Genomic DNA, 144,179 nt, shown 5'->3' on the forward strand with positions numbered 1-144,179 from the left:
AAGTACCTCTGGCAAAGTCCTCATTTCTCAAATATATAGTGCTGCATCAAATTTATAAAAATACAAGTCATCCCTAATTGATAAATGGTCAAAGGATATGAACTGTGTTCAGACAAAGAAATCAAAGCTATTGTCATGAAAAATTCTCTAAATCACTATTGATTAGAAAAATGCAAATTAAAACAACTCTTGGGTATTATCTCATACCTATCAGATTGGCTAATATGACAAAAAGAAAAGGAAAATGATAAATATTGGAGGGGATATGGGAAAACTGGGATACTAATACACTGTTTATAGAGTTGTGAACAGATCCAACCATTCTGGAGAGCACTTTGGAACTATGCCCAAAGGGCTATAAAACTTTGCATACCCTTTGATACTCCAAAGACATACAAAAAAAGAGAAAAAGACCTATTTGTATAAAAATATTGGTAGTAGCTCTTTTAGTGGTGGCAAAGAATTGGAAGTCAATGGGATTCCTATCTCTTGGGGAATGGCTAAACAAGCTATGGTATATGCTTGTAATGGAATATTATTGTTCTATGATAAATGACAAGCAGGCAGATTTCAGAAAAACCTGGACTCATGTGAATTGATGCAGAGTGGAAGGGGCAAAGCCAAGATGTTGGAGGAAAGGCAATAAGCCCTTGGAGCTCCAGGCAGAATCACTCCAAAAACCTCCAGATACTGCCATAAGACAATTCCTGGAGCAGTATAACCCACAAAAGGATGGGTTGTGACCATCTTCCAGTCAAAGACAACCTAGAAGTTTGGCAGGAGGGGTCTGTTGTATTGAGGTAGGAATGAAGCTCAACCCCAGAAGCCACACTGACACATATTCAGCCCCAGGCCATGCCACAGAAAGAGGCTTCTGGAGCTTGTGAATTGACTACAGCTGCAACTAACTCAGCTCATTCTGGTGAGAAGGTCACGCTGTTGCTGGGAGTGGGGTGGGGGGAGGGGGATTATATGGGTCTCTCATGGCACTGAAGTGGAACTCTGATGTTTTGCCTGCTCATATACAGGACACAGTCTTGGGTGGTGGTTCCAGGTTGGGGAGGGTCACAAGTACACCCACACTTGCAACCAAAGTGAACCAGATTTGTTCCAGGTTAAAGAGCAATATTACAGACCAGGAAACAGGCCAAGTGAGCTGAGAACATTCCTCTCCTTAAATCTTACCACCTGGGACCTCTGAAGCTTGGGATAGTGCATCCAGGAAGCAGTGTCTTACTTTAAGGAGTCAAAAGTCAAGAAATAGGGTGGCAAGATGAGCAGGCAGAAAAAGGAACAAACCATAGAAAGTTTCTTTGGTGACAAGGAAAATCAAGGTACACCCTCATAAGAGAACAATGTCACAGCTGCTATATCCAAAGCTTCCAAGAAAAATATGAATTAGTCTCAGGACACAGAAGTGCTCAAAAAGGACTTTGAAGATAAAGTAAGAGAGGTAGAGGGGGAAAATGGAAAGAGAAATGAGAGTGATGCAGGAAAGTCATGAAAAAAAAGTCAATAGCTTGAAAAGCCAAATGGAAAAGCTCTCTGAAGAAAATAATTGCCTAAGAATTAGGATTGAACAAATGGAAGCTAGTGACTGTATAAGAAACCAAGACACAATAAATCAAATCCAAATAAAAAAATAGAGGGCAATGTGAAATATCTCCTTGGCAAAACAGCTGACTTGGAAAATAGATCCAGGAGAGATAATTAGAAATTATTGGACTACCTGAAAACCATGATCAAAAAAAGAACTTAGAAATCATCTTTCAAGAGATTGTCAGCAAAAATTGTCCTGATAGTCTAGAAATAGAAGGTAAAATAGAAATGGAAAGAATCCACTGATCACCTCCTGAAAGAGATACCAAAATGAAAACTTCCAGGAATATTATAGCCAAATTGCAGATCTCCCAGGTCAAGGAGAAAATATTGCAAGCAGCCAGAAAGAAACAATTTAAGTGCTGTGGAGCCACAGTCAGGATAGCACAAGATCTATCAGCTTCTACATTAAAGGATTGGAGGGCATGGAATATAATATTTCAGAAGGCAAAAGAATTGGGATTACAACTAAGAATCACCTATCCAGAAAAAGTGAGTCTAATCTTTCAGGGGAAAATGGGACTTCAATAATGAAAAAGAGAATGTTCAGGCATTCATGATGAAAAAACCTGAACCGAATAGAAAAATTGACTTTCAAATACAAGACCCTATAGAAGCATAAAAAGGTAAACAGGAAAAAGAAATCACGAGGGATGTTAAAAGGTTAAACTGTTTACATTCCTACATGGGAAAATGATACTTATACCTCATAAGAACTTTCTCAGTATTAGGGCAGATGATAGGAATAAATTTAGATGGAGGGCACAGATAGGAATTGATTATGAAGGGAAGATATCTGTAAAGCATTTATTTTTTGTTTATCTTTTTTTGTGGGGTGGTCAGGGTTGAGTGGCATGCCTGGGGTCAAGGAATTGGTAGGGAAACAGTTAACAATAGTAACTGAAAAAAAAATTGAAAGAGAGGCAAGAGTAATGTAAGATGATAATGATGGGGGCAGCTAGGTGGCGCAGTAGATAAAGCACAAGCCCTGGATTCAGGCTGAGTTCAAATCCAGCCTCAGAAAATTGACACTAGCTGTGTGACCCTGGGCAAGTCACTTAACCCCCATTGCCCACCCAAAAAAAGGGTGATTTTCTGGATAAGGGAATAGGGAGAAATATATTAGGAAACCAATGTGATGTAAAGACAAAAAAAAGCCTCAAAAAAAAAAAAAAGATGATGATGTTGTTGTTGATGACGATGGATGGATGGATGATGATTGGAGGAAGATGATGATTGATGAGAACTAATTGATGATGATGACAAAATGCATGGTACTTACTTTGCTGGGATATTATGAAGAAAACTCTTTGTCAGGTATAAAGTACTATATAAATGTTATCTATTACTGTTGTTGCAATAATCATCTTCATGGGTTTAATGTAAGGTAATCTCTCTTTAAAGTACTATATAAAAAATAAAATAAAAAATAAAGTACCAAGTAAATGTAGTTTACTATTTTTAAAAATTATGAGCAGGATGCTATCAGAAAGACCTGGAAGGACGTGCATGAGTTGATGTAAAGTGAAATGTACTGTATACAAAATAACAGCAATATCGTGAGATTATCTTCTGTGAATGACTTGGTTATTTTCAGCAATGCAATGTTCCAAGACAACTCTGAAGTTGTTATGAAAAATGCAATCCATCTACAGAGAGAGAACTGATGGTATTTGAATACAGATTGAAGTATAATTTTTTGTTAGTTCCTTTATCTGAAGTTTTGTTTTTGTCTGTTTTCTTTCACAACCTGGCTAATGTGGAAATGTTTTGCATGACTGCTCATGTATAGCTCATATTAAATTGCTTGAGTTCTTGGGGAGAGGGGGTGGGGAGGGAGGGAGGAAGAGAATTTGGAACACAAAGTTGTTTTTATTTTTTGTTTGGTTTGTTTTGTTTTTTGCAGAAAAAAAGATTTATTACCAAGCTACAAGTTATTCACACTTAAGCAAAGATAGGCAAGGCTAGGTGGTCACGTTTGGGGCTGCTGCCCTCTCTCACTCTCATCCTGAGCCTGGATTTTAAGTTCTTCATCTAGCCACTTCTTAGCTTGAACCACCTCCTGGATCTCCTCTCTGCTCAGCTTGGAGACATTGAGGATCTGCTGGGCTTCCTAAAGGCCAAGTCCAGAAAGGTTTGCCTCTGCTGCGGATTGATGACCGCCTCGCCCACGAGCATCTGCTGCTGCCTGGCTGGCTGCAAATTCCTGCCAGAGTGCCCGAGCAGAGGTCCTTCCAACCACCTGCACCCCCATCACAATGATCTGAACTAGGTATTTGGCCATGATGGTGGGACATGGCCTTCGGGGTTGCAGTGGCTGCTGTGACTGCATCTGGGCTGAAAGGCGGCAGGTCAGAAGTTGAGAAGGAGGAGAAGCTCTGATTTCTTCTCCTGAGCTGACATGCAAACCTGCGGAGTGCAGGGTGGAACAGAGAGTTTTTTTTTTAATTGATGTCAAAGTTTGTATTTTACATCTAATTTGGGAAAATAAAATTCTAAATATAAAAAAGAACTGATGCAAAGTGAAGTGAATGGAGCCAGGAGAATGATGTACACAGTAACAGCAATGTTGTACAATGAAGAATTGTGAATGTCTTAGCTCAGCAATACAATGCTCTAAGACAATCCCAAAGGACTAATGATGAAGCACACTATCTGCCTCCAGAGAAAGAAGTGATATTGTTTGAATACAGTCTGAAGCATGCTATTTTTCACTTTCTTTCATTCTTTTTTTTTTTAATCTGAGTCTTCTGGAACAAAATGTTTTACATAATTGCACATTTATAACCTATATCTGATTACTTACTACGTCAGGATGGGAAGAAGGAACAGGAATAGAATTTGAAACTCAAAACTTCTTTTTTGGGGGGCAGCTAGGTGGCACAGTGGATAAAGCACTGGCCCTGGACTCAGGAAGACCAGTGTTCAAATTTGGCCTCAGATACTTGACACTAGCTAGCTGTGTGACTCACATTGCCCAACAAAAACAAAAACAAAAACAAAACACTTTTTTAAAATGTTAAATTGTTTAATGTGTAATTATGGAAAAGCAAAATGTTTTTATATACACATACATATATGTATACTTTGTGGTAAAAATTATTTGTGGTAAAATTTGTTGGAGTTTTAGCTGACTCATTTGGGAGGGGCTACATCTGGCCTACCCTGAAATTACCTATGCTACTGAGGTCAGGAGAACTCTCCATAGGCAGTTTTGAAGGACCTCCCCCTTTTGGGGGAGGGAGATTGAACGATCTCTAAGGAGAGGAGAACCTCTTCTCCTCCATCTTCTCGGTGATGCAGAGAAACTAGCGGATATCCCAGGTGTGGTGAGTTTTAAAAACACTGCATTCCTTTGAATTAGCTTAATTGGAAATGATCTGGGGATTGCATAGGCTTAGTTTAGAGTTAAGAGAATTTATCTGTATTTCTTTTTCCCTATTTCCTTATCTTTGATTTTTATTAATTTCACCTTTGTTGTTTAATTAATTCCCAAGTAATAAAATCTGATCCTTTTGTGGAAAAGAAGCTGTAAGGCTGCTTTCTTATTGGCCTGGGAGAAATATCTAAAAGGGCAGTTCAGAGGGGAGGGAGCTTTGAACCCAGAGGTCCCTCATTATTTCCAGGACTCCAATATTTCAGTGAGTCACCCAATTAATGCTCCATATATTAAATTTCTACCCCTGCAACATAGATAGATAGATAGATAGATAGATAGATAGATAGATAGATAGATAGATAGATAGATAGATGGGGGAGACTGGTTGGTGCACAAGAGTAGTAGAAGGGAAACTCAGTTCAAGGAATCTTCACTGTCTCCTCTGTTAGGTGCTAAAAATATAATACTCCAAAACATGCTTTTTCTCCTGGGTCAGCACAAAATGAGTGATTCAAACAAGTTACTTTATATAACTGTTCTTTGGAAATATCCTGTATTAATTAATGCTGATCAGGCATGATAACTTGATTGTCTGGTTTCCAATTCCACAAAGAAACAAGAAAGATTTTAATAAAAACTTGGATGTAATTTAAAAATTCACATTTCTCTACCACTTTCACATTTATTAAATTATTGCTTCACAATAACCCAATGAGGTAAATGTGGCAGGTAATATAGATGAAGAATTTTATAGATGAAGAAACTGAAGCTCAGAAGATCCAAGTACTTTGCCCAGGGTCATTATAGGTAGTAGACAACAGAGTCAGAATTTGAACCCAGGTCCCTAATATAGGTCCAGTATACTTCCAACCATACCACACTGCTTTTCCTAAGGCTATGGGACTTAACACTTTTACAACTCTTTTCAACCTATGAGATCACTGGACATACAAGCTAGGGAGCATTACAGTTTTATGTTAGTAAATCTCCTAATACATTCACACAGCTTTTGTGTCTAGGCACATGCATGGTTTGTGCTGAGTAATCCCTCAACAAATGTTTCCTGAGGACTTCCTCCAGACAGAGTCCAAAGCCTAAGACTTGTGTAAAAGGTTCTTTACCTCAAAAAGTTTATAATTTAGACCTTTTGAGTGAATGAATGGAAGTCATATTGCAGAATCAAGGAAAATGATATCAATTCCCACAAAGTAGGGTACAGAGGGGATTAGCCATTTTATACCTTCTCCCCAACAGACATTTCCTGTATGTTAGCCAATTTAGAGTTGGAGTAGTATAGCTTATTAGAAATGGTCCAGATCCTTATCATTCATGATCTAGAAAAACTCAGGAAGATTTGTGGGTTGTAGGGATATGTCTATTTCCTTCATCACAGCTTCCTAGAGTGACCCTCAGTTAACTCAGATACTACTCAGCACTGAAAGGTCATAGGATCACGGATGTAAAGTTGGAAAGGACCTTCAAAGTCATCTTGTCCAATGCTTTCTTTTTATAAATGGAGAAAACAATGTGCCAAGGTCACACAGACAGTAGTTATAGTAGTAAAAGACATAATCCAAACATGTCCTTTTGGCCCCACATTCAATTCTCTTTCCACTAGACCACATTGCCTACTATGTGGAAGGCACTAAGCTAGCCAGTGGGAAGACAAAAGTAAATAAGGTATATAGCTATAATCTTGATTTTCTCAAATTCCAAGCATTCCTAGGAACAGAATAGAGAGCCTTGTGATGTCTAAAGCAGTGCTATAACCACTCTGCCCCCCCACGCCACCCCCCAAGGCTGAAGGGTCACCACTTCAAAATATCTGAGGATGAGTCTGGATAATTATCTCCCATATTTGAAGGCTTATCTAAATCTTATCAGACCCCCTGGAGTGAACAGGCAACTCATACAACTTCTAATCCTTATTGTTCTGGCCAGGCAAGAAATACCACAAAGATGGCATCATCACATAGTATTGCAGCACTGCCTCTCCCTCCAGGAACATGATGAGGGGTTGAAAAATAATTGCAACAGCAAAAAGACAATTAATTGTTCCTTGAACTTTACTGGATTGATATGTCTCTACCATCTCTCCAGGAACCTCACCATTCTGCAAGATTTTATCAGCCTTAATACTGACACTTCATCAGTACACTCTGCCCTCAGTACCCCTCTTAGTAGAGATACAGTGGAGATCTCCTCCTAAAACTTTCATTTGAGAAGGGTTCCCAGACCAACCATCTCTTCATTTCCCAACAACTAGACAGGATTCTTTTTAATTTGTACTTCCAGTACCCAGCACAGTGGCTGTCATATAGTAGGCTTTTAATAATGTTTAGTGATAGACATTATTTTGAATGGAAATTGCTGTCAATTCTGATTTGTCTGTGACCCTAGAAGAGTCCAAAGGGCACTAGAAAGACTGATGATGAATTAAAAACAGCTACAATCTATATCAATATCAATAATGACTTGATAGTGTTAAATAGAATCAAAAGCATTTTTAAAAGGAAGTAGATTGATCCTATTATAAGACTGATGGATAACAAATGCACAGCCCATGCGCTGTATTGGCAGCCATGAAATATTAGAGCTCAAAACTAATATAAAACACAAATTAAAGAACTAGATGAAGAATGAACAACAGCAACAAAAAAAGGACACAACCAAAAAAGAATTACTTTGGTGACAGGGAAGCTCAAAACTAAAACATAGAAGAAGACAATGACTTAAAAACATCCATAAGTAAAGTCTCCAAGAAAAATGCAGATTGGACACAAGCACAACAAAAATGCCTAGAAGAGTAAAGAATTAAAGAAGGAGTTGGGGGTGAGAGGAGGGACTTTGAAAACCAAATGAGAGCTATAGAAGAATGATATGAAAGAGAATGAACAGCTAGGTAAAAGAAATTTGAAACTTACTAAGGAAAATAACTCCTTGAAAATTAATATAAAATTGACTAAAATGTAGCTAACAAATTCATAAAACATAAAGAAATAATGAAACAAAGTAAAAAAATTGAAAGTATTGAAGAAAATGTGAAAAATTCAAGGAGGAAAAATAACTGATGTGGAAAGTATATATTTTTTTCTTTTAAATTTATTGTTAATTCTAAGATTCTTTTTTTAAATTGACTTCCAAATTCTCTCCCTCCCTATTGCTCCTCCACCATCTATTGATCAGGCAAGCAAGATGAAATCAATTATACAAGTGAAGACATGTAAAACATATTTTCATATTAACCATGTCAAAAAAAAGAAGAAATATAAAATGAAAAAAAAAATTATTTTGCATTCAGCATTCAACATTTTTCTCTCTGAAGACGGATAACATTTTTCATCTGAGTTCTTCAAAATTGTCTTGTATCATTGTATTTCTAATAGTAGCTAAGTCTTTCACAATCAATCACTGCTGCAATATTGTTATTACTGCATACAATGATCCAAGATACCAGGATAATTTAAGAATCACTGGACTGGGGGCAGCTAGGTGGCGCAGTGGATAGAGCACCAGCCCTTGATTCAGGAGTACCTGAGTTCAAATCCAGCCTCAGACACTTGACACTTACTAGCTGTGTGACCCTGGGCAAGTCACTTAACCCCAATTGCCTCACTAAAAAAAAAAAAAAAAGAATCACTGGACTGCCTGAATCCCCATTAACAAAAACAAAAAGGTGAGACATCACACTTCAAGAAATTAGAAAGAAAAACTGCCCATATATCTTAGGACCAAAAACAAAGTAGAAATTGAAAGAATTCATTGGTAACTTCCTGGATGAATCCCTCCCCCCAAAAAAATCCACCCACTCCAGGAATATTATAGTCAAAATCCAGAGCATCTATGTCAAGGAGAAAATACAGTCAGAAAAGGTGCAAATACTATAGAGCGACAGCCAGTATCACAAAAGAGTTAGCAACCATAACCATATATGAAAAGAGAGCTTGGAATATTATATTTCAAAAGATAAAGGATCTGGAATTATTATCAATCATAAGCTACCCAATAAACATCTTTATAATTCTATAAGGGAAATTTGGATATTCCATTAAGTAGAAAACTTTCTTATGATGAAACACTAGAGCTGAATAGAAAATTTTACATTCAAACATAGTATTCAAGAAGCTTAAAAAGGTAAACATAAGTAAGAAATCATAAAAAATTAAATCAGGTTGAACTATTTACATCATTACATGGGGAGATGATACATATAACCCCTCAGAACTTTATTATCAGCGGGGATCTTAGCATCTAATTAGAAAAAAGTCTGGGATGTGATTCTATTATGTTGAGATTATCTTTGAATTTTGTTTTTTGTGGGGCAATGGGGGTTAAGTGACTTGCCCAGGGTCACACAGCTCGTAAGTATCAAGTGTCTGAGGCTGGATTTGAACTCAGGTACTCCTGAATCCAGGGCCGGTGCTTTATCTACTGTGCCACCTAGCCGTCCCCAAAATTATCTTAAAATAAAAATGGAGGGGCAGCTAGGTGGCGCAGTGGATAGAGTACCAGCCCTGGAGTCAGGAGTACTTGAGTTCAAATCCAGCCTCAGACACTTGACACTTATGAGCTGTGTGACCCTGGGTAAGTCACTTAACCCCAATTGCCTCACTAAAAAAAATAAAAAATAAATAAAAATGGAGTAGACTAGAAGAGCAGTACACTAGGAGAGGGAGGAAGGAGAAGAATAGGGAAAATTACCTTATGAAAATGGAATCTACAAGAAAAGTTTATACACTTTGATTTTTAAAAAAGAAAGAAAACCAAATTACCAGTATAAGAAATGAAAAAAGGTAAATTCACAACCAATGTAGAGGAAATAAAAGTGATTGTTAGGACTTTTTTTCCAACTGTATACTAATAAAATTGACAACCTAAATTAAATGAATGAATAGTTACAAAAATATAAATTTCTCAGATTAACAGAACAATAATGAGAATAATAACCTTATCTTAGAAAAATCAGTTGAACAAGCCAGAAATGAACTCCCTAAGAACAAAGAAAACTGAAACCCAGGATCAAATGGATTTACAAACAACTACCAAACATTTAAAGAATAATCAATTTTGATACAACATGAACCATTGGAAAGAGTAGGTAAAAAGAGTACTACCAAATTCTGTCTGTGGCACAAATATGGTCTTGCTAACTAAATCAAAGAGTCAAAATAGAGTGTAAAAGATTATAGACTAATTTCCCTAATAAATATTGATGTCAAAATTTTAAGTAAAATAATAGCAAATAAATTACAGTAATATATCACAAAGATTATACACTATAATCAAACTAGCTTTACAATAGGAAGGCAGGATTGGTTTAATAATAGGACAAATATAAACATAATTGACAACAATAAAAACAAAAAACTAAAAAAAGCTTTTGACAAAATATAACACTTATCAAGTGCCTGTTAAAAACATAAGAAAGCACAAAATTAAACAAAACATTCCTTAAAATAAGAAGTATCTACCTAAAATCAAAAGTAAGCATTATCTATATTGGGGATAAGCTAGAAACCTTTTCAATAAGATTGGGGTGAAGGAAGGATATCTATTATTGCTATTAATATTTATTGTTGTATAAGAAGTAATAGCTATAGGAATAAGATAAGAAATATAAATTGTAGTAATACACATAGACAATGAGGAAACAAAACTATTAATTTTTGCAGATAATAGGATGGTTTACTTAAAGAACTCTAGAAAGTGAACTAGAAAACTAATTGAAACAATCAACAAATTCAATAAATCTGAAAGATATAAAATATACCAATACAAATTATCAGCACTGATGTATATTCCCAATCAAACTCAGGAGGAAGAGATAGAAAGAGAAATTCCATTTAAAATAATTATAGACAGGAGGCAGCTAGGTGGCGCAGTGGATAGAGCACCGACCCTGGAGTCAGGAGGACCTGAGTTCAAATCCGACCTCAGATACTTGACATTTAACTAGTTGTGTGACCCTGGGCAAGTCACTTAACCCCAATTGCCTCACCAAAAAAAAAGAAGAAGAAGAAGAAGGAGAAGAAGAAGAAGAAGAAGAAGAAGAAGAAGAAGAAGAAGAAGAAGAAGAAGAAGAAGAAGAAGAAGAAGAAGAAAGAAATTATAGACAGAATAAAACACTTAGGACTTTATCTGTCAAAACTCATAAAGGAATTGCATGAACACAATTACAAAATAAATCCACAAAAATATAGGGCAGCTAGGTAGCACAGTAGATGGAGTGTCAGGCCTTAAGTTAGGAAAACTCAACTTCCTGAGTCCAAATCTGACTTCAGACACATACTAGCTGTGTGACCCTAGGAAACTACTTAACCCTGTTTACCTTAGTTTCCTCATCTTAAAATGAGCTAGAGAAGGAAATAGCAAACCACTACAGTATCTGCCAAAAAAACCCAAAACAAAACAAACCTAAATAAGGTCACAAAGTCAGACATAACACACAAAAATAAAGGCAAATCTAAATAATTAGAGAAATATTATTGCTCATGAATAGGCCAAGATAATAAAAATGACAATAATAAATAACCAAATTAACTACAAAGGACATATGAAGGAAGACACTATCCGCATCCAGAGAAAGAACTAACAAATAGAAGTATGTCAAGTATGTATAGAGTGGTTTTGTATAAATATACATATTTGTGTCTAATGGTAGCCATATCTAGGAGGACAGGGGAGGAAAAATAAAGGGGGAGAGGAGGAAATGCCATGATAACATTATTATATATTTAAAAGGAAGGATAAGTTGTACATAATAGATTTGCATTTTCATGTGTTATCACATTTTCTCCTATTTTACTATGTTATGGAAATGGTTGTTTTATTTTTTAAGTTCAAGATAAAATAAATGAAAAAAAAACTAAATGATAATGTCTAAATTTATTTATTCAGCGCCTTTCTGCTCAAACTACCAAAGAATTATATTATAGAGCTAAAAAAATTATAACAAAATTCATCAAGAGGAACAAAAAGTCAACAATACCAATGTAATCAGTGCATGGGTGGAAGTGGAAAGGAAGAGAGTGTAGCAGTGCCAGATCTCAGACTATAATACTACAAGGTAGTAATCATCAAAATATTTGGGTACTTCATAAGAAATAGAGAACGATCAGGGATACAATATAAAGAAGCAAATGAGCACAGTAACCTAGTGTTTGATAAACCCAAATATCCCTGATATTAGGACAGTAATTCAATATTTGACAAAAACTGTTGGGAAAACTGGAAAGTAGTCAGACAGAAACTAGGCAGAAACCAATATCTCATATGCCAAGATAACCTGAAAATGGGTCTGTGACTTAGACATAAAGGATGTTATTATAAGCAAATTAGTAGAGCAGGGAACAAATTACCTGTCAAATCTCTGTATAGCAGAAGAATTCATGATCAAAACAAAAGAAAGGTTCGCAGAAAGTAAAATGGATAATTCTGATTACACAAAATTTTTAAAAAAGGTTTTGCATAAATAAAACCAATAAAGCTAAAATTAGAAGAAAAAACAGGAACTGGTGGGGAGGATCTTTGAGACATTTCTCTATAAAGGTCACATTTTTAGCATATAGAGAGAACCGAGTCAAATTTACATGAATAAAAGTTATTCCTCAATTGAAAATGTTCAAATAATATGAAGAGGCAATTTCAGAGGGGAAAAAAAAGTCAAAGCTACCAATAGCCACATTAAAAAGTTTCTAAATCATTGATTAGAGGAATAAAAATTAAAACAACTAACATCCATCAGATTTGCTAACATAACAAAAAAGGAAAAGGGGGAGGGGATATGGAGAAAGAGAAGGGAATTGATATAAGAGATATTGTGAATAAAAAACCAATAAGACTTGGCAACTGATTGGATATAAGGGGGTAGAGAAGGGGCAGGTAGTCTAAGAGAGAGTAAAGAGTTAAGAATAATTCTGAAGTTATTAACTTTGGTAACTGAAAGGATGGTAGTGCCTTCAACAGAAATAGAAGAATTTTGAGGAGAAAGTATATAAGATAATGGGGTTTGTTTTAAATATGTTGAATTTAAGATACCTATGGAATTCCACTTAAATATATCCAACAGCTTGTTGACATTGTAGGACTGGAGTCCAAGGGAAGCATAAGGAAAGGGGAGAAAGGATTAGGCATTTATATGGTACCAACTATATGCCTGGGACTGTGCTAAGCATTTTATAAATATTCTCTCATTTGATGGATAGGGAGTCTTTGTATAGAAGTCATTTGAATTATGGGAGCTGATGAAGCAAAAGACTGGGTAGCTAAGTGTTGCAGTGGATAGAGTGCTGGGCCTGGCATCAAGAAGATTTCTTTTCCTGAAGTCAAATCTGGCCTCACACACTTCCTAGCTGTGTGACCTTGGGCAAGTCATTTAAACCTTTTTTACCTCAGTTCCTCTTCTGTAAAATGAGCTAGAGAAGGAAATGGCAAACCACTCCAGTATCTTTGCCAAGAAACCTCAAATAGGGTCACAAAGAAGCAGATACAACTGAAATGACAGAATAACAACATGGTGACATAAGAGAAAACTCAAGACATAATCTTTGAGGACATCCGTAGTTAGCATCAGGCCCTAAGAAGACTGACCTTAAAGTGAGAAAACCTAGGTTTAGCCTCAACTCCTACATTTATTGGCCATGTGACCTTAGGCAAATCTCTTAGTCTCTTTGGACATTAGTTTCCTCACTGGTAAGGTGGGGCTAGTAATATGTGAACTCCCTACCATATAGGCTTGTTTCTGAGAAAGATTTCCGTAGTCTTCAAAGTTCTATAGTATATGACATGCTATTGCTGCCATTGTTAGCCTAGAGTAGTTATAGGCCTGTGATGTCTCCAGTGAGGTTTGACTGGGTGGTAGCAGGCCAGGGATAATAGAAAACACATTACTGTGGAATGGGGTAATGGAAAACACAGATTGGGTTTAGAGCAAGAAAGTCTGCTTTCAAAACTTGGCTCTACCATGTTAATGCCTGCGTGACATTGCACAAATCAGCTCACGACTCTGGGCTCTTTGAGTTCACCAAAAGGAGAAATCATTGTGAGCTTGGCTGGTCAGGAAAAGGTCTCCTGGAAAGGCAATGCATTAGAGAGGAAAGATCTTTGAGACAGGAGACCTAGGTTTTGAATCTTGGTTTTGATTCTTATTAGCTGTGTGACCCAGGACAAGTGAGAGAAACAATATTGGATTTGGAGTCAAGGAGCTGAGTTTGATTCCTGATATGCTTCTGTCTCGTGTGACTTTGGATAAGTAACTTCACCTGTATGGGACTGTGTCTTCTATTGTAAAATAGTTCTATTTCCAGAGCTAAAGGCTATGATTTTATGACCTCTTAGATAAATTTCAGATTTAGGTTTGATGATCACATATCTGGCCTAGCATGTTGAGTCTAGTGTTGACAAAATAGAGTTATGGATTTGGAGGAGGTGAGGGAAAGATTGTCAGAATGATTTTCTTTAAAACAGATAAGTCTCTAGGTAACCTGGTAACTTAATTGGCCTCTACAGCACTGGTCTGGCTAAACCTGACTCCAGGGCCTAGGGGCTACTCGATAACAAAGAACAACTTAGTTTTTTGAATACCTGGGTTAAAATCCTGGCTCTGCCACTTACTAACTCTGACTTGGGCAGACCATTTCACATCCGGGCCTTATTGTTCCTCATCTGCAAAATGGAGATAATAGTACTTGCATTATCTACCTCAGAGTATAGTTTTAGGGAAAGTGCTTTGTAAACCAAAAAAGGCAAAACACTTTCATTATTTTTGGTCTATGTATCCCCCATATCTAGTTCAGCGACTGACACATAGGTGGTAATAAATGAAATAATAAATAATAAATGCTTACTTGTTTTCTTGCTTGCTTGATCCACCTCAGTTACACTTGGGCCATAGAAAATGAGAACAACCCCAGGAAATGCTATTTTATTACTGACTACCCAGGGCCAATCTAAAAGTCTCCTCACAGGTAAAACTGAGTTAATGTTTTTGCTGTCTGTCTCTTAGGTTTGTAAAGAGAAAGGGTCTTTGTCAACCCTAAAAGGTTCACATATAAATACAAATCTTCATCATCATGACTATAAAAGCTATTAGGAAAACTAGAAGACTTTGTTTTAACCCACAAAAGGCCAATGCTCACAAGTGATGCAATATTCAATCACCAGGCTGCCTCACCCCTTTATGAGTAGACTGAGGAGATTACAGAGAGGGACCGAATGTTATCTGAGGGCCATAGCCCTTGGCACAAAACAAGGAAAGTGAATTTGAAGCCCTCCCTACATCTGGAGTGTATCAGTTCTTTTCCTGGGTAGTATTACAGTAAACAATTATCTGTAGATCAGGAGACAGCAGGGACTTTAAAGGCCCAAATTACAGCAGGAGTGAGAGAGGGGAGTTGGGGGGGAAGGGAGAATCCAGAAGATGAAAAGGCTCTGCAGGCATTTTATCTTTCTAATGAAACCAACCTGACAATCACGCTCGGCTATGCGGGAGGGTATTACACTGTCTGGGAGTATATAGTCATAGCATGAGCTTCCCAAGCAAATAGCAAAAAGCCCCCCTGGAGGAAGGGGGAAGGTACTGGAGGCTTCAAGAGATAGTTTCTACTGGGGGAGTTGTCAGATCAGCTGGTCAGTCTTTCAGACCTCCCTGGCTGGGATTAAGAGCCTATTTTAGGGCCTCCTTTATTTATTTCAAGAGCTGGAGGATTGGAAAGCCACAGCTGCAGCCTTGGGAAGCATCAGAAGAGACTTAATGCAGAAATGGTGCCACAAATGGCAAGATTCCCTACTATCATAAAGAAGATTCTCTCCACTGTTTTCCATTTATTCAAGTTCTAGTCCCTATGCAGAGTTCACCTCCAATCCCTCCTTCATGAAACCTTCTTAAATTACCACATTTCCCCATGTAATCACTGTTGCCCAATCCTCATTTCTTTTCACCTCAACTATTACAGTGGCCTCCAAACCAGGCTCTTCCCCCTCCAAAATATCCTTCAGCCCACTACCAAAGTAATCTTCCTAATGTACCATTGGGATAATCCCTTGTCTACCTAAAAGCCTTCAGGAGTTCCCCATTGCCAACAGAACAAAGTATCAATTCTTGGTCTTGCCTTTCAAATCTCTCCACAGACAGTATGCAGCCTGACTTTCTATTCTTTTCTTAGACAACTCCCCATTCAATATTCCACATCCCAATCAAGCAGAACTACTCTCTCTTCCTTTTTCTTCTCCTACTGTTTCAGCCTGACAATTTGCCCTCTGGTTTCTATGGCTCTACTCATGTTGTCCCCATTCCATGAATGGATCTCCCTCTTCAATGCTTGTTGAACATCTCTCTTCCTTCATGAACCAACTCAATTACCATCTCCTCTATGGAGATGCTACCAGGGAAAATCCTAATTACTCTCTTCAAATTTCTCTTAACCCCTACTCTGATTTCTTTTATTTGCAGTTACCTCATACTGCTTTGCATTATAGTAATTTCTGTATATCTTTCTTTCCTTTTAGATTATCACCTACCTAAAAGCAAAATCTCTTATATATATATATAATATATAATATATAAATTATTATTATAAATATATAATAAATATATATTATATATAAATTATATATTATATATATATATAGCACCTAGCACAATGCTTATCACAGAGCAGCTACTTTAAAAGTTTGTTGAGTAAATGGATAAATGAATGGATGATCCTTTTCCAACCTATTCTGTCTGTCCCATTTGCTTTGTCCTTATCAAATATTGCCAAAGTTTGTTAGTTACCTTTTCAAATATGTGAGCTTTGTCTCCCCAACAGAATGGTTAAATTCCATTTTTGTAACATCATTAAGAAACTGAATGCCCTAGTCAGGGAAATACTCTGGTTCTCATATATACTGGACATGAATTAGGGATTTCAAGGATTTAGAATAATTCAATTGCCCTCCAATTTTTTACAAATAGGAAGAGCTTTGGCTCAGGATTCAGGAAACTCTAACTTGCTGTATGACTGCAGGCAAGTCACTTCCCTTCTCTGGAGCTCAGTTTTCTCATGTGTAAAATGATGGATTTAATTAGTTGAAATCAAAGGTCCTTTCAAGCCCTAAAATTCTATATTCTCAGGCCCCTTCCAGCTCTGACATTTGGCCTTAAGGCTCTTAACTGTGGTAGTATATAATTTTAAGCCAGCAACCTCATAACAGTAGGAATTTTTTAAAAGAGCAACTTTTCAGGTATATTCTAGTGTCAGCAGTGATTTAGCCTAATGTTCATCGCCATCCCAATCCAGAGCAACGTATAATAGACAATGTATAGCATCTGGATCTTGGAGGCTTTGCAAGACGATTCTTTGTCATTCTTGAATAATTAATGATTAAATTGTATACAATTTTTTGTGTTAAGTATATTTTATTGTATTCTAAAGTCTTGAAAATCCATATTATTACATCACTACATTGTAACCCACTGTTTTATCTTCATTTACTTTGTTTTATTTTAAATTTTTTAGTTCAATTTTATTTTATTTTCTGTTTCAAATTCTCTCCCTTCCACTACCTTCTCCCTTGTCCTTTGAGAAGGCAAGATAAACAAAACTCATTGCAAATACATATAGTCAAACAAAATAAATTCCCATGTTAGCCATGTCCAAAACATTTTTAAAAATCAAAGAATGAAATGAAAGAAAATATACTTTAATCTATACTCTGGGTCCATTATCTCTGGCTCATGTTTCATCATGAATTCTTTGGAAATGAAGACAAAAATAGTGGGTTATAATATAATGATGTAATAATGTATACTAATTATGATAGATGTGTTTTGACCAATATCTTTTTATTGTTAGCAATCTTATGCTAGTATATTGATTGGTGATCGTTTAAAAATCCAATTTTTTTTCAAAGAATAAATTAACTATTTCTTCCAATGAGTTGACCATAGCAAGTCCACCAAAAGTATGAGAGCTTTCTTTAAGTTCTCTTGATTTTGTAAGAATACCAGAAATACAGAGTTAGCTCAACATAAGGAAGAATATAAATATAATAAACTATGTTAATATAAATAATAAAGGCCATGCAATTATATTAATATATGATGAAATTTATTTTAATGAAATCCAATAACTATTTCTATTAAAACTCTAGAGATCATAGGGAAAAAAATAGATGCTTCCCTAATAATAAATCAGTCACATAGTATTTATCTGAATCCAAGAGCAAATTTGCAGAAAAATTCAAGGGTTTTTCATTGATATTAGGGGTAAACAAAGATGTACATTATAATCACTGCTATTTAGCAAGTGCTATATAGGCCAACTGTAACCATAAGATGAGAAAAAGAAATTGAGGGAATAAACATAATCAAAAAAAGGAAACAAAATTATTGCTTTTTGCAGATGAGATAGTGTCATATTTAGAGAATTCTAGAGGGTGAACTAAAAACTAATTGAAATAATAACTTCAATAAAGTTGAAGGATATAAAATAAACCCATATAAATAATCAGCATTCCTATATATAAAACCAACAAAACCAACCAGAAAATGTTAGAAAGAAAAGCTTCATTCAAAATAACTACAGAAACTATAAAATATTTGGGAGTGTACCCAACAAAAACCACCCAGGGACTATATGACTATAATCATAAAAAGTTTTTTTGGAAAAATACAGACCTAATAATTGGAGAAACATTAATTTCTCATGGGCAAGCTGAGCTGATATAATAAAAATGACAATACTACCTAAATTAATTGACTTGCTCAGTGCTCTACTAATCCAATTCCTCTAAGAATATTTTGTAGACCTAAAATAATAATAATAAAATTGATATGAAAGAATAAAATACTAAAAATCTCAAGAGAAATAATGAAAATAAAGTTGGAAGGAAGGGGCTCTATACTTATCAGATCTCAAACTGTACTATAAAGAACTAATCATCAAAATTATTTGTTCCAATTTTTTAAGAGGTTGATTAATGGAACAGATTAGATAGACACCTCACACCATATACCAAGATAAGATCCAAATGCATACATGACCTAAATATAAAGTAACATCATAAACAAACTAGAAGAGGAAGGAAAAAATTACTTTTTGGGTCTATGGATAAGGGAAGATTTCATGACTAACCAAATAATAGAAAATCATACAAAACAAAATGGACAATTTTAACTGTATAAAATTAAAAGTTTTTGCAGAAATGGAAGGAGGAAGAGAAGGAAAAGAAGGAGAAGGAGAAGGAGGAGGAGGGGAAAAAGAAGAAGAAGAAGAAGAAGAAGAAGAAGAAGAAGAAGAAGAAGAAGAAGAAGAAGAAGAAGAAGAAGAAGAAGAAGAAGAAGAAGAATTGGTAATGGAGAAAACATATCCAAGATATATGAGGAACTGATTCAAATTTAAAAGACTGAGAGTCATTCCCCCAAAATAAATGGTCAAAGAAAATGAGTAAGTAGTTTTTAAAGGAAGTAATTAATTTATTGTGTCATATGAAAAATGCTCTAAATCACTCATAATTAGAGAAATTATGATTTAAACAACTTTGAGGTTGTTTCATACCTATCATATAGGCAAACATGAAAAATAGGAAAATGACATGTTGAAGGGACTGCAGGAAAATATGTACAGTAATGCATTTGTTGATGGAGTTTTTAATTGGTCTACCTGTTCTAGAAAACAATTTGGAACTATATCCAGAAAGTTACAAATCCTTTGAGGTATTTCACTACTAGTCTTATACCCCCAAAGAAATCAAATATAGATGTACAAAATGTACAAAAATAAAGATGTACAAAATGTACAAAAAATATTTATATCAGTTCTTTTTCATGGCAATCAAGGATTGGAAATTAAAGAAGATATTCTCCTATTTGGGAAGGGCTAAACAAATTATGGTATATGGGTGTAATGAAATATTGTTCTTCCATAATGAATTATGATATAGAAAATTTCAGAGAAAACTAGGAAGACCTTTATGAATTGATAGCAGGGTGATATCAATAGAACTTGGAGAATAATTTATACAAAGACAACATTACAGGAAAAATAACTTTGAAAGATTTTAGAGCTCTGATCAATTCAATGATAAAGCATGAGTCAAAAAATGAACTTAAACATGTCACTCATCTCCTGAAAGAGGTGGTACACTTAAAGTGTAGGGAGACATAGCTTTTCATGACATGACTAATGTGGGGATTTTACCAGACTAGGATAAATGAAGGGGGGTAGGGAGGAGTTAAGTTGTGGAAACAACAGATTAATAAAACAAATGATTGTTAATTTTTAAATAATAAACTTTAAAAAAATAAAAGAATACCAATGAAGCATATGAGCTGTCAATCATCTCATGCCTCCTTCTCATTAGATGATGGACATCTTTTCTGTTTTTGTTTCTTTTATCACATCCTTTACATTGCTTCTCCTGTGAAGTTCCTTGTTTATAATATATTGCTTCTTTTTAAAATAAGGAATTACTCTCTAGGAAGAAGAAGGATACATTTGAAAAATGTAGGACATGTAATAACAGAAGATATCAATAACAAAAAAAAGATGGGCCTCTGTTTTGGGGGAAACCTCAGGTTCATTTGGTAGTCAAGGGAACTTGAATTAGTGATCTAGACCTGTCCTCTCTTGCATAAGCCACACACCCCTCTGCCTAAAGCAGAGGTTGCCAGCACCACTATTGAAATATGTCCGCTCATTCGTGGCCTATGCTATAAGGTGTTTCTTGATACTTGTGTAAGACCCATCTTTACCAGAATCACATGAGCTCAGAGTTAGAATGTACCTAAGAGTCCATCTAGTCCAGATATTCTTAGACATGAAGTCCATGAACTTTAAAAAAATTATAATTGCATTTCAACAAATTGTTGAATCTTTTCTTTTCAAATTATTGGGCATATCTATTTTTACTTCCTATGGTATAACTCCTACTCTCTATGGTACCTAGCTTGGTGGCTTTCCCCCTCCTTTTTTCCTCGTGTCTTTCCTTCTTGTATAGACTTGCAAGGCATCAAATAATTTTTTTTAATCAACCTTCATTAGGTACCCTCTATATTTGACAAAAAAAGTTTATCATTTCTATACATAAATCTAGAATTCCAAGTCCTATTCACCTACATCTTCTGAAGTAGCTGTTCAATTCCTAAATTTGGAGTTTCCAATGAGTCCCTGCCTTCAATTGTAAGTAGTTGTGATAGTGCCATCTGTACTTCCAAGACCTAGAATTTCTTACCCAGGACTCCATAATCAAATCTCCTTCTAGCAGAAAAATCAAAATCTGCATGTTTCCCTTTTTGTAAACTTACAAAAATGTAATAATACATTTTCCCAAAAAATATTTCCCAAAAGAATATTCTGTGAAGTCAGTGCCATTCCCTTTAGACTTCTTTCATAAAGTCTCAACAAACTCCTGCAAAAGAGATAGATTTAGATCTAGAAGGGACCTTAGAGTTATCACTCCTCCTCCCTAACTTTTAAAAGGACCAGGTACATCAATTACGTCAATTGACATAAGGATTTTAAAAAATAATTTTGCTATAATTTTCTATAACTTCCATATCTGCAAATGCCACTTAAAATATAAATAATTATAAGCATATGTTATAAATTTATGTTGAAATAAAAACTTTAATCCTACTATCTCTAGTATGTATAAATGCATTGTGTTGAGTGACAGCTTGGTTCTCAAATTCAGGTCCTTCAGTTATCATATGAGGAAACTGAGACCCAGAGAATAAAGTAGTTTGCCCAGGGATACATAGCTATTGACTATCTGAGATAAGATTCAATCTTAGTTCTTCTTTACCCTAACTCTGGTACTCTATCTATTATACCATGGTGTCTCTCAAAGTTGTTGGTTTTTTCCCAAATAGATCGAAAGACCTAATGAAGATGGCCTTGGATTGAAATACAGATACTGACACCTCTTTGACTAGCACAGACCTCAGGGGCCACTCCTAACTTCTGGCCAAACATTGTTGAAACCTCACCTAGCTTGGTTATTTGATCCATCTTGATAAAATGATGCAAAGTCCTAAGGCAATTCCATCCTTGGATGTCTGGATTTTTCTGGGGACCTACCAGCACCCAGGCAATCTGTATTTCTGATCTTGTTTAAGCCATTGCTGGTCCTTATCTTGATCTCCCCAGTAGTTTACAAGTGATAACATTTTTATTTGATAAAAGAGAAAATTATATGAGGGCCATTGTTGAGCTGGTTTTTCAGCTTGCTTTTCATTCTGGACCACTCACCTGGTGTAGATAACAAGAAAGAATCAAACTTTTCCCATTTCCCCCCAGCTATTAGTGCCTCCCCACCCCTAAATTACCTTGTATTTATTTTGGATGCATTTATTTGTGGACCCATTGTCTCCTTGAGGGTAGGAGATGTTTCTTTCCTGCCTTTATAACCCAAGAGCCTAAAACAACATCTGTTAAATAGTAGATAATTAATAAATCCTTTGTTGATTGAGAAAACTGGGGACTAGAAATGTAAATAAACGTAGTTGTTCTCAGTGATCTTAGCTACAAGTAGCTGAGCTGGAATTTGAACTCACGTCTTCTGCTTCAAGATCCAATCTTCTGTCCCTTGTGCCATTGTTTCTCTCTTGAAGTTATTAATGATCCTGTCTTTGGCTCTGTCTTCAAAAGTGGTCTTTCAAGGGAGAAGTGGAATGGGGTAAATTGGCTCACATAAAAGAGGAGAGAAAAAGCTTTTACAGTGGAGGGGTAGATGGGGGAGGTGAGAGGAGTGTTAGTGAACCTCACTCTCATCAGAATTGGCTCAAAGAGGAAATAACATACACATTCAATTGGGCATAGAAATCAATTTTATCCTATAGGAAAGCAAGGGTGTAGGGGATAAGGGAAAGCTTGTGAGTGATAGTAGGGGGAACAGATTCAGGGAGGGGGTAGTCAGAAGCAAAACATTTTTGAAGATGGTCACGATGAAAGAAAAGAGAACAGAATAAAAAGGGGGATAGGATGGAGGGAAATATAGTTAGTAATAGAAACTGTGAAAAAATGTTGAAGCAATTTTTCATTATGGCCTCATTTCTTAAATATATAGAGAACTGAATCAAATTTATAAACAGAGCCATTACTCAAATGATTAATAATCACAAGAAATGAACAGTTTTCAGGTAAAGTAATAAAAGCTATCTATAGCCATATGAAAAAAATGTTCTAACTCACTATTGATTAGAGAAATGCAAATTAAAATAATTCTGAGGTACTGACACACCTATCAGATTAGCTAATAATACAGAAAAGGAAAATGACAAATGTTGGAGGGGTTTGTGAAAAATAAGACATTAATGCACTGTTGGTGAAGTTGTGAACTGGTTCAAACATTTTGTATAACAATTTGGACATATGCTCAAGGGGCTATAAAACCATACATACCCTTTGACCTAGCAACACCACTCTAGGTCTATATCCAAAAAGAGATGAAAAAGAAAAAAGGAAAAGGACTTATAAGTACAAAAATATTTATAGCAGCTCTTTTCTGGTGACAAAGAATTGGAAACTGAGAGGATGCCCATCAATTGGGGAATTGCTGAACAAATTGTGGTTTGTGATTATGGTGGAATATTATTATGCTATAAGAAATGATGAGCAGGATGCTCTTAGAAAAACCTGGAAAGAGTTACATGAGCTGATGAAAAATGAAATGTACTGTATATAAAGTAACAGCAATATTATAAGATGATCAATTGTGAATGATTTCATTTTTCCCCAGTAATACATTGATCAAAGAGAAATTTGAAGGACTTATGATAAAGAATACTATCCATCACCAGAGAAAGAATTGATGCTATGTGAATACAGATTGAAGCATACTTTTGTACTTTATTTTTCTTATTTTTTTTGGCGGGGCAATGAAGGTTAAGTGACTTGCCCAGGGTCACACAACTAGTAAGTGTCAAGGGTCTGAGTCCGGATTTAAACTCAGGTCCTCCTGAATCCATTACTGCCCACCTAGCTGCCCCTATGTACTTTGGTTTTTCCTGAGGTTTTGTCTATGTTTTCTTTCACAACATGACTAATATGGAAATGTTTTGCATGACTACACATGTATAATCAAATCAAATTTCTAGCCTTCTCAATGGAGTTGGGGGGGGTGGAGAGGGAGGACGGAGAGAATTTAGAACTCAAAATTTTAAAAATAAATGTTAAATTGAGTGTTGATCTACTGTGATGGACTATATTCTTCTCACCAATGCAATGGTACAGAAGAGTTCCAGGGAAATCATGATAGAAGAGGATCTCCAAATCCAAGAAAAAAAAAAAAGAACTGTGGAGTATAGATGCTGAATGAACCATACTATTTCTTTTGTTTTTGGTGCTGTTTTTTTTTTCTATTTTGAGGTTTTTCATCATTGCTCTGATTTTTTCTCTTATAACATGACTAATGCAGAAATAGGATTAATGTTATTATGTGTATATATATATGAGTCTATATCTATATAGATATAGATATATAGATATAATCTATATCAGATTACCTGCTGTATAGGGGAGGGGGGAGGGAGGGGAGGGAAGGAGAAAAATCTGAAATTGTAAAGCTTGTATAAACATAAGTTGAGAACTATCTTTACATGTAACGGAAAAAATAAAATACCTTATATGTAAAAACAAAAATTAAAAATAATAAATGTTAAAAATTGTTTTATGTGTAGTTGGGGGAAATGAAATACTAAATATTTTTAAAATGGTCTTTCCAAACTTCCTAGTCCCCTGTCCTTTCTTCTACCACCACTTCTACAGGGCTAACCTGAAAGGTTAGGTGAAGGAGTATAAATTTGGAACATTTCCAAATGATACAGTGGATACAGAATTGGACCTGGAGTTAGGAAGACCTGAATTCCAATCTAACCTCAGAGAAATACTAGATCTGTGACTCTGGGAGTATCATTTAACCACTCTCTGCCTCAATTTCCTCATCTGTAAAATGAGGATAACAATAGCACCTCCCACCCCAAGCTTTTTTGAGGACAAAACAAGATAAAATTTGTAAAGTAATTTGTAATCTTAAAGTACTATTTAAATGCTATTATTATTATTATTAAAATTTAATTATCATTACTACTACTACTACTACTACCACCACCACCACTCCTCCTCAAACACTAGGCCTTCCTGGTTTTAACAAACATCGACATTTGTAATCAGAGGCCTGTTCTGAAAGACATCTAATTTGTTTCTGAGAAGCACTGCGTGCTAAGCAAAGTCCCTGAAGGCAAGGGATCTTATGGAATACGGTACTAAATCCCTGCCTCTCTTCCTTAATCCCCACAATGATATGTTTCCATTCTTCTCTCTGTGTTCTCTCAAAGGAAAACAAAATGTGACTGCTGAGATATTATCAATGATCATCTTTGAAATATTGAGAACTGGAGAAGTGCTACAGGACTAGAAGGGGCAGCTACCTCTATCCCATTCCATTCCACCATTAAAAAACAATTAGGAACTGAGAAACTGGGAGAATTTGATTCCAAGAAAAACTGCTTAACTAGGTGCCAGCTGTCACATTGTCTGGTGGTATTGATGTTAACAGCAGCACATATCTACAAGGTCAATAGTTTTCAGGGCCTTAGAAATCATTCAAATCATTTTGCTGATGAGGAAATGGAGGCCTGGAGAAATTAAATGACTTGTCAAAGATCACACAAATAGTTAATATAAGGGATAAAATACAAATCCAAGTGTGCTGCCTCCAAAGCCTGCATTTTCTTCATTACACAATGTAACTTTCATAATTTAAGGTTTATAAAGTCTGCTCCCCCTCCCCAACCACATATTGACCCTGGGAAGGAGAAAGTGAAAGATTGAATTATTTAAAAATATTTTTTCCAATTAATAAAAATCAACTTTTCCTCCTTTATAGGGGGCAAGGATAGGTGGGTCAGAATAAATAATCTCCTTATAGAAAATATGCATTACACAAAACTAATTCCTATGTTGTCCATGTCCGTAATACATATGTTTCAGTCTGTACCCAGATTATCACCTTTTAACACACAGAAAAATTGACATTTAACAAGAAGTGATATATTGATGGTTCACCAGCTAGTAAGTGCTATATGTTAATTGAAGGACCTAAATTTAAGAATACCTTTCAGAACTGAGCTGTATCACTCAACACAATGCATTTGTACATTCTAGAGATAGGAGGATGAATTTTTTTTTATTTCAACGTAAAGCTGTAATTTTTGTTAAGTCATTTTTCAGTTATGCCCAGCTCTTCATGACCTCATTTGGGGTTTTCTTGACAAAGATACTGGAGTGGTTTGACATTTCCTTCTCCAGCTGATTTTGCAGATGACGAACTGAGACAAACAGGGTTAAGTTACTTGTCCGGGTTCACACAACTAGTAAGTGTCTGAGACTGGATTTGAACTCAGAAAAATGAGTCTTCCTGATTCCAGGACTGGCACTTTATCCACTTCACCACTTAGCTGCCTTTAAAGTTGCAATACATACTTATAATTATTTATATTTAAGTGGCATTTGCAGATAAAGGAGAAATTATAGCAAATTATAGCAAAATTATTTTTAAATCCTTATGTCAATTGACATATTTGATGCATTTGGTCCTTCTAAAACTGAGAGAGTAGGAGAGAGCTATAACATCCCTTTCTAGCTCTAAATCTAGTAAAATTTAAACCCAAGTCCTATGAAATGATCCAAGATTCTTTCCACTACACAATGCTGCCCACCTACCTGAAATTGAAAATATACATTCTGACATTCTCTCTCATCCAGTTTTGTTGGTTCATTTTCTAGGACCTAGATTGAATCCTATATGGAAAATGAGAACTGAATACACAAACTTATTCAGTATTAAGACACTACCAGATGGGGGCATCTAGATGGCGCAGTGGATAGAGCACCGGCCCTGGAGTCAGGAGTACCTGAGTTCAAATCTGGCCTCAGACACTTAACACTTACTAGCTGTGTGACCCTGGGCAAGTCACTTAACCCCAATTGCCTCACTAAAAACAAAACAAAACAAAAAGACACTACCAGAGCCTACAGTTTATTCTAAAATGGATACTGACTACCCTCCAAAATAGTAGAGCATGTAAAGCTCTAGATTTGAAGTATGGGATCTGGGTTCAAATCGTCACTTTGCTACTTACTTGTATAAACTTGTAACACTTCAGATCTCTGGATCTGTTTATTTTTCCATCATTTGTAAAATAAGAAGGGTGGACATACCATGATCTTGTGTTAGGCCCAGAATAAATGGGCATAAAGTCAAGTCTTCCTTGGTCTTAGATTCCCTATGGGATCATGTGTTGGGGTAAGGGAGAAACATGGTAAAAATGAGAAAGATAAGCACAGATCTGTGAATAAAGTTGTGTAGTATAGTTGTTCATGTTGCTCATTTCAGCTCCTATGTTGAACACACACACACACACATATTCACACACACACACACACACACACACACACACACACACGCACACACACCACCCTCTTCTAAATATAATGGACTGATGCCCTTATGAGAAATCCAGCTAGAATTAAACTTCCCCACCCAGCTTCCTTCAATTATCACTCACATACCTCACCCTCTCAATTCTTCTCCCATATCTTGTCCCCAAAACATAGTACACAAACTTTCCTTAAAAGCTGAAAACCCCATCTAGCCCCAGGGTCAGTTTTGAGTGCATATTTTCAACTTTCCCAGATTCCCATGACATCTTGTAGACACGCCCCACAGTATGACTGACACGGTCATAGCTTCCTATTTCACATGATGCATTTCCAAGGGCCTCATCACCCCAGGGTGAGGTGGAGGAGGGAACAAAGTGAATCGATGTTCTCTCCAAAAATATGGGTACAGTAGAAAATGTGAAAAGGTTTTGTTGTTGTTTCTGACAAGGGAAGGGCAGAATAAAAGACTTCTCACTACACACCAGAAACAAAACTGGGGAGACAGCTCATCCTAAGCATGTCTGTTCCTGGTTGTTACAGACTATGGGTCTATGACCATATGCGCTTAGGACATGATGCTAATGATTCCAATGGAACAGGAACCCCTCCCTATCTCAGTACATCAGGCCTAAAATGCTGAAAAGACCACCATTGTCCTGAGAAAGATCTAGGAGTTTAAATGGATTGAAAGCTCAAAATGAATCACAAGTATGACGTGGAAGCCGAAAAGCTAATGTAGTCTTGGGCTACATTAGAAGGAGTAAAGTATCAAGAACAGCAAGGGGACAGTTCCACTCTACTCTATCTTCATTGAATCTCAACTGGAACCTGGTTTTCAGTTCATGGAACCACCATTTAAGAAGGACATTGATAATCTGGAAAATGTCCAGAGGTCACCCAGGATGGTAAAGGGCCTTGTGTTCATGACAAATGGATATTGGTTAAAGGAATGGGGTATGTTTAGCTTAAGAAAAGAAGACTCAGGGAAGATATGAGAGCTGTCTTCAAGTATTTGAAGAACTGTCACGAGGAGGAAAGATTAAACTTGTTTTGTTGGGCCCCAGAGGGCAGAACCAAAAAAAAAATGGGTGGAAATTGGAACAAAGACAATTAGGCTCGATGTTGGGAAAAACTTCCTAACATTGCAAGCTGTCGAAATGTGAAAAGAGCTTGCTTGAGAGGCATTTGGTCTCTTTCCTTGAGGGTCTTCAAGAAGGGACTGAATGACAACTTTAGGGGACGTTAGGGTGAGGATTCTTTCATGTCTAGGTTGGACAGAGAGGTCCCTTTCATCTCTCAAATTCTGGATTCTGTGAGACATTATGGGGCAGGGGCAACCAAAGGAAGAATACCCCCAGGGAGGTTATTAGAGTCTCATTCTTTAGGCATGCCAGTCTTCATGCCTTGAGGGGGGGGGAGCTTAGCATAACTAGCTTCAGTAACTCTGCTATTTTTCCTAATCAATGTGGGATATGGAATTTGACTTGGCTCCTATCCCTTCTACAATAGAACAACTCAATGGCACAGGTAGGGAATTTATAAAGATAGGAGGTAGGTTCTCAGCAGACACTATTGGATTGGTTTCCCATCTCTGATGTCACAGGTGCAGAGACTTTAGGAATTATCCAGTGAAGCCACAGATTTCTAAACATGGGACATGGAAATTTCAAGAAATGGACTGAAAGAGAATATTTTAGGCAGATAAAGGGAACAGGTCTGGAGCAGAGGCAATCTGTTATAAGCTCGCTCAGGATTCCCAAAGTATTCTTGAAAGGATCATACTCCAGTTAGTATCTCTCTGTCTAAGGGCCAGTGATAACTATAAGTTATCCCTGTTAGCTGTCACACAAGCGCATGTGGGTAGTCACTAGGGAATGAGATAGATACAAGCTTGAGTATGTTTGTGAGGCAGGCAGATAGATAACAGACAGAAGAGTGAGAGTGAGTGGCTCAACATAGCCAATTTCTTTAATTTGAAAAACAACTCACAGTTCTGATGAGAAGGAGGTAAAAAGAATTTTTTTTTTTGGAGGGCAATGAGGGTTAAGCAACTTTCCCAGGGTCACACAGCTAGTAAGTGTCAAGTGTCTGAGGCCAAATTTGAACTCAGGTCCTCCTGAATCCAGGGCTGGTTCTCTTTCCACTGCTCCACCTAGCTGCCCCAAGAAGAATTTATAAAGCATCTACTATGCACCCGGTAATGTGCTGTGGTATATAAATATGATCTCATTTTATCCTTACAACAACTCTGTGAGGAGGGTACTAATGTTATCTCCATTTTAAAGTTGAGAAAAGTGAGGCCAACAGAGGTTAAGTGACTTGTCCAGGGTTACACAGGTAGTAAGTTTCTGGTGCTATATCTTAACTTATGTCTTCTTAACTCCACACCCAGTGATCTATCCACTGTGACACCTAGGTGCCTCTAATGGCCTCTTATGGTGCAGGAGAATGTGTTCAAAAGTGTCTTTGTGTAAGAAGAATGGCATATTATAGGAGATAATGTTGTGACCTTAGGCAAGTAAATTGTATAATGGTATTTAGAGCAAGAAGAGACCTGGAACTCACAGGAAATCTGGAAAATCACAAAAATGACAGGACTTAAGGAGTCAGAAGGAATGCCAGCAGCTAGATAGCCCAGAGCACATCTGAAAGGAATCACTACTGTAGCATAACTGACAAGTTACTATCGATTCTAAGCTTGAAGATCTCAAGGAGGAGGGAATCTGCCACTAGCTAAGCGGCACCTCTGAGCCTAGAGTGAGGAAGACTGGAGTTCAAATTTGGCTTCAGATATTTCCTAGCTGGGCAACACTGGACAAGTTTCTTACATTCTGTCTGAATCCATTTATCAACTTCAAAATGGAAATAATAACAGCCCCTACCTTGCAGGGTTATTATGAGAATTAAATTAGATAATGTCTGCAAAGCACTTAGCCCAGTGAGTAAGTTCTGTATAAATGCTTATTCCCTTCCCTTCTCCTCCTGAGGTAACCCATTTAACTTTTGGACAGCTCTGTTAGGTTTTTCCTAAAATCAATTCTGAATTTACCTTTCTGTAACTTTCATTTGTTGTTTTTGCTCCTGCCCGCTGGGGTCAAACAGGACAAGTGAAATTCCTCTTCTACATGGTAGCCCTTCCAAGCTGTGAACACAGCTTTGCCATCCCCACTCTATCTTCTTTCTAGGCTAAACATTTATACTTCCTGGTTTTGATCAATCAGCTAATCAACAACTTATTAAGCATCCACCGTGTTGTGAGCACTATGTTAGGGTCGTGATATAAATACAAAGAATGAAACGATACCTCCTCTCAAGGAACTTGCATTCTCACAGCATATACTGAATAAATATAAGGAGAAAAACCACACAAATATAGAGGAGTTAAATATAAGGTAACCTGGGAGGATGGACACTATCAATTGGGGACATCAGGAAAGGCTTCATGTAGAAAACAAAGCTTGACCTGACTCACAAAAAAGCATGAGGCAGGGGCAGCTAGGTAGCACGGTGGATGAAGCACTGTCCCTGGATTCAGTAGGACCTGAGTTCAAGTCCAGCCTCAGACACTTGACACTTACTAGCTGTGTGACCCTGGGAAAGTCACAACCTTAATTGCTGCAACAACAAAAAAAAAAAAGCATGAGGCAGAGGTGAGAAGGGCGTCATGAATACTAAGCATGGGGGATGAGCCAAACAAAGGCATTAAGATTATGGAGTGTTGGATTGTAGAATAGAGAGAAGGCTGATTTTCCTGGATAATAATGATAATGGTACCGCAATAATAGCATTTCTGTAGTGCTTACTATGCCATATGCCAGGTACTGTGCTAATCTCTTTACAATAATTATTTCATTTAATCCTCACAACAACCCTGTAAAGTAGCTACGATTATGATCCCCATTTTACAGATGATGAAACTGAGTCCAAAAGCAGTTAAGGGGAGGGGCAACTAGGTGGTGCAATGAACTCAGGTCTTCCTAGCTCCAGGGCCAGTGTTTTATCAACTGGACCACCTATCACAGAGAATAGAGAGGGAAGTGAAACACAATGGGTCTATAGAGAGATGTTATGGACAGGTTGTGAGGGACTTTAGAAGGTAAACAGATGAGTATATATTTTATCCTAAAAGTAATGAGAAACTATTATATTTTATTAAGTAGGGAAATGACAAGGTCAAATCTTCACTTTAGAAAAGTCACTTTGACAGCTAATGGAAGGATAATGAAGAGAGACTGATATATGAAGAGAGTGAAGTTAAGAGAGACGAGTCAGAAAAGCCAATGAAGAGACTATTGCAATAATCTAGACAAGAGGTGACAAAGATCTGCACTACGGTCAGGCTATGTCAGGAAAAGGAAGTGGTCCAGTGATATTGATGTAGTGTAGAAAAGGCAAGGATTATCAATGGATTAGATATGTGAGTTGAGGCAGAAAGAGGTGTCCAGAATGACTCCAAGGTTATGAACGTTGGAGAGTAAAAGAATTGGTGGTACCTTCAATAGAAATAGGGAAGTCTGCAAAAGGGATGAATTTTATGGAGGGAAGACCTATAATAGACATGTTCAATTTGAGATATCTCTGTAACATCCAATTTGAAATGTCCAATATGTAACTCGTGATGTCAGACTGAAGTTCAAGGAAGATACTAGGTCTGGACATATAGATCAGTAAGCAATCTTCATAGCTCTAATAATTAAAACCAGGGGAATGTATGAGATCAATAAGTGAGAGAATACAGAGGAAGAAGATCCTTCTACCACAAAAATTTAATGCCATTTATCATCCTGGTTAGCCTCTTCTGTACATTGTACAATTTTGTAGTTATTGCCCTTAAACTGTGGTCCCCTGAAGAACACGATGTTCCAGATATTGTCTGATTATCACCTTCTCATCCCTGGAAGATCTGTATCTCCTGATGTAGCTCAATATCACATTAGAGTTTCTGGCCCCTACATTGTGCTGTTGTCTTCCTGTTGACTTAGTAGTACATTAAGAACCCTAGATCTCTTTCAGACAAACTTCTTTTTAACCGTGACTTTTCTTATCCTGTACTTCGAAAATTGATATTTTGAGGATCAAATGCCATAATATATGTAAAGCTTATGATCCATAAAGGACTTTTAAAATGTTGACTGTTATTATAATCATCACTAAACCCTCTCTTGTTTTCTGCTGTGTACATGGCTGGTTTTTTTTTCTTTTCTTATTCTGTAAGCAAGTTTAAAATACATTTTTTAATTTACAAAAAAAGTGGGGGGACCAGATCTGACCTTCTCCAATTTTGTGGTACCTCTCTTGTTTTCAATGATCTTTAAAACATGAATAGCCATCATTATCCACTGTCGTTACAAATATTACTGACAACAACTCAGCAATTACACTTTCAGGTTCTTGTAGTAGTTAAAGATGTAGTTCCTCTGGCTTCAATCAAGGGAGACTAAGTGCTCTCTGGCTCTTTCCTTATTTATCTTGGGCATTAATTTCCTAATAAACATTTCAGTTCTGTCATTTCTAGTGCGAGTGATTCTCCTTGACAAAGAAAACAGAAGCTAAATAGGAGATGAACAGTCCTACATTCTCCTGATTGTCATTGTCCTATTCATTCTTTGATGCTCCTACATCAAATATAATTTTTTAAACCGTCTATTGTCCTTAGTTTATCTAACCAGCCTCATTGTATTCTGAACTTTAACACTACTGACACTGTTTTATAGACTGTGTTAAAATCATATTTATCCTCTATTATCCATCCTTCCATCTTTTGTATGTTTATTTTAAGGGGCAGCTATGTGGTACAGTGAATAGAGCACTGGCCCTGAAATTGGGAGGACATGACTTTACATCTGACCTTAGACACCATGTGACCCTGGACAAGTCACTTAATGCTAATTGCGTTAAACATCCAGGGCCATCTCCAGTCATCCTGATATATATCTTGACACTAGACCCAGATGGCTCTGGAGGAAAGAGTGAGATTGGTGACCTTGCCTGGCCCTTTTGCACTTAAATCCAATTCACTGCAAGTCATTACATATAAATTGACTGGTGAGCTAATCCTTTATGCATTCACACATGGACTCATCAGACAACACCCCCTTTCATCCTCACTGGAATTGTCTCCTTTGTGTGTTCTGAATTTTATCTGCCCCCTGGGCTGATTTTACTTGTAGAAGGTGAACCCATGGGATGCTACTATCCTTCTGAATTCTTTGAAATTTACTTTTCTAGAGGGCAGCTAGGTGGTCCAGTGGATAAAGCACTGGCCCTGGATTCAAGAGGACCTGAGTTCAAATCCGGACTCAGAAACTTGACATTTACTAGCTGTGTGACCCTGGGAAAGTCATTTAACCCTCATTTTCCTGCCAAAAAAAAAAAAAGGAAAAGAAGAAAGGAAAGGAAGAAAGAAAGAAATTTACTTTTCAAAAAATGTAGAGTGTTCATTAAACTATGTCTAGATTTTTTCTCCTATAATACAAAAAATAGGAGTGAGCAGTCATGCCCTCCACAAGGTCCAATCAGTTCCATCCCAGCAACCAATTCTTCCCAATTATTAAAAAATGTGATGTAGAATAAAATTGTTGGTTCTTCCAACATTTGAAATATGGAATTATTGTTAAGATAATTCAAGAAGTTACTGTTATGCTTTGGGCATAAAAATAGAGAGAGACATAGAGACAGAGAGAGAAAAACAGAGACAATGACAAAAGCAGAGAGAGATTCAGCAAATGTCCAGATACTTGAAGATATATATGTGTGTATAGACGTATACATATACATATATGTGTGCATATGTATATATGCTATGTCTTATCTCTGTACTGTTTATGAGTTTATGATCTATTTTGCAAACTCCACGTGTGTCTCTTCTTTCTGTCCAGAAAGTATATGTAGTATACTCCATAGTATATGCGATGATGAAACCATTTTTGTATCTTGACCTTCACCCACCATTGACCCTCCCTCCATTGACCTTCACCCACTTATTTGCCATCATGCTTTCCCTTTCTGGTTCCTAAATATTTTCATATGAGTAAGACTTTTTAATATACAATGCTATTGCCTATTTGTCTAACCTGTTTATTCTGAGTAAGACAAACCAATCCAGAGCTATATTTCAGCTGTATGTTTATACCATTAAATGTCAATGATACCTATGCATTACACTTTACCTTCTGGAGTTAGGACATCTACTTCTGCTTGTTTGTTTGAATTTTGGGCACTTATGTATAGACATTTGAGGCCAAGTGTTTTATTATTAGCTACTGTGTTAGATGTTTTTCTCTTGTTAACTTAGTATCTGAACAGTATACTCTTCCTTTTGTTATCAAGGGTTATCCCGCCATGTACAGTGTGGGTGTGTTATGTGGCTCAAAGAGAGACAGAATGGTCATCTCTAGCCTCTTCTCCAAGGAAGACTTTCATTCCTGCCAGGAGGGGAAGCAGGAGACTGGGCCAGATTCTTAGCTACTTTGCTCTCCTCAGAGAGAGGGGTTGCTGGTCTAGAATTATATTTGTCTACTCCCTTAAATATCCTTAGTCTAGGAGATGTAGTTTTCAGGTTCAAACTAACTTCTTATCACTTTTTGATTAATAGAAGAATCAGGATCCCAAGTTTTATATTTCAGACTTGACCTTTTTCCCACCAAATAGCAATTAAGTACAGTGCAGGTAGCAGAGAAACCCATTTATCCAATACAACAGCAAACAGAACTCAGAGAAAGTATGTATAAGAGGATATATACCATTCTCTCATTGGAAGTGAGGTAACTCAGGTCAACCAAGAAAGAGAGTCCTGGCTCTCACCCAAAGCAAAGTTCCCTGAAGCCTCTACTGTATAAGATAGAGATTAGGATGGTGGAGACTGCCAGTTCCTCTTATGTTGGCTTCTTCCTGGACTCTTTTCCTTCATCAATCTGAAGTAGGATTAGCATCTTCAACTTTCTCTCTGAAAGCCAGAATCCAGAAGCACCCAAAGAGACTATAGAGCCTAATAGCACTCAAAGAGAAAAGTCTCAGGCATGAAGAGAGCAAACTTTTCCTCTTTTTTAACCTCATCAACACTGTACTACCCTTCATTCAGATTCTGGACATTGATCTCCACCAGTAAGAAAAGAGTCCCATACCAATGGGCTTTGGGACTGGGTTAATACTTCATTTTAGCTACTCTCTACACCAGTGGTGTCAAACTCCAACCACAAGCCATTTAGTGTGGCCAAAAAAATTAAAATGTAATTGAGAAATGTTTAACGAAATAAATAAAAATATAATACAACACAGACAATGTTAATTTGCGATTTTCTAAGTCAATTTGAATTTGACACCACTGCTCTGCCTCCCCTATCCATTTTGGTTTAAAGTTATTTTGGTTAAATGGTCAAGCCTTCCAGAAGATACATTCTTGCCAGTATTTGATATGGTCAATTGCTGCCTAGGAAATTGCCATCCCTGCATTTTAAGTCATGGTCCAGAATCCAAATCTCATTCTCAGATAATACCATCTCATTCAGTTAGTCACTTCCCAAATCAGTTTTCCTTTTCTCCATCCTTTGCTTTCAATGAACATTGGTGAGGAAAACAAGCCATAACCCGCAGCTCTTGAACATCTTATCCAAGCCTTTGTAATCCTTTACAAGACATTTTAAGTTTCTTCACCTGTATCATTTGTGCCCAAATAAATCACCACAAGTGGGTGGGAATCATTTATTTTGATAAGTCTTGAAAAGTTCTCTGTCATGATCTGGATGCATGTCCTAAGAAGACAACAGATATTTCTATCATTATTAGGTTAACAAATAGTTCCTTAGTATCCCAGAGCAAGGACCACCTCTATCTACTCTTTGAATTTTCTTACCCTTACTCTATGATCTGTAAGTCAGTAGCTTCTGTGGCTCACTTCCATCATTCTGTGGAAGACAAGTAGCTAGAGGCTGTGTGGTAGATAGAACTCTGGACTTTTAGTCAGGAAGACCTGGGTTTGAATTCCCCATAAGACATGATATATATGAACCTGGATAAGTCATTTAAGCTCTCTCAGCCTCAGTTTCCTCATCATTAAAATGAGTGTAGTAATGGCACTGATCTCACAAGGTTACTGTTGCTGTTTTAATAGTATTTTATGTTTTTCCAATTACACATAAAGAAAATATTTAACATTCATTTTTAATAAAATTTGGAATTCCAAATTTTCTCCATCCCCCTCTCTTTTTCCCTCTCTAAGATAGTAAGAAATTTGATATAGGTTATATACTCACAAGGTTGTTGTGGGGATTAAATTATATATATATATATATATATATATATATATATATATATATATATATATATATATATATATATATATATAAAATCTCTTTGAAAGTCTTATAGCACTGTGTCCATGTTAGTGTTGATGTCTATGAAGAAGAAGATGATGATGACAAAAAGGATGTTTCCTCAGAGCATCCCTCTCTCTTCTTCAGCAAGGATTTTATATATGTTTGTTAACATTCAGAATATATTCATTATTTTTCCTTCCTTCTGTCTTCTACTCTACTAATTTTCTTCCACACTCCAACCTTCAAACAAGAGTCATCTCTCCTCCCCTTTAATTCCCTTCCTTTTTTTCTCATTGAAAACTCAATCCTGTTTGATAGGACCATAGATGTAGAGTTGGAAATAACATTAAAGGTCACCAGATCCAATTATTTTACAAATTAGGAAACTGTAATACTGTAATACATAGCTAATAAGTATAAGACTGATTGTCGCCATCGCCATCCCTAAACTTGGAGCTTGGAGTCATCCCTCAAGTCTCTTCTCATTCTCCTCCAGAAAGGAGGTCAGTCTTTAATTTTAGAACAAATAACAGTCACTCACCTGTGGTAGAACTACAAAGATTACATACTTAATAAAAATCACTGTAAAAATTTTCCCCATTCTCCATACTAGTTGAGTTTTCAGTCTTTGAAAATGACTAGTTCAACCTTTTTATTTTGCATGTGAAGAAACTGAGGCCCAGAGACATAAAATGACTTTCCAAAGTCTGGATTTGAGCTCACATTTTTAGATTCGAAGTGCAGCATTCTCTCCCCCATGTCAAACTGTGTCCCATTTCTTCAGGTAAAGGAACTAAATTGCAAATTAAAGAAAGGTTAAATTAACTTGCCTCAGACTTGAGGTATCCCAGGTATGTCTATTCTTTCAGAGACATTAAGGCTTTAAACTATTAACTATTCCTATACTAGTTTGGATGAGTTTTATTTAAATTTAGTTCAATCGTATTTACTAAGGGTCCCTTACTGCAGGGCCCTACTCTGCTGCTGGGACTTATAATGACAAAAACAAAACACTCCATCCTCAGAGAGTTTAAACACTATTGTAAGGGCACTGTACTTAAACAGATAAGCAAATACAAGATAATTGGAGGAGCGAAGGAGCATTAACAACTGGAAAGATCAAAGAAGACTTCCGGGAGGAGGTCAAGTCAGTTGAGTCAACAAGCATTTATTAAGTGCCTATTAAGTGCCAGGTATAGTACTAAGTGTTAGGGATTGTTTTTAAGGCAAAATATGATCCCTGCCCTAAGAGAGCTCAAACTCTAATGGGGGAAAGGGGAAGAGCTTGTCAACTATTATGTATGAATAAGATACATACAGGACAATTTAGGGATAATCTCTAAGAGGAGGAAGTAGCAATAAGATGGGATGGGAAATCATTTTTTTTGAAGAAGGTGGGCTTTTAGCTGAGAATTCAAGGACTCCAGGAGCCAGAGACAAGGAGAGAGAACATTCCTGGCTTGAGGGACAGCTAGTAAAAATGCAGAGGTGGGAGATAGAGGGGGAAGAATAGTGAGGCCAGTGTCAATGAAGCAGATAATAGGGAGGGTAATAAGAAAGTGACCCCTGAGTTTAGCCATAAAGGAAATAAGAATTTTGAAAGGTGGAGACCAGGAGGGTGTGGATTCCAGACAAGGGAAATGGAAAGTTGAGTACATAGAGTGAGTTAACTAGAACATACAAATATGAAGAGAATTAATATGAAGTTTGACTGAAAAAGGTAGGTGGTAATCAGATTACATAGGTATTTAAATGTCAGGTTAAGGGAATTTTCATTTTATCCTACTAGGGGAAGTATTGGAGGCTTTTGATGAGGGGAGAGACATAGTCAGATCTGTACATTAGGAAGATTATTATGGCAGCTATGGGAGCAATGGATTCAAGAAGGAAGAGCTTATAGTTGGGAAGACTAAGGGTGTTATTCAAGTGGGGAAGAGAAATGGCCAGGTTCAAAAGGGGAAGGTGTTTAAAATCTTCAAGCTATAATGAAACTAAAAATTGATCAAGTTCAGTATGGTTCATTGAGAAAAACACTATCTTAGGTGTAAGGAGAACTGGATTCTGTTCCCAATTCTCACTAACCAGCTGTGTGATACTGGACAATCCCCTACCCTTTCTGGAGCTCAGTTCTCTCGTCTGCAAAAAAAAAAAAAAAAGAAGTTAGACTAAATGACCCGGGACCCTTCCAGCGCTAATACTTCATTGTTGTCTCTTATTTTAAAGATGGGAAAACTGAATCCCAGAGTTGAGTCAGAACAGTGTAGTAGAAGGAGGTCTGAATTTGGTCTCAAAGGACATGAATTTGAATCTGAGCTCTGCTGTTTACCTGTATTAATTTAATCAGTCATCTAACTTCTCTGCGTGTCAAATTCCTCATTTAGAAAATTATCCTGTTGGAAAGATGCTCTCCAATGTCTTTCCTAGAGTTCTGAAACTATGACAGGGTCAAGGGTAGTTATAGAGCTGGAATTAGAGCCAAAGTCTGCTATGGAAGAGCAATAGCACCCTGATGGGGGGTGGGGGGGGTGTTTGGGTTTTTATTAATTCTGCTGAAGGAATTGGATAAATCATTATTCAATGGTTCAATGGCCTAAGGTTTGTTCCTTCAGTATATACCATTCAGAAGCTACAAAATAGCAGACTTCCTGGCTCATCCCCAGTTAGACCCCCTCCATTACTATATTCTTCACCTTGCAGCAATTATCTGCTCACAATTTGAGTCAGACAGAATTCCAGGCTTCTCACTTGCCAAGAAAAAGAGATGGGCAGAAATCAAGCTAACTCTAGGGTTATTCAGTCAGTTTCAATCAATCTCAGTATTCAGAAATTCAGCTATTAACTACAAACCACTGTAACCTATCCAAATGGGCCCAACATCCAACCCATTGGAGAAGTCTTTTTAAGGTAAACTGTCATCACTAAACTTTCTTATTTAATGCAGCCCTGGATTCCAAATCACTACCCTAAGGAAATTGTCATTGTCTCTAAGAGTTTAACACAAATTGATTTTATGACCAAGGACAAGTCATTTTCCCATCTCTGAGCTCCAGAGTATACATATCCAAAAAGAAATCATTGCAGTAGATGACCTCCAAGGGACCTTTGACATTCCATGTTTCATGTTCTAAGTCCCTTCTAGCTCTGATATTCCATGCTCTAAGATCTGGCATTATATATTATTTGTTCTAAGGACCTTTCTAATTTTCCAATTTTATAATTCTATGACTTAACTTAAATCACTTTTAAAAAGTAACACCCATATCCTTCCCCCCCACCCCTGCTTTTCCATTTAGGAATGCCCAAATGCCCTAGAAAGCCTTACTTTGCAAATTATATTCACCATTAAAAATAAGGCTTGATGCTATTATATATGGAGTAGAAAGTATTTTTGTATTCTCTTTTTTATCAACATCCCAAGGCATTCCAACTGCAGCTATTTTATTAATATTCTCCTTGTATTACTGCTACCAATATTAGTGAAAATAATATAAACCCTTTGCAGAGCTGCTACTCAAAAATAAGATGCAGGGCACATACCAGAGCAGACCTCCTTAACCAAAAAAAAATGTTACTGTTCCTCTACCTCCCTTTCTTCTTCAGCCCACCCTCATATTGTCAAAAGGAAGCAAAAATTAATTTACCTTTCTAGCATGTAAGAACCAAGTCATTTGCAATTTTGAAATCCTTCCTCATTATAAAGCCCCCCTGAATACTGGAAAACAGATAAATGTTATTCACATTGAATTGTTTACTGAGTCCAGTGGGGAGAAAGAAGGTATTTTAGAAATGGATTGGAATGGTAGAAGTGAAAGGAGTCAGATTCCTTTTCTTCTTTACCTAAAACCTACTTGGTTTTATGGGCAGCTGGGTGGCACAGTGGATAAAGTACAAGACTTGGAGTCAGAAAGACATTTCTTCCTGAGTTCAAATCCAGCTTCACACATTTACTAGCTGTGTGACCCTGGGCAAGTCACTTAACCCAGTTTGCCTTAGTTTCCTCATTTGTAAAATGAGCTCAACAAGGAAATGGTAAACCACTTCAAAGTCTTTGCTAAGAAAACTCTAAATGGGGTCATTAAGAGTCAGACCCAAATGAAAAATAAAACCTACTTATTCCTCTTTTATCCTGGTCAAGGAGGCCCATTTTGTGCTCCTCCCTAATTCCTTCCCCACATGATATATGTTCCCTTTGGGTAAAACCAACTTAAAGAGAAGTTATAGTCCAACTTGCACCCTAGATTTGAAGTGAACAGTTTTCAAGAAGTTAGGTCCTCTGGTAGAATTCTTTCCAGATAGATCCTGTCAAGGAATTGGATCCTTTGGGATCCAATGGCCTAAAATTCTATAGGGAAAGGATGTTCAACTGGTATGAGCAGTTCTAAGGAAAAAAATTCTTAAGACATAAAGAGAAACTATTCTAGTAAAGAAGAAAGGGAGAAACGTGTCTACAATATTATAATGTTATAAAAATGAACAATCCTGAAGGACTTAAGAACTCTGAACTATACAATGACCAACTAGGATTTCAAAATACCAGAATGAAGAATGTTGCCCACATCCTGGAAGAGAGGTAATGGATTCAATATGCAGAATGAAAAACTTTTTTTTGAACATGACCAATGTGGGAATTTGTTTTCCTTGACTAGGCACATTTGTTACATGAGTTTTTATTTTTTTCTTTATTTTTTCCCCAGTAGTGGGAAGACTGGAAATTGGGAAAAAAAAGAAAATAAATGTTTATTAATTGAAAAAAAGAATTTAAATCTAAAAAAGAAGACAAATGTAAACCAAATTTCAATAAAGTATGAGTTCTTTGAGGGCTAGCGCTACCTCACTTTTATATTTGAAATTGTAAATTTGGGGGCAGCTAGGTGGCACAGTGGATAAAGTGCTGGCCCTGGATTCAGGAGGACCTGAGTTCAAATCCGGGCCTCAGACACTTAACACTTACTAGCTGTGTGACCCTGAACAAGCCACTTAACCCTCATTGCCCCAGAAAAAAAAAAAGGAATTGAAATTGTAAATTTAAAAATTTTATTTGAATCCCCAACATAAAATATAGTACCTGACACATTATATTTCATAAATACTTGCTGATTGGTCTGTTGGAAAGCACAGGAATCAAAATTTAAAAAATTATTTTTTTAAAAAAAACTACTTTCTACCTCCAGAGAGAGAACTGCTGCTCTGAGTGCAGATTGAAACAAATTTTTAAAAATTTATTTTTCTTGCTTTTTTTTTCAGAACATGGCTAATGTGGAAATGCATTTTCATGACTTCTTTGTATAATGGGTATCATATTTCTTGTCTTTTCTATGAGTGGGGGAGCAGGTGGAAGTACAGAGAGAATTTGAAACTAAAAATAAAAAAAATTTAAATGTAAACATGAAGGACAAGAAGTTTATCGAATAATTTAGTTTTAAAAGTCATGTTTAGAAGATGAAAATAAGAGCAAGTAATTCAAGATGAATATAAAGATGCAGTTTGTTCCTGTAGAAATAATCTCAAGATGGTTAGGACTCAGAATAAACTGAGACTATCAATGAATACTAAGTATAACAAAAAGATGGCATTGTTTTTATTGTGTTTTTTTCTGTTTCAGAAAAAGAAGAGGATCAAAGAAAGGATGTGACCATTGCTCAAAGTGAATGTAAAGATCATAAGATATTATAAGGATGAAGGATAATAGATGACAGAGAGAAAAAAACAGAACTATTCAATCCTAATTTTGCTTCTATATTCTCTTCCAAGGAAATATTTCCAAAGCTCTTTGCAAACCTTAAAGTATATAAATATAATATAACATATGTAAATATAATAATAAATAAATATAAGGGATATAAATGTATAATAAATGCTATTATGAAATTTGCAGATAATATATACATCTAAGTTACATAGCTGACCCACTGGATGACAAGGAGGGATCCAAAAAGATTCTTATGAGCCAAAACAATGAGCCAAATATGATAAAGTGAGATTTAATAGTATAATATAAAATATTACATTTAAGATTTTTTTAAATGTTGCAATTACAAAATGGAGGAACTGTGGCAAGATAACAGTTCCCAGAAAATGACCTGAGGTTTTAGTGGGCTATAATGTCAATATGAGTCCTGAGGTTGATTTGGTAGACCAAAACAGGCAATAGAATTTCAGACAACACAGGAGATGATAGCCCTACTTTACTCTTTCCTGGTCATCCCACAGCTGGTGTGGTTCAGGTATAGATGTCACCTGTTAAGAAGGAAATTAACAAACTGGGATTAAGGAAACCGGAGACTGCCATATGTGGATCAACTGAAAGAACTGGGGGTATTTAACCTGGAGAAGAGGAACTTTGGTGCAGACATGATAGCTTTGTTCAAGTGTTTAAAGAATTTTTATGTGGAAGAGGAATTTGCTTTGTTTTGCCTGTCCCTAGAAAGTAGAACTTTAGTTCTAGATAAGCATTACAGAGAGGCGTATAAAGAAAAACATCCTGATAACTAAAGGTATTTATTTGGCAATACACCTTGAGAAGTGATGAACTCACCTTCGCTATAAGTCTTAGAGCTAAGACAATGATCATTTGTCAGGTGTGCTGTAAAGGAACACACCTATAAAGGAGATTTTTGTTCACCTATAAGTTGGACCAGAAGCTTCTTTGTTCCCTCAAAGCTCTGAGATTCCATGATTCTGCCGTGTAATGGAAGCATGATGGATTTATAATCAAATGACTTAGTTGTGAATTTTCGACTGAGATCTATGAGATCTTCATCCTTCCAGGCTTAGTACTCTCATCAATAATATGCGAGGGTTTAATTGTATAATCTCCAGTTCTTTCCAGCTTTCCAGCTCTAACTCTCAGCTACTGAACCAAAAGCTTAAGATTGACTGCCTCTGGATCATTCACTTTTCTAGTTTTTAGAAAATAATTGACAGAAATGAAGTAAGAATTGTTTCCCCACTGCCTTCATTTTTCAAAAATCTTATAATAGCAGCCATATATCCCTAATTTGGGTACATAATTATATACACAAATACTCATTTATTTTAGAAATATCCTTTTTAGAGAGATAATAATAATAATAATGGCGCTCATTAATGTCGTTCTCTAAAGTTTACAATAATAGTCCTTCAAGCTAAGAAATGCAAATAATTTTATCCCAGTTTTACAGATAAGGAATCTGAGATTGGAGAGGGAGAAAATCAATGTTTGTTAATTGAAAAAATAATTTAAATTTAAAAAGTAGAGACCAATACAAATCAAGCTTTAGTAAAGTATAAGTTCTTTGAAGGCCAAAGCTGTCTCAGAATTTGTAAATTTGCATATTTGAATCCCTAGCATAGAGTCCAGTATCTGACACATGGTAAGTGTTCAAAAAATATTTATGGAAGGTGGGGCAGCTAGATGGTGTAGTGGATAAGCACCGGCCCTGGATTCAGGAGTACCCGAGTTCAAATCCGGCCTTAGACACTTACTAGCTGTGTGACCCTGGGCAAGTCACTTAACCCCAATTGCCTCACCCCCCAAAAAAAAATTATGGAAGGGGAAGAGATATCTCCATAATCACTCAGGTAATAAAAGTCAGAGTTGGAATCAGAAAGTCTCCTAACTCCAAGTCTAGGATTTATGGTAAGCAAATTGTGAAATGAGAAATTTGTCTTTAGCAATTACAGACTTCTTGTTCAGTAATTCTAGGGCTCCAATTCCCCTCTGATGTCACATTTAAGCATCTTATCCTTCCCAGGAAATATTCCCTTCTCTGAATCTTTCCCAGTTGATTCCTCTCCATTTCCCTCTTACTCATCAAAATATTTTTGACCCACTTTCCATTCCCTCAGTACCTGACACAGTGAAACTATAACATAACAGTTCAATGGAAAAAGCACTGCAGACAGTGTAGTGTCATGGAAACAGTGCTGGATTTGGAGTCAGAAAATCTGGGTTTAAATTCTGTCTTAAACACTTTATGCCTATGTAACCTTGGGCAAATCATTGAATTTCTTTGGGATCTGTTTCCTCATCTGCAAAATCAGGATGCTGGACTAAATGATTCCTAAGGTCCCCCATCAGTTCTAAAAATTATCCTATAATCTAGTTTCTAATCTAGTCTTTACAACTAACTAGCTATGTTACCTTGAGAGAGTTGTTTCAGCCCTTTTTCAGTTTCCTCATTTGCAAAATGTGGAATTGGATCATATGGTAAACTTGCTGTGATAATTTATTCTTTACGATATTATGATCGCAGTACAGGAGAAGGAAGCAACGGTGTCTAAAAGGGAAGCCACTACCTCCTATTCCAATGGGGTGAAAAGACATGAGGCATGCTACAAATATGAATAGAAAGAGAAACAGGGCCAGTTACAATCCAAGGACAGGTTTTATTTGTATACTAACACAGCCTAGCATAAGAATTACCATAAATTAAGAATACCTAGAAGGATCAAGTTGATTCAACTGATACAAAGCATTTTTCTTTATAAGGCAAAAAAAAATGGAGATAGAGAAAAAAATTATTTTAAAGTAAAAATTTTTAGAATATTTTTGGATTTGGTTGATACTCCTAGTCCTCCTAGTGCTAGCTCCCTGGTCTTTTCAGCCACTCACGACCCCCCCCCCCCGCCACACACACACACACAACAAAAACCATATCAGTGGTGCTATGAAGAATACGTGTGACAAGATGTGAAGAAATATGAAAAGCTCCAGAGAATGCTGTGACTTAGACCCAAAATAAATTTAAAGACTCATCATTGTCTCTGTCTTTTATTTAGGTTACTGATTTTGATGGTAAGAAGCAAAATTGTCATAAAAACAATAAAACATTTGTTAGGGACTCAAAAAGATACATGTGTATATGAATGAATAGTCCACTTGGTGTTGGAAAGCTATCAGTAAAAGGGATGAGTTTAAAGGGTCAATGATAGAGCAAGAAGGGACCTCAGAGGCACTGTAGCTGGACTCCTTCATTTTTAAAGAGAAGGAAACTAGGGCTCAGAAAAGTTAAGAGACTTTTCTTAGGTTAACCAGGTAGTGCCAGAGGTGTCACTTGAACTCAGTTTCTTATATTTCCTAGTAAGGTAAATCAACAAAAAATCCATTCCACGTGGTATTTGAAAAGATTCTTGTGTAGCATTAAAAAGTATATCTTCACCAAAATATGAATAGCCATAGCTTTTGTGGTAGCAAAGAACTAGGAGCAAAGTAGATGACTTGGCAGTATAGTGGTCATAGTATGATTTCTCCCCACCCCCCAGAAAGCACAAGTGGCAGTAGAGAATGAAACCCATATGGTGACATTCTAGTATGCTTGTTATGGGGTCCATAGCAGCTAGCTGGATTGGTTTATATTTCTTGTGTAGAAACTTCTAGGCCTGATTTTTCTGTCTTCCTTAGAAATCCCAGCATACTTGCTTAGGCATTTAGCACATTTGGCAAATATACTCATCTTGATTTTTAAGTCATGGAAAACAATGGTTGCCTTGAAGACATGAGCCTGTGTGCTCTCTTTTGTCCCATTTGTCAGCACCTTTGTTTGTTGGTTCTTCCCCTTTGCCAGGAATATCTGCATCAAATTCTTATCCTACCAACCCTTTGACCCATATTGACCTTCAGTCAACAAGTCCTCACTCCCTGTTTTCCAGACTGTTGTCCAGCCTCAGGTTTCCCCATTCTACCTAGGATGTTACACCCACTCCACTATGTCCAGAAGTGGGATTATGCAAACTTTGCTTATTGGTTGCACTGTATGGTGCCTGGCCACCACTATCAGTGGTGTCTCAGGCCAGGATCATATTATTGGGAGAATAGATGTGGGTGCAGAAATGCCTAGCATCGCAGGAGGGTGCCTCCTTTTTAGCACACTTTGAATTGTCCCACACTAACGGTTCCCCTATCCAGTTTCAACAGATGATTGAGCTGATTGCCAAAAGGCAATCCACTTCAAGGTAACAAAATTAGAAAATATGATAAGGAAGAAGAGGTCTTGATCAATTACCAGCCTTGACAAAAAATCCACTGGGAAGATTTTAGACATCTTGCTGAGGGAGGTCCTTCATGTATAGTAGACTAGCAATTAGGTACAGCTATTGTGTTGGTAAGACCTCCATACCAGTACAGGTGTTAACGTTATTGTTGAGAACATAATGACATCCATCATCAGGGTGGAGTGACATGTAATAGAGCCACCTTTTGCTGGGTGACCTGATCCAGTTCCTCAGACAGACCTCTTCTAGGTGCTGTCTAAATTTTATTTTCCTATCATTCCTAATGGAGTTTGAATATCAGCTTTTGTGCAAGCCTTTACCAACTGCGTTGTTTAAAATCTAAATTGTGGGTTCTAATCTGCTCCCTCTCCCCAGTCTTGGGGGGAAGCTGGCTAAAATCACTAATAAATTCAGCAAGAGTTTAGGCTTTTAAAGATTTATTAAAATATATATTGTAAGTTAGTGAAGAGAGAGAGATTGAGAACAGATTCCTTATAACATGGAAATCCTAGCTCATATCTAATTTGGTATAGCCAGAGAGAAAGAAAGCAATTTCCTTTCCTAGCAGCCCACGTGAAATCTCTCACCACCAAGCCAGTATCCAAATGACTAAAAGGGTGCCCCCCTCACCCCCGTTCTCTATCTGCTGCCATGCTGGTTCCTCCTCACCAAAAAGAAAGAGTTCTTCTATGAGCGAGTGTCCACTTCCTAGTTCCTCTCTCCCTTCCCCAAAGGGAAGGTCCTTCAAGCTTGTTGGTTGAGAGCGGTCTGTTGCTGATGTCAGTAGAACATCAACACATCACTCAGGGCCTGCCAGGTGTGGCCTCCATCCAATCATCCTTAAGTAGGTACTTAGTTTCTCATTCTCACCCAATTCAAACAATATTCAATCAATCAGGTGGGGCCCCTGGGCATCTCCAAATTCCATTATTTTATCACACTCCCATCCATAGGGTCAGGTACTACAGGAAAATTTCCCAAACTAGTGCCCCTTGCTGACAAAACACTCCTCCCAGAAAGTTATTGCATTGTCTAAGAACCATTCTGGCCCCCACCTGGGAATCTCACATCCTCAGGCATATTGCCAACCCCTTTTCTGTTGCCATAGGGAAGGACAGAATAAAACTTGAATAGCCAGTAATCCACCCTGTCACCATGAACAATAGATGGTGTGGGAGAGTCTTGCAATTAGGGAACTTCTACAAAGCGAAGGTATTCCCAGGCCAGGAGAGTCAGGCAGCACAGGTATAAAAACTGAAAATTTCTGAAGAGTTTGTGAGCCTCTAACACTTGATAGCTAAAAATATTTTTCCTCTACATTTTCTAACACTTAATGTCTTTGAAATATAGAACAACATTTTCTAAAGAATGAAAATTGCATGTTACTGGAATGGTGGTGGCCCATGGTAGGTTACTAAAGGTTCATCTTCACCTATGATCATCCCAGCATTTGTGTCATATGCAAGCCATATGTGGTACCAAAATAAAATTATGCAGGGGAAGTGGCCTAAACAATGTTTCAATGAAATGTATGCCTGAGAGTTAGTACAGTAGCTTGGTTGCCCTCCAGGATACTAAAGGGCCTTGACTCCATGACATCTTAGGATCAGTTGAAGGAAATAACATTATTTAGCTTATAGAAGGCTGAGAGAGCACATGATGTATGTCTTTGAGAATTTGAAGGGTTATCATGTAGAAGAGAGATTGGGATTAGACTCTTTCTGTTTGGCAACAGAGAATAGAAATAAGAACAATTGGGTAGAAGTTGCAAAGAGGTAAATTTAGGTTTGATGTGAGGACAAAATTCCTAATCATTAGAGATGTCCAAAAGAGCAATGAGACTCTCAAAAAGTGATGGATTCACCCTCCTTGGACATCTTTAAGCAGAGCCTAGATAACTAATTGTTAGCTTTGCTATAGTGGGAATTCCTTTGGGGTAATGACTTACACCAATGGTCATCAAAGTCCCTTCTAAGTCTTAATTTTTTTTTTTTTTTGATTCTGGGATTTTGTTGTAGGTTATGTAAGTCCGTTTACAGTGACATTATGGTATTTTCCCATGCTGCCATTATAAGTGATCATTAACAAAAGACAAATAAGTGATTAAATGACAAGTACATTCTGGGAAATCCTCCCCCAAAATTTTGCTCATATCCTTTTAGCTCTTATTTTCCACCCATGTACTTGCTGTTCTCCAGACCATTCCACCATGCTGTGGGCTGTGACTCATGATTAAGATGGATTGCCTCCCAGTTCTCATCCCTGGATTTTCTTACTGTCATGTTAACTATTCTAAGTTCAGTCTATTGGGGCAATTTAGTTCCCCTTCATCTCATGTCATCAAACAAGTATTTGGTGGAAAGACAATGGTTGTTCATTTCTGGGGAGCTCAATCACGTATTAAGCAGAGCTATCTCTAAGACATGAATAGTTTCACTTCTTTCCTGTTAGCTCTTCATAGATACCATGATTAGCTCTTCATAGATACCATATTGAGACATAAAGATGAAAGGAATCTGAGAAGTCTAACAGTCAACTCCCTCATTTTTCAGACATGGAAACTGAGGCTGGGTCAGGGATTAGTTACATGACTTATCCAAGGCATGATTTGAATTTAGGTCCTCTGACCCCATAACAAGTGCTTATACCACAATGCTCAAGGAGGAGCTGCTGAGAGTCTAGAAGTGAATGTAGGTGCTTTGGAGATTATAGATGATATATACATGTAGTTTACTAGTGCCATTGAGACCGGCTCTGTCCAGTTCCCTAAGGTACCACTTCCATCTAATAATGGAATAATGATATATAATGAACTGTGTGACATTATCAGAGTATAATTAACCACTCAGATGTCATAGTCAACATGTGTCCAACAATCTTAGTCTCTATCAGAAACAAGTAAAAGGCTAGTAATTAATTTCCCTCCCCTTGGAGGGTGGGGGACAAAAATCCTGTGAAAACACATGTTGAAAACTATCCTTATAAGTAACTGAAAAACAATAAAATACTTTTAAAAAATTTCCCTCCCCTAAAAAGTAGATATTGGATATTGTATGCAGATCAACAACCTGACAACAGTCTGCAACTTATAGTCTTAAGAGAGTTGTCTGAGGCACTAAAATTTAAGTGGCTTGTCCAGGGTTACATATCTAGCACATATAAGAGGCAGCATTTGAACTTAGAACATCCCAGCTCTAAAGTCATTTGTCCACGGACCACTCCTTGATGCCTCATAAAGGGCATGTAGCATTTGGCAGCTGATAGCATCATCACCTTACTCCAGAAACCTAGTGTTATCTTCTTTTTCTTCCTAATGGATACCTGCTAGAAACTCCAATACTATATCCTGATTAATTATGGAGACTTACAATACTATGTGAAATGTGTAGAGAAGAGAAAGAAGAGATGAAAGACAGGAATACCTTAGCCATAGTACCTCTTAGAGGTCTTGTTCTTGAGGCAATCCTCATTTAAATAAAACACTTTTCTGCTTACTCAGAATATTGGTAGCTAGATGGTACAGTGGATAGAGCATGGGTCTTGGAGTTAAGAAGACCTGAGTTCAAATCTGACCTCAGACACTTCCTGGCTGTGCGACCCTGGGCAAGTCACTTAATCATGTTTGCCTCAGGTTCCTCATATGTAAAATGAGATGGAGAAGGAAATGGCAAACCATTCCAGTTTCTTTGCCAAGAAAACCCCAAATGGGATCACAAAGTGTTGGCCGTGACAGAAACAACTAAACAATGACAACACGATCCTTAGATCAATGGTGTGTTATCGAAACCAGATAAATTGACTGAATATTGGGCTTCTTTCTCATTGGTCAGTGGAGCAAGATGCAGCAATTTATTGCTAATTCTAGTAGGAATGTCACAGTACCCTCCCATCCACTTGACCTGAGTAATTTAACCTTAGTTTGGGGTCTTTATATCTTTATTGGGATAATAGCCTATCTTGGTCCCTTAGGTGACTCCCCAGAACTCAAAGTCTTTATTTTACTGAAGATTCATCTTCACCTATGATCATCCCAGCATTGGTGTCATATGCAAGCCATGCTTCAGCTGGTAGTATAACTGATTTGTCTCTCAGTGGACCACATTAAGAGACACCACAAGAGAGTTCACCTTGGAGGAAGCAAAGCAGAGTTGGTACTCTGGATATATAGGCATTAGCCAGATCTATGCCTGCGTACTATTGACCAGGGGACCTATCCACTTGTTCCAATAGCGGCCCCATGTGTGATATGCCAATAGTCAATAGTTATCCACATTACAGGGTTATCAAATTATAGGAGCAAAGACCTGAGAGGCCTTCTAGTTCAAACTCTTTACTTTATAAAATAGGAAACTAAAGTTCATAATGGATAGAGCATTGGACCTCTAGTACTCACTAGCTATGTTACCATGAGCAAGTCATTTAATTTTTCTGCCTAAGTTTTTTCAATGGTAAATGGATATCATTATAGTACTTGCTCCCCAGGGTTGCCATAAGGATCCAATGAGATATTTATTAAGAACTTAGAAAAAAATAAAAGAAATGGGGACAGTTAAGTGGTGCAGTGGATAAAGCATTGGCCCTGGATTCAGGAGGACCTGAGTTCAAATCCAGTCTCAGACATTTGACACTTACTAGCTGTGTGACCCTGGGCAAGTCACTTACCCTTCATTGCCCTGCCAAAAAAAAAATTAGGACAGTGCTGGCACATAGTAAGTCCTAAATAATTGTTAGCTATTGTTATAATTATTCATAATTATTGTCCATGGTCACATGACTACTACAGTCAAGGGCAGGATTCAAAGCCAGGTTTTCCTGATTGTGGGTCCACTGCTTTATCTTTTACTTTATCATGTTTTCATCAGCTTCTATATTGGACAGACAAAAGAGTTGAATGTCAAGGTGCTGACCATTTACAACTTTGTCCTTCAACTTTTGAAAGTGTTCCAATTTCTCTTGCCCCACTGAGGAAGTGTTGCTGCTTTTGGTTTATGGTTTTAGAAGGCAATGGGAGTTTTATTAGCTTTACCTTCACTTGGACCATAAGACAACTCTTATATTCTGGATCAGAGGACTAACATAGGGGTTGTGCCAATTTTCCAAAAGAATCTGATCCTATAGTACACTAGGCATGTATGAGTCCACCTGAGTATGCAGTTTGAGGCCCACTGGCCCTACAATAGGGCAGATTCCACCCCATCCCCTGTTATTCTCTCAGTTACCTGTTTACCAGTATTGTAGGGCTCCATATCAATGGCATTTATGAATCAGTATCTAGGATGCTCCCATTTGTAGCATTTAAAAGGGTTCGAGAGTTATAATTTCTGGGTAATTTAGTCATTTTATTAATAATTCCAACATTTTAATAAAATGATGCCCTTTTGACTATCTCTTTTAGACCAAAGACCTCTCGTGTCAGTGGGCTCACAGTTTATATGTGCAGGGAAGAGTAAGTGTTCCCCAGGTTGGCAATCAACTCTGATTGGTTAACAATTAATGAGAAAATGAATATTACAATAAGAGATGGGCTCTATTACAATGTCTTGGGCTACATGACTTGCAACACACAAATCTTGGTCAAAGAGACTTACCAATTTCCATATCACCTATCTGGCAGAAGGGATGATCCAGACATGTCTGAGCAAACACAATGAGCAGGAATACACCCATTAGCCCAAACTTAGAATTTCTTTTGCTGTCTGATTATATCTTAGCTATCCTGGCTGGGTATGTGCTTTAGAAAGTTTTCCCACATTGGTTTCTGGATGAGGAAGTAGAAAGGGGGAAAACCTTGGTCCTAATATAATAATTCATCATTAAATACAAGAGAGAAATAATCATTCCTCACAAATCTAAGGCCAGGATTAATATGGAGGGAGGAACCAGGATTCTGTTCAAGATGCCAAGATCCTAGGGAGCATTATACCTGCCCATAGTTGTCAATGCTTCCTCTCTGCCAACTCCCCTCCTTTAATCCCCCAAAGTCCAGTGGACATCTTTCTCTTTCTCAGTTGCCTTCCTTCCAATGTGGGAACAGATGGGAAGTCTCCATCCTCTCCTGCCTTCCTCTTCCTCATCTAAACCCTTCCTCTACTATGATACAGAAGAGAGATTGCTACATTTAGAATTGTAAGATCTGAGATCAAATCCTAGCTTTTCCATATACTTGTTGAATGATAATGAGTCCTTTCCTCTCTATGTATCACAATTACCTCATCTGTAAAATGAGGAAGTTGAGCTAGAGGACATCTAAGGGGCCAAGTTTATAGTCCTATGATTTCTATCTATTCCTCCAATAATCCTTCATTCTTCTATCTAGAACTTACTGAAGCCTGGGTTCCTCTCTCCAGTAGAATCTCCTGAAGATACCACATTTCTTGGCACCCTTTCCAAGGTTGCCTACTCTTTCTCTCACAGTCCCTGACACATAGGACCAGTAGGAGAATTTAGCATACTGCTTGATCCCCAGAGCCACTTGCAGACTCTTCCTTTGCTGTCATTACTCAGCATTCCACCTTTGAAGCTTGACTATTACCATCTAAACCTTTTTTTCTGTTAGCTATAGACTTCAAATTCCTTCTCTTTCTGTCCGAGTCAATTCAAGTTATGGCTCATCGTCTTCTCATTCCAACTATTCTTCCATTTGAATTCTCTGGTCTGCCAGCTCTTCCACTTCCTCAACCCCAATGAATTTTACCTCTACCCAACCTATTCTACCCAAACAAAAAAGTATTTAATTTGGTAGGGCAAAACTTTACTGGGGAGGCAATAGGTAGCCACTGAAGATTTTTAAAAAGAGGGAAGACATGAACATGTCAATTAATATAAAAATTATTCTTGCAGTTATGTCAATCCACAGACATTTATTATATAGATACTATATTCAGGTAACTCTCCATTTTTCCATTAGCAGCTCTGCTTGGTTTCAATTCCATGGAACATCATACCCCTTTAAGATAAGCTAAACACTATTCAAATTGACTTGGGTTTTGATACTCAACATCTTCCCAACTCCTTCAGTTGCCCTTCCCCTCTGCTTAAAGGGCTCTAGGGTGGAGCAATAAATTTCTCCCAAAGCCTTCCTGTACAGAGGGTAACTTTCAGAACTTTATAGATAATTCTCCATTTTCCATCATCAGCTTAGTTGTGAGTCCGTGGAATATTGTGCCACCATGCTGGGTACCCCTTGATCCCCCACCCTCTTTTGAGCTTCCTTTTGTGTGTTGTGTTCTTACATTTGATAGTAAGCTCCTTGAGGGCAGGAACTATATTTCTTTTTCTTATTTGTATCCCCAATGATCAGCACAGTGCCTGGTACATGATAGGTACTTAATAAAAGTTAATTAAGGGGGCAGCTAGGTGGCACAGTGGATAAAGCACAGGCCCTGGATTCAGGATGACCTGTGTTCAAATCGGGCCTCAGACACTTGACACTTACTAGCCATGTGACTCTGGGCAAATCACTTAACCCTCATTGCCCCAGGGGAAAAAAGTTAATTGAATTGAACTGAATTGAAAATAGTTATTGACACAATGCTAGGCACAGAGGATAGAATGACAAAATTGAAACAATACCTCCTTCCCTGCAAGGAGCTTACATTCTTTTAGACAGACAGTATGTATGTATCTAACTATATAAAAATATAATATAAAGGTGCTATAAATAAGTAAAAGATACTTTTGCAAGGTAATTTGGGAGAGCAATAGCAGCTAGGGTAATCAGAAATAATAATAATACCTAGCATTTATGTAACACAAAAGTTGGAAAAGCATTTTATACAAATATGGGATCCTCAAAATACTGAGTTAGGTGGTATTATTCTCTCCATTTTACATATGAGGAAACTGAGGCACAGGTAAGTTAGGTGACTTCCTTAGCATCATACAGCTAATAAATGTGTGAGGCAGGAATTGAATTCAGATCTTCCTGAATCTTAATTCACACTCTATCCACTGTATATAATAGGCATGGCTTATAGGTGATACAATGGAACAAAGATGGAAGATGGAGGGTGTTATATCAGAAGGCCACACTATAGAGTTGGTAAAAGGAGTAATTTAATAATTAGCATGTAAATGTAGGGTGGGACCAGCTTATTAATGACTTTAAATGTTAAACAGAAGAGTTTCTACTTGACTCTATAGAGAACAAGAAACCATTGGAGGGGGGCAGCTAGATGGCGAAGTGGTTAAAGCGCTGGCCCTGGATTCAGGAATACCTGAGTTCAAATCCAGCCTCAGACACTTAACACTTACTAGCTGTGTGACCCTGGGCAAGTCACTTAACCCCCATTGCCCCGCAAAAAAAAAAATTAAAAAAATAAAAAGAAACCATTGGAGTTTACTGAGGAAGAAGAGAGTTAGAGGCAGAAAGGATGATGAAAAGAGGATTTCCAGTAGTTTGAGAATGATGACAGTGGTCCTCAGTCTTCTCCAGGCCAGTGACCATGGAATCAGAAAGGAGATAAATCTAAGTGATCTTACAGAGGAAGAATATGAAATGTTTGGCAACTGATTGGATACATAGCATGAGGATTCAAGGCTGACTCTGAGGTTCTCAGCATATGTGGCTACAAGGCTGGTGCTGCCTTCAATAGAAATAGGGAAGATCAAAAGAGTGGTGGGTTTGAAGGAAAAGCAACCAATCAATTGACAAGCATTAATTAGGCACCTTACTATCTGCTGGGCATTATGCCAGGTGCTAGATATAAAAAGATAAATATAATATGTAGGATCCATATGGAAGATGGCAGTTGAACTGAGTTTTGAAGGAAACATGTTGGAGGTTGGAGTGAGGATAAAGGATATCTCAGGAATGGGGAACATCTAATATAGATGCATGGAGAAGGGAGATGGAATCCCATATATGGAAAACAGTAGGAAGGCCATTCTGATTAGACCTCTGAGTGATAGAGAAAGGTTGGAAATGTGAGATAGAACCAGGTTATGAAGGGTTTTAAAAGGCAAATGGGGGACCAGCTAGGTGGCACAGTGGATAAAGTACTGGTCCTGGATTCAGGAGGGCCTGAGTTCAAATTTGACCTCAGACCCTTGACACTAGCTGTGTGATGGTGGGCAAGTCACTTAACCCCAATTGCCTCACCAAAAAAAAATTTTTTTAAAGGCAAATGGGAGGGCAGCTAGGTGGCACAATGGATAAAGCACCAGCACTGAATTCAGGAGGACCTGAATTCAAATCTGACCCCAGGCACTTGACACTTACTAGCTGTGTGACCCTAGGCGAGTCACTTAACCCTCATTGCCCCACCAAAAAAAAAAAAAGAAAATAAGAATTTATAATCCATTTTAAAAGTTATAGAGAGAGACTGGAGTTCATTGAGTGGGGTGTGCTTTAGGATTTTTTACAAGGGTTTTATTTTTGTTCTTTTTTTTTTCATTGGGGGACAAAAGGTGGGAAGGAGAGAAATGACCATTAATTGAAAAGAGAAGTTTTAAAAATCACTTTAGCATCTGTATGGAGGAAGGATCAAAGCTGGAACAGATTTGATGCAGGGAGACCTCCAGCCAAGAAAGAGGGAACGAGAGTCTAAACCAGGGTGGCAGTTATTTGAACAGTATAATGAATAGAGAGCTAGACTTAGAATCAGGTACAAATTTTACTTTAGATACTTGCCAGCTGCATAACCAATGACAATTCAATTCATCAGAGCCTCAATTTTCTCACCTATACAATGGGGACAGTAATACCACAACCCAGTTTCATAGGGAGCAAAGCAATCTGCAAACCTTAAAACAATAAAAAAATGTAAGTCATTATTATCACTAGTAACTCACTGGATCTGAGTGGCAAGAGAGAGGAGAGTGTGGAATATAAACCCAAAGTTTCAAAGAAAGGAGATCGGGTAATAAAGAAGAGTGCAAATAGAAAAAGCAACAGATTTAAGGGAAAAGTAAGTTTGTTTGGGGGCATACTGAGTTTAGGGTACCATGGAAGACAGCTAGATGGAGACATTCTGACAGGAGTTAGAGATCCAACCTTGGGAGTCAAACAAGCTGCTGGAGAACCCAAGGTCAACATTACACAAGGCGTCAGAGAAAGCCAGCTCTGTGGATGCTATTCAGATCGTATATTTGAAATAACAAGGGATTGACTGGTTAAACAGTTTCTTCTTCAAAGCAATTGCTTCTTTTGCCCAGAATTCCTAAATTCATTAGAGCCGTGAGTTATTGTAGTATCTCTATGTCTTTGGAGGGGAGGCTTCTAATCCCCCTCCTTTTTTTGTTTAATTTCAAATGGAAATCTAGGAGGGAAACTTGGCTAAAGTAGAGCCCTCCCAAGCAGCCTCGGAGCCCCAAATGCTGACTGTCTAGAAGACAGATTCCTCAGCTCCATCATTTGACCTAAATGTTTATTTTTCAAAATAAAGATTAGCCTCTCTGGATTTCTTTTTAAATCCCCTCCAGTTTTAAGAACTGCTGGATCTATTTAAAACAATCAGGTTAGCCCATCCTGGCAGAAAAGTTCTATTAAGAATAACTCACAAAAAAAGAATAACTCATATGTATAATATTACTATATATATATATATATATATATATATATATATATATATAAAGTATATATAGTATGACTTTAAAAATGCTTAGCTGAGGGGGCAGCTAGGTGGTGCAGTGGATAGAGCACTGGCCCTGAAGTCAGGAGGACCTGAGTTCAAATCCGGCCTCAGACACTTAACACTTACTAGCTGTGTGACCCTGGGCAAGTCACTTAACCCCAATTGCCTCACCGCGCCCCCCAAAAAATGCTTAGCTGACAAAAAAACACCCTGGCTTTTTTTTAGTATAGTTATTATTATCCCCATTTTTACAAATGAGGAAACTGAAGCCCAGAGAACAAAAGTGATGGCCCAAGGTCAAAAATGATAATTTAGATTTATATCATGGTTTAAAATTATTAAAAGTACTTTACATCAATTAGTTCATTTCAGCCTCACAACAGCTCTGTGAGAGAGTACTATAAATATTATTCTAATTTCACAAACAAAGAAACTGATACTCAAAGAGGTTAGGTGACTTGCCTCAGATCACACAGCTAATAAAAGACAGAGGTGGGATTTGAACCTTTGTCTTCCTGACTCCAAGGCCTCTGCTCTGTCTCCTAGAAAACAGAATTCTAGGAGAAGCAGGAACAAAACCCAGGACTACCTGACTTTGGGCAGGTACTCTTTCCACTCCTACAAACATTTAACAAGTCTTCAAATTTTGCCTTTATCTTCTAATTCAACCCAATTCAGCAAATATGTAAAAAGCCTGCCCTCTGTAAGTCCTTGTGCTGGACTGTGTGGGATAGATCCAGAGATAAAAAAATTAAATGGTCCCTGATTTTAAAAAGTATACAGTCATCTGATAGATCATTCTAGGAACTTTTATCTTCCCTCTCCTCATCTCACATCTATCTCCCTAGGGGAAGGTAAAGATATTGTTATTTATTTCACTTGAATGATTTTTTTTAAAAAAAAGAAAAATGCCTTAACAAGATCAAAGGTAATCAATCAATAAATATTTATTAGGATCCCACTATGTGTCAAGCACTGTACTAAGTGCTGGGGACACAAAAAGAGGCAAAAGATAGTCCCTGATAAATCACTACTATTAAGAGAAATTCAAATGAAAATGGCTCTGAGGATCCTCCTCATACTGGTCAGATTGGAAAAGATGACCAAAACTAGAATAAAAAAGGAAAATGATAATTATCGGAAGGACTGTGAGAGATCAAGTATACTAATGCACTCATGATAGAGCTCTTAATTGGCTTGACCATTCTGGAAAACAATTGACTACACCCCAAAATTTATTAAACTTCACATACCCTTTCACTAAGCAATACCTCTACTAGGCCCAATCCCCAAAGGTATCAAAGAAAGAAGGAAAGGATCACATACACACACACACACACACACACACACACACACACACACACACATACAGATATCAGTGCTTTTGGTTGTTGCAAAAAAATGGAAACTAGTGGGAAATGACAACAAATTAGGATATGTGAACTTATTTTTGTGCTATAAGATATTACTTGAGAAGGAAAATTGATATGGATTGAGGTATATGTGAAGTGAGCAGAAGCAGGATAATAATTTATAGGATTAACTACAACATTGAAAAGAACAAGTCTGAAAAATTTAAATACTCTGATTAATGCAATTACCAACCACTACTCCAGAAGACCAGGAACAAAGTATATTATCTACTGCCTAGCAGAGAATGATTGAATGAATGAAGTCTTTATTTATTAAGTACTTACTATGTGAATGACCCTGTACTAAGTATTGGAGATTCAAACTGGAAAAAGGTAGGACAGTCTTTCTCTCAAGGGGCTCACATTCTAATTGGGGGGGGGGGAGGGTGTTATGTGATATATATGGAAGGTTTCAGCTTCTAGTCAGATAAAAATTCCCATGGTTCTTAGGGGGAAGCTGCCAAATAGATGGCTATGCCTCTTCTTAAATGTCAATTCCCCTCATAAAATCATAGAAGTTTCTAATATTGAACAATTAGACAGTGACAAGGACTTTGGTGGGTCTTCAGTAGCTGTGTCCATACCTCCTGCAGGAATAATTGTCAGGCTATAACTGCACAGGAGTTACTTCCCAGGATGATATCTGAGGGTACTAGACCAGAAGCATTGCTAATACTAAGGCTCTTGGATTCAGTGTCCTGGGCTTTCTCCATCAGGGTCTAAGAGATCGGAAGTGTCAGAGGCGCATTGAGATAGACACTTTCAGAAATAATCAATGTGTTTATTTGTTTTGGTTAATGATGCTTATTTCAATCAATCAATAAACAATTATTAAGTAATTACTACGTTTCTTGGGGCAGCTAAGTGGTACAGTGGAGAGTGCCCATCCTGGAGTCAGGAAGACCTAAATTCAAATTTGGCCTCAGACATTTACTGGCTGTGTGAACCTGGGCAAGTTGCTTAACCCTGTTTGCCTCAGTTTCCTCTTCTGTAAAATGAGATGGAAAAGGAAATGACAAACTACTTCAGTGTTTTTGCCAAGAATCCTAAATGGGGTCATGAAGAGTCAGACATGACTGAAACAAATGAGCAACAACAACAGTGTGTCAGGTACTGTTCTAAGTACAGTAACTGTGACAAGGGAAGGTTCAAATAGTTTTTCTTGTTCTTTTTGTTTTCCCAATTAATGGAACTAAAGAAAGGGGATACACACACTCATCATTAGTCTGTGTGCTCCTAACTATATGGGCCATGATACAAATTCAGGCTTAGCCTGAGAAGGGAGAGTTAGGAGCAATGGGTAAAAGTCTAACAGAATGATTATATAAGAAAGCATTTATTAATCATTAGATTTGTCCAGCAGCAGAATGGATTGATTATCCCAGGAGATAGTGGATTCGGTTTTTTACTGAAGATCTTCAAGCAAAGGTTGGATGATTACTTGTGACCCATATAATAGAAGAGACTCATGGTCAGGTAGAGATTGAACTAGATGGTCCCTGTAGTCTCTTTCAACTCTGGGAAATGTGATTTTAAATAATTAATATGAAGCAAGATGTTAATTTAATTGAATTTTTTAGCTAGGGTGAGGAAATGAACAAATAGCACCACCACCACACTGTGCTAAGTTTGGTCGTGTGTGTGAACTCACTTGAATTAACAGTTGTGTGCAGACATAAGCCCCAGTGTGCCCCAATGTGGTTTCCAAGTAATCAGGCTTCCCAAAGACAAGGTATAAAATGTAGGGAAAAGGAGAAGAGATTTGTGGTGTGAAAGAGACCTTGTTATACATGATTCCTTTTTTAAAGTATGCTCTTTTTTAACTCTTTTGAGATGTCAGAGAGAATTTGAAAAAACCTAGGTGGGAAATCAGGATACCTGGGTTCCACCTCTACTATTAATTAAATCACAGAGTGGCTTTGGGGGAGAGGGAGGTGGATATCATTTAATCTCTCTAGGGTTTTCTCTCCTCTGTAAAAGAAGAAGTTGAACGAGATCAGCATTCAGTAGTGAAATAAATCCTGCATTTGGATTCAAACAACCTGGATTTGCATCCTATCTCTGACACCTACTAGCACTGTAAGCTTAAGCAAGTCGGAACTCCCCTTAATTGGTTACTTTGAATCCTGTCACAGATCCTTGCTAGCTGTGTAATCCTGAAGAAGTAATTTCACTTCTCTGGGCCCATTTCTTCATCTGTAAAATGAGAAGGCAGAAAGGACATAACGACTTCTAATGTCCCTTCCAGACCTCACATCATTGTGATTTTAAATATAGTATCTCAGCTAACTTCCTTAAGAATATTTCTGCCTCTTTCTCACCCCCAAAAGGTGCCTCCCACATTAAATCAAAGCTATAGTCATGTAACAGCAATAACAATGTATTCCTTGCAAATCTTGGGTCTTTTCCACAAATAGAGAAAGAATTCCAACTATTCCAGTCCATGATCACACTAAATGTTGTGTCTTGGATGACTGAAAGAGCTGATAACACTGAGAAGTATTTGCTACTTTTTCATCAGTGAAACTCACTGGAAGGCAAGAAAGAATAATTTTCCCCAATCATTATTTCAATGGAATAGTAAATGGAAGTAAATAATAAAAGGTAATGATAATGATACCAGGTAACATTTATATAGATTTACTATGTGCCAGGCACTGTGCTAAGTGCTTTATAATTATTGCCTCATTTGATCCTCATCATAATGCCGAGGAGTAAATGTTATTATTATATCCATTTTACAGATTAGAAAACTGAGGCAAATAGAGGTTAAATGATTTGCCCAGGATCACAGTTAGTGCCTGAGGCCAGATTTGAACTCAAATCTTTCTGACTCCAAATCCGGACCTCTATTCATTGTGACATATAGTAAAAATATAAAAAAGAAAGTAGCACAATCATTCACTAAAGATATATAGATAGATACATGCATGCATGCATACATACATACATACATTTATATTTAGTATGTGTATATACATTTTGTTGTTCAACTATTTCAGTCATGACTGACTCTTCATGATACCATTTGGGGGTTTTCTGGCAAAAATGCTGGAGTGGTTTGCCATGTCCTTCTTCAGCTCATTTGACAGACAAGAAAGCTGAAGCAAACAAAGTTAAGTGACTTGCCCAGGGTCACACAGCTAGTAAGTATATGAGGCTGAATTTGAACTCCGAAAAATGAGTCTTTCTGACTCTAGGCCCAGTACTCTATCCACTGTGACACCTTGACCCCACACATATGTGTGGATATATACATATATGTGTATATACATATGTGCACAAAAGTATGTGTGTTGGGGGGGGATGGCATAAAGACTGCCTTTTAAGCCGAATTGTGAGAGATTCCCCTTAGGCTTACACTGGGTAAGTAATTTAAAGGGCTGCTGAAAGTACTCCCTAAGTAGTAGTGCCAGTAGCTAGCCTTGTTTTCCCAGTTACACCTTTCCCATCCTGCCAGTGTCATCTTTTGGTGTACCCTTTCCCCCTATCAACCAATCAACAAGAATCCATTAATTCACCATGGTCCAGGCATAATGACAGAAGCTAATGATACAAAGACAACACTGAAACAGTCCCTCTTTCTCAGGGAGTTTCCATTCTAGTATCCTTTCTCCTTCCTCCCTCACTCACCTCACTGGGTCTCAGTGGCTTGCTGCTTCCCCTCAGCAGGCAGCTCTGCAAAGTATCCTAAGATAGACTTTCTCCTTTCCAGACCACACACACTAGACAAGCTTCTCCTCCCCTCTCCTCTACATTTGCCCCTAATTAATTTCTTTCTGGTTAACCTCCTGCTACTAGGGAGTGGTATACTATGTGCATGAAGGAATTCTATTGCATATTGGTGTTTTGCAATGGCTTCATTTCCTCACTCCCCTTTGCATGTATTTGACCAAAGGAACAAATAATGGAAGTTCCAGAGACCATGGTACAGAAAGGAAGGTGGATGGCAGGGTTGATTGTATATTTTGGGGAACGGGAGATATAAGTGGGTAGAATGTTAGACTAATGGATGACTAGATGAGATGAGAGGTTTGAAGGAGGGGACAAACAGGAGAAATATAAAAACGACCTTTCTTGTGATCTATCTCCATAGAAAACAATAGAAATAACAACTCAGTAGATGTCTTAGGTTTCATCATAAATCCATGAGATTTATGTTTGGGAGGGGCTGAGAAATCAGCTAATCCACCTACCCCCTCATTTTACAGTTAAGTAAACTGAGGTTCAGAGAGGTTATTGAAGAGCTACTGGGCACTGTGACATTATGGGCATAGGAACATTTGAACATATTTAAAAGGTTATTTTTTCCAATGTAAGATAATGGGATATAGAATTAGAGGGTACAATACATATAATATTCTCTAAGCACCCCATTTTATATGAAGAAACAGGCCCAGAAATATGAAGTTTCTTGTTCAAGGTCATACATGTAGTAAATTCCAAAATCAAGGTTTGTACTCAGAACTATTCCTAGTAAACTAGATTGAATACCAAATGCAAAAAAAAAAAATGGTTATAATTGGTCTACTAGCCATCAAGCTCTTAGAGGGGCCCTATCTTATTTTACCTTTTTGTTTTTGTTGTTATTATTGTTGTTGTTGTTGTTGTGTTTGGGGCAACGAAGGTTAAGTGACTTGCCCAGGGTCATACAGTTAGTAAGTGTCAAGTATCTGAGGCCAAATTTGAGCTCAGGTCCTCCCGAATCCAGGATTGATGCTTTATCCATTGTATCACCTAACTGCCCCCATACCATTTTTATTAAATCCTATAGCACCAGGCACGATGCCTGGCACACTGTAAACACTTAATAAACAGTTGTGCTGTATTGTGAGGTCTGGTGCTACATTACTGTATATTGTATTATGGAATGGAAAAAGTTGGGAAACACATACCCTCCATTCAAATCTGCAGAGCTTTTAAGAATACCCTACAGTGTAAGGGGAGCTTACTAAGGGAACCCTTGAATAATATGATGAGTTCCCAATTTGAAGATGTTAGAGAAGAGGTCAAATCAACTTGGCTATTGTTTCTGGAAGAGGTATGTCAATCTACTTCCCTGTGGCCCTACTTGCATCCCTGTAACTTTCCAGACCAAAGTGCCTCTTCCTCACCACCACTTTCCTTTATGTGATATCTCTCACTATTATAATGTAAACTCCTTGAGGACAGGAACTGTCTTTGTTTTTATATTTGTAACCCCAGACTCATTCATTCATATGTTGGGGCTGTTCACTCAAAGGTTAGAAAAGTTGCTTATTGACAGTAAATGTCATATTGTGAGGATAATTAAAATTGAAAGTCTCAAGTAAATAAAAAGTACAAAGCATTCTTGAAATTCTTATATATAACTGTAGAAATATTAACCTTTATTTTGGGGTATTTAACAAGCAATTTATTAGCTTTGTGTTTTGTGATATTTTTAGCAATGCCATCTTCATACCACCACTATTTTGTTTTTATCAGTACTGCAAAATTTTCAGCTTCTAACCAAAAAACATTATTGGATTATGAAATGATTTTATGTACTAAAAACTCTTTCCTTTGAAAACAGTGCATCTTAGTGTGAAAGCAATGGACTCAGAGTCAGGAAAACTGGATTTGAACTTAGAATTTGATGTTTACTGGCTCTGTGACCTTGGGAAAGCCAATTAATTTATCTGAGTCTCGGTTTTCTCATATGCAAAAGTGGAAATGACAATACTTTCTTGTCTGTTGCCCAACTTTGATATGTGGTTAGTTAGACAACCTCATTCTATCTTGAGAAACACCAAAAGGAGATGACAAATTGGTCCAGAACTGAACCAGAAGAAAATAAGAGCTAACATTGCCTTTGAGAAATTGCAAAAGTCTTTTAGGGGGGTAGCTAGGTGGCACAGTGGATAAAACACCAGCCATGGATTCAGGAGTACCAGAGTTCAAATCCAGCCTCAGACACTTGACACTTACTAGCTGTGTGACCCCCGGCAAGTCACTTAACCCCCATTGTCCCACAAAAAAAAAAAAAAGTATTTTAGAGACCCTAGACTTCTTCCAGAAACAAAGGCCCTTTTAAAAATACCAGTGTTCCACCAGTGTTATATACCATGTGAGTCATAGAACACTATCATAGAACACTATAACCTCTGAAGAATTCATGATGAGTATCACCCAAACAGCAATGATGAGGCTCGGGGAGGGGGCGGGGAGAGCAGGCTGCAGCACATTACAAACAATGAATTAATTATAAATGAGAAATGGAGTAAATGATGTCATCAAAGTAATCTATGATCAAAAAAGGAGATCAACTAGTCTCAAGATGAAAGTGGTAGATAATCAGTGGAGAGTCCATGGGTTCCACCAGTATCCTTGAAACATCCAGGGACATTGAAGAGGGCTCCAAATTCATTAGGTAAAAGAAACTCATGAACTTATGGGGAAACCTGAAAAAGAGTGAAGTAGAATGAGAAGTCATAGAAGGATCGAGATCCGAATCATTGGAGTAAATATCCACATTGAAGAGGGCATAGGGGCAGCTAGGTGGCGCAGTGGATAACGCACTGGCCCTGGATTCAGGAGTATCTGAGTTCAGATCCAGCCTCAAACACTTGACACTTACTAGCTGTGTGACCCTGGGCAAGTCACTTAACTCTCATTGCCCTTCAAAAAAAAAAAAAAGAAGAGGGCATAGACTGGAATATTTGTGTGCCTAAATTTCATTAAGTTGTTATGAGGCTTGAATGAAATAGTGTATGTAAAGTTTTTTATAAATTTTATTGTGCTATATAAATGTCAACTGTTATTATTAATATTTGTAAAGGCGACATTGTAGCCCAGTGGAATAGAATTCTGGGTTTAGAGTCAGGACAATCTGGTTTCAAATCCCATCTCTGACACTGAACAAACTTTATAACCTTGGGCAAATCATTTAATATCTCTGGGCCTTAAATGATTCCCTAGGACTTCACAACTAAGTCATAGAGCCATAGACTGGGTGGAATATAAGCTGGTGTGTGTGTAGGTGGGGGAAGACAGAAGACTTCTACAGGATGAATTGCTTGTGATATCATATGTCCTTCACAAGTTTAGGTATATTATCTGTCAAATGGGCACTTATCATCCTCGTATTGTCCACTTGACAGATGATAAACCTGAAATTGCCATGGAAATGAGGGTGATTCTCTTCACTGATTTTGTAGTTAAAGTACTTAATGATAAGCTTTGTTCATCTAGAAAATGGTAAGATGATACCAAAGGAATAGGTATCAAACCTTAATAGGAAAAATTCAGTAACCTCTTTAAAGATGGCCCAGTGATTTTATTTAGCAAGATTTTCCAAGTGTCTCAAAGTATTTGGGGAAACTATATTAACTTTTTGGAGGGATCATTGACAGAACATCAATATCCTATTGCAGTAGTTTGTTGATAATAAACTAATGGCAAAGTGGAGACAATGCTGACCTTGTTTCCAATCCTTGCCTTTGACATTTACTAGCTATGTAACCAGTCAATGGAACTTTCTCTGAGCCTCAGTTTCTTCACCTGTAAAATGAGGATAATAATATGTCTAGTAACTCTCTTGTGGGATCGTTGTGAGGAACAAATGTGATTGTGCAGATAAAGTGCTCTCATAAACTTTTAATTTCTGTAAGTGTCAGTTATTCTCATCATGGCTCCTCCTTTGGCCAGTGGTCAATGAAGTTTCCAGGTTTACCAAACTTACTTAGGGTTAAGGGCTAAAATTCTAGCTAGTCTGTCTAAAATATCTAATGAGTGATCGCCAATAAATTATAGGCTTTAGCAAGAGTTAGACTTTTAAGTATTTATTAAGGAGAATAAGAATTTGGTAAAGAGAGAGAGAAAGGCCTAGATTCCTATCTATTAAAGGGAGAGTGCATTTCTAGCTCCCTTCTCCACTGGAGTCCTCAGGAAAGAGAGCCAGACCTAGGGCCAGTCTCTTCCTTCTCCCTCCCCCTAGCCAGTGTCACTTCATGACGCCAAAGAAAAGACTCCTGGTCTTGCCCTCAAAGACCTTCGCTTCATGGGCAGAACTCTTCTACAGTAAGTCTCCAGCAGGTGGCGTCATTCTAATCGTTACATTAGAAAAAAATCTACCTCTGGTGCCTTATCATAGCAGAGAGAGTAATTACTCTGGAACTTTACAAGCTCTGACAAGTCCCACTACTCTAGATGTCTTTGAGTAGGAAGCCAGTCAGTGTTAATTGTGTCTTCTATGCAAGGACCAACCAAATGAAACAGAGGATAGTCCATAGAAGCCACCTGTGAGACGACAGGTGGATCGGGTTGATTGGGTACTTTGTTATGACAAATTTCATACTAAGAATTTTCATTAAATTTAGTTAAACATTTATAAAGCACCTGGAATACTTAGTGTCCTGTGTTTAGTGCTAAGAATCCAAAGTGAAAATGGCATAGTCCCTATCTGCTAGCAACTGCTTGTTTAGTCATTTTTTCTGTCCTGTCCGACTCTACATGATCCCTTTGGCGTGGGGGGAGCGCGGTTTCTTGGCAAAAATACTGGAATGATTTGCCCTTTCCTCATCAAGCTCATTTTACAGATAAGGAAACTGTGGCAAACATGGTTAAGAAATTTGCCCAGGGTCACAGCTAGTGTCTCAGGCCAAAGTTGAATTCACAAATATGAATCTTCTTGACTCCAGGTCAGACACTCTATCCACTGCTCCACCTAGTACCTATTCTAGTTAAGAAGATGACATGTACACAAATAACTATAACACATCATAGGATATAATTCAAATTAAATTGTAAGCATTTCTTAATTTCTCACTGTGTACCAGTTGATGTGCTGGGCTCTGGCAATAAAAAAAAAAAACAAACAGGAAACTGAGGGAAACAGAGGTTAAGTGACTTGAAACAGCTATGTGATACAATAGACTGATCAGAGGGTCTGGAGTCAGGAAAACCTGACTTTAAATCCAGCCTCACCCAGTTATTAGCTGTATGACCCTTGGCAAGTCACTTAAGTTCTGACAACCTCAATTTCTTCAACTATACAATTGGCATCAAAAAAACCCATTTACCTCCCAGAGTTGTTGTGAGGATAAATTAGATAATATTTGTAAAACATTTAGCATAGCACCTGACATATAAAAGGTACTTAATAAATGCTTGCTCCCTACCCTTCCCCCTTTGCCCAGGGTCACACAGCTATTAAATAACTGAAATTGGATTTGACCTCAGGAGGCCTCCCTAACATCTGGTCCAAGTTCTCTATATACTGTACCACACAGCTGCCTCTAGGAGGCAAATATCATTTCTAGCCAGGAGCATCAAGGAAGGTCTCATGTAGGAGGTGGCATATGAGCTAAGCCTTGAAAGAAAGGGAAGATTTCAATAGATATGAGGGAGTGAAGGGGATGTTCATTCAAAACAGAGGAATGAGGTATGTGAATGATAGAAGTAGGAGAGGAAATATCAGGTAATCCAATTTGACTAGAGCAGAGTGAAAAAGCATATTAGGATCAGCTCATGGAAAGTTTTGATTGACAGACTGGGGAGGTTACATTTTATTCATTTGGCATTGGGGAGGCACAGAAGAGCAAGGGAGTGATATGATCACACTCAAGTTTTACTTCCTAAAATTTAGAGAGATGATATACCAAAAGTAGGAATAGAGGCATATTTTCATGCTCAGCTAATGTTCTGCTTTGTTTTGCTTGATTATACTCACTTGATACATGGGAGAATTTCTATTTGTTTGGGGGACAGAGAGTTTGTGGGGAGTGACACAAGTGTAAAAGGAAAGGAAGAAAAAAGGAAAGAAAAATAACAATGAAACATTTAAAAACACACAAATGAAAATGAAATGCATTCCAGAAGGGTATCCAAATAAATAGAATAATGTCGCTAAGGTGTTAAATTTAAATTTAATCTGTCCTTTAAAAACATATCCTTTAAAAGGCAGCCTGGGAACTGGGCAGAACTATGTTGAAGTCCCACGTGTTACACATACTTGTAGTATGACTCTGGGCACATTGCTTAAATTTGTAGTTCTCTGGAAAATTCTCTAAGATTACAAATGCAAAGAAAGTGCCATATACATTGGTAGAGGAGTTTTCCTTATCTAGAAGTTCCCTATACCAAAGAAATGATAGATCCAGTCCCTAACCCCTTAAAGAAAAACGAACTACTCAGAACATATGGCCAAAATTTCATATGCAATCTTCTTTTGTTGTTGTTGTTTATATATTTTTGTTGTTGTTTATATATTAAAATGTTCATGTCAGACAATGCTTGCTAAGTTTATATATAAAGCTTTTTTAAAAGATTACTTTGGCAGTTAGATGAAGGGCAGATTATGGAGGGGAAAAACTGAAGGTCATTATGATAGACCAGGAAAAATATAATAAGGTCCTGAGTTAGGATGATGATTGGGAGAGAGAAGGAGGAGACAGATACAAGAGATACTGAAGACATACAATTGACAAGATTGCCTGTAATTGCCTATGAGGGTAAAGGAGAGGATAGAGTTTAAGATGGCTCAAAGTTTTCAGATTTTGAATGACTGGAAGAAGAGGGTTGCCATCAGAAGTTAGAGGGAGGGGCAGGCTTAAGAGGGGAAATGGTGAGTTCGTTTTTGGACATGTTGGATTTGAGGTCCCTGGAAATAATCAAGTGAGATGTCCAGACAACATTTGGAAATCTATTAAGATTAGACAAGAGGGGAAAAGAGAGGTCCAAATTTGAGATGCACATGCAACAAAATCAGCAAGTATTCATGAAGTACCCAATATGTTCAAGGTTTGTGTTAGACGTTTGAGATTAAACACAACACAGGTCCTGCTCTCAACCATCTTACAGTCTAATGGGGGAGGAGTAGGAAACAGGTTCACAAACTCAGAGATTTAGACTTGGAAGGGACTTTAGAGAGAATTTAGGCCAACCCCCTCACTTAATAGATGAAGACTCTGAGACCTAGAGAAGTTAAGTGATTTGCCTAAATTCTCACACTTAGTAACAGGCTGGATTTGAGTCCAGGTCCTTTAACTGGAAATCCAGCACTGTCCACTGTACCATATATATATATATACTTATATACATAGATTTTTCATATATATATGGATATATATATATATATGAAAAAATAAGTACAATACAAGGTAGAATGTGATAAAGCAGAGAAGAAATTCAGATAAAATATACCAGGAAAAGTTAAGAAGAGATGGATTTGGGAACCATTAGCATTGAGATAAATCATTGAAAATTTAGGAGTGGGGGCAGCTAGGTGGCACAGTGGATAAAGCACCAGCCCTGGATTCAAGAGGACCTGAGTTCATATCAAGCCTCAGACATTTTACACTTACTAGCTGTGTGACCCTGGGCAAGTCACTTAACTCTCATTGCCCCACCAAAAAAAGAAAAGAAAAAAAAAAGAAAATCTAGGAGTGGCTGAGATCACAATAGAAATCTTTTAAGAATATTAACAACTGATAAATACTCTCCCCTAAAATTCGGGGAAGTAGGTATTATGCAAAATAGAGTGGGGATAGAGAGCTACCCTTCTGGTCAGGAAGTTCTCAGCTCAATACGGGCCTCTGATGATTATTGGCTTTGTGACCCTAAGCAAGTCACAACCTCTCAGAGTCTCCAGGCCATTCTCTGACACTAAGGAGGTAAGAAGGTTCTGATCTTCTTTGGTAGAGGGGGCTCCTCACCTAGCACTCCTCTCACTGATAAAGTTGCAGGTCTATCCCCCCCCCAAAAAAAAATTACAGATATGAAAACTGAGATTCAGAAACTTCTATGGTAGTGTCAAAGCTAGGATCTGAACCCACAATTGCTGACTCCAGGGCCCTCCTGCTTTTCACCACACTCCCCCATTTTCCCCAAATCACTCATTCCTCAGTCATACAATGAGCTCCTGTGCAATGTTTTACTCTCACCTCCCCCTACCATGGCCATCACTTTGCCACCCATAACTTATTTCATACAGGAAGCACAATTTGAATGCGGTTCTCAGGAAATGGAAGTCGATTCTTTAATTTTCCATTCTTTGAAAAAGTATAGGAGGCCATGCTTTTTGGCTTTGTGATGACAATGAATTCTTGGGCACAATTAGGAAGAATAAAGACAATTTTCTAGTAAATGCATTAATACCCTCAATCAACCAATCAATTAACAGTAACCACCTGCTATGTGTCAGGCACTGTGCTGAGCACAGAGAAGCAAAATTACAGAATGGAAAGAGTTTGGGAATCAGAGGCCCTGGGTTTGAATTCTCTCCCAAGTCATTTAGTAGCTCTTTAACCGTGGGCAAATCACTTAATTTCTCTGGGTCTCAGCTTTTTTAAAATTATTATCTTGTAAAATTCCAGGTCCTGGATTTTATGTCTTCTAAGGTCCTTTCCATCTCTAAATCCAAAATTCTATTATGTCAGAATCAAGATGACCTTAGAGATCTCTAAGCCTGAACCCCCTTGAAAATATCCTAGGGAATGCTTATCTAGGCTTCACTTGAAGCCCTCTAGGTCTGGGAACTCACCAGCTACCTTGCACCACCCCAAGGCAGCTCGGTTTCTCTTAAATTCCATTGAACAATCATTTCTTGAGCACGTACTATGCACAAGGCAATGAGGTGGTTTTCACAGTTAGCAAGACTCTACTCAGGAGCTTTAACCAGCCGTTGACCTAGAGGCCATCAGTCACCCAGCACCTTCCTCTGGTAATCCTCCAGCCTTTCCCTCTGAATTTGTCCCTCATGACTCATAATCTCCAATACAAAAACCAAGGAAGATCTTGGCCTCTGTGGCCACCCCTCCCATCTGTCATCACTCCTATAACTCATCTCCAAATAAAACTCATCTCTCCCTTACTTCAACACTTCTGCCCATTTACTTTATGGGAAAATCCTTTTCAGTAAGATGTGCACCTTTTCATTCCTGGAATAGCCTATTATAAGTTCATTTACAATAGTAACACTGCTAGTAAGGGACAATTACTAGCATGGATATCCTAATGGCTTTTTAAAAAATACTTTTGTAACCTCTATAAAGATGTGGGCTAAAAGGCTGTGAACTTTAAGGCTGAATTAATTAATATAAGCAATGAATGGATGTGCTAATGGCTTTAAAATCCAAACTTTTGAAGGCAGCCCTTGAGTATCTATTTTAAGGCTTGCCTGTTGGTGTACATGTTGCCAGGATCCTATTTGAAGTAGGTGATGATAACACCATGTCTCTGACCTCATGCCTTCTCTGCTAAAAGTCACATAACCAATCAGGAGCCTTCCTGGAATGAGCTATGGTTTCTTTATAAACTGCAGGGTGAGTTCATATGAGGAACTGGTGTGAGACTGTAGTACATCCCATGGATCAAATTCTTATTCATTTATTCACACAATAGGAAAGACCTGGATTTGAGTCCTCCCTTCCCCCCAAACACATACATTCTGACTATGTGACTCAGGCAAGTCACTTAACCTTTGGGTGTCTCCCAGCCATTCTGTAGGACAATATCAGAGGCTGTGTAGATCTGCCTTGGTAGAGAGTGTTTATTCTCTAGGAATTCTCTACACCAATCAAATCATAGGTCCGAATAAGAAGAAGGAGGAGGAGAAGGAGAAGGAGAAGGAGAAGGAGGAGGAGGAGGAGGAGGAGGAGGAGGAGGAGGAGGAGGAGGAGGAGGAGGAGGAGAAGGAGAAGGAGAAGGAGAAAGAAGAAAAGAATACCTGAAGTAAGAGGCTAAATTTGGAGCGTGAAGATATTTTGTTGTTGTTGTTCAATCATTTCAGTCATGTCTGATTCTTCATGACCCCATTTGGGATTTTCTTAGCAAAGATACTGGAGTGGTTTGCCATGTCCTTCTCCAGCTCATTTTACAGATGAGAAAACTGAGGCAAACAGGGTGAAGTGACTTGTCCAGGGTCACACAACTAGTAAGTGCCTGAGGCCAGACTTGAACTCATAACAATGAGCCTTCCTGATTCCAGACCTGGGGCTTTTTCCACTGCACCACAGCCATCTAGTCCAATGCACTCATTTAACACTTGTAGAAACTAAGAATACATAACTGATTTATTTGCCCAAGGTCAACCAAGGTGGTAAATGGCAGAACTGCTATTCAAATGTAGGTCTTCTGACTCAAAATCCAGCACACTCCTCATTACACCGCACTGCCTCCCATGTTCCATATATAGTTTCATGGGGGGCAATGATGAAACTACAGACACAGTACATGAAAGGCAGCATGACCTAGCGGATGGAGGGCAGACCTTGAAATCATAAACAAATTGGCCCAAAGTCATAGCTAGCAAAAGTCAGAATTCAAATTTGATCCCACATAGCCTTTTGTGAGGTGCAGATCCCTTTCCACATCACACTGTCTTTCTGATAACTTTAGAAGGAATTAGAGAGGCACAGCTGCATAGTGTCTAATGTGGGAAGGTCCCACACCCTCCTGGAATAACCTCCAAACCCCAGCCCACCCTGATCTACAGGCTTACTATGTCCTACTATGCCTGTCTAATACTACTGATGATGTCTCACTGAGGGGTGGAGATGGTCCTAGCCTCTTTTCTTCAATGGAAGAAAACCTCTGGAAGGTCTTACTAAGCTGAAAAGACTGAGTGTATTTCAATGTGTGTCTGTCCTGAAATAATAAGCATAGGAAAGTGCAGGGCAGCCCATCACTAGAACATCAAATGATAGAGTTTTCCAGCTACGGAAATGCATAAAACTACCTACTAAGAAATGGAGGCGTTGTAATCTCATGAGGCTGGAGGGTATCCACAGGAATGAAATCAGGAGTCCTTAAAGGACAGATTGAAATCATTATGTTTATTGTATTGCTAGGCCCTGAGGGAGATAGAAAGATAAAGAAAGGGGGAGAGGGGTGTTCCTTCCCTCTAGAAGATTGGAATCTGTTTGGTGTGAAAATAGTGACCATTTACAATGTTTACAAGGGGATTTACATATGCTATCTCATTTGAACCGTACAATAAATAGTCCTATGAGGTAGATACTGAAGATATGATTAGTCCCATTACACAGATAAGGAAAATTAGGTTCAGAGTGCTTGATCATGGTAACATAATTATTATGTGTCAGAAGTAGAGATGAGAACACAAGTCTCTCCAGACTATAAGCCTAATGTTCTTTTTTCTATACCATACTTCATTGCAATAAAACATGTATACAGATAAATATAATACAAATGTAATAAGTATCTAGCATATTTGCATCCCTCATTAGCTTGCTCAGGTGATGAAACTGCACCCATAGAGGATAATGGGGAATTTCTTCTGGGTCGATTGTGCTGATGAAAAGTACCTTAGAGAACTGTGGAACATGTGAACCTTCTCTACCTGGATCTGGTTAGTTAACCATGTGACTGGTAAGAGACTTCTTTTATTGGATTGATGTCTTCAAAAGAACTTATATCAGCTCTGGCTTTCTCTCTTTGTTTCATTTACATCTTGGGAGGAGGGATCAATGACCAGTGAGACAGTGTGGTAAGGGGAAGAGCCCTAGGGATTTCTCCCTTGGAAGCCATATGGCCCTTGAGAAATGGGACTCTTTGCCCTTGCTGTTCATTTATTTTTTCTGTTCCAGCTGAGCAGGGAGGAGTGCCCAATCATAGGAGAACAAAACACAGAAATCCAGTTTGGGTATTGTTGCCAGCCCAGCAGCAATGGCCCAAGGAGCAAGAAATAACATTCAAGAATGAAATTAAATATGGAATGAATGGAATGAAATTAAAAATTAAAATGTGGAAGGAACCATCCAACAGTCAAGCCACAACTGTACATGAACTTGATGGAACCAATGTTCTATAAGAACTGAGCTAAACTTTGAAGTGACTCGCCCAGAAACCAAAGTGGCATAGGGAAGAGAATGTCTTCAAGGTATTGAGGAAAAATTTGTATGTTTGTTCTTGCTATATCTTTGAAGTAAATATCCCTTTGCAAAAGCTATTTGAAGCTAAGTGGTTAAATTGAACTGGGGTACCAGTGAGTAACAAGTGAGAGAAACAAAGTTAATAAAGACTCAAGTTGATGTCAGTGGAGAAAAGAGACTCATAAACCACTCACAGTAGCCTAGAATCCTGAGAAGGGCATATATCTGGCCTGGCCCTCAAAGAGTGGGGGCAGATGACACGTTACACAAATAAGAATATGAGAAATGCATAGGAAGATGGGGAAGGGCTATGATGTCTTATGGGGGAGAAGAAGAAATCAAGAATAGGGAACAGTATGAACAAAAGCATAGAGGTGGATGAACATGGGATATGTTTGGAGAAAGGCAAAGTACAATTTAGCTAGACTGGTATGAATCACCTAAGGGAGAGTAGTGATATATAAGATTGCTAGAAAGGTAGGTTAAAGTCTTATTGTTGAGGGCTTTGACTAAATTGACTAGTTGTTTAATTTAATTAAACAGTCACCTGTAAAATGTTACCTATACTTGAATAAAGACAGAGTCCCTGAAGTCTGCACTTAAGAGCAGCTTCAAACTCAACAGGTAGATAGAAGACACTTGATGAATACTTAGTGTGCAATAGATTAATGATTTGATTGCTTTGGTTATGGTATGGGATGGGATTGTGAGAAGAGTGCTACATCTGGAATCTGAAGACCTAAATTCCAGATCCTACTTCTGCTCTTTCCTCCCAGTGGAGCCCTGGGCAAGGCAGCAAGCCTTCCTCCCTAGTTTCATTATCTGTAAAAGAAATGGTTCAAAAGAGGTGACCTCTGATAATCCCTTCCAGGTCCAGATTTATGATCTAACAATCCTATGACCTTTCTGTGTCTCATCTGTAAAAGGAGAGAATTGCACTAGATAATTGTGGAGGTCCTTTCTGCCTCCAAAATCCTATACAGAGTGGAGGGTGAGACATTTTGCTGCTATTCCCCTGAAGCTGATTTTGTCAATCTCTAAACTGCACTGGAAAATTCCTTGTTGACCACAGGACTTTAAGAGATGAGCCGGTTTGCAACAACACAGATTGTACACTTGGGCCTTAATTTAGTATCCTTCGTAAATTTGAGAATTATCCAAACATCTAGGTGAATTGATATTGTGGTAATAGAAAAACTTGTCTATATTTAATCTTTGCTATGGTATGTCCACTGAGTATCAATCAATACCAAATGTTCCATAAGACAAAACAACAAAAGAGGAAAATGACAAAAGGTAGAAGGGTCGTGGGAAAAGAGGATATTAGTATATTGGTGGTGGTAGAGCTGTGTAGTAGTTCTGGAAATCAATTTGGAACAAAGGACAGAAAGTTACCATCCTGTCCATACTTTTGGCCCAGCTATATATGCCATTACTAGGCTTTTAGCCTTAAGAAATCAAAGAAAAAAATAAAAGGATACATATATTTAAAATAATTATGTCAGTTCTTTTTGTAGCAGCCCCAAACTGGAAACTAAAGAGGTATCCTCCTAGTGGGGAATGGCTAAACAAATTATGATGTATTAATGTGTTGAAATATTATTGTACCATAAGAAATTATAAAACAGAAAATTTCAGGGGAAACTGGCAGGACCTCTATGAATGGATACATAGTGAAGTAAGCAGAAATAGAACAATTTACAAAATGATGATGTTATAGAGAAAAATAACTTTGTAAGATTTATAGAACTCTGATCAACAGAATGATAAACCATTAGTCTGAAAGAATAAAAAATGCCCCACTTGTCTTCTGACAGAGAGGTGATGGATTAAAAACCTAGATATAGACATATATTTTGCATATGGATAATGTGGGGCTTTATTTTGGACTATGTAGCTACATATTAAGGGGAGTACTTTTCAGTTTTTAAAAAATTCACTCCAGGGCAGCTAGGTGGCACAGTGGGTAGAGCACCGGCCCTGGATTCAGGAGGACCTGAGTTCAAATCCAGCCTCAGACACTTAACAATTACTAGCTGTGTGACCCTGGGCAAGTCACTTAACTCCAATTGCCTCACCAAAAAAAAAAATTCACTCAGTGGGGTGGGAGGATGGATAAATTCATTTTTAGAATGTGTATTCATTGAAAAATATAAATTATAAATTGTTTTAAACTAAAAATAATACAACAATGATATATGCTGTCCCATTGTTGTGAAGGATGTCTCATGTAGTATCTCAGAAGGGCTCTCTAGTTGCTCCTATTGAATAATGACATTGTGCTGATTTCATGATCCATGATCATTTCAAAGGGATCAGTCAAATCATCCAAGAAGGAAAAGAAATGTGGATGAAGAATACATATTGCACATGATATACAGTCAGAAGGCAGCCCATTGAATGTCATAATTACACCCCCTGGGTAGCTACTGTATATGGGTAAATAGATATCAAGGTCTAGAATCCAATAGGAGAAGAGTGGGATGAATTGTATTTGGGAAACTGATCAGTTATATTCTCAAGCTAATCATTGCTCCCAACGGTCAACCTTTTAGCAACTGTATTTTCACACTGTTGCTAAATAGCTGTGAAACACCTCAGAGAAATAAAAATTATAAGTGACCCAAAAGACAATGGAAAGAAATATGTTGGGTGTGAATAGGATGCAACATGTTATCGTTGATAATCTATGTTCAAGAAAAGGTGCAAAAGACTTCATAGAAGGCCTGTGTAACCATCAGAAGTGGTGGACAACCTGGTAGAGTAGTTGTGATAATCAAAGGAGAAAAATATATATATAAGGTGCTCTGTAGGTGTATTGTCGGCTGTGGGACATAGTGAATAGCTTGTTGGACTTGGAATTAGAAAAAAAGCCTAGATTCAAACACTGCCTCTGATAGTTACTAGTTATGTGATGCTCAATAAGCCTCAGTTTCCTCTTCTTTAATATGGAATAATAATATCTATAGCTGTTTTTCTCAGGGTTGTTAATGAGATGATGTAAAATGCAAAATAAATGTCAGTTGTTGTTGTTATTATTATTGTTGTTATTATTATTGATTAAGTCTTCAGTCTTAACACTAGTGTCAGAATTAAACATACCACAAAGTTGAAGAACCAACAAAGTCTTCCTGGCACACAAGGAAACTGAGTCCCCCACAGGGCAGGGAAGGATTTTCATTTTTTCTCTGTATCTCTAGTGGCTAGGACAATGCCTTATGTGTAGTAATAAAGTACCAACTGAATTAATTGGTTAATTAATGTAACTGACACCTTCAAATGTGTTCTGTATGCCAGTCTAAGTTTAGTTGTCTTGCACATAGGCTTTTTGGGGGATTACATCATCATAATAAAAAGTGCATAACCCAAGTGCAGGTTAAGGTTCTTTGGGGATGGGGGTAGAAAGGAACCTCCAGGAAGCAGCAACAGGGCTGGAACATTCAATACTTCTTTTTCAGGGCCCCATGTCTGTTAATAATAACAACTCAAGATTTTATGGTGCTTCCCAGATTAAAGAGCACTTTGCACTGATTAACACATCACAATCATAATTCAGGTTAGGTAGGCAAGAATTATTATCCTCACTTGATGAATAGGCAAAGGAAAACTCAAATAGGGCTGACTGACTGACTCAAAATTACCCATGGAGCCAGCTGCTGAACCAAGAGTGAAACTAGTCTTTTGTTTCCCAATTCAATACCCTTCTGATGAAAAGTATTTTATCTCAGGGTGGTATTTTGGCAAATTTATTTACTCAGAATGTTCACCCGCAAAATTTCCAAGAGAATGTTCAGCTGTTTTATATAAGTGGAACACCTTCCTCAAAGTATCAGAACAACCTGATTTTTTTTTTTTAACAGAACTTAGTCATTTCTAAGATGCACCATAGAATTGGGTTTCTGTGTTACACCTTGACGATATCATTGAATGATGTTAACATTTCATATTTACTGATTTTAAAAAAAACACTATAATGTTCCCACAGAAGTAACCTGGCCTGGAGGGAACATGTTCTTTATCATGATTTCATCTTAAGGACTCCCTCAATCTCAGTTTCCTCATTTTTAAAATGGGGATAATGATAGCCCCTACTTCAGAGGCTTTTTGTGAGGATCTGATTAGAAAACACACATATGCATACACACGTATGCATATACACATATCACTTTGCAAATCTTCTAAGTGATATATAAATGTTAGCTATTATTATGATTTAGTGGTTAAATAAATGAATCATTTAGAAAGTCTAAATGAGTTCTATGGGACTACTCAGTGAATCTAAGAGTCATAATCTCTTCCCCTCAATAAACTTACATCCTAATAAGACATTTCTATTTTATTTGGCTTAACTGCCACCCTGTAAGTTTAGTTGTAATGTGTTTCTGGATGCAGTTACTTGGACACATTTCAATAAAGTATATGGCAGCACTAAACTTCTGGGGACCAAATTAGAATCACAGAATTTTAGAGTTGGGAAAGTGCTTAGAGGTCATCTAGTTTAACTCTTATTTTATAGATGAAGGAGCCCAAGATAGGAATTCCCCATTCAATTTGAAACTATACTATTAATAAGCAATTCAGTTGTTGAGCATCAGTTTTGGACTCATGGGAAACTTAGTTTCCAATTTCTTGAACTCATTCACTCCCAAGTTTACTGGTCTCGTTCAGTCTCTCATCCTCTCTCTCTCGCCAGGATTACCGCTGCCTCAAGTGTACCCTCTCTCTAATCCAATCTCAATTCAGCTCCCAAAATAACCTTCCTGAAGCATGAGTCTGTCCATGGAGCTGCTGCTGAAGAAGCTTGGGTAGTTCCCTATTGCCTGTAGGGTAAAATGCAAATCCCTTAGTTTGGAATTTAAAACCTTTCATAGTGTGACTCTGGCCTACCTTCTACACACATGCATATTTCTCCCCTTCCTGCTCTTAGTCTCCAGCTAAACTGAACTACTCAAAGTCCCTCAAATTTGACATTTTATCTCTGACTTACTTGCATTGCACACACTGACCCCATGTCTGTAATTCTTCATGTTTACTTATGTTTCTTAGAATCTTTAATTTCCTCAAAAATTCAACTCAAGTATCACTCCTTTGCCTCCTTAAATTATCTTGTAATGTATATGCTTAAATGTTTAATTCCTCCAGAAGAATACAAAGTCCTTCAGAATTATTTCATATTCTTTCTCTGAATTCCCAGTGCCTAGGACAGTGGGAAGTATATAAAAGGTACTTAATAAGTGCCCTTAATAATAATAATTATTATTATTATTATTATGCCTCTTCCTTCTCTGTCAGATTAGATTATTGCTAGCATTTATAGAATGCTTTAGAAATATCTAATTTTATCTTCACAACAACTCTGTCAGGTAGGTGTGATTATTATCCCCATTTTATAGATGAAGAAACTGATACAGACAGGTTAAGTGACTTGCCCAGGGCTGCACAGCTAGTAACCATATGAGGCTAAATTTGAACTCATCTTCCTAACTCAAAGTCCTGCACTCCTACTGTGTCACCTAATTTTGATTTGGTATAAACAGCACCCATGCTCCCGTAATGAGGCAGAGGAGGGGGGGAGAAAAATAACAAGTTAAGACAGTTTCAGTTTGAAAGGGTAAAAATAAAGTTAGAAAAGAGAACAGTGGCTGTTTTTATAACAAATTTATTGTTTGAAGTTACAACTGTGATGTTAAGCAGTAGACCTTTGTTGGGGGGAATTGAGAAGATCACCCCCACTCAACATATTGGAGGAATTGGTGAGAATCAGGAATCCATTTAAAAGCATTTATATAAATAACACTGATAATTTTCCAGCCAAAAAAACCCAGTGGTTTAGTTTCTTTTCTTCCTTCCTTCCTTTCTTCCTTCCTTCCTTCCTTCCTTCCTTCCTTCCTTTCTTTCTTTCTTTCTTTCTTTCTTTCTTTCTTTCTTTCTTTCTTTCTTTCTTTCTTTCTTTCTTTCTTTCTCTTTCTTTTTCTTTCTTTCTTTCTTTTTTTTGCAGGGCAATGAGGGTTAAGTGACTTGCCCAAGGTCACACAGCTAGTAAGTATCAAGTGTCTGAGGCCAGATTTGAACTCAGGTCCTCCTGAATCCAGGGCCGGTGCTTTATCCACAATGCGACCTAGCTGCCCTGATTTTAGTTTCATATTTTCCCTACCATTGAGTGACCTCCTCATAGCTAATCTCTAAAATATCCTATCTGATACATTTGTCTAAAAAAATATTTAAATGGAACTTGGGACTTCTGGTTTTGATACATGTTAGAATCTCTCTGCCCATCAGTCTTCTGATCAATAAAAAGAGGGATTTGGGCCTAGTGATCACTATGGTCCTTTGAGTTTGTGTTTTTGATTTTATATTTGAAGTATATATTTGTTTCTGTATGGTTAAACACACGCACACACACACACCCCACCCCCACAAATTATAAAAGATGAATGAATATGTTAATAAAATACTTCTGAAGAAGCTTTCATAGGGAAAACTCAAAGTGCTTCATAAACATTAACTCATTAATTCTCATATGACACAGAGAGATAAGTAGGCGGCAAGTCTTATTATCCCATTATACACTAAAGAAATGGAGTCAGACAGATTAAATGATTTGCCTACAGTCACAAATGAGGCAGGAGTCCTGTTAAAGGCAGAATCTAGTTTTTCTGATTGTTGTCTAAACCACTCAGCTATTGTCAGATATTAACCTGGTAGGATTCCTGCAGTTACTTAGGTTTCAAACCAACATTTTTAAAGAAATTTTTTTTTAATTTAGAAATATGAATTGGATGGATACCTGGGGCTTAGATCCCTCCTTGCAGGATTCCAGATTATGGGTCCTAGTTATCATACTCCAGTACCCTAATGCATCTGAATACCAATGTTCAACAACATGGATGTTCCCTCTAACAATACAGATTGCCACCATCCATGTCTGTCCAACCCATGTGAAATTTTATCCATGTCTTGTCAAGTTTCCTATATTCACCCAATGATTAGGGCCTTCTTTACTTTCTCTTGACATCTCCAGGATGCCAGGGGAGCAAACTGGCTCTCCATTAGCAAGGTCAAGTGGCCTAGGCACTGACTCCAGAATCAGAGAACTGAACTATGGATACTGGATTGGTTCTTTACTAGCTGTGTAACCTTGAGTCAGTCACTTACCTTCCCGAGGTGACTCAGATTCCCCGTCTACAAAAGGATAGGTCAGACTAGTTGATCTCTAAAATCCCTTTCAGTTCTGAATTCTATGAAAATGATGTTCAACTCATACCACATGTAACCACACAAACTCAGATCATGTCAAATATCATGAAAGCCCTGACTTCAAGGGGCCATTTGCCTGGCACAGAGGAGATTTGGTTAGCCCAGACTCTTGGTGTTCTTTCCCATGTGAGATGTTACACAATGCTCTCAATACCAACTAGGCCTTTTCACCTTCAGCTGGTGAAAGGTGAACAGATTCATCTCCAGTGCCAGGGGCAAGTGACCAGACAGGCTGCAAGAAGGGCCTTCCTTAGCCAGGGAAGTGTGCTTCCAACTCCTATGTAAACTGATCATCTCAGGTTACTTTGGTATTCATCTATAGTATTTTTCAATTATGTATGACTAATTTTGCACAAAGTCATTATTTAAAGCAATTAGTCTAAGTATGAGAGGCAACACCTTCTACCTTCCTGAAAAGGTGGGTGGGGAGATATGTCATAATCATCCATGCTCCAGCTTGAGTTCTTCAGCGGTCACAGGAGTTCAAAAGAGAGAAAATAATGAACAGGTAAGTCATCACATGTAAAAATTCCTCCTCTCTATTATCAAAATACAAATTAATTACAGATAAGATCAAACGAGTTTGCTTTAATGTATGGTTTTCCCAGAGAGGGTAATGAAAGCAGACTGTCCAGTATGTGGGAGGGGAGGTTGAGAGATGGATGGAAGGATCTGTTATTAATGTTGGCTTCATTTCACTGGAAAAGAGAGGAGGCCTATGAGAGCAGCAGAGCATTCTGGAACAGGCAAATAAATGGTCTTTATGGCACAAGGTATAACCCGCCTCCCTCCATGATCTCATTCCTATGGGGCTACTCTCCCCAGTGATAATAAAGCCTCTCTCTCCATACAATTACCAGCTCCCAGTCAGTCTCTGCAATCAGCAGGTAAGATAGTTGGCAGCCCTTGCTCCCACCAGTGGATCCTGGTGAGTCTGTTGGCCTGGGGTAGAACAGTTCTCCCATTCTTGATCTTTGAAGCAATGACCAGAACTGAAGTCAGTCTGTGACTCATCCTCCCCTAGAAAAAAAGAGGGCTTCTTTCTCTCACAACCCCCCCCCCAACCACCCTTCCAGTTGTGTGTAATGCTAATATTCACATGACAGCAAACATTTTCAAAATAATAGTCCTATATACTTAAGGTTAATCAGAGCGGGCGCCATACAACTCACCAAGGTAGCAATTTCCCTTCATTAAAGCCAAATCACGAAAGAGAACTTTGGGATTCCTTAGGGCTAATTACAAGGTGTTAATAATAACAATATAATAGCAGCAATTTTCCAGCTTTGCTCAAACCTATAATCTGCTTGAGTGCCTTATAGGATTGTCTGTGAGTTTATATAAAGCCAAGTGTTAGTCCAAAAATGTTTTTAGTAATTTCATTTTTACATCATGTCTCTCTTCAGTGTTTATGATGGTGTGGTAATTGTTGGTGAAAAGGGTTTTCTTGGGGGAATGAGCAAGTAACAGCTTGCCACCTTGCAGGACCCTTATGTTTTATTTGAAGTGCACCCTGGGAATGGGTGATACATCTATGGGAATGAACCAGGTAACCTAAGCCTGTTCTAAAGCCCAGTTGAGGTGGAGTGTCTTGATATTCACCTGCACAGGCATTTCCTCTCACCTCCCCCCCCCAACCCATACTCACATTGCTAACTTCAGCCCTCTAGGAGGAAGTAGATGCCACCAAGAGATAACATGAGAGATATGGAAAAGAGAACTGCTTTTGAGGTTGGCAGGCCTGGGCACAAATCCCAGTTCTGCCATATAATACAGTTGTATGACAGTGAGACACTCATTAGATTTCTCTAATTCTCATGGAATCCTGGACCTTTAGATCTCAGAGACCTTATCAATCATCTAGCCCAACTCCCTCATTATATGGATGAGGAAAATTAAGGGCCAGAAAAGTTAGTGGATCCGCCCAAGGTCACACAGTCAGTAAGTGAGGGAGTTCGGATTTGAACCTAGATACTTTGAGTCCAAGTCTGGTGTTCTTTCTACCACTCCAAGCATCTATAAATTGCCAGGGCTGGGCTGACTGATCTCAAATATTCCTTCTAGCCCTAGTCTTCTATGATCCTAAGACTCCTCCAAGTATATTTGGGATAAATGTGAAAAGTATGAACAGCTTGGAGTAATGTATAAATTGACAGACTTGGAGTCAGGAAGGCCCAAGCTTAAATCCCACCTCAGACACTTAATAGCTGTGTGAACCTGGGCAAGTCACTTAATATCTCATCCTTATTTTCCTCATCTATAAAATGGAGATGATAATAGCATCCACCTCACAGAGTTGTTTCAGGGATCAAAAAAATGTGTAAAAATACTTTACAAAAGTGCAACTTAAATTTTAGTTATTATCATCAATCATTGTCATTATTATTATATGGAAGTGTGGAGGAAGGCTCAAAGAGACACTGAGATTTACATTCATCATTAATCTTCAATTGAAGTCAATCAATTAATCAACAAGCATTTGTCAAGCTCCTAAGGTATATCATGAAATGGGCTAAGAGTGAGGGACACTTAACAACATCAATGAAAAAAGAAAGGAAGGAAGGAAGGAAGAAAAAGAAACAAACAAAGAAAGAAACAAGGAAAGAAGAAAAGCAAGAGCCCTGGCCTTTTAAGAGCACATATCAGAGTCTACTTCAGAAAGGAGGGATTGCAGAGTCCTTTTAAAGTTTCCAACCTTTCCAACCCTTCTCTAATCTGCTTATAACCCATCAGCCCCTTATCCACTTGTCAGGATATTTTTTTTCTTCCACCAAAAAATAGGCTTCCTAACAAGCACATCTGACAAGGTTAACTAGCCTGATGCTCAAAAATGTTCAATTGCTCCTTTGCTCTGATTTTCAAGGCCCTCCAATTTAGTTCTAAGCACCCATTCAAGCCTTATTTCATATTATGCCCCATAGCAGTCTTTTTGAATTTAAAGAAAGACAGTGATGATTCTGAGAAGGAATTTACCTAGTTATTTACAGGTATTGAAACAAAGAAGGAAGAGAAGTGACAAACTGGTACCCTTTTCTCCTTATTCAGGACATAACAGAAGAAGTTTGGTACAGTGGGAAAAGTGCTGGCTCCAGATTCTAATGATCTGGGTGAAAATTCTGTCTCTAATACTTCTTGAAGGCATGACCTTGGGCAAGTCCTCATTGGGACTCAATTTCCTTAGATGTAAAATGAGGAGGTAGCCTCTGAGTTCTGTTTTTGTTGTTCTTCAGTCATTTGAGCCATCATGACTCTCCATGATGGCATTTGGGGTTTTCTCGACAAAGATACTCAAGTGGTTTGCCATTTCCTTCTCTAGCTCCTTTTACAGATGAGGACACTTAGGAAAACAGGGTTAAGAAAATAACTGTAGAACTATGATCTTAGGCTCCTATGAAGAACATGAATATTCCAACCAGGAGCTGTTCAGATGAACTGCAGACTGACCAGAGTTGTTCATGAACATTGGAGGTTTACCATGTTTCTTATTAAATAAACTAAATAAATGGAGTAAATAAAGGAAGCCCAAACCCTGTAAAAAACAAAACAAAAAACAAGACAAAACCATACTGATTTGGGGGCAGTTAGGTGGCGCAGTGGATAAAGCATCAGCCCTGGATTCAGGAGGACCTGAGTTCAAATCTGGCTTCAGACACTTGACACTTACTAGCTGTGTGACCCTGGACAAGTCACTTAACCCTCATTGCCCCACAAACAAACAAAAATACTTATTTGACAATAAGACTGGCATGCACCTATGAATATACCAATCATGCATGGGACAGCGTGATATGGCTGCACACCCAGATTGGTTCCTTTTAGCTGTAGCCCAATCACTACACATGAATTCATTCATCATTATGGTTGTTTCTCATTGTTATCTCTGCCTCCAATCTCTCTTTTCTAGAATCTAACATCTACAGGACTGGCAAATTGACATTTCTAAAGCACAGGTCTGACCAAGTCACCCCCCTGTTCAAAAAGCTTTGTGGACTTATTGCCTCAAGAATAAAATACAAATGCTCTGTCTGATATGTAAAGCCTTTCACAATTGGCTCCCAACCTAGGTAGATCTCATTTCACTGCTTTTCACATACCCCATGTTTCAGTCAGACTGGCCTAGTTACCATTATCCCAACGCAATGTTCCCTGTCCCATATCTGTGTTTTTACACAGCTGTTCCCCCATGTCTGGAATTTTCTTCCTCCTCATTTATGGTTCCCTACCTTCCTTCAAGGGCCACATTCTTTAAAAAAAAAAAGTCTTTCCTAATTTCCCAAGTTATCATCATTGTTCTCACCTACAACTCAAAATCAGTCAATCAATCAGCAAGCATTTATTAGGACACAAGTGAAAAAGTCACTCTCAGAAAGTTTACATTCTTTTATATACAGGTATAGATAGATATGTGTATGCACATACTGTGTGTACATACATGTATGCATATAAGCACATGTGTGTTTACATGTATACCCACACATATACATCAAGTAAATACGTAAATACAAACTAATTTTGGGAGGAAGAAACTAGAATCTAGGGGGATCAAGAAAGATTTCCTGTAGAAGGTAGCATGTCTACTGAGTTCTACATTTTACTCCAAATTATTTTTAATCTATTTGGCACAATTTTGAATCTATTTATCTGGGCACATAGTATCTCTACTCCACTAGAATGTAAGCTCCTTTAGGGCAAGGACCATTTCACTTTTGTCTTTGTATCCTTAGTGCCTAGCCTAACACCTAGTAAGTACTCAAGAAATACTTGTTAAATTTAATTTTTGTCTATTTGTCATCTATTCCTTTCTTTTTTTGGTGGGGGGTGGGGGAGAGAAAAAGAGAGAAAGCCACATACACACACACACACACACATACACACACATGTGCATGCAGAGTTTATCTCACTACACTTCACGGTTCTGTGTTCTAGCCAAACTGGACAACTATCAATTCTTTCATCTCTTCTGCCCATCTCCCACCTGTGTGCATCTGTGCAGGTCATCCCCTTAATCTGGAAAATACTCTCATTTCATTTCTACCCCTTGAAATTCTTCTTTTCTTTCAAACCCCAGCACAAATGCTATCTCTTCCAAGAAGCTCTCCCTGATTCACATCCTACTCCACCCACACAATTACTCCAGGTGAAAAAGTTCTCCAACAAACAACATTTCAAACCATAGATACCAACTCAAATGAAAATGTGACTTAGACATAAAGAATGACAGAGGGCAGCTAGTTGGCACAGTGGATAAAGCAATGGCCCTGGATTCAGAAGGACCTGAGTTCAAATCCAGCCTCAGACACTTGACACTTACTAGCTGTGTGACCCTGAACAAGCCACTTAACCCTCATTGCCCCAGAAAGAAAAAAGAATGACATAAAAATAAATTAATAATAATAACAATAACAATAAAGTAACAAGGAAGATCCTTCCTTTCAGATCTTTGGATAGGGGAAAGTTTATGACCAAGCAAGGAATAGAATGTATTACAGAAGTTAATATAGAAAATTTTAATTTTATAAAATTAAAAAAGTTTTTGCACAAACAAAACAATACAGCTAAAATTAAAAAGAAAACAGATAATTGGAGGAAATCTTTGCAACAAATTTCTCTAATGAAAGTCTCATTTCCACATTATATAAGGAACTGATTCTAATTTATAAAAATAAAAGCCATTTCCCCAATTGATAGATAGTCAAAGAATATGAAAAAGCAGCTTTTGGAAAAAGAAATCCAAGCTATCAATGGGAATATTTTTAAAGCTGAAAATCATTAAAAATTAAAGAACTACACTTTAAAGCATCTCTAAGATTCTACCTGAAACCTTTCAGTTTGGCAAAGTTGACAAAGATGGGAAATGACAAACATTGGAGAGCCTGTGGAAAAACAGACACATTAATGCATTGGTGGAACTTTGAATTTGTACAGTCATTCTGGAAAGCAATTTGGAACTAAGCCAAAAAAGGTTCCTAAACTGTGTATAACTCTTTTATCCACTGGTACCATCTAAAGCAACTAGAGAAAAAACTCTATATGTATAAATATATTTATAGCAGCTTTATTTGTGGTGACAAAGAAATAGAACTGAGGAGATGCCAATCAATTGGGGAAATGGCTGAAGAAATGCTGGTATCAGAATGCTGAAAGAAATGATGAAGAGAAAATGAAAAAGACTTACATGAACTGATATACAATGAAGTAAGCAGAACCAGGAAGTCAATTAATATCGTGATAACAACATTAGAAAGACAACTTTGGAAAACAAACTGTGATCAAGCAATCACAATTCTAAATAAACAATGCAGATGCATACTGCCCAGAGACTGCTGAATGAGACATCTATACATTTTTGGACATGACCAATGTGAGAATTTGCTTTGCTTTATTATGTGCAATTGTTACAGTCACATATACATATATGTAATATATAAAGGTCATTCCTTTCCCACTAAATATTAGTTAAACAAAAGACTGTCATAAACAGTGAATAATGAATAAACCCATTTACCTAAACAGAAAACAGAAATCAGAGAGGTTATACAGATTAGAATATGCCAGAAAATACACAAAGTAAATGAGCTTTATCCTTGGGAACAAGATGTGTCAGCAAAGCTGAAAGAGAAATAGTTCCCATTTCACCAATAAAAAATTCTTTGAAAACTTTATGGAGACAAATTGGAAATCAGGGATGTCAAGACATTGGCTCTTTAACATGTCTATTAGTTCACAAAGTTTTTTCTTTGTCCATGAGTTTCTTCCTCAAGAGAGCCTAGAACCATGTGTACCCTCTCAGGAAACCAGAAGCAAAAAGGTCTCTCTTCTTTCAAGCTTTTGCCAATTCCAATCATAATGTAGAAACACACCAGTGAGTATTCACCCCGCCAATCAAGAAAGTCCTATGCAAATGAACTAGTCATTAAAGCTGGGTTATATGTTTAAATATTGTTACCCCTACTCCCCAAACACTACATATTAGATTCTAAACTCCTTGAAAACAAGGATTGTGTTGTTTTTGACCTTGTTGACCTCAGCACCAAGCATAGTGTCTTACACATACTAGGTCCTTAATTGATATTTGTTAAGTTAAAATAAATTGTCAAAGCTCAGCTAAGCAACTCTGGTACAAAGCTCCTTTTTATAAAGTCCCTAGGTACCCATCTATACTCCCGACAACATACTTGGCAGAGCGAAGGACTCTTAAAAGGCAACAAAGCTGAACATCTCTCTTTCCCTCATTCCACTTCCCAGAGGGCTTTTTTCTGCATTTTGTAGAGGAAAAGACTAAATTGGCTGGGTGGTGCCAATTTGGGATCTGAAGTCAGATTTTTTCAATAACCAGTTTCTAAAACTCTCACCATAAAAGTTGATGATGGAAAAGCTGAAATAATGTGAACTCCAAGTGTGGTTGTTGTTGAGTCTTTAAGAATGTCCATAAGACACTAGGAACCCCTACCCTACTCCCCTCAAAAACCCGTAATTTGTTCTAATTGGGCTCAAACCACTGATAAAAAAAGCTACCAGCTAAGAGAATCACACCAGATTCACATGGAAGACTTGGTTCATCAGTGTTGTGACAAAAAAGCCTATAACATTTTTGGACTCTGTAGCTTCTTTCTCATTCCTCTTGCCACTTTCATGGATCATGGTACCATAGGGGCATAAGATTTTAGAGACAGAAGAAACCTTAGAGATTGTTTAATCCAAATTCCTCATTTTGCAGATAAAGAGCCTGCAGTCTAGAGAGGTTAAGCAGCTAGCCCAAGGTCACCCAAGTAGTAAGGGTCAGAGCCAGCATTTGAATTTAAGTCTTCTGATTCCAAATCCAATTTTTTTTTCATTTTTTGACAAGACTTATGATTTTACCAATGGGGAGCTCTGGGTAAAGAATTTCCTTCCTGCACAAGTACGTTTTCTACAACTGATAGTCTTTTTTTTTTTTTTTTTTTTTGGTGAGGCAATTGGGGTTAAGTGTATGCCCAGGGTCATACAACTAGTAAGTGTTAAGTGTCTGAGGCCAGATTTGAACTAAGGTCCTCCTGAATCAAGGGCCGGTGCTTTATCCACTGCGCCACCTAGCTGCCCCACAACTGATAGTCTTAATGAATTGCCTGGGACTCTGAGAAGATAAATGACTTGCCTAAGGTCACAGAGCCAGTACAGGCATACCTCAGAGATATTGTGGGTTCAGTTCCAAACCACCACAATAAAGCTAATGCTTTAATAAAGCGAGTCACATGAATTTTTTGGTTTTCTAGTACATATAAAAGTTATGTTTTTACTATACCGTTGTTATTAAGTGTACAATCATATTATGTTTCAAAAAATGTACATACCTTAATTTTAAAATATTGTTAAAATGCTAAAGTTAGCTAATGCTAAAAACACTTTATTGCTAAAAAACGCTAACCATTATCTAAGACTTCATTGAATCATAATCTTTTTGCTGGTGGAGGTGTCTTGCCTCAATGTTGATGGCTGCTGACTGATCAGGGTGGTGGTTGTTTAAGGTTGGGGTGGCTGTGGCAATTTCTTAAAATAAGACAACAATAAAGTTTGCTGCATAGATCAATTCTTCCTTTTACCTGAACACTTAGAAGCCATTGGAGACTTATTAAGTGGCCTAATTTCAATATTGTTGTGTCTGAGGAAATAGTGATGCCCATGGAGAGGGTGAAACATGGGGCAACAACCTGTTGGTGGAGCAGTCAGAACACACACATTTATCAATTATCATTTATCAATTAAGTTTACTGTCTTATATGGGTGTAGTTCATAGTGCCCCAAAACATTTATAATAGTAACATCAAAGATCACTGATCACAGTTCACCATAACACATATAATAATTGGAAAAGTTTGAAATATTGCAAGAATTAGCAAAACGTAACTTAGAGACATGATTTGGACACAAGTTGTTGGAAAAATGATACCAATAGATTTTCTAGATGCAGGGTTGCCACAAAACTTCAATTTGTTTAAAAAATGCAATATCTGGGGCAGCTAGGTGGCACAGTGGATAGAGCACTGGCTCTGGATTCAAGAGGCCCTGAGTTCAAATCTGACCTCAGACACTTGACACTAGCTGTATGACCCTGGGCAAGTCACTTAACCCTCATTGCCCTGCAAAACAAAAACAAACAAAAAACAAAAAAACTTGTATTGCCTTGCAAGTCTATTATAAAGAAATAATTTTTTAAAATAATACAGAGGTATAGAAAGGTAAGGTTATTATTCCTTCTACTCATTGGTGCTATTTAGAGAACACAATATAAAAAGCTAAGATGCTTTGCCATAATTTGCTTACCTATGTTGTCCATTATCTCTTAGTTGCTAAATCCAATGGTCTTTTATCAATCTTCATTCTCCTAGACCTCTCCAAAGCCTTTGACACTGTTGCTCACTCTCTCTCAGTCCCTCCTCCATATTTTCTTTTCTTTAGGCTTTTTGGACAACACTCTCCTGATTCTCCTCTGTCTATCTGACTTTTTTTGTCCCCTTTGCTGGATCCTCATTTAGGTCCTTAACTTCACCTTTTAGGAGTCAGCTAAGTGGCTCAGTGGATAGAGTGCTGGGCCTAGAATCAAAATGATCTGATACTGTGTCCTCATTTATAATTTTGGTCTCACATAGGGATTGGACCTCTGATTTCATGGTGTAGGAGAGTCCAATGAGGCTCTTCTTCTACCAAAAGCAAATCTTTGCCTTCTCTGCAACTTACACTCTTAGGGAGTTTCCTAAAGCACTTAATGGTGAAGTAATTTAACCAGGGTCAACACAGCCAGTAAGTATCAGAAATGGGACCAGCACCCAGGCTCTCTTATCCACTCTGCCTCTTTTTAGTCTTGTGTACCGTGCTTGTATTTCATACCATCACCAGATATATGTGCCCATCCATATGGGTTCTTTCTATTACTGAGAATAGTCACACATGCACCTCTTCCATTCTCTGTATTTCTTGTGAATTATTTTCAAAAACTGGATAATCCACCCAACAGTCAGGAAGCCTTCTGATGCCAAAGCTACATTGAAACTTCATATAAATGGGAAGTGGGAGAAGGTTGTGTTGCATCTTTTTGCATTCCTTTTTTCTTTCCTATTTACTCAGCACTTTCTATTTGAATTTATCTGAGAGCAAAGAGTCTAGTTTTGCCTCAATGAGATGGCCTTCCAGGCTAGAGTTAGTAGAACCCTCCACACCCATCCAGGAAAGTAAATTTATTTTGATTAATCTTATATACTTGTCAAGTAGTTCACCAAGGTGCATAAACAGGCCAATTTCTTGAATTGTTTCAATCTAATCATATGAAATGATTTGCTCTCTTGGACTTGAGCTGGTTTCAAGTGAAAACTATTGAAGCTCAATCCAGAAATAGCTGCACTTGACTGCCAGACCTGGTGCTAATGTGTACCTCATTGAGCTTCTGCTGTCCATGTCAACAAGCTAAATTCAGTCTCTTGGGAGAATTTCCATGTGGGCTCGTTGTCAGCTTGTTTCACTCCCAAAGCTCCCTTATTGGAAATTACTTTTGTAATGTAGACTTGCTTCAGTGAAGTTGATGGCTTTAATTCCCAGCTTCCCACATAAATATGGATAAAATGGTGTGATGAAGAGGACATGTGTTTCTCATGAAGAATACCATAACCCAGTCTAGGAGGAGGAAGAGCTGCCATAGAAGAGAAAATACAAGAGACACACAAAGAAGATGAGACAAGCACAACCCCCAAAGAAAATGAACGTGAGCTGGGAGGTGCCTGAGGGAGAACTTAAAGTCAAGAATGACTGAAGTCATGGGACTGAATCATCTACAAGTGAAGAAAGTAAAATGGGATTTGGAGAGGGGAAGTTGGACTTTTCAGCCTAAATGTCTGCTATCAAAAAAATAAAATAAAATAAAATAATTTTTTTAAAAGTTTGCTATCTCCTACAGGACGAGGTGCTAGCTTCATATCTGACATTCAAGATAAGGTATTGTGGTCTTCACGGTATGGTCCAAATCAACTTGGTAGAGTGCAAAGGGCACTGGCCCTGGCCATAGGAGCCCTGGGCTCTAGCTTCACCTGTAACATTAACAAGTGGTGTAATCTTAGGCCAATGTCTTCCTTCAAAAAGCTGACATTCTTGAGGGGAGAGGGGGATGGGGGGATGCAACATCTACCAGGAAGAGTAAATATAGAGCACATACAAAGTAATTTAGAGAGAGATAGAAAGAGACATAGAGACACAAAGTCAGAAAAATAGACAGAGAAAGAGAGAGACGGAGAAAGTACAAATAATTGGGAAAATCAGGTTGGGGATTTAGAAAGGCCTTGTATAAAAAGTGGTACCTGAGTTGAGGCCTTGAGATTACAAAAGGTTAAGGTGGAAAGGAAAAACTTTCTAGCAACTGAAATAGCCTATATAATGATGTGGAAATGGGAGATGGAATGGAATTTACAAGAAATGGCATCAATTTGGCTAGAATGCCTAATGCATAAAGGAGTGTCACAAAATAAATGTGCAAAGGCAGGTTGGAATCACATTGGTAAGGGTTTTAAGTGCCAAATTGAGGGGGGCAATAGGGAGCCATTTAAGCCCCTTGAGCAGGGGAGGGATAGACTCAATCCTTAACATTCCCTGTTTAACTTTTTTTTTTTACTTCAAGCATTGGCATGGTTTTATTAGTAGTCTCAGTTTCACATTCATATTGGCAACCTTGCATGTTCCCAGCTATGCACAGCAGAGAAAAAAAATGAAAGGTGTGATGAAAAATTGTTCATGAATCCGCTCCAAAAAGTGCTAAAGTAACATCTCAAGTGTGCAATGGAAGAATTGAAAAAAGGGAAAAGTGGCTGTTTGTGGGTAAATAAGGTGGCGGTCACCCCAGAGCTCTCCTCAGAGCTTGCCAGGATTGGCTCTGAGCAATGGATCAGGCAGGCATCTGCATCCTGGGCCGGGTCCAGTGGCATGTGCTTTTCATGAGGGAACAGTTCAACTAAGGAATCAAAAAGGAGATTAGAGATGACAAGTTGCCCCTTTCCCTTTTTTACTCTGAAGTTCTGACAATGCTGCACTTGTCCCTCCCCATCCCAGTCAGGGTTGTCTCTCCTCTGCCCTGCATTTTATGGGTTATTTCATGGATACTGTGTTAGGAAAAGTGCATATTATCAGAATTAATATTTTGTTACAAAGAATGCCATGCAGAAAAGTATATTTTCAGCGGTCTCTAGTGAAAGATTACATATTTTGGTGGTTGATGGAACCCAACTCCCTATTTTCAACAGGTTTAGCATATCAACATTCATGGTTTTATTTTTTTTTTTACTGTCATGGAATTTTCAAGGAATTCTACCTCCATGAAAGTTGAGGATTGACTGCATATGCCTTAGGAAAATCACTTTGGTAGCTGGGCTGAGGAGAGAGCTTTTGAACTAATCAGAGATGCACTTTATAAATAAATTACATTTATTTCAAATTTACCCACTTTTAAAGAACATTGTAAAAAACACTTTAAGAAGAATTTCTGGACTTGAACTTCATATTTATAAGAATAGTGACTTGGTAGAGTCTCAGATGATTTCACTATCAACAAGACTTATGTAGCAAGTGGCAATGTGACAAAATACTTATATCAATAAGAAGTAAGGAAAGAAGGAAGCAAGCATTTATTAAGCACTTGATATGGGCCAGGCATTGTGCTAAGGAAAACGTTTATCACATTTGATTACACACTCCTCTCTTTTTGCCTTTGCTTTCCAAAGACACATAACAAGCATTATTATAGTTACAGGCTCCTCCAATATCTCATGAATATCCATTTTTCCAAAGTATTACTTGCTGAAGGGTTGAAGTGCTGATTCTATAAGGTAATTTCTCCCTAAGTACTTGCTCTGTTTTGGTCCTTAGTTCAGAAGAATTACCAATGGAATTGGAAAAAAGAAAGATATGAGGTAGTGAGAGCAATTTGTAGTCTATTGCAACAGGTCAATCAAGAAGAGATAAGCAGCATCTCTCAGCAGTGCAATGATCCAAAACAATTTCAAAGAACTCATGATAGAAAATGTTCTCAACATCCAGAAAAAAGAACAGTGGATTATGAATGTAGATTGAACCATACTGTTTCTACTTTGGGCCTGTTTTTTTTCCTTCTTTTTTGAGGTTTTTCCCTTGTGCTCGGATTCTTCTTTCACAATATTACTAATGCAGAAATATGTTTAATGTGATTGTACATATATAACCTATATCAGATTGTTTTCCATCTTGGGGAGGGAGGTATAAGGGCTAAAATTCTAGCTATACTATCTAAAATATCTAATGAGTGGTTGACAAAAAATTATAAGCTTTAGCAAGAGTTAGACTTTTAAGCATTTATTAAAGAGAATAAGAATTTAGTAAAGAGAGAAGGAAAGGCCTAGATTCATCTATCTATTAAAGGGAGAGCACATTTCTAGCTGCCTCCTCCACCAGAGTCCTCAGGAAAGAGATCAAGACAGAGTGCCAGCCTCCTCCCCCTTCTTCTTCCCACAAGCCAACTTCACTTCCTGATGCCAAAGAAAGCCGCATGGTCCTGCCTTCAGAGGCCCTCTCCTCATGTTGGAGCTTTCCTACAGTAAGTCTCCAGCAGGTGGAATCATTCCAATAATTACAGAGGGAAGGAAGGGTGGGAGAAAATTTTGAAACTAAAAATCCTATAAAAACAAATGTTGAAAACTATCCTTACATGTAACTGGAAAATAATAAAATACTTCTTTGAAAAAAATAAAAAAGAAGAGAAGAGCATCTGGACTAGGGTGGTAAATATATGAGTGGTGAATAAAGCACAGGTGTGAGAGGTGTTGTGCAGAGACTTGGCTACTGATTAGAGGAGGGCAGTAAGGTAAGAGATAGTGAAGAATCTGGAACAACTCTGAGGATCCAAATCTGGGTGACTAGAAAGTCGGTGATACCCTCAAAAGAAATATGAAAGCTAGCAGAATGGGTAGATTTCATGAGCAAAATAATGGGATCTGTTTTAGACATGTTACTCGTGGCCTTTTCTAGAAATGAAGCTTTGGATCTGGCCTCTTGCTTGCTCCTCATTTTCATGGTTGATATATAGAAAAGGATTTATCTGTAGAAAGAAATTTATATTCCAGCACCTTCATTTATAGGAAGAGTATGATAATCACCCCCCTCAAAAAACCCTCTGCTTTGAGGGTACTCGTTTCATTTTCATCAAGCATCTATTGTCAGCTTGCCTTTTCTATCTACCTGATACTCCTTCCACTGGCCCTTTTTCTAGAAGCTTCCATATTCTGTAATTATATGTGGTATAGTATAGCAAGAGTCCAATATCTTGATAGGTTATCCAAAATATGCCAGGAGAGTCAGAACTAAGAATAGGCAAGGATCATCAGCCGTATAAGAATCAATGGGGGGGAGGGGCAGCTAGGTGGCGAAGAGGATAGAGCATCGGCCCTAGAGTCAGGAAGACCTGAGTTTAAATCTGGCCTCAGACACTTGACACTTAGTAGCTGTGTGACCCTGGGCAAGTCACTTAACCCCAATTGCCTCACCAAAAAAAAAAAAAAAAAAGAATCAATTGGCAGTGGGTGTAGATGATAGATTATAGATAGATAGATACATAGATAGATATGAATGGGTGAGTGAGTAGATAATATTGGGGAAGTGTGAGAGAGAGGAGGGGGAGAGAGAAATAGAGAGTTGGGGGAGTAAGAAATGGAGAGAATGATAGTGCTTACTATATTTCAGACAGTGTGCTAAATATTGAGCATACAAATATAAGCAAGTAAGTCAGTTCCTCACCTAAAGGAGTTTATATTCTAATGGCAATAAATAGTACATAAATGAGATCTGAAATGATATAAATATGGCCAAGATGTGGCCTGGTTCTGGACTAGATAAAGTAAAAGTTCAACTATGAGGACTTGGCAAGACAGACTGGTGAGAAGGAAGAGGAAGAGGTGAAGTTCAGAGAGTAGAATTGGGAGTGAATTGGAGCATTGGTGGAGACCCTCCATAAATAATGGCCTGGGTAGGCAGGAGATCAGAGCCTCAGAGTGGCAGGGCAACTTTTGGGGAGGAGGAAAAAACTAGAGAATGGAGTTGGGAGGAAGAAGTTAATACAGGGAACCTATGTTTATCTTACTTTTTATATTTTCTTAATAGCCAATCCCTACCTTTCTTTTCCTATGACAGTAATTCTTGCTAGGCTTGTATCCAATTAACTTTTTTTTTTGGGGGGGGGGGGTGGCAACAGGGGTTAAGTGACTTGCCCAGGGTCACACAGCTAGTAAGTGTCAAGTGTCTGAGGCCGGATTTCAACTCAGGTCTTCCTGAATCCAGGACCGGTATTTTAGCCACTGTGCCACCTAGCTGCCCCCATCACATTTATTTTTGAGACTTTGCTTGTACCTATTCTGACATCATCATCATCATCTTATAAGTTTGTGTCTTGATCTTTCCTGTCACCATATTAGCTTTTTATGGTCAGGTTCTTTTGTTGTCATCTGCCTGTTTCCCAGCCTATTTCTTGACTTTGAAAGTTGGACTCTGTGACAAACTTCAAGTTTTTTATTCATTTGTTTAGTTTTGGTTTTTGTACTGTTGTTTTTAGAGCTAATTCTGGGACACTGGAAGTTTCTGGTGCTTCTGAGGTGTATGATCCATGAGGAAGCTCTCCTGTTCTATGCTCTGGTTCTTAACCAAGAAGGGCCCCTGCTCTCTTTTTTGTTTGTTTGTTTGTGTGGGACAATGGGGGTTAAGTAACTTTCCCAAGGTCACACAGCTAGTAAGTGTCCAGTGTCTGAGACCAGATTTGAACTCAGGTACTCCTTAATCCAAGGCCAGTGCTTTATCCGCTGTGTCACCTAACTGTCCCCACCCCTGCTCTCTTGTGACCAAAAGTGTTTTGTTTTTTTTTTTTCCCCAGGAACTGTGACTGGGAAATGGGTATGGGTAATTGAGTTGCCACACAGTGCCTGGTCCTGCACCCAATGCTAAACCTGGGTCCCCTAGTAGAGGAAAAATTGAGAAAAGAAATGAGAATGATGCAAGAAAATTGTGAAATGATGCAAGAAAATATAATTTACAGTTCGACAACTATTAGTTGTTCACGGGTAGACCAAAATAATATAATAAGAATAACAATTCTACCTAATTTAATTTATTTATTCTGTGCCATACCAATCAAACTACCAAAATGGTATTTTATAGAACCAGAAAAAATAATAACAAAATTTATCTAGAACAAAAGTTCATGAATATCAAGAGAATCAATGAAAAAATTGAAAGTAGGTGGCAAGCATTCACACAGAGGAAGTAACACAGGGACACTCTCAAGGTGTCTCAGAAGAACTTTGGAATTGATTGTGAGACATGGGAGACACTGGCACAGGACCACCGAGCATGGCATGACCCAATCAAAGAAGGATGTGTGCTGTATGAGTGAAGAAGAATTTCAGTAGCTCAAAGGAAACATGAGATGTGCAAATTTAGAAATATCTCCACTTCAAACCTAAAAACGGACTACCTGTACCCAACCTGTGTTGGAGCCTTCCGAGCTCTTACTGGTCTGATCAGCCACAATTAGATGCACTGTACCTTGATGCCAACATAGTGATGTCATTTTGGTCTTCTTCGAAGAATAACCAATGGATGGGGGAGGGGTGAGAGTAAGGGAGAGAATTTGGAACTCAAATTTTTTTAAAGTGAATGTCAAAAATAAAATTTAAAAAAAGACTAAACTAGATGCTAAGGCCCCCTCCCATATCTAATTCCTATGATCCCATGATATTTTCTAAAGTTAACTAGGCCAATCCTCTATAAGCAGACATGGTCTGTTGCTAGGCCTGGACTTTACATCTTTCCAGCTTAATAAGACCTGCAAGAGCTTGTATTTCTCTACTCTAGACATCTAGATTGGAGTCACCTCCAAAACATGATCTGGTTGTGAAAAAGGAAAATAAAAGAGGACTATTTGGAAATTCACATGTTTTAAGGCTAGAAAATTTGGCTTTCTGTGGAACATGTTTTGTTTTGTTTTTATTTTTGCTGAAAAGTTTTATTTCTACAGAAAAGTCTCAGAACCTCCAATGGAAGCAGAGGAAGGGAATTGTTGTTGTTGTCGTCATGACATAGTTATTTCAATGAATCTGACATTCCATTAGTGTGACTGCTATACTACTATAAATGATGATGATATAATAATAGCAACAACTAGCATTTATATATCACTTTAAGGTTTATAAAGAGCTTTACATGTGTTATCTCATCTCACAACAGCCCTATGAGGTAAATGCTATTATCCCCATTTTACAGATGAGAAAAATGAGACTGAGATAGGTTAAATGGCTTTCCTGGGGTCACACAGCTATTCAGTGTCTAAATCAGGATGTGAACTTAGATCTTTCTTTTTTTGTTTGTTTTTTTGTTTTGTTTTGTTTTGTTTTGTTTTGTTTTTAAGTGAGGCAATTGGGGTTAAGTGACTTGCCCAGGGTCACACAGCTAATAAGTGTCAAGTGTCTGAAGATGGAGTTGAACTCAGGTACTCCTGAATCCAGGGCCAGTGTTTTACCACTGCGCCATCTAGCTGCCCCGAACTCAGATCTTTCTGACTGTAAGTCTAACACTCTAAGCATTGCTTCACCTAGATCACAAGTCTTCCATATCCCATTATCCTGGTTGATTTTTGTCCATATTTTACCATAAATTCTCCAAAGAAGAGCCTCTTGATTCACTGTGGACCTTCCTCTAATTCTTGGAATATTACCTGGATACCTCATGTCCTCTGTTATCCCCTGCTCAATCCCCAGAACAGGTCCACCACCTTTTCAGTCACACCTACATTGGTGGTATCCTTTATTCTGCTTTGTAAAGGCAAGTCACCACTGTGCTAACCCATGAAACATTACTACTACCAATTGCCACCATCATAATAGTAATTCATATTTCTAGAGCTCTGTAAAGTTCTTTTCTCATAAACATCCTATGAGGTATGCAGAATATTATCTTCATCTTACAGAAGAGAGAACTGAGGCTCCTACCTTTATTTAAATTCACTTACTCTAGACCACCAAAGTGAACTTCTTATAAGATCCCTTTCCATATGATGACCATGAGAATATAAAGTAAAGCAACTCAAAAGGATTTCAGAAATATGATCAATTCAATGCTCAGTCATTTCGGAATTTCAGAAGACTAATGATGAAGAGTTCTTCAGGTGGTGGTCTAGAGAGCCAGAACAAGATAGAGATTTTCAGACACAGTTAATGTGTGAATTTATTTTACTTGACTCTACTTAATGGTTACAAGGGAGGAATTCACATATAGTTGGAGAGAAAGTTGATGAGTAGTGATAGTTATGCAAAAAAATAAACAGAAGAAAGAATAAAGCATAAGTGAAATATTTTTAAAACAGAAAAGAGAAGAAGAATTCAGAAGGAGAGGCAACAAGGAGAGCCATTTTGTTACTACTGCATTAAATTCAAGACACTTAAAAAATATTATATGTAAGAGAAGTTCATAGTTTTATATAAGATCCTGTTTTCTATTCTTCATTTGGACAATTTTTACTGGATGTCTTGCTGAACTCTAAAAATCAATACACCTAAAACTAAGCTCTTGATCTTCCCTTTCTCAAACCCTTCTCTTTACCAAACTTCCCTATTACTGTCAAGGGCACTACCATGCTCCCAGGCTCTAGACTTCAGGATCACTTTCAACTCCTTATTTTCATTCATCCCATGTATTCAATATATTGTCAAGTCTAGTCTATTTTTTTAATCTTCAAAACATCTCTCCTATGTTCCCATCTGTCCACTTACATGGTCACCACTCTACTTCATTTCCTCCTGACCTCTCCCCTTTATTATTGCAATAGTCTTCTCATTAGTTTCCTTGCCTCAAACTTCTCTCCACTCAACTGCTGAGGTGATTTTTCTTTTTAAAAAATTTAATATTTTATTTTCCCCAATTACATGTGAAAAATAATTTTAACATTCTTTTTTTCAAATTTTGAGTTCTAAATTCTTTCCCACCCCCTCCATTGAGAAGTCAAGCAAGTTGACGGAGGTTATATATTCAATAGTCATACAAAACATGTTTCCATATAAGTCATACTGTGAAAGAAAAGACAGAACAAAAAAAATAAAGTTTGAAAAAATTATCTTCTATCTGCATTTAAGCTCCACCGTTTTTTTTCTCTGGAAATGGATGGTACCTTTCATTATAAGTTAAGGTGATTTTTCTAAAGCATATAGCTTTGACCATGTCATTTCCCCAGTCCAATGAACTCTAGTTGTCCATCATTAACTCCAGGATCATATAGAAATTTGCCTGCTTAGCATTTAAAGTTCTTCATAACCTGACCCCCTTCCTATTTTTTCATATTTTTTATATTTTAAAAGTTTATAATAAAAAATAATTTCTTAAAACTACCAAAATAACTCCCTCTTTCCCCCTACCAGATTGTTATTTTCTTCTTATAGTCATTAATGTATTAATTCTTTCCTCTCCCCCACTACCCCCAAGGGAATAACCTTGAAAACTCATATGGCTAGAGTTTTTTTTCATTATTTCTGTCTGGTTCTAATTTTTTAAAAATTAAGGCAAAAACCCACTCACCCTCCATCTACAAGTCATCTAATCCACACTGTTAGCTTTTACAGGCATTTGCCCTTAATTAATATTCCATTATTTTGGCTCTGCCCACTGTAATCTCTGCACGTGAGACTTTTTTCAGATATATGTTCAAAGCACCATTTCGAGAATAGATGGACATCTAGCACTAGCCCAGTCATCAGTTTATTTGTGAGGGAGGAGGCCACAAGTTCAAATCTTGTATCTGTAACAGGGCTAAGCAAACAGGCCTGATAAGTCCCTAAGCTATTCCAAACAGACTGAAGAGGCAAGTAGTCTATCCTCCAGTCACAGCACAGAGTTCATCATCAGGTTGGGATCTCTCTCATTCCTGTACAGGACGTCAACATGTTCCCTCGTCTTTGGGTGCTTGACGGGTCTATGAAATGTGAGCTGACAGAAAATAGTACATTACCATTGGAGAGATTCACCCTTAACTTACCCTGGAAAATGTCTGGAGTTTAAAAAAAAAAGTCTAATTCAAGAGAGAACTGCCCTAGGAAACTCAATCTGGGTCTCACACACACACACACACACACACACACACACACACACACACACACTCCATGCAATAGGAAATACAGAACATAGCAATTACCCAATGAATCTGATTCATGTAGACAGCCAGCATAGGAAACTCAGCTCTTTCTTTCCTAAAGAGTTCAGGAAGATAAAATGAAGAGGGCTGAAAATGAATGAATCTCCTCTGAATGCATTTATTTTGAAGAGGTCAAAGTGCTTTCAATCTATTTAAAAATTAAATATTTTGCTGATTCTTAACGTTTTCCTAAGACCCCCTTGACACCTACCCCAACATGAACTTCCAACCCTCCCTTGTAATAAAGAACTATAATTAAATGTAGAAAAAAATGACACACTAGCCACATCTGGCATTGTACGCCTCATTCCACACCTATAGTTCACCACTGTCCAAACAAGAGAAGGAAAGCTTGCTTCTGAATGCTAGTCAGTCCTTTCATTCTACTTTTCTCAATTTCAATTTCAATTTCAATTCCAGTATGTCTGTGGCAATTCTTTGGCAGGGGCATTCCCTCCCCCAGTATAAAATGAGACCTGTCCACACCTATATAGCAATGAATAACACAATGGACTTGGAATTAATACTTGGCTTTAAAAGTCCAGGTTCTGCCATTTGCTAGATGTATGATCTTGAGTAAATCATTTCACTTTTCTGGGCTATTTCCTTGTCAGTTAAGAAGGAAGGAAGGAAGGAAGGAAGGAAGGAAGGAAGGAAGGAAGGAAGGAAGGAAGGAAGGGAGAGAGGGAGAGAGGGAGAGAGGGAGGGAAGGAGGGAGAAAGGAGGGTGTTTGGATCAAAGATTTCCAAGATGTATCCAGCTCTAATAGCTATGATCCTTTCATTTTGTGATTCATGTCAGTTGCCTTCCATAAGTCTTCTATTGAGGCATCCTTATAGCCCAGTGGCCACACTGGGTTCTCAAAAGTTATGCCAGTGGAAAATGAACTCTGGCCTCAGAAGGCAGATAGATGAGCAGTAGACAAGTAGAAAAAGGCAAATCTGGGGTTGATCTAATGTTTTTAATTTTGGAGAAGGCAGCTTGGCCACATATTGGCTGTGTGACTCTCAGTTGCTTCAGGCAACATCCTAAGACTACATAGAAGAGAAGGTGTTGACCTGAATTAGTAGAATGAATCTCCTCTCCATGGCATTCTGTGTAATAAAGGCTTAGTTCCAGATGACACTGGTGCTTCAGCTGATTCAGAGGCTCTAGAGGTCTCCTTCTCTGGTGAGGCCTTCCTGGGACTGGATATGTGTCAGGGTGACTGTGGGGTTGGGTTCTACTCCTGTCTCAGTACAGCAGCTCCCTCCTTCTGACCTTCCAAGCCATTCTTGGTTAGAAGATGATTTCAGCACATTGTTCTGTGGGTTTTGCTGCTCCTGGCATTGTCCTATGGCATTATTAGGATGTTTTTTGGAGTGATTGTGTCATGAGTTCAAGAGCTCACTGCCTTTCCTCTGCCATCTTGGCTCTGCCCTCTGTGTAATAAAGGAATCACAAGTCCAGTCCCTGTCCCTAAGGTTTCACCAGGTTGGAATGAACACTAGCCTAAAAAAGAATATCTGATATCCAAGGACTAGCCTAAGGAAGTTTAGAAAAGGCTTTTCTCCAAAAGATTGGCCACTTTGAAAATAAAATTTTGTACAGCAATTCATGACACAGATATATTACCTCATGTAATAATAATAATGCAATAATAATTTTCATTTACATAGTTATCAAATTTACAAAGTGCATTACATATATTATCTCATTTGATTTTCTCATCAACACTGAGTTAAGGTAAACAATCAACAACTCACATTTATATGGTGTTTTAAGTACCATACAAAGTACTTTGTCTATGAGGCAGGTAGTGCATTTCCATCCTCATTTTACAAGTGAGAAAACTAGATTCAGAGGTGAAGTGATTTGCTCAAGGTCATAAAGCCATTAAGTGTTGTCCTCCTAGCTCAGAGAAAGAAAGAAAGGATGGGCTCTGTGTTTGTGTGTGTGTGTGTATCTGTCTGTCTGTGTTTGTCTATGTCTGTGTCTGTGTTTAATTAGCCTAGTGTATAGATGCACAAACTGAGGCACTAAAAATGGTGAAGTGACTGTTACATGTTCACACAATCATTAAGTATCTGGACCAGGACTAGAACTTAGGCCTCCCGATTAGGCCCTGTCTGAGTCTCTTGAAAGTGTAACCTTTGTTCTTTGAGGCTATGTAGCTTTACTTCATCCATTCACATGTGGGCCAAAGGATCCTTCACAGATGGACATACTGAAAAGCATGATTCAGAATTGTTAACAGGACAAGTCCAACTTCCCTATTAAAAGAAGATGTGTGTGTATATGTGTGTGTTGTTATATATACATATATATATGTATGTTTGCATGCATGTATGTATATATACTTCTTGGTAAGTAAATGATCCTACTGAAAATAATGAATTTCATACTGTGACTTGATCATGGGACTGGGATAAGGGAAGGACTTTAGAAATCACTAATCCAACTTCTTATTTGCAGAGGAAGAAGGGAGAAGAGAAGGGACTTACTCAGTATCTCAAAGTAAGTGGCAAAAGCCAATATTCACACTCAAGTCTTCTGATTGCCAAACATGGGCTTTCCATGTCCCACACTGCAAATAGCCCAAGCACTGCAGGATGGTATACTATAAATTATGGAATGGAAGCTGTTGTCCTAATTTTAAAGAAAGCATGTCACCATGTTGTCTCTGAGTCCTGCTTTGTATTTCTTGTTTTTTTGTTTTTTGGGGGTTTTTTTGTGAGGCAATTGGGGTTAAGTGACTTGCCTAGGGTCACACAGCTAGTTAAGTGTTAAGGGTCTGAGGCCAGATTTTAACTCAGGTCCTCCTGACTCCAGGGCCGATGCTCTATCCACTGTGCCACCTAGCTGCCCCCTGCTTTGTATTTCAAAGCAAGACATGAAGGCCTTGAGTTCCATCAGGCCACAAAAAAGCACTATACTTGGTAGGGACAAGAATAGGAACTACACCTGTGATTTCATTAGTATAAGGAATCCCTAGGTGAGGAAACCTTCTCTACCAATGCAGGTCAGCACCTTTTTTGCAAGTTATAATTTTGATTTCCTATAGGTACATGACTTGCCCAGGGTCATACAACCAATTTGTGTCAGAGGAAGGCCTTAGACCCCAATTGTCTTGCTATAAGGCCTTTGCTCAATCTACTCTGCCATATTGCCTGGACTATATTTACTAAACAAAAATAATGTTACTGGAATTTGACATTTTTTTCTATTAGTGGGGACAGATTTTCACTAAGTATCTCCCCTGGCCCTCATATTAAACAACAACAGTCATTTGCTCAATGATTTGTTTGAAGCTGAGGTATAGCCTTTGGCCATGCCACCAAATGAAATTAATTTGACTCCTTCTGGGATTTAACCCATGACCTTGGCCTGATTAGCTCCATGCTGCAAACACTTGACCTAACTAAATAGACTAACCAGATAGATTAAACATAGTAGACAGGGCCTTAGGTTGGGCCAGATACTGACTTAAAGTACCAAGATCCAAACACCCACCAGACTGGAAAAGCTTTAAGCATCGATCCAAGTACAGTCAGAGTCTGTTGTACAAGAACCAGCCTAGTTAAGTATGTAAATCTCAGGTTTGTTCCATGGAGTTTTAGGAAGGAGTTGTTCTCTTACAATTCCTTGGATAGAGTTCTTGGGTTCAAGTAGTTCTTTATTTATTCAAGTAGTTTTTTTATTAAAAACTACAGTAATATTCTATCAAATAATCTTCCCTCTTTCTTATCTTTCATACACAAATAAATGATCAATTCCTAACAATTTCATCTCTGAAACATCTATGGAATCCACCTCTTTTATTCTTATCCCCACCACCACTATCTTAGTAATGCCCTTTGTTATCTCCCACCTGCTCTATTTTGAACACTTTCTGACAGGTCTTCCTATTTTGCCCTCCTTTTCCTTCAATACATCATTTCTGAAGTTGCCATTGATTATGTGACCCCTCTTTTCAAAATGCTTCAATAACTCCATTCCTTCCTCCAGTAAAATTCAAATTTTTGTGCTTAGCCTTCATGGTTCTTGACAATCTGACAAGAGCTCACCTTCCTAACATCATTTCATATTACTCCCCTCCATGTACCTCCACAAAACTGGACTACTTTTTGTCTCACAAACTGGCCAGGTATCATCTTGCCTTTATGCCTTTATTCACACTATTCTTAGAACTTGGAATGACCCCTTCCTTTTCTTTAGCTACTAAATTTTTACATATCCTTTAAAGGATGTGGTCTTAAAAACAACAGATGAATAAGATGTGTTTGTTAAATTGAACTGAACTCAAATTGGCTTGTCCTCTGTAAAGTTTTCCTTAATCTGTGGTCGATAATGAACTTCTTCCACAGACCTCATGTTGAATTTTATTTTGAATTTCTCTCTCTGTTTCTCTCTGTCTTTCTGTCTCTGTCTCTGTCTCTCTTTCTTTCTGTCTCTGTCTCTCTCTCTCTCTCTGTCTCTGATTCTGTCTCTATCTCTCTCTCTCTCCTTCCCTCTTGTAAGGGGATAAAATTCTAGCTATACTGTCTAAAATATCTAATGAATGGTCACCAATAAATTATAAGCTTTAGCCAGAGTTTAGACTTGTAAGCGTTTGTTAAGGAGAATAAGAATTTGGTGAAGAGAGAGAAAGGCCTAGATTCATCTATCTATCAAAGGGAGAGCGCATTTTAGCTCCACTCTCCACAAGAGTCCTCATGAAAGAGAGTGAGCCACACCGCCTTCAGCCCCCAAGCCTCCTGTAAAATTCACCACATCCCATCCACATGTACACACATCTCCAAGCTAATTGGCTGGTAGCCTTGATTGACAGTATGCACAAGCAAACATCACTTCCTAACACCAAGGACCTGACCTCATGGTTTGCCCTCAGACGCCTTCTCCTCATGGCGGAGCTTTCCTATAGTATCTCTCCAGCAGGTGGCATCACTCCAATCGTTACACTCTTAATGATAGATAGATGATTGATGTATGAAAAGTATTAAGCACTTATTACATGTCAAGCAGTGTGCTAAATATTGCAACACAAATTTTTAAAGTAGAGTCCCTGCCTTCAAAGAGAGTGCATACTAATAGATGAAATAATATAATACATATAGGGGACTAGGAGCCAGGGAGGGATATTTTGATTTGGAAAGTAAGAGAGATGATGAGGGGAGCCATAGTACACTAAAGCATTCTTTCTAGTAGCGATAGAAGTACTGATTGGGTTATATTTCCAGAACTAAAAGGGTGAGGGCAGAAAGGGTGTATATTAAAATGAGTGGGCCAGTTGGCAAGAAGAAAAGTCAATCATGTCTGGAACCAGCCCAGTTAGAAAAGACCATATGAGAGACCCATCAATCAGAACAGGTGGAGCCCCAGAGCAGGCATTGCAGAGCTAAAAGTCTCAAGTCCTCCATGACATGGTTTCTAATCCAGGAGGCAAGGATATATTGTAATCTGTTTTCTTTTGTTTTTTCAGTTTATTCCTCTAAACTCTATGCTTAACACTGGAGCAGGAATTATATCTTACTTAAGCTCATTATATCACTCAGCTTAACCTAGTACAGCCTTCCCCATACAGTAGTCACTAAATAAATCTATTGGAAGAATGAATGAATGAATGAATGAATGGGTTGAGGCAGTTAGCTTCCCAAATGTGTGTATAATAATAGAAATGTGTGTATCATAATAAAAATAATAGCTAGCATTTTAGAGCATTTAAGGTTTGCAAAATCATTTATATGTCAACTCATTGATCCTCACAATATTAGCTAGATGCTATTATTTTCACCCATTTTATAGATACGGAAACTGAGACTGAGAAAGGTTAAGTGATTGCCCAAGGTCACATAGCTCATAAGTCCCTAGGGCAGAATACAAACTCAGTTCTTCGTAACTCAAAATCCAGTCTTCTATCCATTCTAACTAACCATTCACCTAACTACCTCATATATATAAATATATGTATATATACTTCTAATCCTGTTTTGATGTTTCATCATGGTGCCCTAGTTTCTTTAACTGATCCTCATATGTCATAGACTCACAATTTCTTTCCCTTCTAATTATCCTCTTCTGAACAGTCTAGCAACTTATTGATGACTTTTTTTTTTAATTGAGCACCCTGAACCGAACCCAAGGAAGTCAGAGGCAAACTTTTGACAGGGTCAATCAAGCTAAGAAGGGCAGCTAGGTGGTTCAGTGGATGGAGTGCTGGGTCTGGAGACAGAAAGACTCATCTTCTTGAGTTCAAATCTGGCCTCAGACACTTACTAGTGACTAGCAAGTCACTTAAGACTGTTTGCCTCTGTTTATTCATCTGGAAAATGATCTGGAAAAGTAAATGGCAAACCACTCCAGTATCTCTGCCAAGAAAACCTTATAAAGAGTTAGAAATGACCAAACAACAACAACAAAATCAAACTGAGAAAGCTTTGAGTACAAGCATAGAAATAGACTTTGTTGTCACTCAGGAACAAACAGCTAAACTTAGAGAGACCCAATCAAAAGTCTAGCTGTGGAGCAACATCTTTTTGCAGAGGGGTGGGGGTGGTGGGAGACAAAACAGTTCACATACACTTACTAAGTACCTCCTATATGCCAGGTACTGTGCCTTTGGGGATATGAGGAAAGGCCCAAAAAATTTCCTATTTTCATTAAGTGACAAATATGGTGATGTTTTCCATGATCATATATGTATAACCCATATCCGATTATTTACTGCCTTGGGGGGAGGGGGGAGGAGGGGGTGAAGGAGGGATAGAGATTGGAATAGAAAAATATAAATAAAAATGTTTAATCTAGAAAGGTGGGGGAGGGGTGTTCTGGGAAAGGTACAGGAGGTATATATGTATTTATATACACACACACATATATATATATATATGTTGTGCATTTATGAGTTATTTAGTATTATTTTATAGTAATTATATCTAAACAAATTTGTCATATAAATTATTTATATAAATTGATATGTATTTGTTATTTATAAAACAGTTATTTAAGGAATTAACATGCTAAGTTATATTATTAGAATATATCTAGGTATATCTAAATGTGATAATGTAGAAAATTTACATTATATGTCATATATGTGTCTGTGTATATTATATCTATCTTTGATATATATACAAAATATAATTATATATCACAAATAACATTTTTTAAAAAATTTTAAGTCTCTATTCTTAAGGAGCTCATGGACTAATGAGGAGACAACATAAAAACAACTACATACAAACAAGGTGTATACAAGAGAAATTGGGAATAATCAACAGGGGGAAGGCATTCGAATTAAGGGAGATCTATGTGGAAAAGCTTCCTCTAGAAGGTGGCAAGAAAGGATTATAATATGTATTTACTCAAGGGGAACTCATGAAAAAAAAATAATAATGGACAACATGTATGTGGTGCTTACTATATGGCAGGAATTGTGTTGAGTACTAGACAAATATTTATACATTTTGATCCTTACAATAGCTGTGGGAGGAAGGTGCCATTGTTATTTCTGTTTTATAGTTGAGGAAACTGAGGGAGACAGAAGTTAAGTGACTTGCCCAAGGTCACATAGATAGTAAGTGTCTAAGGCCATATTTGAACTCAGGTCTTCCTGACTTCAGGCCTGGTGCACTATCTACTACATCACCTTGAAATATTAAAGTTTACATATGTACATACAGTCCCAGTGTTGGAGCCTTCATGCATTCAGGACCAGGCTTTATCTACCCTTCTTTAGACATTGGTGGGGATTGATAGCTCTCTGAAATCTCAGGGACAAAAGGTATCCAAGAGGTTTCTATGCTAGAGGCATCTGAACAGGAGAGACTTGTAGTAGTCAATAGTTGATAGTTTCAGTGTCAGAAAGAACTGAGTTCAAGCTCCATCCTAGCTCTGTGAGCTTAGGCAGCACAACTTCCCAGTGCCCCAGGCAACTCTCTCTAATACTAAAAGTTGAAGAGGTGCTAGTCCACTTTGTAGAAGCAGCTGGGTGGCACAGTCAGTAGAGAGCTGGACCCAAGTGCAAACTGGCCTCACATATGTCACTTAACCTATGTCTGTCTCAGTTTCCTCAATTGTAAAATGGAGATAATAATAACACCACCTTCCCAGGGTTATTGGGAGGATCAAAATGTGTAAATATTTGTAAAATACTTAGAAGGATGCCTGCTACATAGTAAGTACTTAATTAAATGAGGTTTTTTTCCCTTCCAACACACACACACACACACACACACACACACACACACACACATCAATCACAAAGCTGGTGCCAAATGAAGCCTGAACAGGAATTCCCTCTACAACATCCCAAAGAAAGTAGTTAAACAGTCTCTGGTCTAAGACTTTCAAATAACAGGGAACTCACTACTTAATGACATAGCCCAAATAGTGCTACAAAACATGAATCCTGTGAATTCTGCACTGAGTGGTTGGTTACCTGCGAGTATTGCTAGTAGAAATTCATTGAATGTACACTAGGAATGACCAGTGACAAGTAGTTTCACCTCACCCTTCCTTTCAACTAGCCTGCCCAACTGTTAACAGCCAGGCCTCTCTCTAAAATGGGCTCACACCTTCATAAAGGAAGACTTCAGAACTCTTTAAAAGGCTTTTGAAGGGCCTTGCTGGAGGAGGCATTTGGCATTCTTCTCCCAAGGGTTCCAGTTCTCTGTAAGCTTCAGGGGAGAGGAGGAGGGGCAAAGGAGGGATGGAGAAAGAAGAAAGGAAAATCGCTTCTTTGTACAGGCCCTCCAAGCTCCCCATGACACGCTGACTCTTCCCAACCCACTGCCAGAGGCAAGGAGCCAGTAATACAACTCAAGTCTTAATAACCCATCAAACCTCATGAAAAAGGGAACATCAAATAAGACTAAATTGATCAGAGGCCCAGGCCCAGGGGGGCCCTTCTTACAGGCTTTGCAGGTTCTTCTACTTCTGCCAATGAGTGTAAGTGTGTGGGTCCTGGATCCCTCCTTTCAATTGCTTTCTTGACCATAGGAATAGGGGGAGCTGGCCATCACTTGGAGTTGGGACAGAGGAAATGTCCATCTTGCCTCTTCCCTACCCCAAAGGAAATGACTTTTCAGAGAAGAGTTGATCATTTTTGAAATGTCTTCGGAAAACACATCCCTCATTTTAAAGAGGAAGAAAGTGAAACCCTGAGGTAGCAAGTGACTCATATGTACAGTAGAAAAGCCCAGAATTTTCCCCATTTTTTGGTCCATACAAATAAGTGACTAGACAATTTGAACCAAAATGTTAAGTTCAAAGTCATTAGCTGGGAATGGAAATAGGGAGAGGGTTGAAACTTTCATGCTTTGGAAAGGTTAAGAAAAAAAGTGTCAAGGGATGCACTTAAAAGAACTTATAAGAACTTTTTTAAAGTTTCCTGGAAATTAAGGAGCTCATACAGTCTACCATTCAGATAAAGTACGTAAAAATAAATCCCCAAAATAAAATATATTGGATTTCCCTTCATATGGAAAGTTTCCTACTCCATGAAAACAATGTCCCAATGGAGTTTTCTATCAAACTCCAACCATATGAAAAATATTTATAAGTGTTGAAACAGGATTTCTCTGTTCACCTATCTCTTGTACAAGGACCTTCAGTATGTTTATAGTAATGGGAGTGGGGTCATGGAGATTATTGATCGCTTTTGAAGATTGATTCATAAAATGCAAGAGCAAGTAAGAAGCCCAGAACACTGATCACAGAATGTGAGAGCTGGGAGGGACCTTAGAATATATAAACTCAGAAGAGGGGACCTTAGAACTTAGAATGGTAGAGCTAGAAGGAAGCTTAGAAGGAAGAATACAGAAGATCAGGGCTGAAGAAACCTTAGATATCATCTAGCTCAAATTCATTCACTTTACGAATGAAAGAATCATGGTTACACCTTGTTAAATGACTTGCCAAGGGGCACAAATTGAGTCATTAGTGGAGCCAGACCTATAGGCATCATGAGTTCCAGTTCAGGGCTCATTCCCCTACACTGTACTATCTGTTTAATTATGCTTAAATTTGGCATAATTTCTAACAAACAGAAAACAAAATTAGTGTAAGACTTTTTTAATGCAGTAAATTTATGTAACAGGCTCATACAACTCTTACTATCTTACTATCTTTCCATACCACCTTACTATCTTTCCAATTCCCCAATCCAGGGGATAGTAAATTATGTAACTCATGACCCAGGCCCCCTTCCAATATATTCTATTGAGAGTCTATACAATAGACACATAAAGGAAAAATCAGAAGCATTTAATAAAGATGTGAAATAACAATACATGACATCTGGTATAAACTCAAATGAGTATGACTTGTTCTAATTCCAGGGAAAGAACAACCTAATTTTCCCTTATTCCTTCTTATTCCTTAAGCATGGATGGTGAAAAACAATTTCTTTATTACTCATGGCTACAGAGGTAAATGCTTAAGATGCAGAATTGTCTGTTACCTGGATTTCTTTGCTGGAGTAACTCAGGGCAAACAGGATTGACTCTTACCCTTGCTCTGGAATCATCAAGGTTCCACTGTGATTTTAGATCTGGGCATGCCAAGATCATATCACATCACTCTCTTCTCTCTCTTTTCACTATTCACAACCCAGCCCTCATCTGCCAGTTTTACTTCAAACATGCTCATTAGCACTACCCCTGTTGCTACAGAAGCCTTATTATTTGCTCGACCTTATAGAACAATTCTCACTAACCAGATACTACCATGCTGTAACATGTCCATTCATTGTGGCCAATAAGGTCCTAAGTTCATGCCCACTACATTTATTGTTAGGGAATGAGGAAAGTAAATATTGTTCTTAATAGCTTTTTTAAAAAAAGTCCAATCTCAGGTTTCCATTAAAAATTAAAGATATCTGCTACTATATATATGCATATGCGTGCCCATAAATGCATATATACACAGGGATACCCCTGGAAGGTAATGGAAGGTGAAGATTTGCTTCCATTAGACTGCATCCACCCCATCATTTTAATAAAGTAGACATCTATCCTTCACTTGAATCCTCCTTTCATGTCTCATAAGGCATAGAGGTGACTCCAGGTTTCCCAATGTTTTGTGCATGGAACATAAACTCTGCTAAGTGCTAATAAGCTAAAAAGCTTTCAAATATAGAACCAAGGAAGGTTTGTGTGTCTATTTACCAAGGATATTCTTATCTAAGTTCAAAGATATCCATAACCAGGCTACAAGTCACCAGACAAATAGTTTGGCTCAAGTAACTCATAAAGACCATCGACTGAAACATGGACAAGTCCAATCTGCAACCATGAAAGGAGTAACCAAGCCAATGAAATCACAGATTCGTGGAAGTATGGAAGAGTAACAAGGTAGTGAAAGCACTGGTGAGAGCACAGAATTAGGAGTCAAGAGACCTGGGAACAAAGCTAAAACCTGAAATTCCCTCACTTAACCATATCCCCTTTTGCAAGCTATTTGATCTTTATTTTTTTTTTTTTTGGTGAAGCAATTGGGGTTAAGTGACTTGCCCAGGGTCACACAGTTAGTAAGTGTCAAGCATCTGAGGCTGGATTTGAACTCAGGTCTTCCTGACTCCAGGGCCTGTGCTTAATCCACTGTACCACCTAGCTGCCCCAAGCTATTTGATCTGAGTTTCAATGCCCTCTTGAATAAAGGGAGGAAATACTAATATTTAAAATCTCATGAGGTTGTTGTAAAGAAAGCACTTTGTGAAACTTACAATGCGTTGAAATGAGTTTTAATTAAATTTCTTCCAATCTTTGTTTCTGTATGTCTATGTCCACATGATATGTACATGTATAATATGCATATAATACATATACTATGTATATATAATAATATATATGCATACATCTATGTACATAGAATCTAGGGGGTGGGAAACTACATAAACTTAATAAACCACTATTTCAGGAGAACTCCATTTGTAGGTAACCCAAGGAACAATGGGAAAAATGGTAAATGGGTCTTCAGGAGGTTACATTACAATTCTGGTAATGATGATTTGTGCTCTGGAATGGGTAGGAAGAGGCATGGACAAAAGAATGTGGGTTGGTTCTAGATCAAGAATCAGATGGACACTCTGGGTGCTGTATTGGTACCTATGAAGTATTAAGAGACATCAAGGAAGGCCCTCAGTTCATATGCATGGCTCCCTTGTGGAGAAGTTACAGAAAACCTTGAATAATTGACAATGGTAAAATGCTTTCCATAAGAAGCTCTAGTTAATCCTGTGTAATAGATAACTACAGATATTCTTATGTCCATTTTACAGATAAGAAAACAGATTCCAAAAGGTGAATGCTGCTAATTACTTCAAGGGGAAATATGAAACCAGATCTTCCTAATCCAAGTTGGGCACCCCATCCACTACACAGTGCTAGCTCTATCTGAAAAGTCACTTTGAATCAAATGATACAAATGGGGTACCAGATGCAAGGATGGAAGATGAGTTCATAGATTGTTGAAATATATGTGTGTGTGTGTGTGTGTGTATGTTTGTGTATATGTGTGTGTGTATGTGTGCTGTGTGTGTCACACACAGAGGGCATGTGCTTGCAAATACTTATATATGTATATGCATAAACCACCCTTAAAAAGGAATGTTTTCACAGGCAGAATGAAATAAAAATGTTATCACTCTTCTAGCTGTAATCTCTGATTAGAACATTTAATCAATTAGCATTGCTGTTGTCAAAACTTGCTTCCAACAATGAATTAGAAACCTGCCTCAGGGCAGAGCTCAGCAGCTAGCCAGCTCTCACCCCTGTGGTTAAGAGGAAACTCTCCCCTGCCAGAAATGTCATGTTTTCTCTACAAGGGAAGCTTGAAGTCTCTGTCATAAAACATGAAGCCTCTTATCTGTCATTATTTATCTCGGCAGCACTAATGATACGTCAATCCCTTGAAAACAAAACACCATCAAAACCAAAAAGCCCCACTCTCTGGGCTCCTAAAGGGTAGAGTGCATTTTCACCTGGAGAGTTCTCAACTCTACAACGGTTCAGACTTGAGATATTTCGGGACAGGTTGCTGATGTGATGGATTGATGTTTCAAAATGGGTGGAGAACAGGGACTCCCTCTTTCAGTGAGGAGGGAGGGAGGCAGATGACTTTGCTCAGTTCTGTCTCACTTAAATCCAGTTCATTTGCATGTCAAGACATCACCCTCATGATGTCATTGGTTCTCTTGGAGAATGAAGGAGGAATAACAAAAAGAACATCTGCATAGAAGCTTAAGAGAGCTGGGAAAGGACCTTTGAAATCATCTAGTCATCTAGCTTTTTTTTTTTAATTTCACAAATTAAGAAACTGAGGCCCAGAGAGAGAAAGTGATTCATAAACAGTCATATAAGCATTGAATAAAAGGCAGAGATGGCATTTGAATTCCATCTTCTGACTCCAGAGCAAATGGGTTTTATCTCACTTTTTTCCTTTGCATCAACCTGCATGATTTCAAAATGGATCTTTGCAAAGTACAGACTGAAGAGATTAGTGCTCTTTTGTTTCAAAAGAGAAAATCGAGTAAAGATATGATCAAGGTTTATAAAACTGAAATGGGTCTAGATAGCCCAGATACAGATTTATACAATCAAAACTAGCCTAGATTAAACCCAACTGCTTTATTTTATAAATGGAGGGAAATTAGATCCCAGAAAGGGAAAGTGACTTGCCTAAGGTCTCACAGTTAATAAATAGCAGGACCAGGATTCAAACACAGATCCAGAACTCTTTCCACTACATATCAAAACCCAAGTATAATAGAATTTTGAGTCCTCTCTAATCTCTTGGAGCTTAAGATGGGAAAATTCAAGACACATAAAAGTATTTAAATGGCAGGGAGCAAACTTTGGGGGAATCATTATACACAAGGGGCAGTGCATGATGTTAAAAAATGTTTCCAAAATGTTTATATCATTATATCTTTTATTGTTGTAGTTTTCAACATGTTTTCCCATCTATTATCTCACAACAGGTTAACTAAGAGGAAGCAGGGTATCTGAAATTGAATCCTAATCTTGAAGACCACTGAGCACCATCAGATGCCACTGTGCAAGAGAGAATACACCACTGGATGGACAATGGGCACGACATAGACAATCCCATTCAACAGACGTTCACATGCCTACTATGTAGAGGGTCTTGTGCTTAAAGGAGAAAGGGGAAGAAAAAGCAAAAACACAGTCTGTGTTCATGAGGAGGGACACAACATGTGCACAAATAGCACAATACCACAGCAGTAAGTAGCATATAAGAATATTATTGGAGTAAGGTCAGAGGTTGTGATGGAAAGCATCCCTGAAAAGAGTCAGAGGTCCTTGTTGCTGGTCATGGAGGTCAAAAGGAAGAGGAGGTAGAGAAGAGCTGGTCCTGGTACCCAAGATTGAACCATTTCTGCTGAAGTCCATTTAGAATTCATCAGCATTTATGTAGTACTTTAAGGTTTGCAAAGAACTTTACACATTAACTCATTTGATCCTCACAATCATCCTGTAGGATAGGTGTTATTATCACCTTCATTTTACAGATGAAGAAAATGAATCTGCAGGAAGTTAAGTGACTTGCCCAGGGTCTCACAGTTAGTAAGTCTCTGAGGCAGGATTTTAAATGACACATCTGACTCTAACTCTTGCACTCTATCCTCTGTGCCACCTAGCTGCCCTATTTGCCTTCCTTCCTAAACCTAGTGGGCACAGGCTAGTATCACTGGGGCATGACTCCCCAGATGAATTTGTCCCAGGGTACTGGGATTTCTAGTTAGGATTCTAGGAAGATATTTTTCTTGTTCTCAAAGAGGACCATGATGTGGGGGTGGTGTCATGACTTGCATTGAATTGGATTTAAGTGAGAGAGGAAGGCTGTGCAAGGTCACCAACCTCACTGTCCTCCAGAGACATCTGGATTCAGTGGCAAGATGTATATCAGGATGACTGGAGATGACCTCTGATGTTTTAAGGCAATTGGCATTAAGTAACTTTCCCAGAGTCATGCAGCTAGCAAGTGTCTAAGGTGGGATTTGAACTTAGGTCCTCCCAACTTCAGCACCAGTGCTCTATCCACTGCACTACCTACCTGCCCCTAATTTTCCTTAAGTTGGGTATAAGTGAGGGTTTCATCCCAGAGGTGTCAATCCTTCTGTCCTTATAGGCAGAAAGTATGATTATATTAAGAACAAACCTTAGTACTTCCATTGTGGGGTTTTTTTGTTTGTTTTTAAGTTAATTTTTTTTTAATTAACAAAATTCATTTTCACTCCCTCCATCATTGTGAGGTAACAAATATGGAAAGTCAAACAAAACAAATTCTCCCATTGTCCATGACAAAAACAACAACAACAAAGTCTCTTTCTTTACCCTGCTTTTATCACTTTTCTACCAGTGGTGTGTAGTATGTTGTATCATTGTTCCTGTGGAATTATTGTGCAGATCAGTGTTATTAAGCTTTTTAAAGGGATTTGTTTTAATACCAGTTTTCTTACTCTACAAATTCTTCCCCTGGTTCTGCTCACAAGTTTTCCAAGTTTTACTGAAACAATTCCTTCCATCATTTCTTATGTCACGCTAGTATTCTATCACATTCATATATCACAATGTGTATGTCTCCTGTGTTCACAAGGATACACTGGGTTGATAGCATATTCCCAATATCTGACATCTAATCCTTGCCAACCTTAAACAGTAACCACATATCCACAAGATTAGTTGCACAGAGACGTCTTGGCATTACTTTGGAAAAGAGGGAAAATGCACCTACAGATAGACTTCGAGTACATTTGAAAGTAAATACACATCTCTCGTCTCTCTCCTTCCTCTGTTGCCGCCGCCATCAAGGACACCAGCCGTGTGCAGCCCATCAAGCTGGCTCTGGTCACCAATGTTCTGGGCCGGACAGTTCTCTGGGCCAGTGCACCCAGGTGCACGGGGAGTTTATGGATGACACGAGCCGCTTCATCATCTGCAACATGAAAGGCCCCATGCGGGAGAGAGATGTGCTCACCCTACTCGAGTCAGAACGTGAGGCCCAGAGGCTGCGGTGAAACCCGCCGGTGGAGGCCCCTAGGCTACTGCTTGTGGAAGGACTGCTAAGAGATACGTAAAATAAAAAGGTTTGTCTAAAAAAAAGAAAAGAAAGTAAACGCACACTTTTTATGGCTTGGGCAAATGGATAGAGAAGCAGATTTATGTAGTAGAAACCCCCTTCATTCAACAAGAAGTGATTAAGCACTCATATGTTCCAGACAGTCTGTGAGGCAACAGAGTTCAAAAAAGAACAAAAGACCAAAATGAAACCATTCCTGCTCCCAAGAAGCTTACATTCTACCATTGCAGGTGGAATCTTAATCTTGGCTTGACTACTGGTCAGCTATATGACCAGAAGGAAGTTATTTTCCCTCAATCCCTTCTTTGAGCTTAGCTTTGCCATGTATTAAATGAGGGGGTTGGGGTTAATGGTATCTAAGGTCCATTCCAGATAAACACATTCTGTCATTTCATTATTCTCGAAGCTCAAAGATGTTGAGTCCTTCCCCTAGCTCATAGATGATAAAAATGACACCATAAATACATGGCAGCAGAAAACCATGAACTCTTATGGACAATTAAATGATAAGGAAAATCAAATCATGCTTCTATTTCACATTTACAAAGGACAGCATCTCCTTAAGGCATTCTAGTTTATCCTGCCAGTCTCTCAATTGCACAGGTGTCATTACCTTTATTTTACTGATGGAGGAACTGAGATAAAGTGCCTTGCCCAAAGTCATAGATCCAGCCCATAACCAGGAACAGATATTAGAAGGCAAAATTCCTGGCTTTGGGATTTCTGCTGAGGTCATTCAACCACAAGTGTTTCTCAACTATGGACCCAATGACATGCTGAAAGACAGGAAATGTACACTCTTGAAGTTCTTAATTTCAGAAAGAATTAAGGGAGACTGAAGGACCATATTATTAAGAAAAACCAATGGATTTTGAATCAGAAGATCTATTGCTTATGGGGGAGGGGGGGCGGTTATAGGCAAATTTGCTTCCCTTCCTTGGGCCTCAGTTATCTCATCTGTCAAATGAGAGATTTGGATGATTTGATCTCTAAGGATATTCCAGCTTTCTATCTAATCATCCCTCACTTGATATAAAACAAGCCCTTACTGGATCTCAGAATTTAAGAAGTCTTTTTAAGGGGAAGGGATTGCTGAACAGATGGGAGAAATAGCATGGGCTAGAAAGCAATCTGGTATCAATTTTGTAAACACGAAAACAAAACAAACAAATAAAAAAAATCCTAAGTCCTCATTTGAGGCCAGTTCTTGTTTATTTCTCCCTGAAGAAAGAAAGCACAAGAAAATTCAATGTGTTTTGGCCCTTCTGACAACAACAGCAGCAGCAGCACATTTCAGAAAGGTATGTGAAACAATTTCCCTTTTGTGGCCTTTTTTGCTCCTTCCTCCTTTCCTTTATCAATAATTTTTAAAAGGGTTAATGTAAGACATTGACTAATGAGACATGACCTTTTTATGTTATCAAAATAAAAAGGGCTCTAACAGCCACTGTTGAGGACAGAGGCACTTAGCTCTGCAGGGACTCCTTCTTCCAGTTCGGGGTCATTCTCCTCATTCAGTTCTTTATTAGTCAGCCCTAGTCTCAGGACGGGGGTCCTGCTGTTTGGAGATTTTTACAGCTTTGATTGAGAATACTCTCCAGCCCACTGAGGGGTTTCTATAAGGATCCCGTTTGTTTTCAAGATGAGATCTCTGTGAATTCAGGCCTGTCCCTTCTGTGTTTCCAGAGTGGCTAAAAGAGATAAAAGCTATGCTTCCTTTTGACCTTAACTGGACGGTGGTAGCCTTGGCTTGTTTGGAATAATGAAGGCATATAAAGCTGTATAAATTAACTAGTGATTGACAGCTCTTTCTTCAAGACCACTTCTCTCCCCCACTTAAAGAAGTGTGTTATTCAGCACCTTCATTAGGTTAACCACTTTCATTCCAAGTAAATGTATATTTCTGGAATGGCAGCTATAATTTGTGTTAAGGCAGGTTAACACCATGACAGATCTGGATACAATGAAAATATGGAGTTGTGAAAGTTGCTTGAGGGAATTTACGAAATTATTAAAGAGTATAAATTTTCCTGGGTCATAGAATCATGGTTGGACAATGACAAAATGGAAAATGGTAATTATATCAGATCCATACTCTCACCTTCTTATAGAGTATTCAGTAATAGACAGGCCCATTTGGGACCTCCAACAAAAGGGGCTAGTCTTTTGAAGGTGTGTCATTATAATGCAGCAGTTTCACCAATATGGTATCCCCTTAAGTATTGACCCACAAAATTAGTATAAAAATTCCAGGCTTCTTCCTTTTTTCTAAGGAGTCATTTGTTTTTCCATATAACACTGAATGGTCAGTAAGAGGCAGCTTAGCACAATGGATTCAACACTGGACCTATAGTCTGGAAGATGTGGATTTAAATCCAGCCTCAGACACTTGCTATTTGTGTGACCCTGGGAAAATCAGCTAAACTCTCTGGGGCTCAGTTTTCTCCACTGTAAATTGAGAACGTCCTTGTCTCATTGAGTTATAATATGACACTATAATAATATGAGTATAAAATGACACTAAAGAAACTGTATTGAAAACTTTAATTTATAAATTTGTGCTAATGTTATTTGATGAAAGAGGAAACTCAGAGCCAAATGTTTTAAATAGTGGACATTCCAAGGCAAAAGCAGAAATGTGGGCCTGGGTTCCCACATGTATAAAAGTTTAGCCCCAGTTTACCCCACTTAGACAAAATCATGTCCTCATTCCCAGACAGGATCCTCTGTATCTTATGTCTGCGTATGTTTATAAGGTCTCAGGTAAAGCTCTTTAACTCTTAGGCCTTTCTTTTTTCATTTATAAAAGAAGGAGGTTGATCTTTATGTTTACTTAGACTGTGATATACTACATTCTAGAATTCTATATCCTAAAATCCACATCCATGTTCTCTGTACTAAGACCCCTTCTGGCTTTAACATTCTATGTTCTAAGGTTATTTCTACCTTCCATCTTTTATGTCCTCCAACCCCTTTGATGTCTGACATGCTATTACTCTGAGATTCTACCTATGACTTATGAAAATACTTTTGATTTCCCTATTCAGGAAAGGAATGGAACCCATGATCTAGAACCAAAGGTCTTATGGTATCTCTTATTACCCAAGAGAACATTATGTGACTTGATAATGAGCTGAGAAACATTTTTCTTCTTTATAGATGACTGCTTCACATCTATAAGAAAGGTGTGAATACCTCAAAGTTCAAAGTATATGATTATCTGAATGATCTGAGTAAATTTTATTGGGGAATAAATTGAAAACCCTTTCTTTAAAGGGAAATGACTTGCTCAAGGTCACACAGTTAGTAGAGTAGAGATTTGAACCCCAGTCTTTTGACTCCAAACCTGAAGCTGTATTACATTCATAGTGTTTCATATATATAACCAAAATTCATCCCTTTCTGCTGCAAATTATAGGGAAACAAGTGGAGAGATTAAGAAAGGCTTTCTGGAGGAAGTGTCATTTGTCATTATGTTGCAAGTTGGGTCATTAGTCATCAAGATGCGCTTACTGGGTCATGGTGGTTTTATATTCTTATTTGCTTTAAAGCTTGTTCACCTTGCTCATCAGTTGTACTCAAATAGTTCACTTGTAGAAATAATGTCAACTAAGAGGGCTAATTCTGGGTTGGTTCACAATCTGATAATGTACCTCTCAAACTTCAGCCCATTTTATAGGTCCAGGGAAAGTACCATTTGCTTGACAAGACATCAGACTTGTAGTCTAAACAATGATACTCTATAAACATTCATAGCAGTAAGTATGAATTATTGTGTTTTGTTTTAGTCTTTGTCAATGTGTACTTATAAATCTTGTGTGTTAAGCATTTCTTTTGTATGAAGGAAATAAATAGCTGTCCCATACCTGATTTACACTGTACATTGTGTATCTTTGTATTCCTCCCTTTTGGGAAAGGTCTTAAACATGAGCCAAACCTAATATGTAAACGATTCTCTCTGAGGCCCTGGGATAGGAGCATAAAGAGAGCCTGACTTCTCCCCAAAGGTCAGGAACCCCAGGAGTGAACGCAGTCCATATACTTGAAACCAGAGCTAAGTGCCTCTTAGTGGAAAAAGAAGTAGGTAAAAGGCACAAGCTCTCCTGGGCCCAGTGGCTATTACATTGTTACTGAATAAGGACTGCACTGTGTGGAGGTCTGGGAAAGAAACAAAGGAATGGTAGGATCCTTGCTCTCTAGGAATTTGTAATCCCAAGAGGATAAGACATAAACTCAGATAATTATAATATACAGAATTAGGAGAAAAGTACCTTAGAGAGGAGCCAGATGCTTTGCGGGGAAATCATGGAAGGCTACTTGGAGAAGGTGGTTCAAGTAGGGCTTTAAAAAATAGATCAGATTTCTTTTTTTTTTTTTTTTTGCTGGGGCAATGGGGGTTAAGTGACTTGCCCTGGATCACACAGCTAGTAAGTGCCAAGTGTCTGAGGCCGGATTTGAACTCAGGTACTCCTGAATCCAGGGTCGGTGCTTTATCCACTGTGCCATCTAGCTGCTCCAATCAGATTTCAACAGTCAAAAAAGGGAAGGAAGAGATTCCAAGCAAAAGAAACAATACTCCCCATAAATCCGGTACAATCCTGAGCTTTTCAATTGTTTTAATCTTTATAAGTATGTATTTATTACATTACACACTGCCTTTCCAACTTAAGGAGTGGCTTTACACATACTGTTTGACCTTCCAAATGCTCCTATCTCCTCATTTTTAATTGAAGATAATAATACTAACCCCTATAAGGTTCTGGGTAACCTAATCAATATTTATAAAGTGCTTGGAAATTCTCACATTAAAGGTGATAGTTAACTACAAAGAATGATAATTAATCAAAAACAGGTAGTATAATTCAAGAAAGTTAATGGACTGTTGGTCCTCTTTGCAGCTTCTGGATGAGCTGCACAGACGAATGGGCATTAAAGGCTATGTTTAAACATTTAAGGGAGTGAATAATTCCTGAGTAAAATTAATTTTTCTGAAACCTTTAAAGTTTACTAGGGCAAAAATCAAAGGGTTAGAGAATTTGGAACAAGATACACCCTCATTTTATAAAGGAGAAAACTGGGACCTACAGGGGTTACCCAAGGTCACATGGCTAGTAATAGGAGCTCCCATTAAGCTTAACACTTCCACTAGGTCTGGTCTCAGATTCTCCACTGAGTTCCTGGAAGAGGTTAAACAACTCATTTGTCTCCTCTGCACCTCAATAGCATCAACAGTGAATTGGAGGAGATCTAAAGGGAAGTGCTGCAAAAGATTGTAATGGAAAGTCAACTTTCCAGAGTAACATAATGCCGTAAGGGTATACACAGGGGTCATTTTAGACCCCATCTACCCTGTCTTCTGGAGAATACGTGGATTGAGATTTATTGATTCTTTCTTCAGGGCTAGATTTGGAGCAGAGGAGACTTGCGTTTGAATCCTGCCACAGATTATTTTTTTTAAGAACTTTTTTTCTTCTTCCTCTTTTTTTTTTTTTTTTTTTTTTTTTTTGCTGAAGCAATTGGGGTTAAGTGACTTGCCCAGGGTCACACAGCTAGTAAGTATCAAGGGTCTGAGGTCAGATTTGAACTTAGGTCCTCCTGAATCCAGGGCCAGTGCTTTATCCACTATGCCACCTAGCTGCCCCTGCCACAGACTCTTAATAGCAATGTGACTTTTTCTTAAAGCTTCAGTCTATTGAAAATGGAGATAAAAATATTTGTATTCTATAACTCATAAGGTTGTTTTGAGGAAAGTATTTTGCCAACCTTAAATAACTATATAAATATGCATTATCATCATCATTATTATTAATCCTAAATGAGAGGCAGCATGACACAGTAAATATAGAGTTGTCCTCAAAGTCAGGAAGTTGAGTTCAAATTTTGCCTATGGTACATACTGGCTGCACGACCCTGAGTGAATTAAATAACCTTTCATTCGTTCTAGGGTCTAGGAATCTCTCTAAGATTCTGAGTTGAAAAAAGAGTCAGTCTGCATTGGCAGGAGAAAGTTTCCTCACCTGGGATACATATCCAAAAGGGCATATGAGATACTTAAAGGAAAGGTGCTATAGAATTCTTAAATAAAAATAACTTCATCTCTTTCCTTTTCCTTCCTTATCTTCTCTTTGACATCTCCCATTAGAACCAAAACTAGAACAGGACCAGAACCTCAAGCAGAGCCTTAGAGGGGGGTGGCTAGCTGGCGCGGTAGATAAAGCACTGGCCCTGGATTCAGGAGTACCTGAGTTCAAATTTGGCCTCAGACACTTGACACTTACTAGCTATGTGACCCTGGGCAAGTCACTTAACCCCCATTGCCCTGCAAAAAAAAAAAAAAAAAAAGCCTTAGAGGAGGAGTTTGAGGGTGAGAGTAGAAGAAGGATCAAAGGATGCCCCACCATCTCCTCCAGACTCCATCAGCCTTCAGGGACAGAACCAGATGGAGAGACATCTTCACGTGCATGGTGCCCTGACTTCCAAGCAACTGAATTCAGTTCAATTTAGCACACATTTATAAAATATCTACCACATGCTCTGCTATGGCTGCAGACTTCCTAGAACATTACCCTCCAGACCAGACCCCTAAAAATCACATCCCCAGTCCCTGGGGAAATTACGCGTCTCATATTGGAACTCTAGCTCAGAGGTTAAACTATCTGGATTGGTGAGTGGGTAAATGCAAACTACCTAAACCAACCCTATACTAGACCATGCTTCATATCTCATCCTACTGAACACCCCAACCATCTTGCCACCTGCTCTGTCATCATTCACAAGCTGTCCCCACTTTTCCATACCTTGTTTGGCTGTTTAAAAAAGGTAGAAATTGATGCTGCCATTGCTTCTCTAAAGGAAAAGCCAATCAATTGCCATATGGATTGTCTAAGCATCCTTATAATTCCCAAGACAAAAACCCACCACTGACCCATGTATTTTGTCTCGTCGTTAGAATGCAAGCTTCTTGAGGGCTGAGACTGTCTCGCTTTTGTATTTGTGTCCCTAGGGCTTAGCACAGTGCCTAGCATTTGGTAAACATTTAATACATGCTTTCATGAGACAAAGACAAAAGTGAAAACTGTCCCTGTCCTTAGTAAATTTATATTGGAGAGAATAAATGTATACATGCAAAATATTAAAAATGTACAAAGTGGAGCAGCTAGGTGGTGCAGTGGATAGAGCACCAGCCCTGGATTCAGGAGTACCTGAGTTCAAATCTGGCCTCAGACACTTAACACTTACTAGCCGTGTGACCCTGGGCAAGTCACTTAACCCCAATTGCCTCACTAAAAAAAAAAAAATGTACAAAGTAATTTCAGGTAGTACAAGAAGGAGGCAGGATGGCAATTTAAAAGAGATAGTGGGAGGGGCAGCTAGGTGGCGCAGTGGATAGAGCACTGGCCCTGGAGTCAGGAGTACCTGAGTTCAAATCCGGCCTCAGACACTTAACACTTACTAGCTGTGTGACCCTGGGCAAGTCACTTAACACCAATTGCCTCACTAAAAAAAAAAAAAAAAAAGAGAGAGAGAGATACTGGTATCAATTTGTGGCATTGGAAAAATAAGGTCCAGAGTCCAAGGTCCACCTTTGACTATTTTCTCTCCTGGCCTGAAAAACAACTTTGACCCTTCAGTTATATGGCATATGGATAGGGATATTTCTTAAGCTAAGTTAAGATAACTTACTTCCTCAAAGGAATGCCCATCAATTGGGTAATGGTTAAACAAGCTGTGGTATATGATGTGATAGACTACTACAGTGCTATAAGAAATGAAAAACAGAATGATTTCAGAAAAGCCTGGAAAGACTTGTATGAACTGATGTATAGAGAAGTGAGCAGAACCAGGACAACATTGTGTACAGTGACAGCAATATTGTTTGATGAAGAACTGTGAATGACTTAGCTATTCTCAGCAATACAATGATACAAGACAATCCCAAAGGACTAACAATGAAGCATACTATCCACCTCCAAAGAAAAAACTGGTATTTATTGAACACAGATTGAAGCATGCTATTTTTTACACTCTTTCAATTTTTCTTTTATTCAATTTTCTTATACAAAATGACTAATGTGGTAATGTTTTACATAATTGCAAATGTATAACCTATATGATTGCCTATTCCCTCAGGGAAAGAGATGGGGAGGGAGGGAAGGAGGGATAAAATTTGGAACTCAAAACTATAAATAAAAATGTTAATTAATAGGAAAAAAAGATAATTTTCTACAGAACCATGATGTGGGGAAACAAGGTGCAGAATACCAGGTGTGCTGCCTGATCATCTAATCCACTGCTTGATTTTTGTTGTATATGTTATAAACAATAACTAGGAGAAACAAAGCAATTCCACTTAAAATATCTGTGAAATACAGAAAATATCATAATATTACCCACCAAAAAACTTACATAAATATAAGAATAATGCATTGTTTACAGATATTAAGGAAACACTGAATAATTGGTGAGATATTCAATATTCTAGGTTGAATCATGTTAATGGAATAAAAGTTATAATCATACTTAAACAAATCTATAGATTTGGTACCATAGCAATCAAACTACCATGGGGACATAGAACTAGGCAAAATAATAACAAAATTTGCCCACTAGGTTCCAGGCATTGTGATAGCAATACAAATAAAAAATGAAGAAGCAAAAGATCAATAATTTTTTTTTAATTTTATTTTTTATCTGAATTTAGTGATTGCCAAAAAGAGGATATTTTGCCATCCAAAGTAAAAGAGGGGGAAAGGAGGATTATTTCTGAAAATGTGAATTTCCATTATGTACAACTTGTTTTTTAAAACTATATAGCAAATTCAACATGTTATTTTAAAAATACACCTGCTTGGGGGCAACTAGGTGGGGCAGTAGATAAAGTACCAGCTATGGATTCAGGAGGACCTAAGTTCAAGTCTGGCCTCAGACACTTGAGACTTACTAGCTGTGTGACCCTGGGCAAGTCACTTAACCCCCATTGCCCCACCAAAAAAAAAAAAGAAGAAGAAGAAAAAAGACCTGCTTTCTGTATTTCCTATTGAACTTCAGTTCTTTCCAATGTATTTTAAATATTCTTGAATCCTCCTAAATCCCCCCATAAGAAGATGATCCTGTAACAAACAGAATAAAACAAAACAATCCACACATTTGCCATGTGTAGAAATACACTTATGTCTTATTTCTCAAAAGGTTAAGAATAAGACACCATCACTACTATACTATACAAATGATACTATATGAATGCATTTCTATTATTGTTACCTCAAAGATGTGGAACTTCGCTGCTATGGGTGCTCATGGCAGCTGGTCAATTATATCCCATTGTCATTGTTCAGTAGTTCCTAACTCTTTGTGACCCCCTTTGGGATTTTCTTGGCAAAGATACTGGAGTGTTTTGCCATTTCCTTCTCCAGCTTATTTTACAGATGGAGAAACTGAGGCAAACAGGGTTAAATGACTTTCCTAGGGTCACACAGCTAGTGTCTGAGGCCAGATTTGAACTCAGGAAGATGAGTCTTCCTGACTCCAGGCCCAGTGCTCTATCCACTGTACCATGTAGCTGCCCCATAACCCATCTATGCCTTCCTAGAAAGTCTTCTTTTATTACCATTGGGCAAAAACAGACAAAAAAAAAAAAACAAAAACCACCATCTCCTGGTAATCAACGTTATTGTCACAAGTCTCTCGAAACTTAACTAGTAGCATGGTCTGCAGACAAGTCAGCTGGTCAAGGAAATCATTAGTCAATCAAATCAATATCAAGTGCCTATTATGTTCCAGGCACTGTACTAAGCTCTGGGGATACAAAGGAAAGCAAAATGGAATCCCTTGCCTCAAAGAGCTTCCAGTCCAATGGGGAGACAACACACAAGATATAGGCAGGATAAATGGGAAATATCAACAGAAGGAAGGAATTGGAATTAAAGAGTACAGGAACAGCTTCTTGGAGAAGGTGGGGTTTGTATGGAGGCTTAAAGGAAGCCAGGGAAGCCAGAAGGCAGAGATGAGGGAAAAGAGCATTCATTCCAGGCATCTGGAGACAGCCATTGAACATGCTTGGAGGGGGACAGCTAGGTTGCCCAGTGAATAGAGCACCGGTCCTGGATTCAAGAGGACCTGAGTTCAAATCCAGCCTCAGATACTTGACACTAGCTGTGTGACCCTGGGCAAGTCACTTAACCCCAGTTGCCTCTCTCTCTCTCTCTCTCTCTCTCTCTCTCTCTCTCTCTCTCTCTCTCTCACACACACACACACACACACACACACACACACACACACACACACACACACACAAATCTTAAAAAAAAAAGAAAAAGAAAAAGAAAATGCTTGGAGGCAGGAGATGTTTTGTCCTGTTTGAAGAACAGCGAGGAGACCAGTATCACTGAATTGTAGAGTATATGGAGAGATAGGAATATTGGCAAGATGGGGATCAGGACAGGTTTTGAACACCAAACAGAGGGTTTTATTTGTGATCCCCAGTGTGATAGGCAGTCAACAACAAACACAGAGTCCATTGCTGGCCCATACTCAAGAATGATAGGATTTTAACCCACAAACGGCCTAATTAAGTTGCAAAAGTTCATAGTTTCAAGATGAAGGAGCCTCACACATTATCTAGTCCAACCCCTTTATTTTACAGATTGGGAAATGGAGGTTCAGAAAAAGGGTGAACCAAAGGTTACCCATGTGGTAAGTGGGTAACCAGTAACCAGTGGGTAGCCAGAGGGTAAGTCAGTACTTACAGTTCTTCTGACTCCAGATCTAGTGTTTCCACAAATATTACAAGCCTGGTAGCATCTCCCAGAAGTTGTATTCTTCAGGCAAAACTTTTGGGAACCCAAGGTCACCTCAAAGTCAGGAGGAGGCATTAGATAAGGACATCTGTGGTGGATTTCTTTCACTATTTCCTGTAAAAGATGTGCCCAAATATTCTATTCCCTTAGAAACATTAAGGGGAATTTTGGCAATGTTGCCATCAGGGTCTATGTCATAGGTTGTAATTCCCTTTAATGTTTCCAGAGGGATAGGGTATTTAAGTGTATATTTTACAGGGAATAGTGAAAGAAATCCACCACAGATGTCCTTATTTAATGCCTCCTCCACTTGTATATGCATATATGAATATATCCTTATTTATATATATATATATATATATATATATACAAATATATTGAGAAGATGGCTCAAAACTTTCATTTGTATGAAAATATATTCTACCTTAAAGGGAAAAAGTTATGTTTTCTATTTTATTTTTATTTTCTATTGCATGTGCCTGTGGGTGGTAACAGGGGGTTAGAGGGAGGGGGTGTCTCTCATAGGCTTGATCGAAAATAAAAAATGAGGTGGTGAATGACTTAAAGCTCAAAAAATAATACATGTGGGAAATGAAAGATGTGAAGTAATTGTTACCACTCTTTCCCTTTCATCTTCTATGGCCATATTTCCCAAAGTTTTTCAGTATGTGACACATCTGCGAACTTGCTGGAACATACCTAGATACACCAGGAGCATGGTAAGCTCCCCTTCATGTCTTCCAGGAACATCTATACTTGTATTCCCAACATTACATAGGTAGATAGACATACAACAGACAGTTGGACAGATGGATGGAGGAAGGAAGGAAGGAAGGAAGGAAGGAAGGAAGGAAGGAAGGAAGGAAGGAAGGAAGGAAGGAAGGAAGGAAGGAAGGAAGGAAGGAAGGAAGGAAGGATAAAAAGACAGATGAACAGATGGAAAAACAGGTGAGTGGATATATATTAGATAGATAGATAGATAATGAATGGATGTGTGGGTAGGTGGGTGGATGGATAGATAGGTAGATGAATTAGGCAGGTAAGTAGGTAGGTAGGTAGGTAGGTAGGTAGGTAGGTAGGTAGGTAGGTGGGGGAGTAGCTGGGGGTTGAAGGTGGATGGGTAGATAGATTAGGTGGATAGATAGATAAATAGATGATGGATGGATGGATGGATGGATGGATGGATGGATGGATGGATGGATGGATGGATGGATGGATGGGTGGGTGGGTGGATGGGTGGATTAGGTAGGTAGGTAGATACATAGATACATAGACAGACACAAATAGATGGACAGAGCAGAAAGACAGATGGATGGATGGAAGGATGGATAGATGGATTGAGAGAATAAAGAGACAGATGGATGAATGAATGGATGGATGAATACAGACAGATAATTTAAGGGATCTGTGATTTTGTTAATATTGGTTTTCACCCCTTTCACAGATAGAACTACAGTTTTTTTATTAAGAAAAAAATTTTTATTAAGAAAGTATAGAATTCTATACTTTCAGACAAGAGTTTTGAACCTTTTTTCTGTTATGGACCCCTTTGGCAATGTAGTGAAGACTATGGATCCCTTCTCAGAATAAGGCTTTGTTGCCTATATTCATATCTGATGGAAATGCTAACTTTTAGTTAGAGGTCAGTGAAAATAAACATTTATTTTCTTCCTACCCAAGTTCACTGGCCCCCTGAAATAAATCCTCAGACACCTTGGGGAAAGTCAGGTAATACCTGGTTAAGATCCTCTGTTATTGTGGGATGTAAACTCTTTGAGGGTAGAGTTGGCTTTATTATTATTATTTTTGTCTTTGGGTCCCTGGTACCTAACACAGTACTTGGTATAGTAGGCATTTAATAAATACTTGCTAAATCAAATGGAGCTGAATTTAATAGTCTTCATGAGTTCCTGTGGTTTTAAAAAATTTTGAGGCAACTGTGACATCATGGAAAAAAGTATACCTGAAACCAGAAAGCAAGCATTAAAATATGGGATGTACTACTCACTTACTTGCTGTGTGACCCGGCAAGTCATCTTGTCTTTTTGAATCTCAGGTTCCTCATCCATTGAATGGAATAGATGACACAGTATATACTTCATAGGGTTGTTAGAAGAAAAGTATATTGTTAGGGGCAGTTAGGTGACACAGTGGATAAAGCACCAGCCCTGAATTGAGGAGGACCTGAGTTCAAATCTGGCCTCAGACACTTGACACTTACTAGCTGTGTGACCCTGGGCAAGTCACTTAACTCTCATTGCCACACACACACACAAAGTGTATTGTCAACATTAAGGTAATATAAAAACATAAACTACTATTATTAATATTACTATCATCTTCATCCCTGAAGACCAGTTTTTTCTCTTTATTTAACTAGGCAGTTCCTCACAGGACAGACATAGAGTGATTCTCCAGGCCTGAAATCAAAGCCTTTCCATCTTGGTAGAGCCTGGTTGCTTTTTGGCTTTCCAGTGTCCTCATCAACTCTATACCTCAAAATCCTAAGAGGGAGACTTTAACGGAGACCATAAATAAGAGGATGAATTAGAAACCAGCACCTTCATTACCAAGGTACCCGCTACTATAGAACTCCCAGACTTTGAGGGGGTCATGGGGATCCTTAAACAGGAAGAAACCTTAGAAATTACCTAGTCCAAATTCCTTGATTTACCAATGAGGAAACTAAAACCCAAAGAGGAGTCAATTTGTTCATGGTCAGCAGCAGCACTGGAAAGGGCACTAGTAGATAAACCAGTAGTGATGTTTGGATTGTTTGCAAGCTTCAAGAGTCTATAAACTTCCTGGGACAGAGGAAGACTCAACCATAATTGCTCTCCCCTAGTAAACAGAAGAACATATTGTTTGATTGATGGTACAAGTCTGTCTGTGGTAGCATCCTGACCACACCCATATTCTAATGTGGAGTAGACTGGAGATAAATAAATGACCCTCTCCACCACTGAAGGAAGTTTCAGGCGCTCGGTCACCAGGGGCCATTTAGGCTAGAGTAACTGTCACTCAATAACTCCTTTGGTTAGAGGCTTCCTAGCTTTTGTACAGTCTTTGTTTGATTAGAGAAAGAAGCAACCACAGGAAACAAACAAAACTATCGGCAAACCCCATGAGACTCCTTGGTAAAAGCACAAGATCATGAGCAAAAATAATCTAAATGGGGATTTTTTTTTAACTCTCCCCTCCCCGCCCCACCCCAGGCATGTCTGTAAAAAGGAAAAAACGAAAAGAACTCCACACACAACAATTACCTTAGAGATGAGATTTAATGTGCCAAGAGCTTACCTAGAGCACATTTTTACAACTGAGATATAAACCCCAGAAAAGCAGGGTTTATAATGGAAACACTGCAAAAGTTTGTACAGGACCTCTGTGGCTAAAAGAGAGATGAACATTCTTGCCGGGTGGGGAACAGATAAGTAGATTATACAAATATTTACTGAGAGAAGCAACATTGTTGATAATGAGAAATCTCTGCTTCCCTCTCCAAACTATCTTTATTTGTTTTCCATCCAAACTTGTTGTTTCTTTTTTTTAAATCACATTTGGGTTTTCTTAATAAAAAAAAAATTGGTTGGCTGGAGAAGAGAGAACAAATACATAACTTCTAAACTGTTAGCAGAGCATTGTAGTTTACATCGAAGGCATTAAATCATAGACCCTTAGATCTTCAGAGGGGCAAAAGATTTCAGAGCTCATAGGTTTACCTAGTCCAACCCCCTCATTTTGCACAAGAGGAAACTGAGGTCCAGAAAGAAGGAACCTTAGGGATTATGTAGTCCAATGCCATCATTTTACAGGAGTTAACCAGGACCATAGATGGGAAGTGGATGGGTAGATGGAGTAGGTAGGTAGGTAGGTAGGTAGGTAGGTAGGTAGGTAGGTAGAGACAGACAGACAGACAAAATACCATAGGATTTAGAGCTGAAAGGAACATTAGAGATGATTTAGTCCAATGCCATTTTTTTTTTTTAGGAGAGAAGGAAACTGAACTCTGCAGAGGTTAAATGACCTCCCCAAGGACACACAGGAAACAAATAGTTGAAACAAGAGCTTAACCTCAGGCCTCTGACTCAAAATCCTGTTCATTTTTCCTCCCATTATACCTCTTTTTATGAAGCCATTGCTAGTGAGTGGCAGGACTATAGGGCTGAAAGCAAAGGCTTTCTGACTCTCTGCCCAGGGATCCTACTTCCTAAACCATTGGTGGGGTCAGGAGGTTTTGCAGAGAGGACAAGACCATTTCCCAATGGGCATTATTTACTTTTTGTTGCTAAAAGACTTGGAAACCAGTTCTTAATCCAAACTAATGCCACAAGACAGAGTAATAGAACATCTCTGGAATGGAAGCTGAAAAGACAGAGTCAACTATTGGGATAAATTCAAGAAACATGAGATTGAGAACAAGTATGGCTGTCAAAGCATAGATAATTCCAGTAACTGTCAGATGATGGAAGAACAGAAAATTCTGAAAAGAAGAGCCTGATCTTCCATTTGTAAAATAAGGATAATGGACCAGATAATCTTTAAATTTCCTTTTAGTTATAGATCCTTTGGATCTATAAACCACTTCCTCTCTCCACAGCCAATCCGAATAGTGGTCAGCTAGTCACACATTAATTCTTAGGTTTTACAGCTGAAATGGACCTTGGAAATAATCTAGTTGAATCTCATCATTTTCCAGATGAGAAAATTGAAGCTTAAAGGGAGTTGCACAGTGTTGCACAGGTTCTAAATAGAAGAATTTGGATAGAGTTTACCAGAGCAAGGTCCTGGTGTGACTTCTCATGTGTTACATGTGGGAGCAAATTTAACTCGTCTCCCCCCCCCCCGCCAGAAAAGGAAATAAACTATTTAATCTTGATTTTGAAACTTTGTGACATTGAGCAAGTTCATTCCCTTGGCTTGACCTGTTTCTTTTTTTCTGAAAAAGACTACATGGTCTCAAAGATCTCTTTGCTCGTTGACAGTCTTCAACTGTGATTCTTTGGAGTAAGGCTCTCAGAGTAAACCATGCTGTCTAGGTTTCAAAATGTGCCTGTGTCATTATTCATCCTGGCCCTTGAGTGCTTAAACACACGCCACAGGAGACAAATAAAAATAACACAGAGAGGTTGTTTTTTTCATTGTCTTCCTAAACAAATATGTGGAAGAATATCCCCTCAGTCCCTAGGGTTTTTGTCCCCTCCCCCCAACTTGAGTTCCCTTTAGCCCAGGGGGTTTATACTCCATTTACTCCCAAACAACTTTTTCAAATACAAAGTCTCCTCTTCTTCCAGGCAAGGAAAAACTTATGCATTGCCCACACCCACTACTCCTGCTTCAAACAACTAGCCCACAATTCTGACCGTCAGTCAGATTCCATTGTAAGACTGTTGCCTAGGTAACCAAGATCCAGCCACAGAAATGGACTGAAGTGTATAGAAGGAAAACTCTCAACCCTCTTTGTCCAAGCTCCTCCTAAAAGAGTGAACAACTCTACTGGTTGTTTTAAAAAAAATCTGTAAACCATGCTCATGTTCATGGGAAAAATATTGTACCAAAATATGTATGGCTTCTTTATTTGGCATAGCCAAATAAATGAATGAATGAATGAAAAATAACCCAGATGTTCAAAAATTATGGAATAAGTGAATTGAAATATACAGCAGTCTGTCAACAAAAAAGAATGCTATTGTACCAAAAGAAATGACATATATGAAGAATACGAAGAAATAAAGGAAAATATATAAAGTGACACAGAAAGAAGAATCAAAACAATAGCATACAGCTTGACAACAGGTTAAAATGTAAAAATGAGAAATCAAACAAAAGATATAGGCTAAAAAGGGATTAGGAGACACTGAAGCAAATAAGTCATTACTAATTTAGAGTTAGAAGGCACCTTAGAAGCCTTTTAGTCCAGTCTCTTTTTTTACAGATGAGGAAAAAGAGGCTCAAGTAGGGTAAATGACTAATCCCAGGTCACACACCTAATAAACATAAGGACAGAAATTTGAACTCAGACCTTCTAACTCCAAATATAGGACTCTTTCCATTATACCATGATGCCTCTTGTTAAAGCCTATATTGGATTTGTAGTCAAATAACTTATATTCAAATACTAGCTCTCTGTGACCTTGTCAGTTAATCTTCTGAGCCTCAATTTCTTCATTTATAAAATGAACTAGTTGCCCTCAATTCCCTTCCAACTCTAAATCTATGATCCTATAATCCTAAGATCCTCCCTCTCATTTTTACAAATTATAAATCATTTGGAGTTGTTTTTTTTATGTATGATGTCATTTCTTATTATGATTGTTCATTTGAAAATTTGTTTTTGTTGGTGGGTATTAACAATTACATATAATTATCTATCATTAATCATTAACATTAATAAGATATTCATAAATTTTAAAATTACTTTAAAAAATACTGTGTTACAAATGTGTGCCTATTTGAAACCATTCTGTCAAGAGAAGAAATGGGAATTCAGTCTGTGTAAAAGCTAAAGAAATAAGAAGTCATTCATTCCCACTTCCAATCATCAAATGTTTACATGGAGGCCTAAATGAATATAAATACACAAACCCCTGTAAACATATGCTTTGTGCCTCCAAGCCCGAGTGGATTGTTGCCGTGGAATTATTATGAGTTTGCTGCAAACACACAACGCTGAATCATTCAGACATGGCATCCTCTGACACTGTGTTAAAGCAATTCCTCATTATAGAATGGGGCTAATTATAAAGTCAGAAAGACCTATTGTCAAAGAGCACATAATGATTTCTTGAACTGTTTGAGATTTGAGCAAACACCAGGCCACACTGGATGTTCTGTACTGATCACTATCTCTAGTTCTCTGGTGGCTTTGAAGGTCTGCTGTGACTACAAGTTCTGCGGTCTCCATGTCTGAAAGCCCTATTGCATTGTACACCTTAATAGCTGTTCTGGGATCCTGCTGTTTATTTTTAAGGAATTGTGCCTAAATATAGTTCTAACTGATTCATGGGCTTGGGGGGTGGGCAAGAGTTATCGATGAGCAAAGACAGGAATTATGAGTACGAATGTCAACAACACTATCATCCCAGCCATTCAATTCAATCAACCTTCATGAGGCATCTCCTAGATAGAAAGTTCTGGTTTTAGGGACATAGAATACAAAGATGACACAGGCCAGGCTCACAAGGAGTTTACAATCACTGAATTACAAAGTTCCAGAGTTGGAAGGAAATCCCGTGGTCATCTAGCCCAAGAAACACACCTGACAAAAGGGTGATCCAACCTTTTGCTTAAAGACCTTCAGTGAGGCCGAGATCATCAGGTGTTGAGGCAGATCAGTCCTTTTGAAGAGCACTAATCATTGGTTTTTCCTTAAATCAACCTAAATTTGCCTCTTCTGTACTCCTTCAAAAAGTTGTAAAAATAAAAATTAAATCTGATTGTGACAGGTAGGAAGAAGTGGAAGGACACTCTGTTTGGAGTCAAGGTCAAAGGTCCAAATTCTGGCTTTGTTACTAACTAGCTGTGTGATCTTAGGTGAGCTACTTTCCCTTCTCTAGACAGCATTTCCTGATCCATAAAATAAGAGAGCAATATTAGATGACCTCTACAGCCCCTTCCAGCTCTAGATTCAGCTTATAAGAGCACAGATAATTAATTATATTATAAGAGAAAGAGAAAGAAGGACAAAGAAGAGAACTAACAAAAATATTCTGAGAAATCAGAAAAAGGAAAGATAATATTCAGTGAGGGGATTGGAGTAGGGATGGGTTTAAGAAGACTTCATGGGGGCAGCTAGGTGGAGCAGTAGATAAACACCGGCCCTGGATTCAGGAGGACCTGAGTTCAAATTTGACCTCAGACACTTGACACTAGCTGTGTGATGCTGGGCAAGTCACTTAATCCTCATTGCCCCACAAAAAAAAAAAAAAAAAGAAGACTTCATGACCTTGATCTGGGCTTTGAAGGAAAGGGAAGATTTCAAGGAGAGAAGTATTATAAGAGAGGAAAATCCATCCATTTCAGGTATGAAAGACTATATAATCAAAAGAGACAAGATTAGAAGGAGAAAGGGTAGTATTCCCGGAGGAAAAGTTGGAGGGTGAAGAGGTAGAAAGCAAAACAGTCCCACCATAACCTGGAAGATGTTGATGGGGAATAGTATCAGGTAAACTTAGACAGGTAGGTAAAGGGCAGTTCTTGAAGATTCTAAATTTGCTAAGAATTATAGCCATTCCTTTTTATCACACTCACTGTCAAATGCTCTGTAGGTTAAAAACAAATAAATGAGGATTAGACGAAACAACAAGGTCAATTAGTCATCTCGGGTCTAATTGCCAGGTTTGTTGCTGCTTCTTCCCTTTCCATTAAACAACAAGCTATGGTCCCCAGTACTTTGCCAAAGGGACACAACTCTCCTGAACCAAAGACAGATAATCAACATCTAAGAGAGGATGCTAAATCCATCTTTGGCCCTGCAAATTCAGAACTGTTTAATTAGAGCACATATTTATAAACTGCCCAAGGGCTTTGGCCTATCCAATGCACTCTATAATTGACAAAATAAACTGATGTTACAAATGATAGACAACAATACCCTTTTCCACATTTTGTGGCATGTAACTTCAATGGGAGCTTATGGTCCCATGATTTTGTGATAATGCTATATATTCTACCGGTTCTTTGTAGATATCTCACTGTGATACAGTTGAAAGAGTGTTTGACTTACAGTCAGAATACTAAGGTTCAAATTTTTCCTTATACCTGAGAGAAGTAGTGAAGTTACCTATGTGACCTTGAGCAAATCACTTTATATTTCTGGGCCTCAGTTTTTTTCTAGGGCACTGGACTTGGAGTCAAGATCTGAGTTCGAATCCTACTTCATTCACTTAATCCTCATTGCCCCACCAAAACAAAAATAATAATAATAAATAAAAAACAAAAAAACAACAACAAAAGGGGAACAGCTAAGTGGCACAATGGATGGAGCACTGGCCCTGGATTCAGGAGGACCTGAGGTCAAATCTGGCCTCAGACACTTAACACTTACTAGTTGTGTGACCCTGGGCAAGTCACTTAACCCCAATTGCCTCACCAAAAAATAAATAAAATAAAATAAAAAGAATAGTCATTCACAAGATTATTCCCAAAGTTCAAGATAAAAATCCACCCTCTGTGCAAGTGTGAGTTGAGAGGGAATATTACCCACAGATTAGGATTTAGAAATTAGCAAAATACCCCAATATGCTTGCCACCTAATGGGTTAGTTTATTTCATCTGTGTGACCAAATCAGGCACATTATCACTATTCTGATTTCTTTTTTCAAGGATCCTTTATTTTTCTGTTAGTACCTTCTCCATTATCATAGATCACAACATGATGGTGCAGTGGAAAGATCATGGGTTTGAGAATCTGAAGTCCTGGGTTCATATCCCATCTCTGTTATTTTCTGTCTCTGTTAATTTGGGCATATAATTTTACTTCTCTCTTGCTGAACTCTCTCATCTGTAAAATGAAGTGGGTGTACTAGTTCAAATAATAGGTTTGCAAAACACTTTGCATAGATTGTATCTCCCAATAGAATGTAAGTTCCTTGAGAGCATAGAATTTTACCTTCTGTCTTTCCCTGCGCAATACTTAACATAGTGTCTGGCATCTAATAAATAAATTGATATCATTTGAGCTTTATAACTCCCTGTGGAGCCATTTACTATTATTCCCATTTTATCAAGGAGGAATCTGAAGATCAGAGAGGCTACATGACTTTCCCAGAGTCACACAGCTGGTAAATGTCTGAGGCAGGATTTATATCCAGGTCTTCTTGACTCCAAATCCAGTTCTTTCTTCATTCTGCTTTGAGTATCAGAGTTTCCTATCAATTTAAATCCCAGATTCCTCCATATGCCTCAGTAGATAGTTTTGTGAGTTACATAGTGGCCAAAAAATGAGCTAAACTTGAAGTGGTGTCCTGGGAGATTTTTTTTTTCATTGATTGACAAAGTCCATCATTAGTATCATCCTTAAAGTCTTTCCAGTTTGGTAGGACCTACTTAAACCTGGATTCCTTTAGTACAATCCAGAGTCACACACACGCTGCCCCCACCCCCCAACTCCCCCACCTCTGCAGTGAAACATTAGGGAACTGGAGTAGAGAGTCTCAAATCTTGAAAATTTATTACTTTTCTTTCTCAATTAACTTGCATTGTTTTAATTAATCTATCATTCTCACCCCTCATTGAATAATTTAAAAAATAATCCTCAATACATAACTGCATGATCCACCAAAAAAAATGCCACATTATCCATGTCCAAAACTGTTAGGAAACAAATAGTATGTTTCATCTGCATTCTTTAGAGCTCTGGTTTATCATTGCATTGATCAGAGTCCAAAAGTCTTTCAAAGTCCTTTTCCTCTCTAATGTTATCACTGTATAAATTGTTCTCCTAATTCAGTTCACTGTACTCTGCATAAGGACATAAAAGTTTTCCCAGTTTCCTCTGAAAAGATCCATTTCACGATTTCTTATGGTACAATAACATTCCATTGTGTTCGTGTACCACAACTTATTTAGCCATTCCCCAAAAGGAAGATACCCCCATAATTTAAAGTGTTTGGCCCCATGAAAAGAGATGCTATAAATGTTTTTGTACATATAGATTCTTGTCTTCTCTCTTTGATTTTTTGGGTAGGAGGGGGGTTAAGGCCTAGTTTGGGGATAGTTACTTTGGGGTCTTACTTTATGTAGGGAAAATTTCTAATATGTTTAGAAAATAAGAATAGCTCCATTATACAGGAATGGGTAAATTTTCAAATCAAAATTAAACCTTCAAAGATCCTTCTTTCATTTTTTGTTATTGCTACAAAAGGTTAAAAATACACCATCAATAACTAATCAGGTGCTTCTGAACAAATCTTTACATATTGTTTAAAAATGGTCTCTGTGTATAAACAAAGCCTGAGTCATTCATAGGCAAATGCCACTAAATATCAACAGCTTTCCCTGAAAACATAGTCTTAAGGAAAAAGGTATTTCAGGGGAGAGTATCACAGGTAAATGATGAAGATTATAATAATATTGATTGTTCACATATTAAAATATTGCTTCAACATTTCCATGGTGTTGTCTCAACAACAGCAGGTATATAGTGCAAGTTTCGTGTTTTATTATCCTAACTTTATAGATGAGGAAACTGAGTCTCAGATAGGTCAATTGAGTTACCCACAGCCACCCTACTTCTAAGTGCTGAAACTGGAACAAAGTATTGTTGTTCTTGTTTGTTTGTTTACATTTTCTCATGCAGTATATCTACTCTGCTTCTCTAAGAACAGTTGCTCATTAATTGAATGAAGAGTTATAGAAAGGAGAGGCAAGAGACCAAAAACAAACTTCATCTACTTCAAAATTGTTTCATTCAAACCTCCCAACAACTCTGTGAGATAGATATTACTGACCCCCATTTTACATGATGATAAGAGAGATTCCATGATTTAGGTCAAAGAAACTAGATTTGAACTCAGGCCTTCCTAACTTTAGGTCCATCGTTCTATTCACTACATCAAGAACAAGAGTTCATCTAGTCTGACCTCTCACTCCATTGTCCTGGGGAAGTAAACAAGCATCAAAAAGGGACATTGGGACTTAATCACATAGTTGATTAGTAACAAAGATTAGTGATTTGGCATCTCTTAATTCCCAGACTATTTCTATTTCCAGTACACTACAGGGCATTCCATATTTGACTTTCTGGTTTGCGATATATAAAGCTTTATAAGTTATCTATTTATGATCTACTATGATCTCCCCTCCCCCAGTAATGTGCAAGTCACTATATTATCACTAAGTCGATAGGATTATCTGGTGGATAAGACTCAGTTCCTCCTTCTCCATCCAGGATTTGCAGCAGTGTAGAGTTATAGAAAGATCTCTGGGCCTGCAGTCAGGAGATGGAGTTCCAGTTTTTCTTTCTTTTTTTTTCTTTCTTTTCTCTCTCTTTTTTTTTTCAGGGCAATGAGGGTTAAGTGACTTGCCCAGGGTCACATAGCTAGTAAGTGTCAAGTGTCTGAATCGGTATTTGAACTCAGGTCCTCCTGAATCCAGGGCTGGTGTTTTATCTACTGCCCCCACCTAGCTGCCTCCCAGTTTTTCTGCTTACTGTCTCCATACCATTCAACAAACCCCTTCCCTTCTTTGGACTCCAACTTATTTAGATTTAGGCATTCTTAACTTGGTGCCCTTTAACTATTTTTAAGTGTTTTAGTAACTTCAATATAATTAATTTCTTTTTGTAAATCCTATGTATGTTATCTTATGCATCTAAAGTGAGAGAGAAGGGGTCCACAGACTGCCCAAAGGGGTCCATGACTCAAAAAAGGTTAAGAACCCCTGATCTAGGGGATCCCTTTCAGTTCTAGAATCCATAATCAAATGCCCCAAATAAAGTTGCCAAAATGATGAGTTAAGCACAGTGTTATTTTTAAAGGTATCTTCTCACAGTTTCTCTTGATGTGCCCAAGGGTTCAGTGAGCATTCTTTGCAAAATTCCCTAGAAAGTACCCACACCAAAAGTAATAACTAATTAAATTTTAAGCAATTAGCTCTAAGATCCCCTCCTAATTCTCACTATTCAGTCTATGGAATAAGGAAGGTTCTTTTCCTCCCGATATAAAAGTCTAATATATGTGGGATATGTGAAACTTGAAAGCCATCCTCTATGGCTAATGATTCAGGGAAATATCTTTGTATTGGGACAGCTAGGTGGCACAGTGGATAGAGTACTGGCCCTGGATTCAGGAGGACCTGAGTTCAAATCCAGCCTCAGACCTTTGACACTTACTAGCTGTGTGACCCTGGGCAAGTCACTTAACCCTAATTGCCTCACCAAAAAGAAAGAAAGAAAGAAAGAAAGAAAGAAAGAAAGAAAGAAAGAAAGAAAGAAAGAAAGAAAGAAAGAAAGAAAGAAAGAAAAAGAAAAAAAGAAATATCTTTGTATCAGAGACATAGTAAGTATCAATAAACAGAGTTCTTAACCTGGAGATCACAGACTGATCCCCAAGGGATTCACAGATATCATGGGATCCATGAACTTAGATGGGAAAAATGTTGCAAATGTACTTCAATATAATTGGTTTACTTTGTAATTCTATGTGTTTTATTTTATGAATTTAAAAATATTCCAGGAAGGGGTCCCTAGGTTTCAAAGGATAACCAGAGGGATCTATGATAAGGAAAAAAAGGTCAAGAACCCTTGGTCTAAAGTAATTTCTGTACTCTATCCCCCATACCACAGCCAATGTGATGATCCTAATGAATTACCCTGATTATAACAATCTTGTACTAAAAAAAATCTTCAGTAGCTCCCCATTTCCTACCAAATAAATAAAGATTAGTGTTTAGATTCTGGCACTAAATTCCTTCCACAATATAGCTCTAACCTCCCTGTCCAAATTTATTACCTTCCTGTATAATTTCTGGCCAAAGGACCCTTTATCTTTGTTTTCATTATTTATGCTGTTCACTAGGACTCTGGAATGGATACTTCCTCCCATCCCTAGTTTTGTTTTTTTTTTTTAATCTTGAGACATTACCTCTTTTCCTTCTAGTCTCATCTTTACCAGTTCTTCCATGAAGCCTTCCCTTATTAGAGTCACATACTCCCTAAGTAAAAAGTGGTGCAGTTGATAGAGAACTAGGCCCGGAATCATGAAGACCTGAGTTCATATTTGACCTCAGACACTTTTACTAGCTATATGACCCCGCTCAAGTCATATAACTTCTGTTTGCCTCAGTTTCCTCAACTATAAAATGGAATAGTAATAACGCCAACCTCACAGAGTCGTTATAAGGATTAGGGGCAGCTAGGTGGTACAGTGAATAGAGTACTATCACTGAAGTTGGGAAGACCTGAGTTCAAATCTCACCTTAGACACTAGTTATGTGACCCTAGGCAAGTCACTAAAGCCTAATTGCCTCAAACATCCAGGGCCATCTCCAGTCATCCCTGATGTATATCTTGCCACTGGACCCAGCCCTCCCTCACTTATAGCCAATTCACTGCAGGTCATGACATCACCCCCCCATGTCATGGTCCTCTTGGAGAATGAAGGATAAACAATAATAAGAACAAAGGATCAAATGAGAAGATATTTGTTTTGCTTTTTCATTTTAAATATTTTATTTTTTAGAATTATATGTAAAATGATTTTAACATTCCTTTTTTTTTAATTTTAAGAAAACATTTTTAAAAAGAACTTATTACTGTGCCTGGTATATAATAGATACTCTGAAAATATGTATTACCTTTCCTTCCTTTAGAAAGTTTTTATAACTTACTCCTCTATAATGAAGTAATTGTTCCTTGAAATCTGAACTTCTCATTTTCCTTGTATCAATCTTCCTTATCATGTAGTTATATCTTTCCTTGCCCTTACTTCCTCCCCCATTTCATTATAAGCTCCTTGAAGGCAGGGCCTATACATTTATCTTTCTCTCCTTAGGGACCATGTAATTTTACACACACGAGACTGTTTGTTAAAAGAGTATTTCGTACATAGCTTCACTGATCCCTAGATTCTAAGTCCCTTGAGTGCAGAAACCACTCTATTTTTCACCTGTATATCCTCAGGCCTAATACATGTCGTATTTTGTACATAGTAAATGTTTCATGAATGTTCATTAAATTGAACTAAAAAGAAAGGAAGCAGACTGGATCCAAGTGAATTAAAGTGAGTCTGTCAATTCAGCAAATGTTTTGGTCAGACTGGGTGTTTTAGCCTAAATAGCAACAAAGCAACTGATAGAATTCTTTTTAAAATTTTTCAACCTGTTGTGGCTTTGCGTAGCCAATCTTATGATTAGATCAGGAAACTAGGGCCCAGAGGGAGTAAACAGCTGGCTCAAGGTCACTCATCTAGTAAGTGCCAGGATCCAGATGTTTTAACTCCCTACCCAGTGTTTTTTCTACTATCCCAGCCTGACTTTCTTACAAAACCCTTTACATAAGTAATTAGAAATGATGCAAAAGAGAGCCAAGCAAGGCATTGGATGTATACTACAGCTGGAGCTGAGAAAATTCAAGTTAAGTCTTTCTGCATCATAAACCATATGTTATGATTAGGGTTAGCTTATGAGAGGACATCACATGAAGAAGTATAAACAATACATCCCACACGTAGGGATTGAGCCAACAAAATATAATAACAGTTAAGCTACTTTTAAAAATAACTGTAGAATAAACTAAGAGACATCTTCCCCATTCTCCCCCATTCACTTGTCGTAATTTAAAACCCTTCACTGATTCCTCATCATGCC

At 38.0% G+C, this 144,179-nt stretch overlaps 2 pseudogenes; one reads left to right on the forward strand and one right to left on the reverse strand.

Moving 5' to 3' along the window:
- Positions 1-3,571: 3,571 nt before the first annotated feature.
- On the reverse strand, positions 3,572-3,883 carry LOC122738872 (annotated as a pseudogene).
- A 1-nt stretch (position 3,884) lies between these two features.
- On the forward strand, positions 3,885-118,015 carry LOC122738859 (annotated as a pseudogene).
- The last annotated feature ends 26,164 nt before the right edge of the window (positions 118,016-144,179 follow it).

The sequence above is a fragment of the Dromiciops gliroides genome, chromosome 2 (genome assembly GCF_019393635.1).
Source record: "Dromiciops gliroides isolate mDroGli1 chromosome 2, mDroGli1.pri, whole genome shotgun sequence".
Taxonomy (NCBI): Eukaryota; Metazoa; Chordata; class Mammalia; order Microbiotheria; family Microbiotheriidae; genus Dromiciops; species Dromiciops gliroides.